The 121896-nt window shown below is 53.0% G+C and overlaps 1 protein-coding gene, 3 long non-coding RNA genes and 1 other non-coding gene across 17 annotated transcripts; 2 read left to right on the forward strand and 3 right to left on the reverse strand.

Annotated features, from left to right (window-relative positions):
• Positions 1–10107: 10107 nt before the first annotated feature.
• On the forward strand, positions 10108–14753 carry Gm9734. Its single transcript, XR_389233.4, has one exon. It is a non-coding gene; the product is annotated as a predicted gene 9734 (transcript).
• Positions 12664–15870, reverse strand: 2810410L24Rik (RIKEN cDNA 2810410L24 gene). Its single transcript, NR_030682.1, has 3 exons — positions 15454–15870; positions 14503–14690; positions 12664–13765 (listed from the first exon to the last, which is right to left on the reverse strand). It is a non-coding gene; the product is annotated as an RIKEN cDNA 2810410L24 gene (long non-coding RNA).
• A 35672-nt stretch (positions 15871–51542) lies between these two features.
• On the reverse strand, positions 51543–57631 carry 2900052L18Rik (RIKEN cDNA 2900052L18 gene). Its single transcript, NR_151480.1, has 2 exons — positions 57509–57631; positions 51543–57312 (listed from the first exon to the last, which is right to left on the reverse strand). It is a non-coding gene; the product is annotated as an RIKEN cDNA 2900052L18 gene (long non-coding RNA).
• Positions 57632–58883: 1252 nt separating this feature from the next.
• On the forward strand, positions 58884–118311 carry Bahcc1 (BAH domain and coiled-coil containing 1). 13 transcript variants are annotated; one of them, XR_003949454.1, is made up of 29 exons: positions 58884–59121; positions 62874–63271; positions 85086–85265; positions 94321–94443; positions 97373–99118; positions 99329–99437; positions 99708–99886; positions 99998–100156; positions 100433–100710; positions 100886–101216; positions 102072–102887; positions 105066–105268; positions 105384–105520; positions 106084–106212; positions 108133–108247; positions 109110–109398; positions 110006–110188; positions 110268–110569; positions 110734–110841; positions 110926–111076; positions 111159–111273; positions 111373–111448; positions 111585–111693; positions 112315–112431; positions 112607–112783; positions 112938–114118; positions 115322–115558; positions 115691–116200; positions 116442–118296. XR_003949454.1 is itself a non-coding variant. In XM_017314567.2 (28 exons), exons 2-28 carry the CDS (start codon positions 63094–63096, stop codon positions 115895–115897), a joined length of 7935 nt encoding a protein of 2644 aa, XP_017170056.1. In that variant the 5' UTR covers positions 58884–59121; positions 62874–63093; the 3' UTR covers positions 115898–118296. The 13 variants fall into 13 exon arrangements, 11 of the variants coding, with proteins under 11 accessions (XP_017170056.1, XP_011247350.1, XP_017170055.1 ...); XR_001780012.2 differs by having other exon boundaries at positions 115322–116200; XM_017314567.2 differs by having other exon boundaries at positions 115691–118296.
• On the reverse strand, positions 61198–64050 carry Gm11772. The gene is made up of 2 exons (XR_001780401.2): positions 63594–64050; positions 61198–62220 (listed from the first exon to the last, which is right to left on the reverse strand). It is a non-coding gene; the product is annotated as a predicted gene 11772 (long non-coding RNA).
• Positions 118312–121896: the final 3585 nt, after the last annotated feature.

A 121896-nucleotide genomic window follows, 5' to 3' on the forward strand; every position in this document is an offset into this window, starting at 1 on the left:
GTTCTGGGGTACAAGCACGCACTATCACATCTGCCCTATACAGGCAAGTGCTTTTCCAACTGAGCTATAACCCCTGCACCACCAGGCCCTTTCCTTTTAACTCTCTCTGTCTCTGTCTGTCTGTCTGTTTGTCTGTCTGTCTGTGTCTCTATCCATAGCTCTCTCTGTCTTTTTGTCTCTGTTCTCTCTCTCTCTCTCTCTCTCTCTCTCTCTCTCTCCAAGAAGAGTTTCTCCATGTAGCCTTGGCTGTCCTGCAACTTGCTCTGTAGACCAGGCTGGCCTTGAACTCACAGAGATCCACCTGTCTCTGCTGGAATTAAAGTCATGTGCCACTACAGCCCAGCTTTAAACTTTAAATCTATTTTTAATGTGTGTGTGTGTGTGAGTGAGTGTGTGTGTGTGTGAGAGAGAGAGTGTGTGTGTGTGTAAGTGTGTGTGTCTGTATCATTTGCAGAATGTCTCATCTTTCCAGACAGAAACTCAGTTACTTCTAGGTATCGCTGTCTCAGTCCTGGTATCTTCCGTCTCCATGAATTTTCCTGTTTGAGATACTTCACAGGAGTGGATTCTGAGGTATCCCCCCCCCTTTTTTTTCCTGTTTTTATTCACTTAACACAAAGATTGGCCCATATGCTAACAGGTAGCAGAATTCCTTTTCTTAAAAATGTTTTATTGTAATGTTTTAAAAAATCAAGTGTTTCTATGTGCCTGTGCATGAGTGTGTGTGTGAGTGGAGGGGCCTGTGGAGGCCGGAAGACAACGTCAGATCCCCTGGAGCTGGCAGTGCTGGAACCCAAACTCAGGTCCTCTACAAGAGCAGTATGTACTTCTCACCCCTGAGCAGCCTCTCCAGTCACGGAGGGGACTCCTTTCCTTTATAAGGCTCAGTGCTGTTCCGTTGTCTGGATCCAGCACATTTTGCTATTCACTCCTCCATGGACCGGCATGTGAGTTGTCTTCATCTTTCAGCTCCTGGGTGTAAGGCACAACACAGAGAACAGTGTGGCCTGGGTGGTCACATGGTTGTGGCATTTGTCGAGTTGTGATCATTCTATGTTGAACTTTTGGGTGACACCAAACCTCTCTTTGCCAACCTAGATTCTGGTTTTATTATTACGTTTTATCCTTTGCAATGTTGGGGTGGGACACAGGGCTCTGCACTCACTGGCGTGAGCTGCACGCTAGCCTGACCCTCACTGTTTCCTTCCCCACCCCTTCCCTGGGCCCAGAGGGTTCGTGAAAGTGCAGAGCTCAGGAACTGGAGCAGAGATGTATGCACAGGTCTGTGACTCGGAATAGATACTGTCTCCTCCACAGCCTCAGGGCCTGAGCTGCTAACTCCGCCACCATGCCTCAGTTTCTTCATCTCTTTATCTGTTAGTTGGGGACAGAATAGTACCTGTCTCTCAGGTTAGGAGCATTGGGACAGGCAGGTAGAGCCATAGTTGGCACAGAGTGGTAAGCACTTCTGAGTGACAGCACCGGCTGCTCACAGCCCGAGGCAGAGAAAACAGACCCCAGGATTGCCACCTTGGTTCTTGTTTGTCTTGTATCTTAGTTGTTTATGTTAGGGTCTCACTATGTAGCCCTGGCTATCCTCAGACTTAACGTAGTCCAAGCTGGCCTCGAATTCTCTTTGTGCGGCTAGAAACGGGCTGAGTGGTTATAAAAGCACTTGCTGCTCTTGCAGAGAACCAGAGTTCCGTTCCCAGAATCTACAGGGTACCATATACACACGCAGACAAAGCACTTATACGCATAAAATAAATAAACCTAAACAAATTAAAAATGAAACAAAAGCAAAAAATCGTCTTTCTCTGTATGCCAGGCTGGGATTTCAGGCTCAGGCCACAAGGCCTGGGTACATTAAGATGTGGGGCCTCCCCTCTATCTCAGCACCTTTCCCGTGATGCCTGGCTGGAGGAGGGAGGCGAGTACCTGCCCCGAGGGAGCTTCTCTGTCTTCACAGAGAAGATGCTCCAAGCTGAGATCCTTCCCACCGGTTTTGCCTGTTTGTCAGGCTAGTGGAGGGATGGATGGACAGATGACTCATGGCTAGCCAGGTGCCCACTTCCCTGCACCCTTGCCCCGGGTGAGGTGAGAAGCAGATGAGAAACTCCAGCCCAAGGCCTGAGGCAGGGCAGGTGTGGCTGGCTGTGGCCTCCCTCCCACACCCACACAGGCCCCAGGCCAGTGTCTGAGGCCAGCTCGGCTGTCTCCCAGCTCTGAAACAGCAGCTGTCTGTCCCCAGGCCTGGAACCTGGAGTCTGGGTGGGCCTCTGGCACTCACCTCAGGTTCTGCTTTTGCTGGGAGCAGCTACGTTGACTTCTGGCCATAACCTGGGAGTCCAGCTACCTGCCACTAGTGAGCTGTGTGGCCTTTGGCAGATTGTATGCCCTCTCTGGGCCTCAGCGTCTTTCCTCTGGATGGTTGGTTCCATGATCACTTCTGGGCCTCTGAGACCCATAGCTGCTTCCTTTTGCCCCAAAATCTGGAAGCCAGGCACACACCTTCACCTGCGTCAGAGGGTAGGTGTGCGGGATCAGGAGAGCAAGTCAACGCTGGGTGGAGGAGCCATTCACAGTGATCGAATTGAGGTACTCTCTTACGTAGGCAGGGGGAGGGGGGAGGGGAGGAAGGACCCTGCACCTGGGACCCCACAGCATTAGGACAACCAGGTTCCAGGGAGCTGGAGCCTTCCCAAGGAGAGTAAGACAGGAAAAATTTCCACAGACTCTCAGTGCAGACATGGCCTACTTCTGGGATCAGGGTGGGAACAGTTAGTGGTCAGCGCCAACTGGCTGGCTTGGCCCGTGCCTGGCACCTCCCTCTCAGGCTTAATCTAATATTCATAGGACATCCAGTGATAGGGTGTCACACATCCTCATGAGGAGGGAGGCAGGACATGGAAACTGCAAGATAGGTGTAGGTGTGTTCTGTCCCCACCCCTACCATCACTGGTGCAGAGCCCCCGTAACTCCAATGCCTGGTTCCAGCCCAGCCATGGCTCCAGAGAAACACGGTCTCCTAGCTGGGGAGATGATCAAATAGCTAAAGTGCTTGCTGAGCAAACGTGAAGGCGTGAGCATGGATCATTAGCATTCATGTAGAAGCCAAGCATGATGGAGCGTGTCTGTAACCCCAGCACTGAGGGGGTGACACGGGGGTAGGGGGTCAGGGAGGAACTTGCTGGCCAGCCAGTCTGCTGGAATAGTGAGCTCCAGTCCCGATCCAGAGAGATCCAGTCTCAGAGAATAAGGTGAAGTCAGGCGGCGGCGGCGGCAGCACACACCTTTAATCCCAGCACATAGGAGGCAGAGGCAGGTGGCTCTCTGAGCTCAGCCTGGTCTACCAGGACACCCAGGACACCCAGGGCTATGCAGAGAAAGCCCGTCTCAGCATCCAACCCCAACAAAAAACAGCGAATAGTATGTTAATTATGATATAAAATGGATGGAGAAAGGAATTTTGATAGCAATAAATGTTTAAGAAAAAAAAAGACGGAGTCGGGGTGGAGAGATAACTCAAGAGTTAAAACACTTCCTGCTCTTCCTGAGGACCTGAGTTCTGTTCTCAGCACTCAAGTCAGGCAGCTCACAGCGGCCTGTAAGTCCAGCTCCAAGGAACCTGACGCCCGCTTCTTCTTCTTCTTCTTCTTCTTCTTCTTCTTCTTCTTCTTCTTCTTCTTCTTCTTCTTCTTCTTCTTCTTCTTCTTCTTTTTTCTTCGAAACAGGGTTTCTCTCTCTCTCTCTCTCTTTTGTTTTTTTTTGTTTTTCTGACACCCGCTTCTTATCTCCAAGAGTACACATGCACACTTTACACACACACACATACAAATGTATACAGATACATATACACACATATACATGTACACATACACACATATACACACATACATAGAAATGCATATACACATACGCATACATATGCATACAAACACACACATACATACATACAAACACATAATACATATTTTAAAATAAGGTGCAGAGTGATAAAGGAAGATATCTGGCATGAGCCTCTGCTACATGGGCATGCATCCTTGCATGCACACAGCATGCACATACAATACCAGGAATGTAGTAAGCTCTCTTCTGAGCCTGCTGGAGGCTGCAGGGGACACAAACATGAAGCAGCACCTACTCGTTTAGGGCACTGACCAGGGCTTGAGACCCTGGATAGCATTACCAGAAGTGAACTAGAAAGAGACGGGGTGGGGTGGGGTGGCTGGCCTCAAGGAAGGCCAGACTAACTGTACCCCTCTCTCTCTCTGTCTGTCTCTGTCTCTCTGTCTGTCTCTCTGTCTCTCTCTGTCTCTCTGTCTCTCTGTCTCTCTGTCTCTTGTTTTTTGCCCTGGCTGTCCTGAAACTCTCTTTGTAGACCAGACTAGCAGATCATGGCGCTCTGCCTGCCTCTGCCTCCTAAGAGCAGGGTTTAAACGCACTTCCCACCACCTCCCATCACATGTGTGTCTTTCTGCTTCATCATGAATCAGAAAAATATCAAAGGTAATCCCGGGATAACTAGGCCTTGCAGAAATCTTAGGGTCTTTTCCAGGCTCAATGGGCTCCTGAGAAGCTGAAGGCCCCCAGCCCAAACCTGGGCAGTGATTCTGAGCCAAGGGGCCAAGGGCACATCACTATGGGGAAGTCCGAGCATATCCCAGAGGCTGACAGAGTCCTCCTTCTGGGGCCTGGTCCCCAACTATAGCTAAGGAGTCAGAAAGCACTGTCAGGGGATGGTGCTATGTGAGTCTCACAGGACCCAAGTCAACCTGGAATTCAGCTCTGCTTTCCCCAACTGTCACCTCGCAGTGGCCATAGCAACTATTTCCACGGCTGAGGTTTGGCTTGTTCATCATGAAACACAATGTCAGCAAAATGGACTGGTCAGCCCAAGTGGCTGCTGGGTGAGCAGGAGCTCCCATACTTGGCCCAGCAGGCAGGTGCCAATGTGTGGGGTGGCAGACAGGCTCTGGGACTTTGATGACTGGCAGTGTCTCCACCTCTGTGTGCCTGGGGATACGGAGATGGAGGTGTAGGTGAGAGTTACCCACATCCTCTCCCCATGTCCCTATGCTTCATAGCAGGCAGACTTTGGGGGTACTGTCATCCTCGGGCATAGTATCTAGATTCCCGACATGAAAACTTTCCAATCTTTGAATTGGGAATAATTGTAATAAACAGATGGTCCCAGGCTAATGTTGATTTGACCTAAGAATTTTGTCTTCTGCTAGGCGGTGGTGGTGCACACCTTTGATCCCAGCACTCAGGAGACAGAGGCACATGAGTCTCTCAGTTCGAGGCCAGCCTGATCTCCAGAGTAAGTTCTAGGACAGCCAGGCTACACAGAAAAATCCTGTCCCAAAAACTCGAAAAGAAGAAGAAAGAGGATTTTGTCTTCTTGCTGGTGTGAAAGTGTGACACATTCAGAAGCTGCACTTTGAATTTTGACCTTTCCCTGACTTTTGCTAAGAGGTCTAATCCTGAGGACTGGAGAGGTGGCTCAGTGGTTAAGAGAATTTACTGCTCTTACGGAGAATGCTAGTTCAGTTTCCAGCACCCACGTGGCAGCTCACAACTGTAACCCCATCTGTCGCTCCAGTTTCCCAAGCCCTAGGATCTGCTGACTCAGGAGCCCCCGGTGCTTCAGCTACAGTGGCTGCTCAAGCAAGCCTGTTAGCATGGGGTGGGGGTGGGGGGCACCTGAGCCTGTCTTCTGCTGTCTACCTCAGTTCCTGAGTTGCCTCAAACATCCCAGCACTGCTCTCCTGTGTTTCAACATGGGAAAGCTATCCCTGAGCCCAGGATAGGTCAGAGAAGCCAGACAGGACTAAACACTAGTAACATGTAACATGTGGAGGTTTGGGGGAAGTCAGGGCCAAGGTGGGACACTGACCCCATGAGACACATAAGAGAAGGCTGAGAAGTGACCTTGATAATACAAGACAAGACAAGACAAGACAAGACAAGACAAGACAAGACAAGACACCTTAGGCAAGGCCAGAGGCTGGGTAAGGATAAGTAGTCACCGACATGGAAGAGGCTAGTCTGTGTTCTACAACCCACAGTGCTAAGATCTTCCAGTATTAGTGACTGAGGTTGCTGAATCTGCAGTTTCTCTCAGTGACAAGTGTCATTTTAGGGCTGGAGACACTGTCACCTGCAGGGACAGGATCTTCCAGGCCTGTTGCATAGATTCCTTCAGCCACGCAGGGGAAAGGGTGGGAAAGGAGCCACTGGACAGGGCATCTCAGTCAAGCCTAGTGGCATAGCATGAGAAATGGTCAGAACGCCTGTCTCACCCACGGGTCTCAGGCCCCAGAGCTGCCAGGTGGGGTGTGAGCGTTGTGTGTCGTGATGTCCTCCTTGGCCTGTCCAGCCTGGGAACTGTGGAAAGCTGGAGGTCCCAAGGCCGCAGGTGGTACTGGGCAGCAGAAAGGGGCTGAAAAAATGGTTTAACAGTTCACTGCTGCCCTTGCAGAGAATGGAGTTTGCTTCCAAGCAGCCGTGTCAGGTGGCTCACAACTGCGTGTAACTCTAGTTCACAGGATCTGATATCCTCTTCTGACCTCCACAGACCACACCACACACACACACACACACACACACACACACACACAAATAATAGATTTTTTTTTTTGGTTTGGTTTTTGTTGTTGATTTTTTTTCCCAGACAGGGTTTCTCTGTGTAGCTGTAGCTCTGGCTGTCCTGGAACTCACTCTGTAGGCCACGCTGGCCTCGAACTCACAGAAAGATCCATCTGTCTTTGCAACTCAAGTGCTGGGCTTAAAGGCATGTGCCACCACTGCCCAGCAATAAAGCTTTTTTTTTTTAAAGATTTATTTTATTTTATGTATATGAGTACACTGTAGCTGTAGATGGTTGTGAGCCTTCATGAATTGAATTCAGACCCTTCTTAATACAGCCAGCCCCATTCGCTCTGACCCAAAGATTTTATTTATTATTATATCTAAGTACCCTGTAGCTGTCTTCAGACACACCAGAAGAGGGTGTCAGATCTCATTACGGATGGTTGTGAGCCACCATATGGTTGCTGGGCATTGAACTCAGGACCTCTGGAAGAGCAGTCAGTGCTCTTAGCCACTGAGCCATCTCTCCAGCCCCAGCTTTTTTTTTTTTTTTTTTAAGAAGAGATATGTCAGGTGTAATGAGGACTCTAATCTTTAAGATTGTATCATGCAAAAGACTGTATTTCTCAGTCGGACAGACCTACTTCAAATCCTACTGTGTGACCTTGGCCAAATAACTGACCTACTCTGTATTTATGTACAGTGATATGTCTCTGTAGCAGAGCAGCCACAGGGCCCTAAGTTCTGTTGATATGGATGTATCAAACCAACCACTTCTCAATGACAGCTTTCTCTTCCTTCACATCTGTATCCCCTGAGAGTGCCAGGGACATAGGCCTGGCACTCTCCAGAAAGCTGACACTCTGGGCTGCCACAAACCCAGAATATTCCAGGAAGGCTTGAGACTGCTTGTTCATGGCTGAGCCTGCAAACCAGAGGGCAAGCAAGCCTCTAGCCACACCTGATGCAATCTTCCTTCCTGCCTCCATGATCATGACCCAGCCCCTCCAGGGCCACACTTGCCAATGGGAGGCTGCACCCGGGCTACTCACATGCCTGAGGTTTGCCACTGTCTGTCCCCTAAAGGTTGACTCTGCTCTCTGGGAGAGTTCCAGATGGGGCCTGGAGAGCAGCTCGGCTGGCAGCAAGCAGAGCAGCCCGTCAGGAGGTGAGCAGGCCATCTTCATGCCTCAGAAGCCCTTCATCAGTAATCCTTCATTCATCCATCCATCCATCCATCCATCCATCCATCCATGCATCCACCCTTGACTCCACTAACAGAACAGTGTGTGTGTGTGTATGTGTGCTGGCCTAGAGTCCATTCCAAGTCTTCTTGGATGGCTCTTAGACCTCCTGAGTCAAAACTATTTAGGTTCTTTTATGTCCACTTCTGTGTTTTGAAGGCTAGACTGTCCAGATGTGTCCCTGAGAAACTGTCCCCGAGGATATAAAGGTGCATCCCGGAGTTGGCAAAGCAGCTGACAGCAAACCTATGTTGGGGACTCTGCTGTGGCTCACAAGAGCACTGAGAGGTGGCCACCTGAGCCTTATACACAACCTGGCCTCTGTTGGCTACACTGAGAGGCCCAGTGGACACTAATGTGTCAGGGATAGATCCCAAAATCTCTCTGGGGCTGCACTTCCTGCAGGACACCTGTCTCAGGAAGGAGGGCTAGGGTAGGGTGTGGGTGGCCTTATTCTTGGCTCTCATCAAGCTCCTTCTCTGGGGCCCAGCCCTCCCAAGCCTGGGGTTTTGTCAGGGTCCCCACTTTATCTTGCCGGTGGTGATGAGTTGCTTTCCTGGGTCAGTGAGAGAATCCACTGGAAGTACCCAAGATGGCCTGCTGACCCAGATCACATTGCCACGGAGCAGGCTGCCTGGCCCTGGGGCAGAGATGGCTGGACTCCTTCCCAAGCACTCCAGCCCCCACCCCCACCCCAATGTCACTGTGCCTAGCATTGGAGCTGCTGAACTGCTAAATTGCACAGGGGACTCCTCCCCGCTGGAAGATCTCCTTCATATTAATGGCTTTTCCAGGGTCCTCTCAGACACTCAGGCCCCCTCCCCCCAGCTGGCCTGATTAGCAATGAGTACAACACCAGGAAAATTATTAATTTTCATCCCTCAAGTTTACTTCTGGGAAAGTTTGCCAATTAACTTAGCACACCAAGACTCCCAGAGTGGAAGGGAAAAGGAGGCAAAGGCCCAGTCCAGCCCCTGGGGGAGGGGGAGCAGGTGGAGGATTCATCCTCTGGAACATGGAAGGTCAGACAAGGCCAAGGCCACCAGTCAGGAGGCTGCTCCTGCTCATAGACTGAGAAGGGTCAGGCTGCCTCGGTCCTGCTCCTTCAGGGCTCTGTGATATTCTGCAGATGTGGAGGGGGAGGGCCAGGTAGGGAGACAGAGGGATGGGCACCCTGGCTGGGATGGTTCTACAGATAGGTCTAGTGCTGGGTCTATAATACTGGAACAAGCAGCAGCTGAGATGCTATGTTATAACCTCCATGGCAGGATGCTTCAGGCCTGGAAGGGTGTCCCACCCAATAGTCCCCAGGTCTCACCCTTTATATTCTCTCTCTCTCTCTCTCTCTCTCTCTCTCTCTCTCTCTCTCTCTCTCTCTCTCTCTCCCTCTCTCTCTCTCTCTCTCTCTCTCCAATTAGAAACCAGGGGTCCCCTCTCTTCCAGCTAGGGAAGTCCCCGGCTCCATTCTCCAGTTCTTTTGTGCATACCTAGCATATCTAATGCTGGGCTAGGCTCTCCTGGGTGGCTCCCACCTGCTGAGGGGGTGGGAGGGGCCAGTTTGCTTTGGCTTTGTGACTGAAGTTTAAATGTTGCTGCCATTAGGGCTCATCTGGGTCTGTGTGTGGTTGGGGTGGGGTCAGAGGGTTTTGCTTCCTTCCTAACAAATCCAGGGAGAAGCCCAAACAGAGTGTGTGCTGAGAGTGAGGAGACCAAGCAGACACCTGAAGAGGCCATATGGGTTCCTAAGTCCCAGAAATGCATGTGGCATCCTGGCAGGGCAAAAGCCCCCGACGGAGACACCGCCATCTCTGGGAGACTAGAAGAATCAAATAGCCAATTTAGCCAAGAAGGGAATCTCAGGGCAGGGTGCTGTTGCTATTACCTGGTCAGACCCGACAGGTCTCTTACTATGTGTGTGTGTGTTGGGGGAGTGGGGGGAAGAGAAAGAGAGCTGTCCAGCTACTTCTGAACTGAGGGACCTGCCCAGCAGCCGGTAGAGTGGAGAAAGGCGAGCCACCTTACCCAAAGCCTGAATATCTGTTAGGCGCTGTCTTCCCCAGCTGTCTTCCGGATGCCTGGCTCAGGAATGCTACCCCAGGCTTGCAGGGCAAGCTGGAGAACAAGGCCCCTGAAAGGCCTTGCTTTGATTTTTTTTTTTTAAAAAGGCAGTCTATAGCAATCCCCTCTCGAGCTGCCTCAGGGAAGGGACGCCCCAGCATCCACGGTCCATCCTGCTACTCTGGTCTCTTGACCGCTGGTCGCTACCACCGAGCTGCAAAGACTCCCTACACCCAAGCTGTGGCTTTAAATTGCAAAGGGCATTTTATCTTTTTGTTACCACACAAGGGCGGCTTGTGAAGTATAATGCCCGACCAAGCCTTCTACAGCGTCTCTAGCAAAACTGACTCCCCTGTCCACTACAAACCTGGCAAAACGGAATTGTAAATAAGTTCACGGGCATGACAAGATGCCCGCTGTTGGCAATTCCGCAGGCATACAGACGGAGGGTCAGGTCAAAGGAATTCTGGGGACATGGGACACAAAGAGGACTCTGCTGCTAGGGGAAGATAGCTTCCCCATCCTGACCACACTGGACTGTGCAGGAAAGAAGGCAGAGGAGGAGGCCTGGGCTTGGCCGTGAGGATTGCACACACTCCCTACCCAGAAGGCCAGTCAGTCAGCCAGCTGGTCAGACTTCCACGATCCCTGCCACTCTCCCGGGTTCCTTGTCTCACTCGGGAAGTATCGAGGAGGACCAAGGCCTCTCTCCACACTATGGACATGCTGGAGTTTCCAGGGCTACACTGAGCCAGAGGCTGGGAATTCTGACTGTGGCTAGTAACCTGGGCTGCCAGTCTCCCTTAACAGACAAGGAGCCAGCAACTGTCCTCTTGGATCCACCGCTCAACGCTCCAAATGAGGGTAGGGTCAGTGACATTGGTGAACTGTAGGCAGAGGCCAGGCTTCTCAGGGAGGGGCCCTAAGAAGGACAAAAACTGAGCCAGAGTCCCTGGAAGGCCCTCTTCCCCTCCCCCCAGGTCTCTTAATCTTTAACTGCTTCAGGGCTAACCCTGACTCCTGAAACAAACAGGCCCAGCTCTTCCCAGTTCTAGGCACCTCCCTTAGGCTGGAAAGATATATCTGAAAGCAGGGCTGGAGCCGGGACCACGTGGAGCAGGCATAGTTAGGATGCTCCCGCGAATGCTGGAGGCACACCTAACTTTAACCCATTTTCTCCATTGAGAGCTTTGCCCGAAGAGTGGCCAGAGGCCAGCAGGCAGAGTGGAGCAAAGTGGACTTAGGACCCTGACTGGGGTCCGAAGGCCAAGAAGCAGACAGATCCGGGTAGGGGTGGCTCCAGCTTCAGTAAGAGGATATTGTGGTCCCTGGAGTAAGCAGGGGAGGGGGCTTCCTCTAGAAATCTGCTGGGCTATTGTTGCACTTTCCGAAACCGTGGAAGGTTTCCAGGAGGCAGTGACAACCCCAAATAATAATAATAACGCTCCTCCCCCAGCAGCAGGAATTCTGGAAAAAACAGCTGCTGCCGTTATCGCCCCAGGAAAAAACAAGGTCAGGCGCTGCAAAGATTTAATTTAAGGTGTGCCCCCGCCGCCTGTGGGCCACGCACCAGCACGCACGCGTCCTTGGAGCGCGGGGGTCGAGGCCTGTGGGAACCCGGAGGCACCCAGGCTGCCTCTGCATCCAGAGAGTCCAGCAAACCAGACCTAGCTCTAGAGGTCTCAGCGGGGAGTCTGGGGCGGCCCGCAGTCGCCTGGGGCCATCAGCGGACCTCACTCGGGCTGCTGGCTGCCCCGAGCTTCTGGGGGGCTAAATCAGTCTCCAACAAAGCACTCTGAAATGAGGGGCGCTGTCAGGAGAACATAGCCCGACCTTAATGAGAAGTGACGGCAGAGTGGGCCGCAGGCGCTGGCAGGCCAGGTCGGCTGGAGCCCAAAGACCCTTGTCCTTGTCGGCTGCGGCTTGTAGGGCTGGGCTCCCGGCGCTCAGGGGCGGGATGGCTGGGCTTGGAGAGCTGCTCGCGCCGTCCGCCGCCCAGTCCCCACCGACCACACTTGCTGAATACAGCTCGGGTGCGGCACTTGGAGCCGTCCGGGGCCAGCCCTGGGCACCGCCGCCTACAGAGCCTTGGTGGTGGCCTTGGGAGGAGAGGACAGACGCTTCACTCCACGCAGACTGGAGAGAGACAGCGCGCGCGCTGCGGCTCAAAGCATGCTTCCTTGGCGCTCCACGCCAGCCTGGGGAGGCTTTGAAGTCACCAGCATGGGCAGAAGAGTACCCGGAGATTCCCTGGACTGTGTTGGGAGTGTTCATATTCTTGACTACCAGATGGGAGGGTCTGGCCTGGCCCTCCAGGCCGCCAATCCACCGCCCGGGCCCGGGTCGCCTAAACTTCCAGGCAGAAACCAACCAACACCCATGATTCCCCTATTTCCCAAACTGGGGAATAAGGAGCAGGGGTTAGGAGAAAGGGGGAGGGGGGAGGGGGCAGGGTCGAACCCGTTGGTTTTTTACTTTAAAATTATATATTTTATGTCACAATCACTTTTCGTTAAGACCACAAGCATCCAATTTGGCTTGGCGTAATAAAATCAGCCGGAGCTCCCTTAAACGGAGCCATTGCAGAGAATTAAGTTGTGAAATCTAATCTATTATATCCATAAAGGAGAATGCTTTCATTGTAAATTCAGGTTATAAAGAAACTATACCTGGGCCGCCAGCCTCCCTTTCGGATCTGCTACTTGAAGGCTTATCAAATTACTGCAAAATGTTGGGCTCCCCTCTCTATCTCACGGCAACCAAAATTAAATGTGGCAACATTTCTTTAATACCTAAGATCGGAAACAACTGGTTCAACAATGGGATATAATTTTTAAGACACCTCCATTCGCGTCGGAAAGCACTCTACTCCCCCAATTAATTCAAGTTTTTAAAAACTCTAAAAGCACCACGACTCCGCAAGTGCTCAACTGTTCCGGCGGAGGGCTCTCGGGTGCAATCCCGGGTGGATCGCACGTGGACCGCACACACCCGTGGCTCGGACCCACAACAGCAGCGTGCGTCACACCTGCGGGACCAGCGCCTGGGAGCCTGGCTTCTACACCCCAGTCCCAGGCGCCCCGCTGGTTCCAGAAATGGCTGGACCAGACAAAGGAGTCGCCAAGGAGGGGTTAAGCTGCCCCTCACCCTTCTCAGAATACATCCTTCCAGGCAGCTGGAGCAAGGGAAACGTGGCACCCTAACATTTCTTTGGTTTTACAAACGGGTTTTGGATATTTGCTGCCCTTCCTGGGAGGGGGTTGGGCCCAGGTCGGTATCTCTCCCTCTGACACCTTCTTCCACTTCTGAAAATTAATTAACTCCGGGATTGGGCTGGGACGTCCTGGGCTGGACATAAGTGGGGGGGGGGGTCACCAAGGACTCTCCGTCCTCGATCCCAAAGAGGGGTGTCTGGGGGACGTCGAGGAGATCGATAAGTTTCTAGATTCCCAGGGAACTGGAGGACGTGGCTTTTGTCAGGCCTGCGAAAAAGATTTATGAGGCGCCGGCGGAGTGTTGGGCTGGCTTCGCCCTGGCGGCCAGCGCACCCCGTCTAATCTTTGATTTCCATCTAATTATTTTTTTTTCCTGCCTTCAACTCGGTGTCCGGAGAGGCGAACAAAGGGATGAGGGTGGGGGGTGGGGAGGCAGGCACTGGCGGTCCGGGGATCCCCACATAAAGTTGGAGCCCCCTGAACGTCCAAAGGCTCGAGCTCCGGTGAGCGTTCCGGGAGGCCTAGGGAGGTTACCCGACAGGAGCTGAGGCCACCGGAGACCCGCAGCAGGGCCTGGGTGGGCGTTGCAGTCCTCCGGTGCTGTTCAGAGCCGGAGCCCAGCGGGGTTTCTAGGGAAAGATCCGCAGAAAGGCCCTAGAGTGGAGGGAGAAGGGGTGGAGGCAGCTCTCCCCTAAATGCAATTAATCGGGGAATTGGGAGACAGGACAGCCCTCAGTAGAGGCGAAAGATGGAGGCAGGGTTCTTTTATCCCCAACCCCGTTCAGAAAAAAGGTTTGTCCAAGCGGGTGAGAGAAGGGCGCAACTTGAATTTTTCATGTTAGCCAGAGAGAAAAAAAAAATCCAAAATGGAAAATGATTTTATTGGTCACTACCCATAAGTCAAGTAAAAACAAGGATAATTAGAGAGTAGGGAATTCAGGGGCCATAAATCCGCGGCGCCTTCTCCACCGGCGTCGGAAGCTTTATGGCTTGTTGAGTTTTATTTTGAGAGAAAGGAAACACAGAGTTTTGGTGGAAGCGGGACTACCCACCAAGCGCCGCCCGGGCAGACGCGCGTAGCGAATTCGCCCCGGACTTTGGAAGGTGGCCACAATTAAGGATCGCTTTGTCCCAGAAAGAGGGACCTTCCCCCCGGCCGGGACCCTTCTCTCCTCGGCGGGATCCGTGCTCAACCAGACTCTGGGTAGGGAAGTCACACTCTTCCTCACCCCAACTACGACGAAGATGGATACTTGGTGTGCGTGGGGCCGGAAGTTTTTAAACGAGATTCCACTCGCAGCTTCCAAACGTCCACCTGGTGCTGCACGCTTGGGGGCCTTTTCTTCTAATTTAAGGGGTGGGAAGGATGGGACAAAAGAAAAACAACCCACCTTACTTTGCAATCTTCCTCAAAGAGACTGGGAGTACTTTTCATTCCATAGGGGTTTCTACCCCACCAGCCAGAGCCCCGTTTCTTCTTCTGAAATGGTCTTCTCACAAAGCCACCCTTAGCCGACACCGTGTAAAATCCCACTATCGGGTAAGCCAGTGGGGACGCTTCTGGCTCAGCTGCAGCTAACTTGGGAGAAAAGAAAGTGAATTCTTCAAGAACTTTAAAATAAAAGCGGCCCTTTCCCGGCAACTCGCGTCTAGCTTCGCCTTTGTTTTAAACACACATATAAAACCCTTGTCCTTCCTCGGAACGGGGGGCGGGGAGAACTGAGGGTCCACATTCAGAAGCGCTTTCCCCTTAAAAAATATTCTCGGAGGAGCTCTTTTGTTTGAAGTGGGTATGGGGGAGGGGACGGGGCCCGCTCCAGTTCAGCTACCAGGCTCTTAACAAACCACCACCAACAAAAAACCACAACTCTGAGGGTATCTCCTAACCCCGCAAATCTGGGGTTCCCGGATCCAGGAGGGATTCGTTCCTAGACACCCGGCGCGCAGCAGAAGCCAAGACCAGGTTTCCCTAAAGTAAACATCCCGGTTCAGAAAACGAGAATTCTAGGTTTCCGGGTTGGGGGATAACTGTATGAACCACTTCGAAACAGAGCCATCTTGCTGTAGTACCCATGGAGTCCTGGATGAATTTCGTGGGCCTCTGAAGAAAGTGACGCGCATTTCCACAGGAACTGGCTCCAAGCCCGTCTTACGGGTGGTGGAGAGCCCAGTAGGGATTCCAGAATACAGCTCAGGAGGCTACCCCGAGTTCGGCTACCGTCCCAGGACCCCTCAGAAAGACACGTTTGGTGCGAAAATCTCCTACACACCAGCTGGGTTTTTATTCCTTCCCTCCCCAGAGTGTGCTCTGGGCGCGCGGGAAACAAGGAAAAAGCACGTACCTGGCGGCGCTCTGAGGGCAGCCTCACCGGCCCTCCGTAGGCAAGGGAGCTCCCAGAAGCTACTCCCTATCCGGCTGGTCGACCCTAGGCCTGTCCCTCCATCCCTCCCTCCCTACCCGGCTGGTCGACCTCCGCCGAGCTAATTCTCCAGGAGGCAGGAGCGGGATACCCGGCCCGCCTTTCTGGAAATGGGATCCGTTTTTTAGCGCCAGGGCCCGCGCCAACGTCCAGGCCACCGTCGGCGCGCAGGGTTTCCCTAGTCCTTTGGATCAGCAGAGAGTGGGGCGGCCTGGACGCTGGGCTGCGGCTCGCGCACCAGCTCCCTGTTCCCGCGCGCCCTTCTGCATCCAGGCTCCGGCGTGTCCACGTTCCCAATCGCGAAAAGGGGACGAACTCTGAGCCCTCCGGGAAGAGAAGGCTGCAGCCGCAGTCCAGGAAAGAGCCCTAGGGCGGGAGGGGTGCAGGGCGGAGGGGCGGGAGAGCTACCAGCGCCCCACGGCCGCGGCCCTCGTGGGGGTGGGGAGGGCGCCCAGCCCCACCCACGTGGAGGCCCCCGCCCCGCCTCCATGAGGGCAGCGTCCCCGCCTGCCCCAGCGCCTCCGCCTAGCCCCGCCCCATCGCCTCCCGCAGCGGCCGCTCCCTTTGTCTGGGCAGCCGGTGCAAACCAATGGCATCGCGTGGGCGGTGCTCAGGTTGGCCAATAGATGATCCAGGAGGTGTGGCCGAAGAGGAGGGTCTATTTCCCCGAGAAGATACGGTAAACTGGTAAGCTTTTCAGGATCTGGGCTCTGAGGCCGAGAGTGTCTGCAGCTTCGAGCTGGCTCCGCCGTGGAATTACAAATTTTGGATTCCTTTCCACTATCTGGAAAGATGCCCCCAAATCCGGAAGGAAGTGTAAGGGAATCATATCTGGACTCTAGGGAGAGGAAGCCCCAGGGGATTTGATTTTAGAATGGCCCCTTGCACCCGGGACACGCAGTGCCTTGAACTTTGAAATTCAGGGTGTGCAACATCCCCAGAAGTCAGGAAGGTTCTCTGAGATCGAGTGGTAATAATGTGATGTTCAGCTTTCAAGGCGTCTCTGAGTTCAGGGGCAGAGGTGCATAGGCCCTCTCAGGAAGGACTACAGGATTGGGGGCCACTGCCCCAGGACCACCTTAGTGGGCAGCGACTCATTTGCTTTCTGAGCGGAGAAATATCGAGTGCTGAAAAATATTCAGGCTAAAGTGGACCACGGCCAGAGAGCTGTTGCTGGCTTGCCCCAGACAGACAGGGAAAGATACATCTCAAGTGTGCCCCAAGCCACGCCAGGGCAGCAAGTGCAGGAGACAAACAAGAGCCAAGCCATACCTACAGGAGCAGGCAGGTGTCTCCTCTTGAGTTCACCGCCTTGTCCTGGTCTCAGACCTGGAGGTGTTTCCCAACCTTTTCTCCCTTTCTGCATCTTGGCTCCAAGTGAAATCCGCAAACCAAGAAGAAAAGGAAAACAACCACCTGATGTAGGGGCTGTAATCTGGTGCCGCCGATGGTAAAATGAGCCCCGGAGGTAAATGAGGTACATTACAACCCTGGATTTGCAGGGCTCCACCTGAGCGCTATCAATCCCAGCATCTCCCAGGAGGTTGTCACAGAAGCTAACATCTAATTCCCTGTTGCTGAAGGCAGTACTCAGCCACCTTTATGGCTCTGTTTTGAAATTCCTCTTTTCAGAAGTCCAGGGATCCTGAGAGGGCCTGTAGCTAACTGAAGGGCAAGTTGCAGCACTCAGGATCTAGGACTTGTCCGGCTATGGTTGCAAACCACAGACGTGGTGATCAAATCGACCTTGAAGTTCAGCTCCCAGGGATTAAGCACCCCAGGGTGGACACAAACTGATTTTTTTTTTTTAGACCAAGAGGGATTGAATCAAGATAGTGGTCAAGATAATTCCTAATAGCCTCTCTTCCCACCCTCAAGCCCTAGAAATGATAGAAAAGTTTTAAAATCCATTACAACTAGAGAACAAGAAGAGTGCCTGGGAGACAAGTCAGGGCACTGCTCCTGCAAGAGGGAGCATGGGAGGGAAACTGCTGGCCGGCAGGAGGGCTCCAAGGAGAGCCTCTCAGAGGAAACTGTGGAATTCTGGGATCTCTGTCAGGGTGATGGGTGGGAGTCTGTGGAGACAATCTCTTCCTGGGCTGTGCTCAGTGGACTGAAACTAAGCAGATGCCCTGGAGAGTCATATGTGAAGGAGTTCTCTTGGCCTTAGAGCCTCCACTGAGGTTCTCAGCAGCACAGGAGGCCCAGTGCATAGAGACTGGACTACTGGATGGGAACACTGATGGGAGCACTGAACAGTACAGAGCAGCACAAGTTAGAACCACTGGCCCTGGCTGCAGAATTGGCTCGGTGATTAAGAGCACTTGTCTAGCACTTGCAGAGGACCTGGGTTTGAGTCTCAGTAGTTACATTGTATAGGAGTACACCATTGCTCTCTTCAGACACACCAGAAGAGGGCATCAGACCCCATTGCTGGGAATTGAACTCAGGACCTCTGGCAGAGCAGTCAGTGCTCATAAAGACTCAGTAGCTACATTGTGATTCACAACTGTCTGTAACTCCAGTCCCAGGAGAATCTGGTGTCCTCTTCTGACCTCTGCAGAAGTTGAAGGACCCTGGCCATTCTTTTCACAAGAAATCTTGGGCTTGGCTTGTGCTGTCTATTCCCAGAGAATGTGTGTTCAGGCAATTAAACTTAGTTAATTTAGTTTAAATTTATCTTAAGTATCTGAGCCTAGTTCTTGATTTCATATCTACTTCTTTTTTGTTTTTGTTTTGTTTTGTTTTCCGAGACAGGGTTTCTCTGTGTACCCCTGGCTGACCTAGAACTCACTCTGTAAACCAGGCTGGCCTCGAGCTCAGAAATCCGCCTGCCTCTGCCTCCTGAGCGCAGGGATTAACGGCTCATGTCTACTTCTTTACTACAAGTGTAAGGAGCCCTGCCCGTCCTCCTGACTTTGGGTTTGGCAATATGGCTCCCTCTGGCACATGGGATTGTTACCAGATGTGAAGTGGATAAAGTTTGAAATGTGCTAGCGAGGTCAGCCTTATTATATTGGGTGCCAAGGAGCCAGGATGAGGAGATAGTCTATTGGGAGAATAAATGGGGTGGATCTGGTCTCAGGAGGAGAGAGCATCCCAGAGCAAACCTCAGTCCCTCGGGACACTGTAAGCCATGTTCTGAGGCTCTCTAAGCAGCATGGTTGTGACAGCTGACTGGAATGGCTGTCCTGACTAATACAGAAGTGGACAGAAGGAGCCCTGGGTAGAAGGAACCCTGGGTTGTGGATGACAGGGAAACTAAGGAGGTAGAAATAGTGACATTTTCCCTGGCTACCCTGCAGCAAACTAGGAGAAACGGAGAAGCCTGTCACCTGCCACCTGCAGAAATCGAGGCCAGGTATAACGAAGGTTGCTTAGAACTGTGGAGTCTCAGGTTGAAAGGGCTACTGTTTAAATCCCCCAAATATGTAGGAAAAGTGGTCATTATTGTTTTGAGAACAATGATGAAGAAAACTTGGTCCAGGAAAAGGACATAGATCTGGTTGGGCAAGATGGCTGGCTCCACAGGTAAAAGTACCTAGTGGCAAGCTTAATGACCTGAGTTTGTCCCTGGGATCCACATAGAGAAGGAGAGAACTGATTCTCACAAACTGTCCTTTGACTTCCACATAGATGCCATGGAACTTGTGTGTGCACAAGTGCATGTGGGGACACACACACACACACACACACACACACAGGGCTTAGGCCTATAACAGCCTCAGAGTACTAACCAGATTACAGGGCTGGAAGGGCAACAGCTAACTCAACGTGTCCCCAGCCAGTTGGAGAGACTGTACTTGAGTGAAGCCAAGCTTCAGGCACAATCCTGTCCCTGGAGACAGAATAGCATTTTTTTTTTTTAATTTGTTTGAGGATGTGGGTACTCACAGATATCTGGAGGCCAGAAGAAAGACTACTAAGTTTCTACCTTTCCATTCAAGTTTTTCCTTCTCATGGAGACTCTGGCTGGGGTACAAACCCAACACAATGTGGCAGATACAATGCGAATCTGTTTCAAGCACACACAAGCCTATCTGATGTCCTCTTCCCACACTGAGTGCAGACAGCCACTCCCAAGTGTCCCATGGATGATGGCAGGGAAGCCATCACCTCGGAGACTCCTTGGCGGTGTGGAGTGCCAGCCTGGAAGTTGTTCTACTTGCTTTGGGGTGTCCAGAAAGAACAAACTGTTGCTAATGTGATGGGCAGTCAAGTAGGTGTCTACTAGATAATAGAGATTTAGCCTGAGCTAACACAGGAAAGAGTGAGTTTTCAAAGCACACGGAATATTATAAAAGCACTGGTAACATTTTCAGAGAGAAAATTGTAACAGGAATGCAGCCAAGTAAAGTGGCACCCAAAAGGCTAAGGTCATAAGATCATGAGTTCAAGGTCAGCCTGAACTACTCAGAGAATGCCAGGCAAGCCTGGGCTATGTGGTGACTGTTCAATTTCATCAACTTCAGGGTTTGGATGAAACTCCACTGTAGTGTGTACAGCATACTGAGACCCTGCCCAGACTCAAAAAGAATCTTAAAATAAGAAAAAGATAAAAAAATAAAATAATCTGGGGAATAGAGTATTCTGGTGGTATTTTGCTTTCTTCTTTACAATTTTATGTATTATTCAGAAATTTACAAGAATACATTATTTATATATTCAGGAAAAACCAAAATTATGTTTACATGAAAAAATAAAAGTAAACTTAAAAAGATACTTTCCAAAAGTCAGCTAGATGTCTTAAGAAAGAAAATATTTCCCCCTTGAAATAAAAAATGCTCTTAGCAAGCCAAAGAGGAGGATGGGCTGGGCCCTGGGTCATCATTGAGGGGGTGGGTCAAGCTGAGGAATTTTCTAGAACACATGGTGAAGGACACACCCTCCCCCAGAAACGTGTGAAGTTAAAGCCAAGCAACATGGGAAATGGGCCATTTAAATGAGATTCCAGGGAACAGAAAGAAGGAGAGGGAATAGTCACGGAAATAATAAAACTGTCCAGGGCCAAGGGAGACCCTATGAAAACATTTCAGAACACGGGGAAAAGAGATGCAGGTTCCCCGTGGGAAAACACGCTACCTCCAGAAAAAAGCAAGGAGCTGACATCTAATGTTGGAAACTTGAGATTCAAAGACAGCGAGGGCACCTTCACCGTCCAGAGGGAAAATTAGCTGAGCCTAAAGTTCCATGCCTGGTCTGACAGGCGCTCAGTGGCGGGGGGAAAACAAACACCACTTTTGGTTGTGCCAAGAGAATTTATTTCTAACAAATATTCTCTGAAATAATTGCTAGATGCCTGTACTCCAGCTAAATAAATAAATAATACACTTCAAGAGGTATGCAAGGAGGGCTACGGGGGCTGAGTCTGCTTCATCAGGGACTCTATTGGAAAATGCTCTTGGTGACATGGAGGAGGATGCCAGTGACCTGGGGATGGGCAGCCCTGGGACCTCAGTGCTGGGGAGGTGAGGATCCCCGAGCCTGGTGAACAGCAAGCTGACCTTTAGGTCCATCATAAACAAATAAGGTGACGCAAACCCTTAATCCCAGCACCTGAGCAGCAGAGGCTGGTGGATCTCTGAGAGCTAGAGGCCAGCTTGGTGTCTACAAGCTATTTTTTTAAAATCTTCTTCTTCTTCTTCTTCTTCTTCTTATTATTATTATTATTATTATTATTATTACTGCTGTTACTATTATTATTAATATTATTTTATTTATATGAGTACACTGTAGCTATTTTCAGACACACCAAAAGAGGGCATAAGATCCCATTACAGATGGTTGTGAGCCACCATGTGGTTGCTGGGAATTGAACTCAGACTCAGGACCTCTGGAAGAGCAGCCAGTGCTCTTTTTTTTTAGAAAAAAAGAGTGGAAGGAAGGAAGGAAGGAAGGAGAGAGAGAGCACAATTTTTTAAAATATTTATTTTATATATATGAGTACACTGTTGCTGTTTTCAAACACACCAGAAGAGGGCGTCCGATTTCATTACAGATGGTTGTGAGACACCATGTGGTTGCTGGGATTTGAACTCGAGACCTCTGGAAGAGCAGTCAGTGCTCTTAACTGCTGAGCCATCTCTCCAGCCCTACAAGGACTAGGACTCCTATGTGATAGATAAGTCTGTTTTAGAAGAGTGAGAGACCAAGTGTGTGTGTGTGTGTGTGTGTGTGTGTGTGTGTGAGAGAGAGAGAGAGAGAGAGAGAGAGAGACAGAGAGAGACAGAGAGAGACAGAGAGAGACAGAGAGAGACAGAGAGAGACAGAGAGACAGAGAGACCACGAGCATGAGATGCCCTAGCAGGCAAACCATTTACTGTTGCAAGCCTAGCGCCTCGAGGTTACCCCTGGAATGCACATAAAGACATAAAGGAAGGAGAAAACTGATTCCCAAGAGTGCCTCTGACCTCCACATGCATGATCCCTAGTAATAAACAAATAAAATTTAAAAATGAGTAGTGAAAGCTTAAAAGGATTTAAGGTAGAGAAAGATTGAAAAAGACACCTGGGGCTGGAGAGGTGGCTCAGTGGTTAAGAGCACTGACTCTTCCAGAGGTCCTAAGTTCAATTCCCAGCAACCACATGGTAGCTCGCAAACATCTGTAATGATTCTGGTGCATCTGAAGACAGCTACAGTGTACTCATATACATTAAATAAATAATTAATTAATTAAAAAAAAGAAAAAGGCACTTGATGTCAAAATCTGGTAGTCATATGTCTCTTCCTGCATGAACACATACAGATCACACACACACACCACACACACACACACACACACACACACACACACACACACACCACACACACCACACACACACACACACACATACACACCACACACACATTAATACATACATAACACACATTACACACACGGCATACACACATGAACACACACACACATGAACACACAACATACACACATGAACACATACACACATGAACAAACATATAATACACACACATGAACACACAACACACACATGAACACATACATACATGAACACATGCACACATGAACAAACATAACCCACACATTTGAACACACATAACATACACATGAACACACATGTAGAGCTACTAGGATTGGATGGCGTAGCACTGAGTGATTGCCTATCAGTGTACCCTCTGAGTTCTATCCTCAGCACCACAAAAGTGATCAATCCCTTTAGAAAAATTAACCAGTGGACGAATAGAATTTGATATAAATCTTCTAAATAAATGGAGCAGAAACTTGACAAATTTAACAGAAACAGGAAATAGAAGACAAACTGGGTCATAGGGACAACAAGATACCGTGTCAAATATAAAGCAAAGCCAATCGGGTGTGGTGGAGCGTGCCTGCAATCCCAGGACTCAGGAGGTGGAAGCAGGAGGAGCAGAGTTCAAGGCCAGTATGAAACTCTTATTTCACAAACCAAAACAGGGTCAGGGAGTTTTCAGTGAGTTAAGTACCTCCCCCCATGCCTGGGAATACAAGTTGGTTACTCGGAATCCACAGAGTGGGAATGGAAAACTGGCTCATGCAAGCTGCCCTCTGCCCTCTACATACCCAGCTGTGTGTGTATGTGTGTGTGCACGTGCCGCGCGCACGCCTGCCTGCATAGGTGTATGCACACTAGCTCACATACACATGAACACACACACACTCATAGAAGAAAAAAGAAAAATGTAAAAGCCTACTACCAACTACTTTTGAATGAAGAAGCAGGGGCTGGGAAGATGGCTCAGTGGTTAGGGACAGCCTTGGCTCTTGCGTAGGACAGGTGTTTGGTTCCCAGCACCTGTGGTGGTTCACAACCGTCTGCAACTCCAGTTCACGCCAGTTCACAGGTCCAACCACTTCTGGTCTTCACAGGCACCAGGCATGCAACATGCACATAAAAATGAATAAATCTTAAAAGAAACGAGGAGGTATCACCAAGAGTTTCAAATCTCAAAGCCTGTGCAGATTCCGGAGGAGAAAGTTGAACCGTAACACGTGAGGAACATTAGCGAACAGGAAAGGCAGAAAGGGACAAATCTAGGGTTAATTGAAGAAAGCAGGTAAAACGCTCCAGAGAAGCCCCAACATATTTTCAGAGAATTTTGTGTCTGTCTTCACAGAGGGGCTAGAACACAAATTTCATTTTCTAAATTGTGTGTGTGTCTGTGTAGAGGTAAGTACATGGGATTGTAGGTTTTGTGACACCACCCCGGCTGTATCTCTCATTCTTAGAACTTAAAAACCATGTAAGTCTTAAGCCAGGCATCGTGGCCCATGTCCTTAATCTCAGCACTGAGGAGGCAGAGGCAGATCACTGTAAACTGGAGGCCAGCCTCATCTACATAGTGAGTTCCTGGATAGCCAGAGTTGTGTAGTGAGACCCTGCCTTGAAAAAAACAACACAAACAAAACTTGTAAGTCTGAGGCTGGGGTTGTAGCTCACTGGTAGAGCACTTGCCTAGCCTGTTCGAGGCCCTGGGTTCAATTCCTGAAACTCTGTTCATCTGCCCTATAGCTTTGATCTCCTTTTCCTTTCCCAGTGTACACAGGGAGGGCGTGTGGGTGTGCGCAGTGATCGTGTGTGCAGGCACTGATGTGCACAAGGGTGGGTGCACATCTCTTGGCTTTAAACAAAAAAACATAGCCGGGCAGTGGTGGCACACGCCTTTAATCCCAGCACTCCGGAGGCAGAGGCAGGTGGATTTCTGAGTTCAAGGCCAGCCTGGTCTACAGAGTGAGTTCCAAGACAGCCAGGGCTATAAAGAGAAACCTTGTCTCCAAAAACCTTAAAAAACAAAAAACAAAAAACAAAACAAAAAACAAAAACCAACCAAAAAAACCCACATCTCTTGTATTTTGTTTTGTTTTTCTGTGCTCCCCCACCCCTCCCCAGTTTAGGAGGCGACTTTATTGTGTCAGGTTTGTTGTTGTTGTTGTTATGGTGGTGGTGATTGTTGTGGTTATTATTGTGTCAATGGTTGTGGTTGTGGTTGTGGTAGTTGTGGTGGTGGTTGTGGTATTTGTAGTGGTAGTGGTAGTGGTTGTTGTTGTTTTCTCTGCTGCCTGTCATTTCTTTCCCAATCATTTTCCTTTCATCTTATAAACATGTTTAAGTTTTTCAGGTGATAGATAAATACCATCACCATAAGCAAGAGCAAACCATGGAACCTTCCTCCACACCAAACGCCACAGCCTCTCTCTCTCTCTCTCTCTCTCTCTCTCTCTCCCATCTGGAAAGAATAGTCTGTGCTCAGCTTCTGTTTTGTTTTGTTTTTGTTCCCAATCCATCTCAGACAAATACTCTTGTAAAATAAAATAAAAAGTATTACTAGAGAAAGGGAAAAAAAATCCCCAAAGACATCCAAAATGCAGGCCCTAATTTTTTATTATTAGGTCCAACAAGCATAGCGCGTCTGTCAGACTGCTATAAAAATGCTAAATGCTGGCTTTCAATTCCCGCACTTATCTTGACAGGGACAAGGAAGCGGCAGCTTGGGTGGGCGTGTGTCTGAGGCCACGCAGGGCCACCGGAGCCGCTCTATGCCACCCACGTGTGTCGGGGATGCAGCTTTAAGCACGCTAGGCAAGTCCCCCCCTTACTGGGCTGCACCTGAGCCCCACCCCACCCCACCCCACGTGATGTCTGCCTCAACCCCTATGTACTCTGACAAAAGTCCCCAAAGTTGACTGTGGCTTCTCGGCTCCTTGTCAGTTTCTACACATTTTCTTCGATGATATTGTCCCTATCAGCCACCAGTCTGATTTCTGTCGCTGTAACAAAATATGTCAGGCTGAGAAGTTTATAAAGTGTACTTAGCACCTGGTGCAGGAGCTGGGGAGTCTGAGAACAGAGCCTGGCATCACAGCAAGGCAAGGACATCTCGTGGCAAGCGAGCACAGGAACGACATCTTGGGTCTCTCTGATCTCTTTGTGCCACTGTGGAGCCTCTGCCTTAATGATCTTATCTAACTATAATGACCAATGACCTCCTAATGACCTTCAAAATATCTTCAAGTGTCTTTGGGAATTAAATGTGCAACATGTGTTTGGGGTTCATGTTCAACAGCAGCCCTCCCTTTCTGTGTGTGTGTGTTCTCCGTGATGGCTTCATCTGTGCAGCCTCTGAAATGTTTATCTGTGATACCCTGCTCTGTCTCTGAATGCTGTTTCTGGATGGTTGCTCTCTTGAGTTTGATTTTTAGCCACATCTACATACAGAGATCTTGCAGATCCCAACCACAGCCTCTTTCCCTCCTACCCTGTCCTTCGGTCACTTTCCCTTGGATATCCACAGTGCCTTGTGGCCAGCCCAAGGATCAGAATTCCCAGGATTGACAGGGAAGGAAGTCCGGGCTGGCTTGTAGGTTAGAGGAAGAACAGCATACACAGGTGTCCCAGAGGACAGGAAACAGTTGGGAAGACTCCCCCACTGCAGATGACTCAAGGCCGGAGCCATCTGGAAACCTCTTCCTTTGCTGCGAGTTGTCGGGGAGGACCTAGGCATAGAGTTCCTCAGAGCAGAGTGCCTTCCCTGGGTTCTGACTCAGGACTTCTCAGTCCGGCAGCTGGGCCAAAGCTGCAGAAGTTTTCTAGGCCACCAAGACCGACTTAATTCAAGGGGAAGGGACACACACTGTAAGAGGTGGGGGTGAGAGCATGAACACAAAGAGCCAGGGGTTTGTTTTCAAGCTGCCACTGGCAGAAGTGTTTTCCAGGTCTCCATCCCTCTGCCTTGGTCCCGAAGTCTGTAGGATTATCTCCAGATGGGTTTAAGCTTTAGATCCTTGGCCGGGAGGTTTGGGTCTTAAAGGCCCTATTTTGGCCCAGTATCTGTCCTGCTATAGTGGCCCATGGACTGGTAGGGGTCGAGATCTGAGAACATGTTGGTGAGTTCTACACACCTGAGGTTTTCCTGACCTCAGACTGCTGTGCAGCCACGAATTAGCCTGGACATGGCTGATTTAGGAATCCTGGCCACCGAGGTTCCAATTGAGAGGCTATGGGTGACCCCAGGAGCTGATATTTCTTTTTTTTATCACTTATAATTTTAAAGTGTGTGCAATGTGTATAATAAATATAACAATGTGTATTTGGCAGTTATATAAAGTCACAAATATATGATATATATCTGATATATGTGCATACATACACACATTTGCCAGGGTTTTATTTTTTTAGTAAGCTATTTACTTTGGAATAATTGTAGATTCACGCTCTTATCAGAAACAACGCTAAGAGATCTGAATGGCCTTGACGTGGTTTGCCCTCCAAGGTAGCATTGCTGTGTGTATAACCATGACTCAGACTGCTTCAGCGGTGCAAAGGCTGCCTTCATTGTTCTCTGGAGCCACAGGCTCCCTCTTCCTTTGTTAACCCCAGCCGCCATCATCCTCTCTACTCCTCTATAACCTTGTCATTTCAAGGATGTTATAAAAACAGCTTTTAACAGCACGGGGACATCTCCTTATTTAGAGTTTCTCCCTGTAGCCATGGCTGGCTTGGAGCTTGCTGTATAGACCAGGCTGGCCTCAAACTCACAGAGATCCTCCTGCCTCTGCCTCCCAAGTGCTGGGATTAAAGGCATAAAATGATATGACTCTGGAAAGCAATTTGGCTGTTTTCCTTGGAAACAGAGCTATGAAGTAACACACAATTTCACTCCAGAGAATTTAAGAATTTATCCCAGAAACTTATAGATCCGTGTTCACAGGGCATTGGTGGTGGGGATAAACTCATCCCTTTTGGAACTGCAGGTCCAGATGACCCCTTCCTTCTATAAGGTGCCTGTCTAGATCATCTGTGTCTGTTTGTTTTTTTTCACAGCAACAGAGAAGTGATTAAGAGAACCAAATGAATATGCGAATTTTCTTTTTTTAAAGATTTATTTCTTTATGTTTAATTTTTTGAGACCGGGGTCTCCAACACTGTAGCCTTGGTTATGGTTGCCTAGATCTAGGTATCTTGTGCCCCAAGAGGATGACCTCAGATTCAGAGATCCGCCTGCTTCAGTCTCCCAAGTGCTGGGACTAAAGGCGTTTGCCACCACACCCGGCAAAGAGTTACTATTTTCAAAATGATCAGCTGGACAAGGTGGTGACGCATGTCTTTAATCCCAGCACACAGGAGGAAGAGTTTGGCCAAGGTCTGTGAGCGCCAGACAGCCTGATCTACATACAGAGTTCCAGGAAAGCCAGGGTTACATAACAGAGATGCTATTTCCTCAAAAAAACACAAAGCAAAACAAAATGGCAAAACTGTTGTATATGTGTAAATACAGTGTAGTACACGCTAGTCCCAGGAGTAAGGGCAGTTGTAAACTGCCTGGTGGATGCTGGGATGCTGTCCTCGGGAAGAGCAGTGAAGGCTCTGACCACTGGGCCATCTCTCCATTGCCTGCTGTGTGCATTTCCCTCCAGGATGTTGTGTGAGCACGAATCTTTGTCTCTGGGATAAACTCCCAGGAATGCAGTTGGTAGTTATTTCATAGTATGTTTGTTTCTGAGGGAACCTCTAAACTGTTTCCCAGAGTCGTGCTGTTCTATGCTCTCCATCAGTGAATGACTACGTCTGTTTCTCCACATCCTCACCAGCGTATGCTTTTGTGGCCATTCTGATGGGGAGATGCTGATATCTTCCGATGGTTTTAATTTGCATTTCCCTGACAAAGAAAGAGCCGTAGTCTCTACATGTGTTCATTCGCCATCTGTATCACCTCTGAGGGAATAGCCTTTCACATATTTTTGACCATTTTCTACTTTTTTTTTTAATAATTGAGGGTTTTTTTTTTTTGTTTAGTTTAGTTGGTTTTTTTTTTTTTTTTGAGACAAGAGCTTCTCTGACCTTGAAAAGCTGATTATCTTTAAGATTTATTTTTATCTTATTTATGTGTATCTATATATGTCTAATTGTATGCTGCAGGTGTACAGTGCCCACAGATGCCAGGAGAGGAGAAATTCCCCTGTAGTTGTAGTTAGAGCCAGTGTGAGCCACTAGACATGGTGTTGAGAACTGAATCCTCAGCTTCATGAAGAGCAAAAAGTGCTCTTAACTGCAGAGCCATCTTCCCAGCCCTATTCTTTAATGATAGATAGATAGATAGATAGATAGATAGATAGATAGATAGATAGATAGATAGAAGATAGATAGATGGTAGATAGATAAATGATATAGAGATAGATAGGTGATAAATGGATGATAGATAGATGGTAGATAAATAGATAAATGATAAGTAGATAGATAATAGGTAGATTGATAGATAATAGGTAAGATAGGTAGATAGATAGATGATAGATGACAGGTAGGTAGATAGATTGGTAGATAGATGGGTAGACAGACAAATAGATGATAGATAGATAGATGGGTAGATAGATAGGTAGGTAGGTAGGTAGGTAGATAGATAGTAGATGGGTAGATAGATAGTAGATGGGTAGATAGATAGGTAGAAAGATAGACAGATAGTGGATGGGTATATGGATAGATAGATAGATAGAAAGGTAGATAGTAGATGGGTATATGGATAGATAGATAGATAGATAGATAGGTAGGTAGATAGATAGTAGGTGGGTATATGGATAGATAGGTAGGTAGGTAGGTAGGTAGGTAGTAGGCGGGTATATGGATAGATAGATGATAGATAGATAGTAGATGGGTATATAGCTAGATAGATGATAGATAGGTAGATAGATAGTAGATGGGTATATGGATAGATAGATGGTAGATAGGTAGATAGATAGTAGATGGGTATATGGATAGATAGATGGTAGATAGGTAGATAGATAGTAGATGGGTATATGGATAGATAGATGGTAGATAGGTAAATAGACAAACAGGTTCTGTAGCTCTGGGTAGAGAATGAGGAGCTTCCCAACCATTTCACCACTGAATCACATCCCCAGTGGTCATCTCCTCCTCCTCCTCCTCCTCTTCCTCTTCCTCCTCCTTGTCTTTCTTCTTTTTAAAGAGATGTTTTAAGATATAATTATTCATTTTATGTATATGACTACAGTGTAGCTGCCTTCAGACACACCAGAAGAGGGAATTGTATGCATTACAGATGGTTGTGAGCCACCAGGTGGTTGCTGGGATTTGAACTCAGGACCTCTGGAAGAGCAGTCAGTGCTCTTAACCTCTGAGCCATCTCACCAGCCCTCCAATTGTCTTCTAGTTTGTTCATGTTTGGGACAAAATGCATGACAGAGAAAATTAAGGAAAAGGAGTTGTTGATTTTGGTGCATAGTTCAAGAGTTCAGTCCACCATGGTGGGAAAGGCCAGGGGAGGGGTGGAGGTGGGGGTGGGGAGAGTCCAACTGTACCTGCTTCCCGAGGGCCAGGATTAATGGCATGTGTCACCACCACCCAGCTCATTTCCTCATTCAAATGCAGCCCAGTGCAGGAGTCCAGGGAATGACACCCACCTTCTCTAAGGTGGGTCATTCTGCCTCCGTTAACCCAGTTAAGATGTCCCTCACGGGTGAGCCTGGGTGATTCTAGAAGCTGTAGCACTGAGGGCTCTAACCATCACAACTCCAGGCCTGTTTTCATTTTTTTTGTCTTGAGGCAGGATCTCACTAAGAAGTCAACACAGCCTGATGCTGGTAATGCTCCTGCCTTGGCCTTATGGAGTAATCGGGATTACAGACCTATGCCCCAGATTTCAAGATTCTCCTTGTTTTTCTTTTTTGATTTAAAAAAACAAAAAACAAAAAAAACAAAAAACAACAAAAAAAACCCTTTTACTTCTGAATAATTTCCAACTTATAGAAAAGTTGTTAGACTAGTGCAAAAAACCCACCCACGTTCTTTTCACCCTGATTCCTAAAGTGTCAACCGCTTTCCACACTTCTTATTCTATTTTTGAACCGTTTGGGAGTTTGTTGCACACAGATGCCCGCCGTCTCTTGGCCAGCTCCACACTGAGCTAGCACAGCCACCCAGACTGGAACAGTGATGCAGCTGAGAACCAGCAGGCCCTGCTCCTGCTGCTGCTCCTGCTCCTGCTCCTGCTCCTGCTGCTGCTCCTGCTCCTGCTGCTGCTCCTGCTCCTGCTCCTGCTCCTGCTCCTGCTCCTGCTCCTGCTCCTGCTGCTGCTCCTGCTGATGCTCCTGCTGCTGCTCCTGCTGCTGCTCCTCCTGCTGCTGCTGCTGCTGCTCCTGCTCCTGCTGCTGCTCCTGCTGCTGCTCCTGCTCCTGCTCCTGCTCCTGCTGCTGCTGCTGCTCCTGCTCCTGCTCCTGCTCCTGCTGCTGCTCCTGCTCCTGCTCCTGCTCCTGCTGCTGCTCCTGCTGCTGCTGCTGCTCCTGCTGCTGCTGCTCCTGCTCCTGCTCCTGCTGCTGCTCCTGCTGCTGCTGCTGCTGCTGCTCCTCCTGCTGCTGCTCCTGCTGCTGCTGCTGCTCCTGCTGCTGCTGCTCCTGCTCCTGCTCCTGCTGCTGCTCCTGCTCCTGCTCCTGCTCCTGCTGCTGCTCCTGCTCCTGCTCCTGCTGCTGCTCCTGCTGCTGCTGCTGCTCCTGCTGCTGCTGCTCCTGCTCCTGCTCCTGCTGCTGCTCCTGCTGCTGCTGCTGCTGCTGCTCCTCCTGCTGCTGCTCCTGCTCCTGCTCCTGCTGCTGCTCCTGCTTCTGCTTCTGCTCCTGCTCCTGCTCCTGCTCCTGCTCCTGCTCCTGCTCCTGCTCCTGCTTCACCAGTGACCCACTAATGCTCTTGTGGGTCAAGAACACAGCCTCGCCAGGCAGTGGTGATGGACACTTTTTTTTTTTTTTGGTTTTTTGAGACAGGGTTTCTCTGTGTAGCCTGGCTGTCCTAGAACTCACTTTGTAGACCAGTCTGGCCTCGAACTCAAAAATCCGCCTGCCTCTGCCTCCCAAGTGCTGGGATTAAAGGCATGCGTCACCATGCCCCGCTGTGATGCACACTTTTAATCCTAGAACTCAAGAGTCAGAGGCAGGCAGATCTCTGAATTGGAAACCAGCCTGATCTATAGAGTGAGTTCTAAGACAGCCAGTACTACACAAAGAGACCCTGTCTCAAAAGGAAAATAAAGTAAATAAATAAAACCAAACCAACCAACCAAACAAACAAATAAGAACAGCCTGGTCTTACAAGACCATTGTCATGTGATATCTTTCATCTTAGAACAAGTCTTCCTGAAAGACTTGGTCCTGTGAAGATTTTGTTCCATGGTTTGATCTGAGAGTTGGATCAACTGCTTGGAATTCAGGGAGGAAGATGGACCGTGCAAAGAGTGTCCAGCAGATGTGTACACAAAGGCCAGAAGCAAGGAGCTCTCACCAGGCCTCACAGCAGCCCACAAGTCCTCCAGGGTTATCATTCTCTTCTGTAATCACAGAGGCCTGCAGCTGGAACTCTGGAGGTGGCTGTCACTTGACAAGGCAGCCAAGGTGTCTTAGGTCACTTCTTAACATCTCACCTAAAACAATCTGAGTTATCCTTGGGCTGAGGCTGTAGCCCAGTGGCAGAGCATGTCCTGTAACCCTGAAACCCAGGGCAATCACCTTTCCCTTTTAAAAGATGGGTCTCATGTAGCCAGGCTAGCCTCAACCTCATTATGCAGCTGAGACTAAACTTCGGATCCTCCAGGTCTTAATTCCTGAGTGCCAGAATTACAGGCATGTGCCGTTATGCCCAGCTTGGTAGATTTGCTTTTGAATTCTTCTGTGTTTCTGAAGAGTTCAGGCCGATGATGTAAAATACCCCTGAGTTCAGACTGTCTGTCTCTTTGTTGCATCAGGTCCCACTTCTCTCTTGGAAGTGATGTTGCATGCCTCTGCCACAGCGTGTCAGCAGGCCCAGGGTGTCTGTTCGTCCCTCTCTGGTGATGCAAATATTTGCCACTTGGCTGAAGGTGATGTCTGCCAGGTTCCTCCATGGTGCAGTTAATTAATTAGTATTTTGAACTTACTAATTACTAAGTAATAATTAGCAAGTGCTTTGAGAGCAGATAGTCAAGGCTAAGTAAATAGCCTGCTTCCTCCGACCTTTCGCCAGGAGCTGGAGCATCCGCTGTTGACTCCCTGAATCAATTATTAATATGCTAGTTGCCAAATGGAAGCTCTCTAGTCCCATTATTCTTTCTACATTTGGGAGTCAGCTTTCTCCTCCCCCCATTCACGTATTCAATCATTTATTTTTATCATAAATTATTTACATAGTAAATAAAGATAGCAATCCATTACTATATTGTGTTGTTCAGATTGTCCCAGGTCTGGCCAAAGGGAAGCCCTTCCGGCCAGTTCCTGCCCTTTCCCTGTGGCTCCATTGTCCCTTGAGCACTTCCTGGCTCTCTGACTCAAGGAACATTTAAGCTCATCCTGCATATTCTATGTCCAGCCATCCTGCCCTTGGCTCCTCCCAGAGCCCCTGACTCCACTTAGCTCCGGATCGAGAAGGCGTTTTTCTTTCCCAGCTGGGTCTGCTCACTGTTTGCTGGGACTTTGCTGCCTCTGGGGCCAGACCTAGACATACACTCTCCCATGTCTATTTCTAGATCTGTCTATAATAAGAAACCCAAGTTCACGCCAGTGCCACAGCTGCAGTCCAACACTGAGCCCCTTTCAGGATCCACACTCCCTCTCGAAGGGGCATTGGGCACAGTTCGCATAAGTCTCCATGGCCTCCTGTCTCCTCATGTCAGCAAGCACCCATTCCCTGGTTCTTGGATTCCATGAGAGGAGGAGGCATGATGTCACCTTCTTGGGTCCCAAATGACCACAACCCCAGGGGTTAAACACCAGACATTTATTTTCACCAGGGTCTTGAAGCTGGAAAGTTGAGAATGCGGTATATACAGGAAAGGCTTCCTGGGAAGAGCAGAGAGAGGAGGCATCCTGTGCTCCGTCCAGCGTCCGTCCGGGTGCTAGTGAGGATCCTTGGTGCCCTTGACGTGCAGGTGTGCAGTTTTCCTCAGGCCACTCATCTCTTCCTGCAAATTTCTGTCACCTTATGGAGATCTGTCACCGAGTCTGGACCATGGTTCTGGCGTCAATTCTGTTGCTCAGCTCAGTGGTCCACAGTTCCTCTACCTTAACCTTGGGTTATAGCCTGAGGACCCTGTTCCCAAAGACACAGGTACTGGGGGCACCATGTCAGTCTCAGAATCAATCTCTGGCTATTTCTCTCTGTCTGTCTCATCTCTGTCTTTGACTCTCCGTCTCTGTCTGTCTCTTTCATCTCTGTCTTTTCTCTCTGTCTGTCTCTGTCTCTCTATCTATCTGTGTGTCTGTCTGTCTGCCTCTCTGTGTACGTCTCTGTCTCTCTTTCTCCATCTGTGTCTGTCTTTTTCATCTCTGTCTTTTCTGTCTATCTCTGTCTCTCTGTCTGTCTATCTCTGTGTCTGTCTGTCTGTCTGCTTCTCTGTGTGTGTATGTCTCTATCTCTCTGTCTCTGTCTGCCTCTCTGCCTCTCTGTCTGTCTCTCTTTCTGTCTGTGTGTGTGTGCTCATGTCTCACCAAACTTCTTGTTCTAGAACTATGTAGCCCAGAGAGAGAGAGAGAATCTAAAGTAGTCAGGACCCATGTTTATGATGAGCCCCCAAGGCCTGCAACTGTCTCTCGGGACATCTGGGCTTGGATCCAGGTTCAATCTAGAGACCAAGGCCATTACCTAAAGAGCAATGGGAGCAGCTGCAGCAGGGGCTTTTCAGAAGGTAAAACTCCGGCCTACTCCAGCTAGAGAGGTAGGAGCCCTCTTTAGGGACTCGGTGCTTCTCCATAGCAGCAGGTTACTTCTGTTCATCACATTTCTTCTTCAGTCCTTTTGGAGAGCTGTCCAGCTGTGGAGGGACAGCTTCAGTTGGCTGGAGAGCACTGGAGTTAGACCTTCTCCTACTCATGTAGATCCTCAGGGGTCAGCTGAAGCCTCCCTTCAAAGCTGTGCTAGACCAGGAACGGTCAGTGGTTCAAGCAAGAGGAGGACCTTTTAGGCTCAGATTCTTACTGACAAGAGGAGGTCTGAGCAGAGGCCCTACCTCAATCAATCTCCTGTACGTATCCCCCTATTGGGAGGCTGTGGTTCCAACTTTAGTAGTTATTAGCCCATTTTATTTTATTTTATTTTATTTTATTTTATTTTATTTTTAAAGATTTATTTATTTATTATATGTAAGTACACTGTAGCTGTCTTCAGACACTCCAGACGAGGGAGTCAGATCTTGTTGTGGATGGTTGTGAGCCACCATGTGGTTGCTGGGATTTGAACTCTGGACCTTCGGAAGAGCAGTCGGGTGCTCTTACCCACTGAGCCATCTCACCAGCCCCATTAGCCCATTTTATTAGTTATTTATTTTGAGATACTGCCTTATTGTGTAGCCCAGGCTGGACCTAAACTCGAGATTCTCCTGCTATCATGACACCTAGGTCTCAGACAATCATAAAACCTTCCTTCCCATACAACTTAAGACAAGAGCAGTCGGGCTGGAGAGATGGCTCAGTGGATAAGAGCACTGACTGCTCTTCCAGAGGTCCTGAGTTCAATTCCCAGCAACCACATGGTGGCTCACAACCATCTATAAGGGGGGATCTGCTGCCCTCTTCTGGCAGGTGGATGTATATGCAGCAGAGCACTCAGACATTAAAGAAATAAAATGTTAAAAAAAAAAAAGACAATAGCAGTCGAGTGAGCTTGGGTCCTTATAACCAGTTCAGGTCCATTTTTCCCACACAAACACAAGTCCCTAGGTATTGCCACACCAGGAGAGCTTGGGGGGTTCCAGAATTTACTCTCCTGTCAGGGACCAGCCGGGTTCCTGATGGGGTTTTTAGCAGCTTCAAGCCTATTCTAGCATCTGGAGTCCGAAAAGAATAGCAAAAAGTGTTGACACTAAAAGACTCACCAGTGTCTGCAGGAGACCTACACTAGAGTCTCTCTGCTAGAGTCTTACTAAACCCGAACTGCCTCTACAGGGAACGGGTCTGGGCCCTGGCCTCAAAGAAAGGCTAGAAGGGGCTTTGTCCGCTGGGCTGAAGCAGACTCAGCTCTCTGACAGAGGCCACGCCACTCTCCCTGTTCATGGGTTCGTGTGTTTGGTGAATTTGTCATAACTTGAAAGGCCCCAGTTTCTACACTAACTTCCCGTTCCAGTTCAGTTGCCCACATAACCACAGGCGGGTTAATTGCATGTCCATCAATACACTCAGGGAGTACACAGAGCTTTCCCACCACCGTAGGCACACATTCCTGAAGTCTAGGCACCCTGCTCCGTTGCTTCTCAGTGGGCAAGACTGGGTGTGGACTTCTGCTTGCAAGAGCCAAGCCAAGGCTGTGCTATAGTATACAGGAGACTGCTCTCCTGGGAGCTGTGACCAGTGGCCTGCACTTTCTTTTAAGCGCCAGTCCCAGTCCTCCCATGTAGGTATGAGACAAGCTGGCAAGACTTCTCAGGGCCTCTGTCCAGTCACATTCACCCCAGAGACTCAGCGTTGACACCCAGCAGCTTTACCACGAGGATGCAATCTGCCAAGCTCAACCCATACAAGAAGTTATGAAGGAAGGCACCCAGGGACTGGTTCACCACGGCTGGCCTGGAATCCAGCACAGAGCCTGCAGTGAGGGGGTTGAAGGAGGTGGCAACCTAGAAGATGACCACAGGGGGATCATGTGGAACACAGGACACAAGGAAGCAAAGGAAAAAAAATCTTCAAAATCCTGAGCCACTCAGGTGGGCTGCGTACCATCGCTAGCAAAGCCAAGTATACCATCGTGCTGATAGGCATTCCTGGGGGGTGGGGTGGGGGGTGGGGGGTGGGGGGAGACTGCACACCTGGATGCTTCCTGTCCTTTACAATCTTTTATGTCCTTCAATTTTTTTTTAGATTTATTTATTTATTTTTATATGTAAGTACTGTCTTCAGACATCCCAGAAGAGGGTGTCAGATCTCATTATGGATGGTTGAGCCACCATGTGGTTGCTGGGATTTGAATTCAGGACCTCTGAAAGAGCAGTCAGTGCTCTTAACCGCTGAGCCATCTCTGCAGCCCCCTCAAATTTTTTTTAAAGTTTATTTATGTATTTTATGTACACAAATGCTTTGTCTGCACGTATGTCTGGACACCAGAAGAGGGCATCAGATTGTGACCTGCCATGTGGTTGCTCAGAACTGAACTCGGGGCTTCCGGAAGAGCAGCCAGTGCTCTTAAGTGCTGAGCCACCTCTCCAACCCCCTGTTCTTCAAACTTTTTGATTAAAAACTAAATAAAACAAAAAAAAATGTAGATCTGGGATGTAGCTCAGGGATAGGCAGCTTACTTCCTATGAATGAAGCCACACTCAGGTTCCATTCCATTCTTAGCACTGGGGGTTGGGGGGGGGGTAGATAGAGGAATTAAGGAAAGGGAGAGAGAAAGAGAGAGAGAGAGAGAGGTTAAAAGGGGAGCTTGGTCAGGGGGTGCACTAGGTAAAAGTGCTTGCGTCTTAACTGTCGAGCTGTCTCTCGAGCCCTGCCCTGGCCAAAACAAATATACACACACACACACACACACACACACACACACATCTCTTAAAATGGCTAAAATGTGAATTGTATAAATTTATTTACATATATACGTAAAGCCACAGTTTTTCTCTCATTTATTTATGGGGGTGTGTAATAGAGTGTGTGGAGCTCAGAGAACAACTTGCTGGGGTCTGTTCTCTTCTTAAACTCTGTGCTCCAATTCAGATCATCTGGCTTGGTAGCACCTAAGTCCTGTGTGCTTCTGCAGGGATTTGCCAACACACATCTCTATTTCCTGCTTGGTCTTGCCTGCCCTAGCCACAACTTTGTTTTGGTTTTTTCAAGACAGGGTTTCTCTGTGTAGCCCTGGGTGTCCTGCAACTTACTCTGTAGACCAGAGCGGTCTCGAACTCAGAGATCCACCTGTTTCTGGCTCCTGACTAATGGGATTAAAGGCATGAATCACTACCACCCGGCTTTCTAGCCACAATTTTTTTAAAAATATTTATTGATTATATGTAAGTACACTGTAGCTGTCTTCAGACACTCCAGAAGAGGGAGTCAGATCTCGTTAGGGATGGTTGTGAACCACCATGTGGTTGCTGGGATTTGAACTCCGGACCTTCGGAAGAGCAGTCGGGTGCTCTTACCCACTGAGCCATCTCACCAGCCCTCTAGCCACAATTTTTAAGAGTGAATAAATAAGAATCATGTATAATGGCTCATGATTGTTGTCCCCATATTTAGGAGGCCAGGGGCAGGAAGACAGCCTGGACTTTAAGGCCAGGCAGTCTATATAGTGTCAGGTGCAAGCATAGCTATATAGTAAGACACTGTCTCAAAGGATAAGATATTTGCTCCTGGGCTGGAGAGATGGCTCAGCAGTTAAGAGCACTGGCTGTTCTTCCAGAGGTCCTGGGTTCACAACCCAGCCTCCCTATGGCAGATCACAACTATCTGTAACTTCAAGATCTGACAAAAGCAACTTGGGAAGGAAAGGGTTTGTTTCATGGGTACTTCCAGGTAATGGTTCATCGCTGAGGGAAGTCAGAGCAGGAACTTGGAGGAAGGAGCTGATGCAGAGGCCATGGAGTGGTGTTGCTTCCTGGCTTGCTCTCATGGCCTGCTCAGCCTGCTTTCCTATAAAACCCAGGACCACCAGGCCAGGGATGGCACCACCCACAATGGGCGAGGCCTTCCCCATCAATTATTACTCATTAAGAAAATGCCTGACAGCTGGATTTTATGGAAGCATTTTCTCAGTTGCAGTTCCCTCCTTTCAAATGACTCTAGGTTATCTCAAATTGACATAAACCTAGCCAGCACAATTGATCCCTTGTCAACTTGACACACAAATATATCACTATTAAGCCATAACCTTTCCTTTCTTGTTCATCCCCAATATCATGCATGAGTGTCAACATTGTATATAAACATTTCAAAATTTAAAAGCCCCAGTCTTTAAAAATTCAGTTTCTTTAAAATATTCAGTCTCTTTTAAAATCCCAAGTCTATCTTTAAAAAAAAAAAAAACAAGCCAATGTCTCTTTAAAGTTTAAAGTCTCTCAACTGTGGAACGATTTAAAATAAAAATAAGTTAAATACTTTCTTATCTCAGAGAGAAGAATCAGGACACAGTCACAATCTAAACAAAGCAAAACCAAACTGCACAAGTGTAAATAACTCAATGTCCAATTATCTGGGCTCACTCATGATCGTCTGGGCTCCACCAAGGGGCTCAGTCACTTCCCTAGCTCTGCCCTCTCTACTGGCTGGTTTTGTGTGTCAACTTGACACAAACTGGAGTTATCACAGAGAAAGGAGCTTCAGGTGAGGAAATGTCTCCATGAGACCCAACTGTAAGACATTTTCTCAATTAGTGACCAAAGGTAGGAGGGCCCATTGTGAGTGGTGCCATCCCTGGGTTCTGTAAGAAAGCAAGCTGAGCAAGCCAGGGGAAGCAAGCCAGTAAGTAACTTCCCTTCATGGCCTCTGCTTCAGCTCCTGCTTCCTGACCTGCTTGAGTTCCAGTCCTGACTTCCTTGGTGATGAACAGCAATGTGGAAGTGTAAGCTGAATAAACCCTTTCCTCCTCAACTAGCTTCTTGGTCATGATGTTTGTGCAGGAATAGAAGCCCTGACTGAGACACCCTCTGAAGCACACACATTTTCTAGGCTGAGGCTGGCTCCGCTCCACTACTGCTGCTGTTCTTGGTGGTCATCCCACGGAATTGACATCTCCAAAATGCTGGGGTCTTCTGCTGCAACTGGGCTGCACTTTCACCTCTCCTGGGCTCTCTTCAGGAACTCCAACCCTACCACACAGTGCCAAGCCTCAGTTGCTCTTCGTGACCCTTTCTTGCCTTCAAAACCAGTAACACCTGGGTAACTCTTACACTACCAAGTTCAGCTGCAAGATCAAGGTACAACCACCTCTGGAACACAGTTTCCATGTGCCGACTCGCAGGAAACCTTCCCAGAAGATATTACAAGTAATGCTGGTCTCCTTCCCCTCCTCCTCCTCTTCTTTGGTTTTTGTTTGTTTGGTTTTTGAGACAGGATTTCTCTGTATCTCTGGCTGTCCTGGGACTCACTCTGTAGACCAGGCTGGCCTCAAACTCAGAGATACCCCTGCCCCTGCCTACTGAGTGCAGGGATCAAAGATGTGTGCCATCTCTGTCCTGCCGCTGGTGTCTTCTTAATTACAGCCAATGATTCTTCAGCCCAAGCTGACCGAAATCCATTGTCCAAACAAGGAAAAGGTTTTATTTTAGTAGTTCTTGTCAATCACAGCCATTTCTTCAGCTCCAGCCAAGCAGACACTACAGATTATTCACAAGCACAGTTCAGTAGAATCTTTGCTTCTCTCAGAAACATCCCAAGCTAGGCCTCAATTTTCTGCATTTCTCCTAACACCCCTTTCTCCCAAGATCCCACAGAACAGCTCACCTAACATTGAACACTCAATGGCTTTTCTCATGAAAAGTTCCAAAATCCTTCACAATCCTCCCCCAAAACCAGCATGGTCAGGTCACAGCAATACCCCACTCCTGGTACCAATTTCTGTCTTAGGATTATTACACCATAGCCAAAAGCAACTTTAGGAGGAAAGGGTTTAATTTCATCTATATTTCCAGTCAATGGTTTGTTACTAAAAGAAGTCAGGGCAGGAACCTGGAGGCAGGAGCTGATGCAGTAAGGGGTGCTGCTTACTGACTTACTCCTCATGGCTTGCTCAGCCAGCTTTCCTATAAAATCCACGTCAGCCAGTCTAGGGTTGGTATCACCCAGAATGGGCTGGGCCCTTTCCAAAACATTGTCCTACAGCTGGATCTTGTTTTGTCTTTTTTTTTAAAAAAAAGATTTATTTATTTTATGCATATGAATACACTGTTATTGTCTTCAGACACACCAGAGGAGGGCATTGAATCCCATTAGGGATGGTTGTGAGCTACTATGTGGTTGCTGGGAATTGAACTCAGGACCTCTGAAAGAGCAGTCAGTGTTCTTAACTGCTGAGCCATCTCTACAGCCTACAGCTGGATTTTGTTTGTTTTGTTTGTTTGTTTGTTTTTCGAGACAGGGTTTCTCTGTGTAGTCCTGGCTATCCTGGAACTCATTCTGTAGACCACGCTGGCCTTGAACTCAGAAATTCACCTGCCTCTGCCTCTCAAGTGCTGGGATTAAAGGTGTGTGCCACCACTGCTCGGCCTACAGCTAGATCTTAATGGAGGCACAACTGAGGCTCTCTTCTTTCAAATGATTCTAGCTTGTGTCAAGTTGACATAAACCTAGATAGCCCAACATTGTTCTAAGGATATATACACAGGAGGCAGGCAGTGGTGGCACATGCTTTTAATCCCAGCACTCGGGAGGCAGAGGCAGGTGGATTTCTGAGTTCGAGGCCAGCCTGGTCTACAGATTGAGTTCCAAGACAGCCAGGGCTACACAGAGAAACCCTGACTCGAAAAACAAACAAACAAACAAACAAACAAACAAACAAAAGAATATATACACAGGAAAACAATCCTTCCCTTGGGCTGCATGATCCCCCAAAGTTATCAATGTACTTACATGGGCGAGTGAAGAAAAGCTTTGTGTTGGTATAGAGGCAAACGCAGTCTGAGAGCACAGTGTTTATATAGATAAAGTCAAATTTATTGGAATTCCAATCTGGGTGGGCCTCTGCACCAGGAAAGTTACTTCATAACTCGACTTTGTTTCCTCATCCAGCAACATAAATTTTCAGGAAGAATCTGGAAAAAAAACAGGCTGGAGAGATGGCTCAGCAGGAGAGAAAGAGCACTGGCTGCTTTTCCAGAGGACCCAGGTTTAATTCCCAGAACCTACCTACATGGTGGCTCATAACCTTCTATAACACATGCACAGCCAGACAGCCAGACAGACAAGACACCCACATACCTAAGACAATTAACATTTTAAAATGTATACGGGACAACCAGGTGAGGCAGAGAGGCATCTGAGCCCTAGGAACTGTGTGAAGATGGAGACGAGAAGAGCCAGGCTTACACCCGACAAGCTCAACAAGCTCGCTGGCGAAGCTGGAGAGTGCCAATCAGCCTGGCCCACAGACCCACCCCCTGCACCAGCGGCACCACCTGCCCACACCTCTGTTCCGGTTCTGGGAGCTTCGGCAACTGTGGGGGAAATGATTTTTTGTTGACTCATATGCACAGGCTGTGGTCATCAAAGAGGTTTTATTTATTTATTGTTTGTTTGTTTGTTTAACGTGTGTAAGTGTGGGAAAATTGAGGCAGGGAGGGGAACTCCAGGGCCTCATTCAGCCTGGTGCTTGGTGACCACACAGCTGTCAGCCTCACCCACGTGCTGGGACTTGGCTTGAGGCATGGATACAAGGAAGAGATATGAGAGACTGTCCAAGTCACCAACCGCCACCACAGCAGATCCAAGGGCCACTGCTCAGGCCTCCTTTGGGGGTCCTGGGGTGACGCCCTCCCAGAGAAGCCTTCCTCTGCAGGCTTTCTGACGCCACCCTGATCTGCCTCATGGTGTCCCCTCCCTGACCTCCTCCCTGAGGCTCCATCCTGTCCCTTCCCGCCCTTGCCATGACCCGATCTGAATTCCTGCTTTCCAATCCCTAAGTTCATGTCCCTGGCGGGAAGGGCCCACTTCACACACCAGCTCCTGACGTCAGTCTGGTGGGCAGCCACACAGGGCCCAGATCTCTTAGAGGCGCTCCAACCCCCTTTGACCCACAGCTTACTGAAGTACCCCTCAGACAATCAGCCCCAGCGCTAGAGGCAGGAGTGACCTCACCCTCCAACCCCTTCACTCCTGAGTCCCCAGACATCGTGCTAAAGTCATTCCTGGCCCTGGTCCTTCCCATCCCCAGTGCCTTCTCTCTCCCCCTGCCCTGGCCCCCCATCTTTGATTCTAGAGCTAGAGGCTTTAGTGGCCTTCAAGAACCTCTGGGATTCAGCCACTCTGTCCATCCAGAGGCTGCCTCTAGGTGATCATTCCTCCGTCTCCCCTTCCTAACCCAAGGGAAGACCTAGGCTTCCTTTCCCTTCTGGACACCTTAGGGCCTTTGCTATTCCGGAAGCACCCACTCCTCATTCCTGTGGGACCTGCTCCTTACCTCCTGCAGCTGTCCTCAGATGTCAGCACGACTTAAAATGGCAGCCCCACGTGTGTGCTTTGTTCATAATCTGGCCCTTGCTTCCTCATAAGCCCCAGAGTCTGGCTCCGTGTGGGATTTCTCTTCCTGTCCACATGTCAGACCCACAGGCCCTAGATGAATGATTGTGGCTGAACCGTAGAGTTCGCTGGCTGCACAGCCGGAATAGGAAGGCATGCCCTTTGCCTCCAGCTGCCTCCTCAGGACAGACCTCAAGAGGCTGTGCTTGGGACATTTCTGGAATAGGGTGGGCTAGGGGTCCTGCCTGGGTAGGGTAGGTGGAAGAGCCACCCCCTGGGAACTGCAACATGATCTTGGTCAGGCCTTCAGCTGCCCAGCCTGCAGCTCAGTTCACTGCCTGAGGATCACACAGAGGCCAGAATGCAGCCACTGGGCTGCTGAAGGAGGGAGCTGAATAGACACACAGGGCCAGACCACTGATAAGCTTTGGAGCCCGCCTGCAGCCTTGTCCTGAGGCCTCTCTGCTTAAACCTGTGGGTGGGCTTTGAGTAGCCAGTAAAGGCCCAGATGATTGGCACAGGAACAGTCAAATAGACCCGTGGACAGGAAGGCGGGTCCAGGAAGCTTCCCCTCCCCCACCTGCTGATTTATAACAAAGACCACTGCAGTGCAGCAGGCAGTACAGCCCATCATTGCAGGCTGCCTCGTCAGCTGGACAGTGACAGGGGAAAACTGCCCCAGTCCAGCACCGCATCATATAGATATTTAAAAAGAATTAGAAGTGGATCGTGGACCAGAGGTGAAAAGTAAGACCCTTGGTCTAGAATAAAAGGCAGGAGCTTTTCTAGACATTGTTCCGCAGAGATTTCTTCTGCGGGACAACAATGGCAGTAACCATGAAAACCAGACTGGACCTCATGGAACAAGAACTTGAAAACCATGGGTCTGTGGGTAAAAGTGTCTGCCACCACGCCGGATGACCTGAAATGGATCCCCGACCTACGGTGGAAGAGAACTGACTCCTGCAGGGTGTCCTCTGGCCTCCACCCATGCATTTGGCACGTGTACACATACTGACCCACAAATAGATAAATGCAATGAATTTTTAATAATTGACTTTTATTTTATGTGCACTGATTTCAGGCTGTATATATGCTTTTGCGAGGGTGTCAGATCCCTTAAAACTGGAGTTACAGACGCTTGTGAGCTGCCGTGTGGGTGCTGGGAATTGAACCCAGGTCCTCTGGAAGAGCAGCCAGTGCTCTTAACCACTAAGCTATATCTCCAGGCTCTGTAACAATTTACTTTTAAATGGTAGTAGGGTAGCCGCATAGTAGAATGTTCTCGTAACGATGCACAAAGCCCTAGGCTTGATCCCTGGCACCACAGGGCAGGGGAGACATTAAGACCTTGGAGGGGCTATTAGGAGAGTAAATGAGTAAGCTTCATGCCCTTCCACCTCTGTGTGCCTTAGTAGATGGACAGAGAGATGTTTGTTCAAGAGTTTGCATCCATACTATACGAAGCCGCAAATCAGTAAGAAACAGCAAAGCAGTCATTTTGTGGACCAGAAAGGCATCTAAACGGCTTGTCTGCAGGTGACGAAATGGCCTCTCCAATCATTAGGGTAGGGAGGCTTTCCCGAGGATGTTATTTCATACTCCCTAGAACGGCTAAGCTAAGAAAGACCAATCTGAGTCGGTGAGGCTCAGGAAGAGTGCATGGCAGGCTGACCGCGGCCAAGAGCCATTGGCTACTACTACACATCCTGATTCCGGGTGGGGACCCAGCTGCCCCACTCCTAGCTGTAGTTAACAGGCCATGGCTCAGTCTCTACGTCAACTTGACTGGGCCGGGAGATGTCCAGACATAGACTCTGGGTGTGTCTTTGAGGGTATGTCCAGGTGAGGTTATCCTTTGACAGGGTGCATGCAGACTGAGCGCGGAAGCCCTTCCTGACTGGGGAGGACCTCATCCCATCAGTTGAAGAAAGGACTAAATGGGACAAAACTGCTGATCCACCTGAGAGTAGGAGGGACTTTCTTCCAGTCTGACTGAGCCGCAATACGCAGCACCATCTGCCGCCCTGTGCTGCGGAACTTATCAGCTCCGTAATCACACAAGACAAGTCCTGTTAACAAGCTTTTTTTGTGTGGACATCAACATAGGTGTCAGCGTCACTCATGTTAGCTGTGTCTGTCCAGAGAACCCCAAGATAATCCATAAGTCAAACAAGAGCTTATGACCAAGTAAGAGTGTACGTCCCAGCTTCAGCCCCACAGGACACATTCAGTGCCTTGGTGTTCTGGATGCCGAAGTCTGGAGTCCATTTGTGGGGAGAGGAGGGTCCTTCTGAAAGACCCAGGGACATTCTTTCACGGCCTCCGGGTTTCTGGAGGCTGTGGGATCTTTGCTTACCTTGGCTTGAAGCTGGTCACTCCCAACCCTGCCTCATACCCAGGCGTTTCCTTCCTCCCTTCAAGCTCCTCTCTGCAGACCGGGGCTATCTCTCGTCACACATTTGCTTGCCAGGCCTCTGGGTCCTGTTTCTCTGTCCACAGCATTCTTCCTTCCTCTTTCAGAGGCGGAGAAGCCCTAAAGCTTCCTCCAGAGACTGGAAAAGGTGTGGCAGAGAACAGCACTTCCGCCAGATGCTGGCCACAAAGACAATAGCACTGGCCATAGCATACAATACTGGTAGCTGGGCACAGTGGCTCACATCTGCAAGCTCAACATGTGGGAGACTGAGGCAGGAGGATTAGAGCAAGTTCTAGACTAGTCTGGGCTAGACAGTGAGTTCCAGGTCAGCCTGAACTATTCAGGAAGGCCCAAAATATAAAAAGTAAAAAAGGATTAATTTAAATTATTTATAGGAGCAGATGAAACAGCAGAGTGGTTGCCTACATGGACTAGAATCCAGGGTTCTGCCCTGAGCAACCCAGAAACAGTGTGGTACAGCCCTGGACTCTTGGCGGTTGGGAGGGGAAAGCAGGAGGGTCAGAAGTTCAAGGCCATCCTCAATTATATAACCAGTTTAAGTCCAGTCTGGGAGTACGTGAACACTGTCTTCAAAAGTTAGATAGGGAAGGTGTGGTGGTGCACGCCTTTAACCCCAGCACTCTAAAGGCAGAAGCAGCCTGGCCTACATCATGAAACTCTATCTCAAAAAACAATAAAAAAAGAAAAAAGAATTAACGAAATGTAAAATAAAACCAAAAGTCATGACTCTAGACTGGTGGGGATGAGAGAGGAAAGATTGATGGGGATATAAAAGACGGCACAGAAGGAGAAAGTGATCAGAGTGTGTGTGTGTGTGTGTGTGTGTGTGTGTGTGCATGTGAGTACGTGTATGTACAGCCTGCGTATATGCGTATCAAATTGTCAAAGAACAAAATTAATCAATACAAATTTAAATGAGTAAATATCAATTAATTAAATAAATGCAGCAGTAGTAGCCTTGTCCCAGAGTCATCCAAGATTTCAAGGCTAGGGCTTGAGGCCAGACGATGCACCAGTGGCTGGGCCTCCAGCCCAAGGGACAGCTATGCTCGACAAGAGAGATAAAACCAAAGCCTGGCTGTCCTTCACAGGCTGTGTGACTGGGAACAAGTGGCCCCTCCTCTTTGGACCCCACTGTCCCCCAAATGTTCACAGAAGACACCGTTTTTCTACACACTCTGCAGGCACAATCAGGTTACTGAACAGAACTGGTGAAGAAGGAGGCTCAGGCCTTGCCAGCCAGGGAGGACCTGAGAAGGTTGCCCTGATCGCCAGCCTCTGGAAGCACTCCAGGTCTCTAGACTGCATCCAGAAAGAAAAGGAAAGCCACAGCCGGTGTCTTGTTTCACCCCAGTGGCAGCCAGGCAACGGAACGGTGGGGACTTTATTTTGTTGGAGGCAAAGTCCTTCACCATATCCCAGGCTGGCCCAGAAGTTGTTACAGAGGTCAGGCTGGCCTTGAGTCTAGTTGACAGTCTGCAAGGTGGTCATTCAAGAGCAGGGGCCACACAGGCACAGGCCAAGTCGAATCTGGCCAGTCCTCTCTGCCTTCTAAAGCTGACCCTCAGCTGCCATTTCCTTAGCCCAGAAAACAATGCCCAGGGCATACACTGAGCCATCAGTTGTCTTCAAGACAGATTTCCACAGGAAAGGAAGCGTTCTCCCAAGGAGGCAAAGGCAGATTTGTAGAAATGTGTGGAAGGAGGTCCTGTTACCCACGAGCCCCTGGCATCTAGCTTCTGCCACCTTTTCTGTGTCAGTTTGAATTGCTCACATTCCAATTTAGAAACCTACACATTTTCCAGCCTTGCCCAGACCAAATCTCACCCTCTCTACCTGTTAGAGCAGGTCTCAGGTCCACTTAGCTAGTGGACATGCCCTGTGTAGCGTGAACCCCACATACTGATTACAGTCCTGTCCCTCTGGTTCTCTTCAGGGAAACACATCCACAGCTTTTCTGCAAGGACAGGCACATTGCCTCATGGACCAGTGTCCTGCTGTTTAACAGGAGCTGCAACCCAGGTAACCTAACCCGAGAGTTAAGCTCCCCGGTCCTGGTCCTAAGTGGGCGAATCACACGGACAACGTCCAGCCTTACCTCCTTCAGTACGACCCTTCTGCAGAGTCCTTCCTGCTGCTTCCTGTGGCTGGCGGACCAGAGTCTTTAGCCCGTAACTGCCTAACTGTACTCTGCCATTCTCTCTCTCCCAACCCCCACAGAGGTTCTTCAAGGCTTCTAAGCTCCCTGTTTCTCCCTTACAGCTTCCCAAATACACAATGACTTCATCTCCGGATATGGACTTCATTTCCATATATTCTCTCAATATATGGAAAGACCCTATCGCAGTTAGAGTCAGGTACAGGCTCCAGTGGACTTTTAACTTACATTTTTCTTTCTTTCCTCCTTTTTTTAAGTGGGGGAGGGGGCACCATTTAATTCACTACCAAAACACATGCCTGTGATTTCAGCACATGGACACCTCCCCACCCCCAACTTATAATTTGTGTATCAGTTCTTGCTCCAACTCCCAAGGGTCCCCAACCTACCTGAAACCCTTCCAACTTGAGAAGGCCAGCCGATCCTGACCATAAATATACATACCTAGCATTGGATGAGCTTCCTAGACACTTAGCAGAGACAGAATTGCTTAGATTCAAGGCTGGTCTGAGCTGTAGTGTGAGACTCTGTCTCAACACCAATAATAATAATGACCACCTTTGTCTTGTTGCTGGGCAGGAGTCTCTGATATGTGAATCCCCGACCCCAGCAAAAAAGCAGCACAGGCATTAGAAATGTTTCTAGTGCTGCCTGTGGCTACGGGGTTATAACTAAGAGGTGAGTCTAAGAGCTATAGCCAAATCACTGGCACTCAGAGGGACAAGTCTGGACAGGAGTTGGGATTCAGGACAGAAGACAAGGGCCTGACCACAGGGGATGGGGGGTACCCCAGAAGGAAACAAGGATTCTTTCTTTCTTTCTTTCTTTCTTTCTTTCTTTCTTTTCTTTCTTTCTTCTCTCTCTTTCTTTCTTTTCTCTCTCTCTCTCTCTCTCTCTCTCTCTCTCTCTCTCTCTCTCTCCCTCCCTCCCTCCCCCTCTCTCTCTCTTTCCCGTCAGGATCTCTCTGTGTAGCTCTGGCTGCCCTGGTACTTGCTATATAGACCAGACTGGTCTTAAACTCAACAGAGATCTGGCTGCCTCTGCCTCCTGAGTGCTGGTATTAAAGGCCTGCACCACTATGCTGGGCAGGAGGGGTTGTTCTCACGAACAAAACAAAAGTGGGGAAAAAAGAGCATCCAGTCAGGCAGTAGGGCATGGTGTAGTGAAGGAAGGCTTGCCCATCTGCCATGCTCTGTTGACCCCTGTGGATGACCCGGACAGGGAGGATGAGGTGCAGATGAGACTATTCTCCTAGACAATTCCTTGCTGACCTGTGTTTTGCATCTCTGCCTACTGTGTGCATACATAAGTCACAGCACAGTCACCCTATGTGACAGAAGACAGTAAAGAGCCTCACCCAGGACAGCCAGATCACGGAGGAGCTTGTGGGATGGGAGAGAGTGCCATGTGGGAGGGAAGAGGGGCGTATCCTCTGGAGAACTCCTGCCTCTGGAGCTAAGATGGCCCAGTAAGTCTATGGCTGTCTATTCTGGCCTTGGAGGGATGTCTGAGGAGGGACAAGGTAACAGGTGTGTGGTGCTCATGTGGGGCCGACCTGCTCTCCACTCACACATGGGTCTTGCTGCCACCCCATCTGTGTGGGGATAGGCTACCTGCTTCACTACCAGAGACACTCACTTTTCTGTTTCCAGCTTCCCACTCCGGCCTTTGAACTTTGAACCTGAGGTTAACTGATAATGTGAATTACCTGATAGGAGAGAAATGCCTGAATCATCAGGTCAGGACTTATTCCCCCCCCCACACTCCGTGGGACACCCCACCCAACTCTCAGGAGTAGGGAAAGGGGGTTTGCAACTCCCCTGTAAGCCTTCTCTATGCTGGAAGCAAATTTGGGCACTTGAGGGGCCTTTGGGGCAAGAACAAGGCTGGACAAACAGGGACCACATAGGGCTCCCCAGTGCTAAGGCACTGGACTCATCCTTAGCAAGCCATTGATTTCCAGACCTGCTCATTTTCTGGGGTAGTGTCGACTGGTTGCTTCTGATTACAAAATAAATACATTTCAAGAAAAATGAGAAAAAAAATATATATGTAATCCACACACCCTTCCGTATAGGATAGTTAGATGGTATCATTCCTAGGGCCCTTGGTCTGTTGATTCAGGAGTTGACCATTCATTATAGTCTGAGTTCCCAGGGTCCAGGTGTCAACGTAATCCTTCACTATGCAGGGAGAACCCCACTTCCTAAACCAGGCCCACAACTGCCATTTATCACCAGGTCTCTGTAAGCCTCCCCACCTCCTTCTCCAGGAAGTCCTCTAGGACTGACCCACAACGTACAAGGCCATTTGTAGATGGGTTGTTCCTTTATCAAGACTGAGCCTTGGCCTGTCTGCTCAGTGTCAGGAATGGTGCCTCTTTCTCTGGATGACCACGAATTCTCAGGAGGCATGCCTGCTCCACACTCTAGGCAGACCAGACTAGGTTTCTGTTGCCAGCACAGAAACCTGAAGGGATGCGGAGTAGCTCGGCTGAGCCTTAGGCAGACCCCTTACTAAGTGCTTTTCACCTCCGCTGGCTTCAGTCACTTTAACAGAAAACCTGACTTTAGCAACATTGTTTCAGACCTTGGACTTCAAGCTGGATTTTCATCTCCCCTGCCTGCCCCAGGCACATGGCTGGGGAAACTGTACAACCAATATCTGTTTAAGAGTAAACCAAAGCCAAAAAGCCAAAAAGCCGGCAGTTCTTGTTCTGAGGCCCACTGATTCTCTGGTCCCGTGGTCACCACGGGGTGTGGGTTTGGACAAAGCCGTGTTCATCGAAGCCCTGGGCCTGATGACAGTGGCACAAGGACCCCATTCTCTACTGTCCCCAGCTGTGTCCCCTCCCCCAGTGGGCCTGACTTCAGAAGCGCTGGGCCAGACATCCTGGGAGCCCCCACCCTTGGGGCCAGGCTCAGCTGCATGCACTCAGGGAAATTCACAAGGGAGCTTGCTGGGAATAGGCCTGTGTGTGTGTGTGTGTGTGCGTGCGTGTGTGTCTGTGAATAGGTGTGTGTGTCTGTGTGTACGCGCAAGTGTGTCCTGCATGAACGGTACAGCAGCTGCAGTAGGCTCCTTCTGTCCACAGCGGGAAGTCGCCTGCATTTTTACAACTGATTTTTGAACCTAAGAGTCGAGGTTTCCTTCTAGCCTGTTAAACGTAACCTTGTTGGTTTCAGGCCAACCTGACCCTTTGGAATCTGGCTTCCAGATTCCCACTGTACATTAGCTATGCCTCCAGATTCAGACAGGGAGACCAGCCCTGCTGGGCTTTATCCCAGTGACTGAGTGCCTGAGTGCAGCCTTCAGAGGGGCTAACCCAGGGGGGAGTGGACTTCTGGCTCATTCTTCCTTGGGTGTGGTGGTCTAAAACAACTAATGCTGGTCTCAAGGGCCCCCACATTTCTGGTCCTGGCTCTCGAGGCAAAAGGTGGAAATCCATGAGTGTCAGGATCCAAAGACCTTGTCCTGTTTTGTGGAAGAACCCAGGGTCTATAAATCCAGGTCCCAGGTGAGGCCAACTTATTTGGTGACTGTAAAATCCTCACACTCTTGCTGGGTGGGTCCTGACCAGCTAGAGGTTGTTTACAGAGTCCGAATCTGACACTCATGTTCTCATAGGTCAGTGAGGTGAGCAAGGCAGGAGTTGTTGGCTCAAGCCTCATCCCCTGGAGCCCAGGGGCGCTCTCACTGAAAGCTCAGACCTTGGCCAGCTGTGCCAACACAACCCAGCTGGTAACACCTAGCCTGAAGCTCTAAGTAATGTGTGCGCCCAAGGCAGCTGGGCCTAGGTTTCCCCTCCAGGTCCCTAGGGCATTGTCCTGGCATCCTCTTGGAATGACCTCCTAGACACTGACAAAGGCTAGAAGAAAGGCGGCTCCTTTAAGGACAGTTTTGTGCCAGGAGGCGATCCTTGCCTTTCGGGAGATATGCAGCAGTCAATGGAGGGGTGTGGACGCTCGTGGTCCACGGTGGGGTCCCGATGCTCCCCTCTGGATGGGGTGTTCCTGGGAGCTGGGGCTTGGGAGAGCACCAGAGATGTTATGCGGTTCTGGAGCCGCGGCTCCAGCATTACACTCAGGCGCCTGGCTCTGAAATCCCACCAGAAATGCGGCTGTGAGAGGGCAGGCCGCGAAGTGTCGCGGTCCTCTAGCCTACCCATATTGAGAAACCAGGTGGAAAGAAGCCTCTAGCCCAGAGCTCTAAACCCCAGGCAACCACGGTCTTCCTCCCGCCCCAACCCCCTCCACGAAAGCGCGAAGAGCCGGGGTGGAAGAGAGATTAGATTTCGTTCCCCTCTCATCAATTTTCTGTTTAATGTCACCAGGCCTCATTGTGGGAGAGGGAAGCACGTCACCCAGGCCATAAATTTCTGGTTATGGTGCCTCCAGCCTCTTTCCTCCTCTCCGGGACAGGGATGTCGGCAAGCAAGTGGGGATATCCGCGCCCGCCTGCTCCTCCTTCTCCGGATGCGGGTCCCGGTCGGCTAGCTCCACAAGATCCGTGATGCGCTCCGGCCCTGGCACTTCCAAAGAGCTTTTGTTTCTGGCTCCCACGTAGAGGCTTTGATTTTTTTTTTCCTTAACCGCCCACCTCAGGAGGCTTTTCTTGTTTGAATCTGAAAATCCTACTTAAAAACCTGGTGGGACACCTACCCTGTCCCCGCAATTGTGTCTGCACTTATAGCAGGAAAGGAAGCAGCCAGTGGCCTTATGTTGGATTCCCGGTCCACACCGGGTCTGATTCAGGGATGTGCAGGGCTCTGCAGCCGCATTTCAGTGCCTGCCCAAGTGGAGTAGGGGAACTGGGGTTTAGTGCTGGCCTGGCTGCAGGGCAGGTTTCTCTGGCCATCCTGGCTGCTGTGAGGAGATTGTCCCCTGGGAGTTTCCTTTTGGAACCACTTGTGGAGACCTCCCTTGGTTGGGGAGTTAGCACCTCAGCTGGTATTGATGCCCGGGAACTAGGGTGGAATATGTATTCATTCGTAGAGGTCAGGGGAAAAAAAAATGGATCTATCGACTGATTTTTAATTTAATGGATCAAATGTCCTGCTAACAGAAGAGGCAGTGGACGTGCTGCACTCCAGCCAGAAGCCCCACTCAGAAGGCCCAGCTGCCTCTGGGCTTAAGGAGACAGGGCTTTGACACAGGCGCTGCTGCTCAGTGGGAACTCTGAGAAACATTTTATTTGGTTTATAAACATTACAGGTAACCAGACCAAGGGCTCAATTCTCCCCAGAAATTAGGGAGAAGGTGCATAAGTGTTTGTGTCACCTACTGGTTTCCTCCCAGGAAGGGAATCTTCTGCTGGGTGTGGAAGAAGGCAGAGCTGTGGAACACACAGGTGTGTCCTGTGGTTGTAGGTTTTCCTGACTAGGAACCTTCTGTGGGGCAGAAATGGTGGTGGTGGAAGTCAGGCCAAAGCTGGCTTCTCCCAGTATGGGGGGCTTGGAAGAAACAATGGCTGTGGATCCTGCAAACCCTGGCTGGGCCTAGAGGTCAGCAAAGCTTGGTCAAAGGAATCCTTGACATCCAGCCTGCATCGCTTTCCTAGGGACCGGAAGAGGCTTGGGTTTACCCGCCACTGTGAGACCACGCAGCAGAAATCTGGCTCCAGAGACTCAGCACAGACATACCCTGCCGTCTGACCTGTATGAACACATTCGCACAGTTGAGATCTGTAAGCCTACAGTAGCTGTACTTCCCGCAAGGCCAGGCTAGGCTGAGTACAGCCAGAGGTGGAAGCAGGTGTTCCTGTGGGTTTGATGCCATCTCTACTTTGCGGATATACCTGGAAGGAACACACATGCACAGCCTGACTGGGTGTACTTGTTCCAAAGCAGGGTCCCTTCTTCAGCCACCGGGCCATGAGAGGTAGAGGCTGATCGTTTATGCTTTTCCTGGGCTCCTACAGTCATGGGTGGTGGGGGTGGGCGAGTAGAGGGTGCTTCTGCCCTGCCACGACTGAGGGCAGTCTGGATCAGCCCAACAGGAAAACCAATCCCTCCTTTAGGCAGACCCCCAAAGCTATCCTCCCATGCCTCCAAAGACAACCCTGTTCCTCCAGAGCCTTCCCAGGCTTAACAGAAGCCACATCTAGCCTTAGATGAAAAGAGGTCTGGGAGGCTGGATGGAGCTCAGGCCCAAGAAGCTGCCTCTTCAGCTCTGGGGTACGGGGCGTCTTCTGCCTTCCCTGATCCCCTTTAGTAGGAATGTTGCACTATCACTGGTAAAAGGGCCTGGAGAAGCTGGCAATGGATGCTTCTGCCCTTTATGAAAATCACTTTAATTTACCCCAGATGGGTCTCCTCACTGATAACCTCATGCAACGAGCCCTCTGAATTATGCTTTCCGTGTGAACACACTGGGTTATATTTAGCCACAAATTACGACTGTGTTTAACAAGCACCTTTCCTGCGCAGGGAGGGGGCTGGGCAGCCTCCTGACCTGGTTGGAGAAAATCAGCAACAACAGAATCTAAACCTCCCTGGGAGGAAGCGGCATGGTGGCTGGGGAAGCTGTTTATCCGACTTCAAAGTGGTCTGGGGGTTCTCTCCTTGCTTCTTAAAACTTAGAAGCAGGTCTGTCTGTCTACGCAGCCTTGAAGGGAAACCTGTGCCTCCCACAGGGGTCCCTCCGGCTTGAGCCAGCTTCAATTTAGCAAAGCTCCAGGCTTGGTTTGGAGCGGAGTCAGGGAATGCCTTGGGGAGGATGTTGGCTAGGGGCACAGCCAGGCCTCCAGAGGTGTGTGCAGAAGAGAGGACTCTTAGCAAACTGGGATCCTGAAGTTCTTCCTTTCCTGCTTCTGTGTTTTTGCCCCTTACCTGGGCCTCAGCCCAGCCTCCAGTTGGGAGGGGGCAGGAGCCCACAGATCAGTGCAACACCTCCCGCCCCCTTTACCTCTGTTCCTGGCTAAATAGATGGGCTCTGTTTGAAAGTTCCTTTCTTGGGGGGAGAAGCCTTTTTACCTTGCGATGGGCACCCCCATTCTCTTCTCCTCTCACTCCCAGGCACAGAGCACCAAGCCGGTACCTCTGGGGAATACACGTGTATCTGGGGACAGAACGGAGGACTTGGCCACACTCAGACCCCTTCTCCACAGTATTTCTTTTTGGGCCTCAGTAGGGCTGCTAGGAAGACCCTATGTGGTTGAGAAACCTCAGGGAAGGAGCAAGGATCCTTCTCTTCCAACCAGTACCATGGGGTGGCTTTTGAATTGTAGCACTATGAGAAGGGTGTGTGTGTGTGTGTGTGTGTGTGTGTGTGTGTGTGTCTGTCTATGCCCCAACTATCCTTTCAAATCCTGATTCTAGACTGAGGTTGCAATTCCGCTGTGGGCTCTCTGATGGGAGGAGTGTCAGCCCCTACCCAGGCCCTCCTGTCCCAACCTTCCCCAGCTTGGCTCCAACCTGCAAGCCTCCAACCTGTACTGTCCTCGTGCAAACCCTCTCCCTCCGGGTTCCTTGCCCCTCCAGACCCAAAGCTGCAGCTCTCAGGCTCCAGCCTTGGGCCTGGCCTTTGGACTTGGCCCTTTCACTTCTGGTAGGAAGAATTAAGAGTCAATTTTTTTGTCGTCAAGAAATTGTTTCTAATTTGCCCTCTGACTAATGGCCCAGGGAACAATGGAGAGACACCCAACACACAATTACCCTGCAGAGCAGTGGCGGCTCTGCCGCTGTTCTCTGGCCCAAGCAGGCATTTACAATTTTATGTAACTCGAGATACACCCCCACCCCCTTGTATTAAAAAGTGATTATTTATTCAATGAGTTCACACAGTAGGCTCTCTGTCATTTGGGAGCTGGGAGGCCTAGGCCTGCTTCCAGTCTCCTGCCTTGTAAGGGCAGTGGGGGAATGCTGGAGGAGGTACCAGGGTTTGTGGGTAATGGGCTGCTCCGACTACCGGTTAGTCAGTTGTAATTGAGAGTGCTTGTACGTGTGTGACGTGTGTCGGTGTGTTGTGAGATTCAAACTGTCTTTTTAAATTACATTTATTTATTTTTATGTGTGCCTGCCTGCGTGCTGTGCTGCCTGGCCTGCCTGGCAGAGAGTCAGTTCCCTTCTCCTACCACTGGAGTACCAGGAGATCCTGGGGTCTAAGGCAGGTGATGGGTGTGTTGTGAGGCTCACACACACACATGGATGCTGTGTGAGCCCACAGAACAAGCATGTAGACAGAGCACATGTTCAAAACTGCACAAGTGTTCATGGGCACACACGCTATTGCCTGAAGTCTGATATATGAGCAGCACAGCTGCCTATGTAGGGCATCTGACAGGCTGTGGAGGTGGCCGGTGCATCCAGAGGCCATTGTGCCCTGGGCTAGCGAATGGGTGTTTGTGGTTGCAGCATTAATAACATACAATTTTTTTAAAACTTCAGGTGACAGCAGAGACACCTGTGCAAAGACTGACCTATGGCTTATAGTCCTGTCTCCTCTACTCTTTCTAACACCCCCCCCCCTTTCCCTCTAGTTCCTGCAGTTCCCCACCTAAAGGGTCATGACCCCTTTGGCAAACCTGTGTCTCCAAAAATATTTACATTACAATTCATAACGGTAGCAATACTGCAGTAATGAAGTAGCAACGAAAATAGTTTTATGGTTGAGGGTCACTACAACATGAGGAACTGTATTAAAGGGTCGCAGCATTCGGAAGGGTGAGAAGCACTGCTCTAGAAAGGACCCTGATCCTCACGCCATGTTCTTCTAAAATGAAAAACATTTGTTAGTTTTGGATAGCAGGAAGTCAAGGAGGAAACCAGGATGGTTTGCTCCAAGCAGATAGCGAGCCCAGCCAGACATGCCCGGGCCCGCCCGGGAGGCCGAGCCCTGTGAGAGGAACACGGGAGCTTATTTTGGTCTTGTGGAACTGCCGGGGGCTGTGCGCCCGCGCTGGGCAGCTGCCAGCCTCTGGCGGCATCCAGAGGCGCGTCGGCAGCTATTTGCTGTAACAACTATTTTGAAACAGTATTGAGCGAAGGAGGAAAAAGGCCACTAGACTTAAGTGAATACTGAGGTTAGAGAGGACGCAGAGGTGGGAGCGAGACAGCAAGGAGCCGAGGCCTTTCACACTCTGGGAGCCTTTCGGGGATGTGAGACGACACAGAACGGGGTTGGGGTGGACACAGAACATGGCGGGGTTGGAGACAAATCCTCCTGCCCAGCTTTTAGGGATCCGGCGGTGCTGATCCCCAAGATTCTAAACCGGCTTGAGGAGGAAAGAAACCTCGCGTTCTCGTGTCTAGCAGCAGGCCTGTGTGCAGATGGATTACCGGTGTGCCCTTCTGACCATCTCCACCCGCCCTGGAGGGATAGATCCCACACTTGGAGATCTTCCCGGTCCAGCCTAGAGGACCCGGGTTACGCAAAATCAAAGAGTGGGTGCAAGCTGTCTAGGCGCGCCCCTCCCCCACACTGGCTTCCCGGGTCCCCTCGAGGTTGCAGCAGCTCGGAGGATTGCCACGCTGTGTCCTTGTAGCATCCAATTATTTCTCTCTCTCTCTTTTTTTAAAATCCTTTTCCCTTTTTCTTTTTCTTTTTGAAGGGACGGATGGGGTAAGGGAGAATACTTTAAACGGGGAGATAGATATAAAGATTCCTGGATCGGTAAACAAAATCAGTGAAAGAAAATAGCGAGGAACTCGAATTCCAAGCACTCAGAAAATCTGCGGCTTGCAAGAGATGCTTACACCAACCGAGAACAGGGGCGCTCGCGTTCCGGGGCCTCCCGTTGCCAGCAGCGGTTTCTCCCGAGCCGGGAATCTTCTCTCCGTGCGTGCGAAGCGGGAAACGGCTGCCCGCCGCTGGAGGGACCAGAACAACGGAGCTCACCTCAGGCCAAGCCCGGCCGGCGTTCGCCGTCGGGTCACCACCGAGCCACCGGGAGCCGGAATTCGCGCCCATCCCTCACAGGATGGCCTGATTCAATCGCGTACTGGATCTGCAGGAGATGTGCCTCACCGCAGCTCGTGCGCCCCGGCGCGCAGCAATCACCGCGCTGGAGAGGGCGCAATCCCGGGCTGGCCTCGCGCCTCCACCCCGCAGTCAGGCTTGTGTTCCCCGTCCGGCGGCCTGCGGAGACCCCGGCTTACCTAGAGCGGGCGGCGGCCGAAGCCCAGTCGCTTGCGAGGGGGAAATCCCGGAGTCCCCGCCCGCCGCCCCCATCCTCCCAGGTCAGCGTGGCCCGCAGGGGGCCAGGCCGGCCCGGCAGTGCGCCCGCTTCCCCTTTCTCTTCAGATGCCTTTGATCCCCAAGCTCTCCGCCGCACCTCGGCTCCCGAGCTGCCTGGGTCGGCCCGCGGGGATCCTGGAAACCGTCCCCGGTTTATCTCCTTTCATCAAGCGGCCTTGGGCAGCCTTGAAACCGCGGAGCCAGTAATTGCTTTTTTCAGGAGGCCCGGTGCGGACTGGATAACAGCCAATCAGCGCCTTGTTTACACTTAGTGATGGACAGCCCGCTGGCAAAGTGCCAACCAATCGTGACCGTTTTGCAGAAGCAAGGGAGGCGGGGAAAGAGAGGAGACCACAGATCTCAGATTTAACTCCTTTGTGTCCACGCAGGAAAGAGACTGGAAAAATCCAAAGGAATATAGCTGTGTCGATTGGCATCTACTTAAATACTCCCCCCCAACACACAGAGAAAAAGAGAAGCAGAAATTATGTATTCATCGCCACTAAGACATCACCTCTACTTCTTGAGAATAAATAACATTTGGGTAGGCAACCAAATTCTAACCGAAATATTTGCTTGCAGAATATTTTAAAAGCGCTTTGATTCTGATTATGATAAAGAGAATTGTTTAGAGGCTGTTTTCCATTGTAGAGAGAAATTTGCGAATATGCAGGGACAGGCCCTGAGAAATGCTAAGCATGGTTTTCACACCATGACAACCACCCCTAAAATTATCAAGTGAAGATATTTTTAAAATCTAGGGGCTGATAGAAAAAGTAAATCCTTATCTTGGCAACAGAGCCTCGATTTTCATTTCGATTGTTGCTACGCTGCAAAGTGTGGCGGAGGGAGATAATAATTGAGAGCGGACAGATAGATGGCTGGCGAAGAAAGGTACATCTGCCTCTCGGGCAGGGGGAAGAAGGGCATATATGGAGCCTGTGGGCATGCCTCAGGCAGAAGTGTATTCCTAGTTTGGGTGGGGGGCGCCTGGGAGTGGAGGTACATCAGGGTAACTCAGAATCTGCGCTTGGAAGTTGGGCCTACGTGCAGCAGGTTCTGCCACCTGCCAAACAGACCCTTGGTATGGACAGAGCATCTGGTTTACAGCGTGAGGCTATTTCTTCTTTTTTATTTTGTGCATAAAAACAAATAAAAATGCCCCAAACCTTACACCTGACAAATTATGGAAAAACAAAACCACAAGTCTCCCCTGGACACGGACACCCGTTCTCACTATCCCTAGCTCCTCTCCCGCCCTGCGCCACCACATTCCCATTCAGCAGCAATGATCTGCGCAAAGGAGCTGCGCAGTCGCTGGGCTTGAATTAGGCGCCATCAGGCTTGGTAGTAGCCCTGCTGCTCCCTGATTGGCAGCTCCCTGGCCCGGCGCCAGCCTATTGGGAGGCCTGTTTACGCCGAATGAGTGGCACGAGCTCAGGGCCGTGGAGGGCCGAGCAGCCAATCAGCGCTCGGGCTGCTCCGGGCTGAGTGGCACGAGCTTATTAGTATGCAGGGCCCGTGGCTCGCCGCGCCGGGCTGCAGGTTTGAGAGCCGCTCTGGATGGGCTCGCTAGAGTCGTTGTTGTGGAAGCCGTGCATTCACAGTGCAACAGTCAGCACATTGAAAATACCAATAGGAATACAAACCAAAGTCACATTTACTGATTTAATTGTATTGCATTCAATTGTATCCAGGAAACAGCCTCCAGTAAGTAACTCAAATTGCTTTCATTTTTAATTTTTTTTGCTATTTTTATTATTTTATTATATTATTTTGGTTTTTGGGGGTTTACATTTTTAAGCAAAAGAAATTCAGGATTGTGATGTTAAATAATAGAGCTTCCCTTTTAAAATCCGTTATGATGTTGAAAGGCTTTTTTTTAAAAGATGGACTATATATATGAGTACGATATTTTTTCTTCTGAAAAATTTTATCGATCGGTTTAAAATTCCCCCCGTAATGCGTCCTTGCTTTGCTCTGAGCGCTTGTTGTCTCGATCGACACCCTGCATTAAAAATAAATTATCGAGACAGGACAGAGACCGCCAAGCTTCGTTCAGCAAGAGCCTCGCGGGTAGCCCCGAATGGACAGTCAGTGAGAGCCCAGTTCTGGAGGAACCAGGAGCGAACCCCAATTATTTGCTCCCCCATCTTACTCCCCTCCCCCAGCAATCTTGAATGGGCTCCGCCCGGTCGTTCCGTGGCGCAGGGAACGGTCGGCTCTCCGTGGCCACGGCTTTCCGGGCCTCAGTGAAGGGACAGGAGATTAGAGGGGTACTGGCAGGTTTTCAGGTTCCGCTCCCCACAGACTTAATTCTTTTCAGAACATTTCCCTTTTTTTCCCTCTCTGGGGGAGTTGGGATGGAGGAGGGGGGCTGAACAGTGGGGCGTCTTCATGCTGCGCGTTCTGGGCAGCACGCGGGCTCAGGCCAAGACCCGCGTGGCGTGGTCCGGGGACCGGTCCATTTCCCAGAGCGGGGGTCTTGCACCACCCAGTCCCCGTTCCTAGCTGGGCTGATGGGGGGGGGGCGGGTTTCGCAGGGAGCGGGTTGTGAAGCGACGCTGGAGCCATTCGCTCCCGGCGCGCTCCTGGCTGCGGCCTGGCCTTGCAGGCCCCATTGCGCCCACCCGCGCGGGAAACTCGGCAGGAGGGAGCCCACGGACTCCAGAGCTTGGCCTCCACCGGAGGACAAAGGCGTCTCAGACCCGGCGTTTCGATGCGAAATTTGAAAACAAAGCAAACCTTGAGGAGCTGGGGGTACGAGTGCTGCCCAAGCCTCAGGAGGGTGCACAATTCTGGGGGTCACGCCCAGCCACCCGGGGGAGGATTTCTGGGGTTCGGGTTCTTTAGCTGTGCTCTCGTCGTCGGCTCTCCGGCCGCGCGCGGCTCTCTGCCCGCTGCCACTGTTTCCTCTGGTCCAATCCTGCCCGGGGTCCATTGCGGTGTCTTGTACCGGGGTTTGGCTTGGGGAGGCCTCGGAGCCTCGGGACTCGGCGATCTGCTGCATCTCAGCTTCCGGCCGCGGCTCTCGGTCTGTGGCCTCAGTTTCTGCCCTTACTCGCTCCGTATGGAGCCGGCTTTCCCAGGCCCTGGGCGCGAGCAGACCGGGGCGGCGCGGCAGCTCTCGGGCAGGACAGAACACAAAGAAAAGTCCCCTCTAGTCCGTTCAGAAGCGCAACGGCGGGTACCGGAGACACAACCCACCCCTTGTTTGCGTAGAAAGTCTAGCAGGCTTGAGAGAAAGGCACGAACGAGCCGGCGATCGGCCCGCAGGGGGTGGAGAGTAAAGCCACTGCTTGAGCCCAGAGCCCGCGTCCCGAGAATCGCCGGCAGCCCCCACTTTCGCTCCCACTTTGAAATGTCTTACTGGGGGTGGGGGGCCCAGAACAAAAGCCCAGCGCACACGACTCCCCGGAGGCCGTCGCGAAGCCTTGTACCGCGCGCGCAGCCTCCGACCCCACTCCGGCCCTCGGCGCCTTTGAAGCGGCAGGTTCCTGACCTCCCTCCCCTTCCTCCTTTCCCTTTGTCCTGCTCGGCGCCCTCCGGGGCTCGAGAGGCGCCGGCCTGGGTTGGGGCGCGCAAGTCCCTCTCCATCCCCGGGCAGCCCATCCTCTGACCCCGGCGCCAACAACGCCTCGGCCTTGTTTGAGCCTTCCGCGCCGTGGCTATCGCCGAATAGGCCCGCGCGGTGGAGAAGCGAGTTATTTGTTGGACCCGGGGAGAGTGAAGCTCCCCAGAGGGAAGAGAGCCCCAAACCCCTTTGTATGCAGTTCGAGCACAAAGAAGTCTTTGTGTAGTCCCGTTTATTTACAATGCAAAATTCTCCGAATAAATATTAAAAAAAGCTTATCAGCTGAGCAAATATGTATTCACTTAATACATTATGTTTTCGGTTATAGATTAAATCAGACACAAAATAGTGTGCAAATAAGACAGTGTAGAACCCAGAGCATAAAATATAGCAATTTTAAATGGTATTTACGAAATAGAAAACATCTTAATCGCTTTGTTGTCACGGTGGAATGGCTTTAAAAAAGGTTTTGATTGTCTGCAAAGTTCACAGTTAAGAATATCTCCATTCTATTGGAACTGAGATGAAGTATTAAAACAATGCGTATTTCGGAAATAAGGAGAGAAGTATTCGAAATGGAGGAGGGCCGAGAGATTTTGGTCGCACGTGCATGGTGGTGTACAGTTTATTTCGCTTGCTGGGTTGCTCCTCTCAGAGTTGAAATTGTCTCCGATTTCGCCCGGGAGCAGACTTCCGCGATGGGAGGGGTAGAAGAAAAAGAAGAGGAGGGTCATTTTAAGCCGGCCCTGTCCGAGATGGGTCTGGAAGACCCGAGGACACGGGTCTGCTGGGACCCAGACGCAGGAGAAGGCTGAGCTATGCTTGGTCTGTGCTCCTTTGCAGGGTCGACCTAGGTGCCACGCGAAGACCAGCCTTGGTTAAGTGATCCCGGGCAGGCGCTGAATGGAGAAACATTGTGGCCGATTTGGGAGGCAGAGAGAAAACAATTTCTGACTCTCTGAGCCCCCTCCCTCCCAAACCCCCAATCCGCAGAGGAAGATCCTGGGCGAATTTGATTGGGGGGCGGGGTGATTGTTCCAGCCTCACCGGGAAGCTCCGGGCTCGGGGACAGCAGGCCAGGCACTGCGGCGTAGCGGCCCAGGTGATGCCGGTGGCGGTCGAGGGGCGCCCGGAGCTCCGGGACGCCAGTCTGGGGTTGTGGCACAATGCTGGGGGGGTGCGGGGGGAGGCGGTCCCACTGGGGCTGAGTGGGGGACGACATTCAAAAGAATGGACTGAAAGACGCATGGGGGGGGATGGGAGAGAGGAGAAAAGGAAGGTTATTTTAAAAAGAACTCTTGAGTTACAATCAATAAAATTACTCGCTTAATTAGCATGGTTATTCGGTTAAGCGGAATGTAGTAAAAGCTGGACTTCAGAAAGACGGGCGGGGGTTGGGGGGGGGCCAAGCGTGGACCCAGGGCTTTTTCCTCCGAGACACCTTTGGGCAGCGGGGGAGGGGAGAGGGTGTGCGTGTGTGTGAGTGTGTGTGTGCGCGCGCGTGCGAGTGTGCGTGATGGCTTCGCAGATTTGGGTTTTTATCACCCAGTGGAGCCAGCAGCCTCTTCGCAACGGCGCCTTCGCCGCAGGGACTCTCAGGGACCAGAAAGGGAAGCTGCGCGCAGCGCGGTTGGGTTGCCTCTGGCTCTTGCAGGCCAAGCGTGGCTCGGACGGTGCGTGTGTGCTCGCGGACCCGCGTGCTGGGCGGCTCCAATGACCCGGCGCGTAAGCGTGTGCAGTAGGGAGTCCTCCGAGCGCTCCCAGCCTCGCTGTCCGGTCTGGATGCCACTCGTGTTGGCGCGCGAGGAGGGGGCCGGTAGCGGGAGGGGCGGGTACCCCGGGCGAGAAGAACCCCTAGTCACCAAGTCTCTTTTGCTTGCCTCTGCAGACCATGGACCTGCACGGCGGTCGCCGGCTTGGAGCGCGGCCGCCCGCGGAGAAGCCCAGTCCGCCGGTGTGCTGACCGGCTCGGCTATCTGTGCCTCCGGTGACCCCGGACGCCGCCTCCCGCGCGCCGCTCGCGCACCGCCCGCACTCCGAGTCGTTCCCAGGCCCCGGCCACGCTGCTTGCTGGAGGCGGCGGCGGCGGGCCGGGGCCGGGGCCCGGCATGGATGGCCGAGACTTCGCGCCGCCGCCGCATTTGCTATCGGAGCGCGGGAGCCTGGGCCACCGCAGCGCCGCCGCCGCCGCGCGCCTCGCCCCCGCCGGCCCCGCCGCGCAACCGGCCGCGCATTTCCAGCCCGGAAAGTACTTCCCGTCGCCGCTGCCGATGGCTTCGCACACAGGTCAGTGTCCCGCCGGGACGGATGCGGTGCGGGAGGCCCTGCCGCAGCCGGCAACAGTGCCCAGTGCAAAGAGCGCCCTCCCCTCCGCTCCTCCGAGTAGTTCTCGGAGCTTCGGTTTCATTTCCCTGTGCAATGCCGAGCGGGCCGCGCTCTCGAGCTTGCTCGCGCCGTTTCCAGCAGCCTTTCCCGGGCTACCCTGGGTCACGCCGGGAAGCCCGAGAGCAGGCATCAAACCAAGCCTTCAACTCCCAGCCACCCTCCCCCCACTCCTTTCTGCAGAAGTAAATTCTGCGGAAGTCTCTTTTCTGCATTTTGCATTCACCTCGTTAAGACGTTCAGCGTCTGAGACTCGGTGGCGCTTTCTGCAGGGACAGAACGACTGTGCGGCTGGGGGAGGGGGCCAGGGCGCGTCCGGCCCGCGGATTAGAGAGCAGTGTGCGCCCGGGGAGCGCTAATGGGAACTGCTAGTGTAAGACGAGAAAATCCTGTTTCTATATAAAGCCTTGAAGTGTCAGGGCGAGAATGGGTTTGCAGGGGATGCATGCGCTTTAACAAGTGCCTTTGGTATCCTGCTAACGCCGAACTAAGCGTGGCCCCGAGTGCGGACCGCGCATCCCGCACCGCGGGAACTCAGAGCGGCGCCCCGCTCGGGATTTCGGTGCAGGCGAGTCCGTGCGCTTTAGCTTCAAGACCAGAGACCCGGAGTTGTTCTGATCATTCTCGGCACGCCCCCTTGTTGCGGCCCACTCATGTCCCCTTCCCCGAGGGTCTGTCCTTGGTAGCGCTGACCCGGTCTCTGGAGCGAAGCCGCAGCTGGCGGGGAAGTCACTGACCAGCGTGGGCGGAGCTGGGGGAGCCTGAGGGACTGCTCGTGGACCTGATGGGTCACCCTCGCAGGTCCGCTTGCTTTTGTTTACAGTTTATTCTAAACATCAGAAATATTATTTGCCGCTTTTATTTTTCAGTTTGGCAGTAACAGTTATTATTATTAGCTTGATGAACCGTGAATAGTAATAAAATTATATCTGCTTTAATGGGATTACAATTAGTTTGTGGATTAAAACGGATGGCAACGACAGGGCTAGAAGGGAAAATGTTGGAAGGGAAGGCAGTCAAGAAGAAAAAAATACATTTTCTTTTTTTAAAAAAAATTCTTGAAATTGCTTAATTAATAAAGAGCCCCCAGTTTTTCCCGCACGAGGTTAGTCTGAGTGAGAAGCCCCAGGCTAGAGTGGCCAGCCTCCTGTGGGGTCAGCCCCACACTGCCGGCTCGTCTTTCCAGCTGGAGCCTCAGCGAGCTCTGCCTTTCTCTCTGTGGATCGGTTTTCTTTCTTTCTTTTTTTTCTTTTCACCATTTTCTACCCCTTCTAGATTTATAGCTGGGAAGAGAAAGAAAAGTACTTGATTGAGCAATTGATGAATTTAAAATATCTCTTCCCAATATCCTTGTTGTTATTGTCTATTCTTACCAGGGCACTGAGATACTACCCACTCATCTCAGACCCACTGGGGAGTGGAGGGAGGGCTTTGACATGCTGGTGGCAGCAGAGGGGTCAGTTCCCAGCTTCCACACCGGCCTCAGCTTCTGGTGGCAGGCTGGGGAGGCTGAGTCTGCAGGGTCGAGGAACAGAGAGGAGGCCTCTGCCCTCTTCCTCCAGTGTTCAGTGCCCTCCACCCTGGTAGGTCACCGTGCTGCAGAGAGCAGGGTTTCCACAGTAGTAGCTAGGCTGGTGAGGGCTGTGCCCCCTGGGGGGCATCTAGGCCAAGCCCGGTCCCCTTCAGTTCAGGTCACTGCTGCCTCAGCCCCCTCCCCCCTCTCCCGCCCTTAGCCCAGCCAGCTCTTGGTCAGCAACCATTTCTTCCTTTTCCCCCTTGTTTCCAGATCTAGGTAATACCCAGTCAGGTGGGAGTGTGGTGAAGTGGCCTGGACCTTTGTCTTGCTCATGCTAACTTGGACCACGTGGTTCTTGGACTACAGGCCGCAGAGAGCTGTGAGAAACTGTACCAGGTCCTAGTCTGTGACCCCACACCCTTCCTGCTTCCTTACACACGGGGGGGGGGGGGGGGCCCTAGAGGGCTCCCTCTTTCAGTGCTAGAGGGCCATGTGTCTCCTGCTTCCCGAGGCCCAGTTTCCATCCCCTTGGGTGCCGGAGGAACCTATTGTGTTTGGAGATGTTGGGATGGGAAGCCTGTTGGGGCTGGAAGCCTTTTGCAATTGTTAAGAGGCAGGATAGCCAGGATTTTGCATTCATTCTTAGAATCTTGCTACATGTATTTTTAAAGCAGTAGTTATATCAAGATCCCTGTACTTTAGTCAGTGTCTGTGTAGATCCTCATTTAGAGAGGGAAAAAGATGGGATGAAGTTAAGGAATTTGTCTTTAGATCTTGCGTGTGGATTTTGTGTGAGGATTTCCAAATGGCCACCTTCTCCTATTCTCCCTCTCCCTGTGGATAGCCTTGGCCCACAGGCCAAGGCTGCAGTAGTCCAACCTGCCCCTCCCAGGCCCAACTGCTGAGAGCAAAATAGCTGGGGTAGAATCTTCCCTGAGTCTGCGTAGGATGCAGACAACCGGGCTGCGGCCCCGTGGCCCGGTTCCCCAGGAATGGCTTTCTTGTATGCGCTCCCCACCTGCCTGCTCAGCCTGGGCTAAGGGTCTCTCCACTTCCTGCCCTCCTTCTTTCCCACCTGGTATGTCGATGGTGTCAGCTTGCGGGACCCTACGGGGCGGGGGCGGGGGAGGGGCGGGGGGGGGGGATGATGGAGATGGGTTCCCGGGAGTCTTCCATTGTTTTCCCGAACTGAAACTGCCGGTAGCTTTACATCCTAGCTGTAGGTTTATGGTAAAGAGCTGCTCCCTTAACCTTGTCACTGAGAGGTGCAATTAAAATGTTTGGAATTATTATTTTTAGTTCAGTGTTAGATTTTTTTTTTTGTCTTTAATACAGATGGTCCGGAGGAAAAGCTGTGAAATCTAGGGATGGGGGAAAACATACAAAAAAGGAAAAAAATCAACATGAACTAATCTAGGTTTTTCTCCCCCGTGCTCCTGCCTGCAGTTGCTTGGGGGATCTCTTCTCTCCCCGGGAACGGGTTTAATCAGGAGGCAGCTGGCTCGGGGAGAAACTCGGGAGCCTTGTGCTCGGACGCCCCTCCCCCCTTCCGGCTGGGTCAGCTCCTGTCCTATCCTAGAGCTCCCCCCTAGGGCTGGGGCTCCACCAAGGGGCTGGTTCACTTCTTGGTGTGAATACTCTTTGGACTCTTCTCCACCCCCTTTGGCTTTGGGATGCGATTTAGCTTGGCCTGTGCAGCCATGTGTCTTGGCTACAGCTTTGGGGGGATTCAGGCAGGCCCTTTCTGTAGGGAGACTGCCAACCTATTTCCTGTTAAAGGCGCTTTGGATGACCAGTCTCTAAAGTAAAATAAAATTACCAACCACCCAGACTCCGCCTAGCCTCATAGATTTAAAAAATAAAATAAATAAAAAGACAATTTCCTGTGTGAAAAAAAAAAGAAAAGACCCCATCAAAGGTGTCCCCGCTCGTCATGTGGGATTTTTTTTTTTTGTAAAGAAAAAAAATACATTTTCGTAAATACCTCATTAACTCCACTGCACGATAGAGTGTCTCTGCAGCAGTTACCAACATTAAGTAGGTGTGAAAAGAGTTACTTTCCAAGCTTCTACCTATCCTGCTCCCTCAGTGACAGAGCTAGACATCAAAGCTGCCGCTGTACCCAACGGAGCCGCGGGGATCCGGGAATCTGGCGGCTGCATAGACTTACTTGGGCCGGCTGCGGCAGCCGCGCCCGCTCCACCAAAGCTGTTTTTGGAATGTGGGTTTTTTTCTCAGTGGGGCCTAGGCTGCCACCATGTCTGATTATTCCTATAGGGAAACATCGAGTCCTCCGGTGGAATATCCAGGGCACGTGAGCAATAAGGCGAATCGGTGGCCGGGGCAAGGGTGACACAGTGCAAGTGGCACATCTCCCCGGAAAATACCGCACCCCCAAACACTACTCAGTTATTCTTAGAAATCTCCCTGGGTTCCCTGTGAGACAGGGTTCAACAGCCCGCACAGACAGGACAAAAAAACGCATAGGAGGCAGTTAGGATAACATGGATGTGGCTAAAAATACCCTTCAGAAACACACATAAAAAAGCCAAATCCAACAACAGAACGAGCTAAAAATATTCCAGGCTTTGGCAAAGAGCACAGAGTTAAATAAATTATACAAGAGCCATTCATGGGAGCAAGTTGACTTTCTCTCTTACGGGAACTTGGTTCAAGCTAATAAAAATAATAATTTACTAGCCACTGAGCTTTGCGTGAGTTTAAATTTAATTGGTGGGGCTTCTGGCGTTTGTCACTTCTTGGCGATTAGTGGGCTTGCCCTGGCCTAGGGCGGGGGTGTGGTGGTGGTGGGGGTGCCGAGGCCAGGGTCCCAGGCATCAGAGAAGGGTCTCTGGGGAGCAGAGCTCAGTGCTAATACAGGAGGCCGGAGGAGGCAAGAAGCTGTTTGGGGTTCTTCCAGGAAGACAGAGAAGGAACAAGCCAAGCTTGGCTATTTTAATTTGATAAATGATTGTACACCTTTAAGAGTGTGTTTTAACAATCAAGATACACTCCAGCAAGTTGATAGGATGTTCGCTGTCAACTTACATATGTCATCAGAGCGGGCTGTGAACATAAATAACGCGGGAGCTTCAGGATGCTCTCGGGCTCTCAGGGGAGGCAGCAGGTCGCACCCCAATCTCTCACACCCACACCCATTCTCCCTGTCTGGGTCTGGAGGTCCTAGCCAGAGGAGTGAAGGGATGTGGGAATGAATGTGTCTTTCTATTTGTGAGATTTGGTCAGGACCATCCTCTCTGAGGAGGCTTTTCCCGCCAAAATAAAAGGGACCAGGACTTCTTGTTCAGAAAAACCATGTGGAGTTAGGCAGTGGATTTTTAAGTGAATCCAGTTTCCTGGCATTTTAAACTTCCACTCTAATGTGAGTGTCAGGGTGGCATCCTTGGCTCTTGTTCTTCCCCAACTAAATACCCCCAACTCCCCATTCTACTGACCCCTGTAACTCCCCAAGGACTACATTTCCCAGAATGCCTTGGTCTAGCTCCAGACTCTGAGCCTGGGACCCTCTGGGTCCCTGAACTGGGAATTCCCAAGCACAGATGATAAAGTTCAAGCACAGCCTCTGGGAATCAGGGCTTTCCGGGCAGCGGAAGGGAGCCATGGTGGTCACCCCAGTGCCTCTTTGCCCTTCTTCCTCTGAGGCCCCAGGAGTACTGCCTGTCTTCCTTTTACCACAAACATCTGGCTATAAGTCCCCACAATGGTATATTCTGCCCTATTCCCTGGATCCTGTGCAGAGGCCTTGATTGCGGAGAGCAAAGTCCCAAGAGAGTTCTTCACTAACCCTTCACCCCTCCCCCAGCTCAGCCTGTACCCGAATCCCCCTTCAGAATCACATTGGAGGGGCCTAGTGGCCCTGTCCTCAGCCTGGCACAGCAGGGGAGGTCTTTGCCTATGGAGTCCTTGAGGAAATGCCTTCCTGAGTTATTGACCAATATGACTCTGGAGATTTCCCAAAAGAATCCCAGGACACAGCTGCGCCTCAGGCCCTTTGGCAGGCAGGTCCCAGAGCTCCTTTGTCCAGAGGTTCTGAAGTCCCAGATCCTGCGGGGGAGGTGGCCTGCCCAGGAGGCCTCCAGGTTGGGTGTGTGTAGCTCCTCAGTTTCAGACAAGTGGTGAACTAGCTTCAGAATTCCAAGCACGTGCCTTGTCTCTTTGGCAAATTAGGTGACTTACTCTGTCCCATGTCCAACCCCTTTGCCTGCCAGGGAACGTCTCCCCTGGGGTTCCTGGCCCCCATTAACCTCTGGGACCTCATTCTCCTCCCCAATAGACATGGTGTAACAAGCAAAAAACAGAATCACAAGCACCGTGCAAGGCCTAGAAAATCACCTCACAGCCCTGCCGTGCCGGGAAGGAGCAGGGCCTCGAAGGGCCTCCGGCATGGGACGGCACTCCGCTTTGGCTCCGACGCTCTGCCCGCTGACGTTTTTATGGGATAATATACCGTTTAGATCACGCAGGCCTATTTGTCAGTGGGCTGCCCCTGTTTGTCGTAATATATAATACCACTGCCTCCTGTGGCCCTGTGAGCAGCTGCCACTGCAGGCGTGGGGCGTGGGCTCAGGGGAGGTGTCGGTGGGTGCTGAATAGGGGGACGCCCTTGCCCTGGTTCTGGACCAGCTCTGGGTTCACAGTGGACCTCACGCCTGATGGGGAGGTGTCCAGTGTCCAGGCTTAGAGCCGCCGAGCCGCTGCTTGTAGGCTGCAGCTGCAGCTGTCTACATGATTAGATTCCAGATTCTGTGGGCCAGGAAACATCTCTTTCATTCTGACCTGGGGGAACAAACAGGTGGGTTGGCTCCTGTCCCTTCTCCTCCCACCCCCAGCCCCAACAAAGAGTCCAGTGTCTATAGGGGAAGGCTTTTCGGCTGGCCGGAGGCACTGCTCATTCTGAGTTATTGGTAGAGTATCCACTGTGTGCCTGGAAGGGGGAGGGAAGGGCAAACAGCACAGCCCACTCCTTGGAGCAGGGATGTGGAAGAGTTTAGCAATGAGGGGGACAGTGGGGTGGAAAACAGGTATGGTCCCCAGGCAAGGCTTCTGAACAGCACACAGGGGTGCGCAAGGCAAAGAAGAGCATGATAAGAGGTGTGATTCTGGGGTGCCCTGCCCCAAGAGCAGAACCTTACTGTGTAAGAAAAGAACCAAGCAGGGCGTGGTGGCGCACGCCTTTAATCCCAGCACTCGGGAGGCAGAGGCAGGCGGATTTCTGAGTTCGAGGCCAGCCTGGTCTACAAACTGAGTTCCAGTTCAGCCAGGGCTACACAGAGAAACCCTGTCTCGAAAAACCAAACCAAACCAAAACAAAAGAAAAAAAGAAAGAAAGAAAAGATCCAGCTGGCTATAGTCCTTGTGCAAGAGTGGGCTCTGGGTCCATGGACACTCATTCCTACAGCCCGATGGGGGTGGGCTCCTCTGGGCCAGCAGCCCTGGAGTGGAGCAGGGTGGGGTGGGGACTGCATTGAGGAGGAAGTAGGAGCCTGAAGTGGGCACCCAGGACACCGTGGGGAAGGAGCTTCCCTTTAGGGTAGGTTCCGCTTTAGGCCTGGCAGGTTTGTCCCCCCTTTAGAAGCAGAAGCCCAAACTACACACCTGGACATAGCTTCCCAGCCAGCAGCTGGCAGGTGAAGTGCACGCATGAGCAAGCACACACACACACACACACACACACACACACACACACAAGTGTACCTGTGACAGTTCACACCTGCTCACTGTTCTTAACACTTTCAGGTAGGCCTTTTCACTGGTGCTGACATTCACATTTGTGCTGGCTCCTAGTGGCCTTCAGGGAATCACATTCCCGTGGCTGTGGCAGAGCTGGGTCATCTGGCAACGGTGGGTCCTTTTCCTCTAGGGCTTCCTGTATCACCTGCTCCAGCCTTTGGTTTCTGCCATCTTCTGATGGAGCAGAGCTGCAGGCCCCATAACCCTCTATGGCACCACCCAAGGCCTCCCTTAAAAGTGTGCATGTGCGGTGAGCCTCTTGCCTCTCTGGGCTCCCCGGGAAGTTGGCTTTTCCCTTTCCTGAACTCCTTTTGAGCTGACCATAAACAGGTTGAGTGAGCCTATTCCCCTGTGTCAACTGCTGGTCGGTCCTCACCTTAACCCCCTGCCAACCCCATGCTTGGCCACTGGACCTGGAAATGCTGCCTCGGCTTAGCTCTGCTGTCTCCCTCTCAGATGCTGTGTCTCCTTCATCCAAACCTCAGATGCTGTGTCTCTTTCATCCTAAACACACACAACTCGGTGAGGTCTTTCCCAACAAGCTTTCCGCTGTTTCTCTCTTCCTTCGCCTCTCCACACTCCTCTGTCACTCTTTCTGTTCGTGGTCCCTGTACCTGTCACAGGAAGGACCCACACTCAGCCTGCCCTGACTTAGCCCCTTGCCTCACCCCTCCCTATGCAGGCCCCTCTGTCCCTGCCAGTTCTGTATAACAGAGTAGCTGCTCCCCGGTGTCCCCGGGTCACCTTGTGGGAAACTCGTCTGGAAACCAAACCCCCTTTTTGAGACTTTTTTTTTTTTACAACCCTTTGGGTATCCTAAAAATAAACTTTTAATTTTCTTTAAAGTAATACTAAAATCAAAACTAGATTAAATCACAACACATCTTAGGCTAACCCTGAACAAGCCCTTATCATTTCTAAATGCAGATAAGAAAACAACAACAACAAAAAATTGTACACAGCACCATACTTGTCTTTTAAAACACGGCGGATTTGTGGTCAATAATAACAAACCAGAATGATCAAGTCCAGAAGGGTCTTCAATAGGAGGTGAGCAGGGAACACCTTCAGATATAGACTAGGAAGGTGGGGGCCACAAGGATGTTAGGACCCGCTGGACCCTCACCCTGGCAAGCGTAGGACACTGGGTGCTTCATACCTCAATCTGTGCTTCTGTCTTCTGCAGAAGCAGCTCTGTCCCCTTTGTTGCTGGCCACCCTCTAGTGCCTCCCTGTGCCTTCTTGGGGGTTCTCTGTGTGCTCTGGGCACTCTGTGAAGGCTTAGCCACCCTATGGTGCTGTCTCCTCAATGTGTATTCATTAGCTCTTGCAGGATGGTTAACAAATAGCATCACGTTATCCTCGACGTCGGTAGTTCCAAGTCGCAGATGCTTATTATCTCAGATCCTGTGGGTCAGGAATCTGGGGCACAGGGTGGCTTGAAAGGCAGGTAGCTTGCTTACCGGTTCTTGCTCCTGGGGCCGTCAGGCATCCTTCAGCAGGACAGCATTTTTACCCAGAGCAAACAAGAGAAGAGGGCAAGTTGGACAGAGCGCAGTTTCCACAAGCTCCCCTGGAGGTGATGGCCCCTGTCATGCAGTTAACCTGAGATCCCACCCATACTTGTGTGCGTGTTGGGGTACAATGGGGTAAATGCCAGAAACACTAGAGACTATCCTAAGCACTCCCATGACCATACCAGGCCCCTCCACCCCTCCTGCCCTGGTCTCCGGGTGCACCCCTCCCGCCCTGGTCTCTGGGTGCTGGCTTACAGAGACTTCTTCGGCTTTCTACCTTCAGATTGAAGCCTCTCTTCTCACTAAGGCCTTTCTGTCTCTCAGCCTTGTTCTGGCCCCTAGGCCTCTCAAAGCTGACTCCACACACACCCCACACCCCACTTCTCTGTCCCAGCTTCTCTGGATCCCCCAGCATTTCTGTAGACCCTCATCGTGAGCTGTCCCCGCTCCACGGGACTCTGGGGACACCTGAAATGTGTAAACCATCCCTTCTCCCAGTCAGAACACTGCTGTCTGTCTGTCTGTCTGTCTGTCACAGACCCAGCAGCCTGAGCCCTGACAGAAGCTTGTTCCCTAACTGTGCCTCTACTTAGGGGTCTGTGTGGTTTGTGTGAGAGAGCGAGCCAGGCTGCAGATCGAGTGCAGAATCTCGTGGCTTCCCCAGATTGCAGGCAGGGGCAGGGTGAGTGGGGATGAGGCTGGAGCCACACAGGCACTCAGAAACCATTAACGACGAAGCTGGAGTGGAACCTCCTCTGAATGGTGCATGGGCCTCGTTCTGTGATCTGGACAGCAATAGTTCGTGTCCTCTGATATGGGCAGAGTTTTCTCCTCTAGTCTTCCTTTTGCCAGCTGTCTGCCCAAGTCGGGTCAGAGTGTGCCCCGGGCCACCTTGGTACTTCCCCATCTGACCTTGAGCTCATCTAGGCTCCAGAAAAGGCCCTAAGCAGACCCCCACCATACCCTTGGCCCCCACTTCCCTGTCATAGGCAGCTGGCCCTGAGCCTGATGCTACAAAAAAACTAATCTGAGCACCAGTGTACATACATCTAGGTGTCAATCACGGTCAAGCTCCTCCTCCAAAGCTGCTGGGGTGGGGGGTGGGGGTGGGGACACTTCCAAGGACTGTATGCTACCTTTTCAGCCCCAGCACTGAACCCCCAGCCCCAGTGCCTTCAAACTCTTAAGAAGGCAGGGTAGGAGTCCAGTTGGTGCCTTACCAACCCTGCCCTCAGAGCAGGAGCTGCCCAGCATATCAGGGGCTCAGGGAGGCCATTTTCTTGCTTTCCCACTGTATGCATCAAGGAGGGATTTCTTCCTGTTGTGACCCCTGACCCCATGACTTGTCACCTGTGGCCCAGCCTGCTCTGGAGAGTTAAGAGTGGTACTGGTGGGCGGTGGTGGCTCACGCCTTTCATCCCAGCACTTGGGAGGCAGAGGCAAGCGGATTTCTGAGTTCAAGGCCAGCCTGGTCTACAGAGTGAGTTCCAGGACAGTCAGGACTACACAGAGAAACCCTGCCTCAAAAAACCAAAAAAAAAACCAAAAAAAAAAAAAGTGGTACTGGACTTCAGGTCTGTGTGTGTGTTCGTGCATGCACACATGCGCATATGCGTGTACATGCATGCGTGTATAGTACCAGCTTCTATCTACCAGGTCTCTTGCTGGGTCCATGGAGACCCCTCAGGCTGGCCTCCTCAGATGCCGGCTCCAGCTGTCCATTCTGAGGCGCTTGGTGCTGTGGGTAGGACTTTTCTCACCTTACAAACTCCCTCATTCAGTCACCAGAATCCTAAGAAATCACCATAATTCCACCTTGGAGTTGAGGTGTGCATTTCACTCATAATGTCCTTAGAGCCTAAGGCCTTGTGTCTTTTCCATGCTGAAGGGAGCAGGGACAGACAATCTGCCACAGCGACAGCGGCAAGGCTCTCAGAAAGCATCCCGCACCAGAGAGCAAGACCCCCAGCAGTACAGCCTTCTCCTGAGATAGGAAAGATGTCAGGCACAGCCTGAGTTCTGTGCTCCTTAGCCTCACTGTGTGGCGTTAGCTGTCTGATCTCTGTGTCTCCACCGAAAGCTACTTGCTGGTACCCTGTGCCTCTGAAAGAGGGTGTGGACTCACAGGCAAGTCAGTGTCCTCAAGGGCTGAGCAGTCCCCACCTCTGCTCAGCAGCCTGGCAAAGTGATGCAATCTTGCTGAGAAGTGACCATGGATTCTCGCTAATCGGATCCCCAGACCTCTGTCCCGCTCTGTCTGGGCCTGTGGAGTCTCACGAAGCCTTTCAGTGCTTGCTGCACACCCCAGTCTCTCTCCTGCATGAGCTCTGTGCTTCTGGGTTTTCAGTTCTTCCCTCTTCACACCTAAGCCTGGAAGGTCTTCCTGAGAACCAGGACCTGTCCCTAGGAGAGCATGCCAGAATCAGGCAGTTGCTTCCTGCTTTTCCTCGCCCAGTATCCTGCTTTCTGGAGCAGAAGGCAGCTGTGTTGCATGCTTCCTTCCCAGGCCTTTCCCCTTCCTTTCTTATTGCAAGGTCCTTGTGCGCTGGGTTAGCCTAGATACGATATCTGGTACCAGGCCAAGCACTGCAGGATACAAATGCCTGCTCGGACTCTTGGACATGCAGCAGAAGGCTGAGTGGAGGGTCCTGTGGTGGTGAGGAATCTGAGACGGGGCATTTACTGGGAAGGGGTCAGCCAGGGCTCTTCAGTAAGAAGAGGAGTTTGGGAGGGCCACCAGTGATCAGTTCCCTCTGAACAAGAACACAGTATGAGTCTCAGTGGCTGGAGACAGCCGTACCTGAGGCAGTTGTCTGGGAAATGACACAATCTGGCACTGCAGTACAGATCCTCAACGCCCACAGCCCTGCAGCATCTCTGTAGAATATAGCGTCCCTTGGCCTCCAGGGGACTGGCTACAGCTATGCCAAGTCAGGCTGGGATCTCGGCTCTGGGTGCCTTCCTTCCCAGTTTTCAGGACAGATGGTTCCTGTAGTCAGCTGGAATTCTTTCAGCTTAGTGTGGCAGTTGACCCAGGGCCAGAGGCCACCATGTGCATGTCTGTCCCTGCTCCTGTATTACCTGCTTAAGCTCTTTGACACGGATGGGCCGGTGTCTGCCCTGCCTAGGTGTGAGGTACTAGAGAGGTTTCATGGACTTCAGTCTTGCTAGGTTGAGCAAGGATAGGATGAGTCCTCCGTCCTCCAGGAAGTACAAGCCAGCCCAAGCTTCCGGACTTATGGCTTGCTCCAGGGAACCGTGGGATGGTGTCTGGGGGACATGACTGGCCCTCCCTCCCCTCTGGCAGATGGGGTACTCCACACTTCTCAGATAGTCAGTGTCAGCCGGGCAAGTGACCCTATACTTCATGTATCAAGGGGGCTTAGGAGTCTGACTTCCGGGGCTAGAGAGATAGCTCAGTGGTTAAGAGCACTGACTGCTCTTCTGAAGGTCCTGAGTTCAAATTCCAGCAACCACATGGTGATTCACATCCACCCGTAATGAGATCTGATACCCTCTTCTGGGGTGTCTGAAGCCAGCTACAGTGTACTGATGTATAATAAATAAATACATCACAGAAAGGTTAACATGCACATGCCTTTAGTCCCAACTCTCAGGAGGCAGAGACAGGTGGCTCTCTGAATTTGAAGCCTGCCTGGTGTACACAGCGAGTTCCATGACAGTCAGAGCAAATACTGAGACACTGTCTTCTCAGGAAAAAAAAAAAAGAAAGAAAGAAAGGAAGGAAGGAAGGAAGGAAGGAAGGAAGGAAGGAAGGAAGAAAGAAAGAAAGAAAGAAAGAAAGAAAGAAAGAAAGAAAGAAAGAAAGAAAAGGAATCTGACCTCCAGCAAGAAGTTAGTCCGTCCAGTTCTTAAGTGCCCTATGCAGCAAGGCAGGCCAGTTAGGAGAGCCACAGCATACAAACCTGTTGCTCTGGAGCTGGGCCTGGGGGGACACCTAGTGTAGGTCCCTAGCCTCTGGGTGCTGGAGAGAGAGGGTAGCGGGAGAGGGGCTAGGAACCACAGGCAGAATAGTGGCACCAGTACCAGGGATTTGCAGCGGTTCTCTTTGTTCCTGTAGTGCTGTGGGTCTGGGCGGTGGCTTTCCATAGAACCATCACACTCTGGCTGTGGGCCAGAGAGGTCCCTGCCACAAGGACACACACCTTGTGAGCATGAATGGAGGCTGGTGTCACACCGAAGGACCTGACTGGAGCTGCCACCAGGAGCTCTAACTTCCCCTCCCCCATATCCTTAACCTCCCCCTCCCCCATATCCTTAATCTCTCAGGTTGCCCTGTCTATGCAGCTCCTGTCACCAGTGTGGGTCCTGGATGGGACAAGGGGTTACATAGACAATGGTCCGCTTGGCAGAAGGGGAAATCCAGCCAGCCTGGTGATGTCATTGCCCACAGACACTCAACTAGGAAGAGTGAAAGTTTTCTATGGATATTAATTCCATGGAAACGCACGCTACAGGTAGCATGACCAGGTGAGGGTCCGTGTCCCCATGCTGGTATCCTTTGTCCTCCCTGAGTGGTTGAGACCGGCCATATTCAGGGTTACCCTTAAGGGTTACGGGCATGGCTGAGAGGCTCAATACAAGGGAGGGAGCAAGGCGGGCGTCCATAGCTGGATCAGAGTTTCCAGCCCTGACGATGGGGCCGATGCTTCTCTGAGAAGGGACTCAAGCATGTGAGTGTGCATTTGTAGGTCCCTGAACGTGTATGTATAAAGGTGTTTGTGTGAGTGTATACTGTGAACATGGATGTGAACAAGTGTGCATGGGTGGAAGGCCCTGATAAGCTACAATGGGGTGGTCTTCCTTTATGTGGCTGGCTTATTTCAAGACACTGGGAAGGGAAGTGCCTGTTTAGTAGTGGAAGCTCTCCAAGCTGGGGGGTGTGGCTCCCAAGAGTGGTGTTGAGCAGCCCTACCTACCTTCTCACACCCTCGCTGCCCGTTCACCACCCGGAGGAGCAGCCCGGGCAGCCGGGAGAGGTCCTGGATTCCCAGCCACCCCTAGAGGGAGGCACACAGGGGAGGTGTGAAGGACAGAGAGAGGGTATGTGCCCTTGCCCCTCCTGCAACCCCAGCCCCCGCCCGCCTGTCCTGGGACACTGAATCACTCTGGGAAGAAGTCCAGTCCCCCTGCACCTCCCCAGTGGGGAGCCTTGGCCACCCTGCCTCCCGTCCTAGCCAAGGGGCTAAATTTACTCTTTTAATAAGAACCAGACTTATATCCGATTTTCCTTTTCTTTTATTAGTTCTGGGCCGTCGGTTGAGCCTGTCCCTTGTCATCACTGCCTCCCGGCCTTTTCCATGGTTGCCCAGTTGAGTGGTTCAACCACAGAGCTTTCCTATTATGGCCTGAGAGTGACTTCCTTTGGGACTTCCGGAAGGTTCTCTTGGACTGGCCAAGGGGCTTCCCGGGTTAGGTGATCATTCCCAGGCCCAAGGATGGGCCAAGCCCAACGCCCACTGCTCTGCATTCTTGGCCTCTCCTTCGGCCCGCGCCCCAGGCTGTGGTTGCAGGGCCTTCCATCTTGGCTTCCTCCTCCCCTTCCTTCTGTTCCTCTCTGGACCTGTCTTTGCCTCTTCTCTAGCCACCTGCATGGAGCTGGCCCATGGCTTTTGTGGTGTGGGGCCCTGTGATGGCTGGGTGTCCTACCAGAGCTCTGAGGGCTGAAGGGGAAGTTCTGGAAGCCTGATAGCTGAGCTGCAGGCTGACACCTGCTGGCAGTGGGCTTGAAGCTTGGGGGCATTTTGGCCCCAGTTTAAGATGACCCCTGCTAGCAAGCCTGCTGGTGAAGAGGTCTGAGGAAAAACTGGACTTTGCTTCTCCAGGTGCTGTGGGGAGACAGCCTCGACCATGTGGCCTGACTTCTAGAGTGTTCCTAATTCCTCAGCCACTCTCAGGTCTGGGTCTTTCCTGCCACAAGAGAGACAGCTGGGAGGCCGGGCAGAGTCAGACAGGTCTTAACGCTGCTGTCTGGGGCTGACTTGAGCCTGTGTCTGGCTCCCTTCCTCCCAAAGCTAGCCTGGATGTTTCTCTACATCAGGGGAGGTAGTGGGCAAACCTACCAGGGTCCACCCAGGTCAGCCAGTGTCAGTCTGCTAAAGACCGGAGAACGTGCACAGTCAATGTGCCCTCGTGCTCAGGAATAGAGTTCATAAAGGCTTGTATGCAGCTGTGGGTAGGTACATACTCAAAGCCACACAGTCTAGACATGCGTGTGCAGCCAGTGCTCGTCGCACCCCAATATATGTGACCTCCCAGCCATGCACACACACATTGTCGAGAGGTACATTAAGAGAGAGAGATGTGCACACATTAGGAGACACACCCTTCAAGTGCTTGCATAAGTAAGACCCGTTCCCACCTCTACCATGTGTGCAGCCCACGTTTCCTGCCGCCTGGTGCTGGGGCAGCTGGTTGACTCCAGCAGATGGGAATGCCAGGGGTCTCTGCATGCCCACAGAGCAGTGCACACCAGGGGGCAGCCTCTAATCCTCACCCTACAGCTTCAAGTCACCTGGCTTGAGGAAGAGTCTCAGAACTGCTTCTCCACTGGGGCCTGGCACCCCCACTCGTAACAACAACTCCTCCTCCTCCTCCTCTTCTCCCTCTTCTTCCTCCTCTGCTACCACCAGGCAGGAGGGTTAGATAGGCATTACCCAGCTTCCAAGCAGGCTAAACTAGAGCCTTTTCCTCTCATTCTGCACTTGCAGAGAGCCCTGGATGGACGTTCTGTTCTCCCTAGGGTTCCTGGAATGAGAGGAATGTGGGGTGGGGCAGAAGGGCTGTCTCTCCTTCCTCCTCTACTCCCTGTGGGATAGGCTTGGTTGAGGGGCGAGGAGAGCTCCGCCCCCCTTCCCCTTTAAATGCCTGAGGATTCACCTCTCTCCAGCCTGGTGTCTCAGGGTAGTTGGCCAGCCTGATGTCATCGTTGCCTGGTTAGCCCTACAGGGGACCTAGGGAGGCAGAGCAGGAAGCCTAAGGAAGAGGGGAGTCTGAATGGGTGTGAGCAGGAGGGTGGGAGCTGGCACAGGCAGTGGGTGCAGCCGCCAGACACAGAACCGAGAAGGCCCATGCCAGCAGCCAGTCAGCTGGGCTTCCGGAAGCAACAGGAGCCCAGAGAGCCTGGGAAGGGGCTTGTTTCTCTGGAGCTGCTGCCATCTCAGGGAGCTGTGGCTTTATTATTATTTTTTTGTTATTTTTACAACCCATTTCACAGTTTCCAGAAGAGGAGGACACTGTCTCAGAGGCTAGCTTAACTCAAAACAAATGCTCGCTCCCTGTAACTCTGCTTCTGCCTGTCCCACTGACTCAGGAGAGTGTCAGAATGCCAACACAGCCTGGCCAGAGAGCTGGTGCTCGGGCAGAAGGCTATAGCTAACACCTGGCCATCCAGCCGCCCAGAACTGGGCTCTGGTGTGCCAGGTCCTCGGGGGAGATCCTTGGCTCGGTGTTAGGTTGCCAGACCCTCAAGGTGATGTTCTCCAGGGTCCTTCACATCCAAGCTCCTAGGCACCCTAAGGTTGTCTCATGACATCACGTCTGTGGACTGTCTCGGCCATATGAGCAAGAGGAAAAGGGCTGTCTCTTTTTCCTCCCCTGCTCATGAGTTAGTCGTGTCTAGCCGTGTAGACCACTTTTGCCTCCTGGGCACTGCAGGTTGTTGCTACCCCTACAGGCCACAAAGAAGCCTCGTGGTCACTGAGGTCTTCCGGTTTTCTGGTTTCATTCTCTTGTGTGATTAAACAGGTCTGGCCCAAAACAACCTTACTATTTGGCTTATTCGGCTTACACTCCCAGGCCGTAGTCTGTCTTTGTGGAAAGTCAAGCCAGGAACTTGAGCAGGAATCTCAATGAAGAAGCCATGGATGGATGCTGCTTGCTGGCTCCTGTTTAGCTAGATTTTACACACACACACACACCAGGACCAGGTGCCCAAGGAATGAGGCGGCCAGCCTGGGCGCGCACACACACACACACACACACACACACACACACACACCAGGACCATGTGCCCAAGGAATGAGGCGGCCAGCCTGGGCCCTCCTATATTAATAATCACGGTGGATCTTCACAGATGCACCCACAGCCAACCTGATGTAGGCAGTTCCTCTGTAGCCCCAAGTGACATTAAGGGGTCCATTCTCCCCATGTGCTGGTGCTGATGGTCAGCCCTCCCTCCAAGGAGCATGGCAAACACAGTGACTTGGTCTCTTTCACGGTGGTGGCAGCGGCAGCGGCAGAGCATCTTCTCAGAAAGGGATCTGAGAGCTGTGTGGGGCCTGGGCCTCCGAGCGGCCATTCTCTGCTCTGTCTAGCAGTTTCCCGAGCCCTCCTGCTGCTGGCAGCCCTAGAGCATCCGTGATCCAGGTGTGGCCCATGGCCCCATGCAGGTCGCTGGCCTTGGCGTGGGGACAGAGCAGCCTCCCACGGATGGGGCTGTGCTTTCTGCGCGCATTGCCTGAGGTGTGTCAAGTAGGTCCTCTGGCAAGCTGGCTTCCAGCACGGTTTTCTCAGCCAGCCAGACATTCAAGCCAGGCCTTCATGGTGTCCTGGGCAGAGCTGAGGTGGGCCTGGAGCTGAGACCAGAGCTGCTGTCCAGTAGAGCAGCTGGTGGGGTCTGACATGCACAGAATTGCCTGTCCCAGAGGCCGTTTTCCCCTCACACTTCCCAGACCTTTCCTGGGAAGATTTTCAGGCAGTGGGCTCATCTTGTCCCACAGAGAGGTGACTGGATGATCAATGGCTCCATTCTGCAGACCTATTCAGCTTGGTCCTTGGGGCTGTGGGTTGGGACTGCGATGTGCAGAGTAGAATGTGTTCTGTTCTTTAAGACCTGGGACCAGTGCGGTTGGTGTAAAGATCTGAGAGCCTGACGTGAGAAGCCCACCCCCACCCCCCACTCACTGTCAGGAGCCCTTCTGGGTTTGTCCACTGTACCAGGCTTCCCAGTGTCCTTCCTAGTCTGGTAACCAGCACTCATAGACGGGGGACTTTGCCAAGAGCAAAGAGCCTTCAGCCTACTTCCTGGCCGGACTTGGCCTGAGGCAGTGGCCCTGGCCCAGGGCCCAAGCTGAACTGGGATCCCAGGCAGCCACTGCACCAACCCTGTCTGAGGTTGGCTCCTGGTCAGCAGGCAGAGTTTAGAAGGTGGCTGCCAGGTCTGCCCAGGGCTCTGTTTGCCTGGCACACGGCCATCGCCGCAGTCCTCAGCGGTGTAGGTGACAATAGAAACACAGGTCCCTGCTCCTGGGTTTTTTTTTTTTGGGTTGCTTAGAGACTGGGTAGGCTGAAGAAAACCTCAAGGAGCCAGGAGTTGGTCACTACCTACCATGAGGCTGTCCCCTGGCAAGGCCCGCAGGATCTCTTCTTCCCCCCCACCCCCCGCCAGAACAAGGATGGTGGGGAGAGCCCCACTCCTCCACAGGCAGAGTCAGGACCATATGTGGTCTATGCTGGGCCTGCCTGGGCCACCCCAAACTGCTGCAGGGAATGAAGTCCCTTGGAGCAGTGTCCCAGGAAGTTGGCTATGCCATAAGAGAACTCTGTGCCAAAGTCACCAGTGCCCAGAAGGGGGTCCCTTGAAACACTCATGGCAGTGACCTCTGGGCAGGGGATTTCCGCTGCTTTTTTATTGCTTGGACAGATCCCATGGCATCTGGGTGAGCAGACTGTGTTCCCCTCTTCGCTTTTCATCATGAGAGGGAGGAAAGAGGTGGAAACCCGCACGAGGCGCGGGGGGGGGGTGGTGGTGGTGGTGGTGGTGGTGGTGGTGGTGGTATGTGCTGTGACCTGTGACCCTGCCCCCATCCCTTTAATCTCACAAACTCCACAGGCAGCAGCCCCTGCTTTAAAGGACTTGGTGGAAGGATACAGGGGACCCCCTAAGAGACCCCCCCCCGTGTCAGAATAGAGGCCACTGGAGCAGCCCGTGGAGTAGGGAGCTGACCAGGCTGCTGAATTGTCCCCTCAGGCCTCCAGTCAGAAGGACTCTCTTCTGAGACAGTATTGGAGCCAAGCTTCAGGGTCAGGATCGAGCTCCTAGGTTGGAACATGATGGCTTGAGGTACAGTGGGCTCTGACTTGCCTGCCCAGTTGCTCAGACATCTGGCTAGCTGCCCGGACCCAGTGGCTGGCTCTTGGGGGAGCTGGGGATTTTAGCCAGTGAGTTTTCCTTCTGACCCCCTTCCTTGCCAGGGGACGGGGGTTGCAGAGGGAGCTGTTGCCTCGCCTCAGTTTCCTGGATCCATGGGCACTGCGGCCACCTTGTGCACTGATGTGAGAGAGCACCAGGTTCTCTATTCTCAGGCCTAGATCCTGGAGAAATTGCTTTTGCAGACCCAACTTTTGGACTCCGTTGCTTCCCATGGCGATGCTTCCCTAAAAGGGTGCGGGGGTGGGGTGGGGTGGGATGGGGCGGGAGAAGTAGAAAGGCCTGGGAGACCCGGGGCCAGCTAGGCGGGGCAGCCACACTCAGCCCACAAGCATGGCCCCCCACAGTCCCTGGAGCAAGGCAGGGAGGCCGACACTTCCCTTCCCAGCCTGGAGCCTCCTCCCCTGGTGTGGACACGCCTGTGGTCTGGACTGGGTCCCTTGGCAATCCCTACCATGTGGTCTTGTTCGGGAAGTCCCTGGCTCTTGGGGTACCTTCAGCATGTTCTTCGTGGGCCTGCACAAAGCAGAGGACCCCATTCAGTCCTGCCCGGGTCAGCACTCACATGCCCTTCCTCTGGCCATGTCTAAGGTCTCCTCCACTACTCGCCCCATCCCCTCATCCCCTCAGACCAGGAGCGGAAGAAACCACTTTCCAACCACTAGGCTGGAAGCTAGTGGAACTCAGTAGAGATGCCAGGGTCCCACAGGGGCAGTCCCCTCCCCTACTGACTGCTTCCCTACTGAGTCACCCTGTGTTTGGGAAGTTCCCAGGGCCACGCCAGGCGAGATGAGGCATCACCAATATACCAATTCCCCTGCCCCCTGGGCGGGAAGCTACTACTGTGACTCACCTTGGGCTGGCCAGACTCCACCCTACACTGCTTTGCCCTCCACCCCAAGATGGCCATGCACTAGGCGGCCTGCCCAGGGACGGAAGTGGCAAGGTCCCAAGCAACATGCTGGGGTAAAAGACCAGCATTGCAGCCCAGACCACCCACTGAACAGCCCTGTGTGCAGAGGCTTTCTGTACATGTATGAGCCAGTAGCCATGGCAACCAGGGAGACTTCCTTGGCTTGGCTCTGACGACTGGACTCTGGCAGAGACGGGGCACAGTCCGTGACACCCACCAGTGAAGGATGCAGCTGGCTGGTGGGCAGGAGAAGAGGGTGGGCAGGCTGTGGAGGCTAGCCTAGGGTCAGGGGCAGCTCACCATCTGCTGCATTCCCAGGCCACTGAGAAAAACACTGGCCCAGCCCAAGAAGCTGGGGACTCTGACTGTCAGATAAGTGACTGTCTTCTGCTCAACGTCACTTCCATCAGAGACTGGTCCCAAGTGACCCACTGGTCCCAAGTGACCCACGGAGGACTTGAAGAGATACTCTGTGTAGATCTGGACTCTTCCCATGACTAGTCCATCTTCCTCTAATCCAGTCTCCCCTTATTCACCTGGGACTGGGTCCCCTTGTCTAACCAGCCAAATGGCACTAGGAAAAGTGAAGGGCATTTCTCCCATGCTGCCCAGGACAGGGCAGGGACCTCTGTCCCTGCGGCAGTGGCTCATAGCCTGCAGCTGGGGCCTTGCTGGTTCTAGGTACCTCACCTGGGCCCTCTCAGTGAGGCACAAGCAAAGCTGGCTGACAAGTTCACTGGCAACAGAGAAGCCTTCAGGTGCCAGTGCTGTGGCCGGAGGGCCGTGCTAATGAGAAGGCCCACAGGGAGTCTGTCCAACATGCATCCTCTATGTGGTTTTGACGCCACGCTAAGCACCTAGTTGGTGATGACGGTAATGTAATTAACCGGTGGTCATACAGTTATTATGGCGGAGGTGATGTGTGTGCCTACGACAATAGAGGGAACGATGACGGCTAGGCGACGGGGTTGCTGATGGTGTTACTGATAGAGTTGTTGGTCATGGTGGTGGTGATATGTGTGCCAGCAGCAGTGGGGGTACATCTGTTGTTAGTGGTGATAGGAATGGTGGCACGGAGTAGATAGTGATGGTGATGGTGGTGATGTGGGTGGAGGTGGTGATCTGGTTGGTAGTGATTTGGTTGTTGTTGGTGGTGACCTGGGTGGTGATAGTGATTCGGGTGGTAGTAGTGATCTGGTTTGGGGTGGTGATGACCTGGGTGGTAGTGGTAATGTGGGGGGTGGTGTGGTGACGTGAGTGGTAGTGGTGATATGCGTGGTAGTAGTGATCTGGCTGCTGGTGGTGATCTGGTTGCTGGTGGTGGTCTGGTTGCTGGTGGTGATCTGGTTGGTAGTGGTAGTGAGGACATGATGGTGGCCGAGTTATGTGGATAGTGACAGTGGTGATATGGCTGGCTCTGGTAGCACTATATGAGGGGTGATGTAGGCGGCGGTGGTGTTGAATGTTGGTGGTGTAGGTTTTGATGGTGTTGTTGAGGGATGATATGGACGGTGGTGGCTGTAATATGGATGTAGTGATATGGTTGTGGGTGGTGATGGTGTGTCAGTGGTAGTGTGGTGGTGTGGTTGGTAGTGGTGCAGATGGTGGTTTTAAAGAAACAGGGTTCTACTCCTAAGACACTAAAGCCTCAAGAGGCTCAGGACAGTGGGTGTGATTGTCAGACACTTGTGTGGGCAGCCTTTCCTGCCATGGTTTTTTTGCATATTTGGATCTTTGTGGGAGCGAGGGTACCTGAGGGGCACCCTGGACGAGGGCTTTGAGGAATGGCCTTGTGTTTCTAACGCTGTATCATGGAGTGCCCACACACACTCTCTGGTCCTCTGTCCACAGCCAGCAGCCGTCTGATGGGAAACCCCCCAGCCTCCTCTTTTATGGGCAGCTTCCTCACCAGCAGCCTGGGCTCAGCAGCGTCGGCACACCCCAGTGGCCCCACATCCTCTCCCTCTGAGCCGGCCTACCGAGGATCCCACCCTGCCACCTCTCAGATCTGGTTCTCCCACTCCCATGAAGGTAAGTCAGGTCCCAGGCTTCCCTGCTGGCAGGCCTTGTCAAGAGTGCTGGGGCAGGGGGTTGCCTCCCTGCTGAGGAAGGCTCTCAGGGGAGGTGGTAATTGGTTGGAAATGGGATGGCCCCAGTAGGCACTGGTCCTGGCCAGATGTGTGCTCCAGATGTTGGGCAGGGAGGGCTCCAGGGAACTAAAGAAATGTGGAATGCAGCTGGGCCAGCCGGACTGGGCTGTGCCCTCCACCATGGGCTGCCCCCACCTCCTCAGACTCAAGCAGGCATGGGTTCCAGATGTGTCAGCTGGGAAGGGGAGACAGGGAGAGGAGAGCTGTCAGCAGGCAGAGACCGCTGTGGCTCCCGCCCCCAACTGCAGTCCTGCCTGTGATGAAGCTCCTTCTCAGCCTCCAGCCTTGCTTGCACTTGGTGCACTCCTGCACCTCCGAGGTACCTGTTGCCCTCAGACACCATGAAACAGTGGTCTCTGGAGCCCTGTTGGGACCTCCAGGCCTCTCCCGGGCTTTTCCCAGAATACAACTCACCTTGTCCAGACGTCTGAGGTCTGCTTTGCACTTTGGTCTTATAACTTGGAAGGTGGCCCTGGGTCCCCAACATCCCTGGCCTGGTCATTACTTGTGTTCCTTCGACTGTGCATCCCCCTTGGTGCAGGAAGGGTTAACCCCCCTCCCTGGCTGGCACGCGGGAGGTAATTGCAGTTGGCAGCGGGCACATAGAGCTCTCGCTCCTGGCACCAGGCACTGCTGTAACTCAATGACTGCTGCGCTCAGGCGTCGTGTTTACAGAGCGCAGTGGACCCACACACGGTGCACAGCCCGCCCGTGTTCTAGGCTGAGAGATTAGCACCCGGCACTGCTGGAAGCCTGAGAAACCTCTCTTTGTGCAACAAGAAGGGGCTGTTTTCCAAACAGGACAGGTGACAAGTGAGGGACAGTTGTTCGAGTAGTCTGGTCTTTGGGCTCTGCTCAGAGCACACATGTTGGGCAGGTGATAAGAAGCAGCTCTCTCCTGGGTGGAGGGTAGGCCAGCCGGGTCTTGAGAACCAAACCAGCAGAGTGGGGTCTTCATCCCAGACCCATCTGTGATGCTTTCTACCTCTGCCTTCTCAGCAGAGTCCTGGGTGGATACTGGGTCGGCAGAGCTGGGCCCTAGTAAGAGACTCCCTGGCCAGCTGTGGGTGGCCCCAGGCCCCGCAGGAAACACTTGCTCTCTATTCTCCGACCAGCCTTTTGTGTCTGCTGGGCATCTCCTAGCTGGTCACAGCATCTGGCTCCCGGGATGTTTGCAGGAAGGGATGAGGGTGGCCAAGCAGGAAGAACGGGCAATGGAGGCTTTTCAAGAAGAGCTGCATCCCCTGGACGGACCATAGGCGCACTGGGATACCCAGGCCACCTGACCTGACTTCTGTCCTCATAATCGGCAGTGGCCCGTCAGTGCCCAGGAATGTCTGTCCACCTCCTACTCAGTAGGCACACATGCCTGCTTCCTGTCCATCCTACCCCAGGAGACACCACCAGCAAGAAGGGCAGTTTGTGGGTGGCACCACCTGCCCTAGAGTCCAGTCCTGTTCCCTATTGGGCCACTCTTTCCAGAGGGTGAGTGGAGGCCTGCTGGTGACACCCATAACCATTTACTTCCCCTTGTGTCAACGGTTGTCTGGTAAAATTGCTTATGACCCACCCTAAGCGCCCTCAAACCTCAGACCCCACTTGAGGGCCAGCCTCTGCAGGTCCTGTTTCCAAGGCCAAGCCCCAAGGATGCCCACTTGGCTGGTGAAAGCCAGTATCCAGGCAGTGCGCTGCGGAGAGTTCTCGGCTCTGTCCCCCATCCTGACTCGAGGCCTGGCTGTGTCACAAGGAGAGAGCTTTTGTCTCTGAGACCAGCTCCAAGGGCAGCAGGAGTCTCTTTGCCCGCTGCTGGGCACCCACTGTGGCAGGTGCAAGACAAAGTTCCCAGAGTCAGGTAGGGGAGGGCCATCCCGGGTGCATGCAGGACAAGAGGCAGGATGTTCAGGGCTCCACCCCGCAGAGCACAGGGCCCACTGGGGGCTGGAGACAGGCATGTGGAGAAGCAGTGGTCCCAAAGTGGAAAGTGCACACTTGCAACCTTCCCAGTCCCACGAGAGTGGCGGCAAGTCCACATCTGTCTGGAGTCATATGACAGCGCATACCTCTCAGGCCTGAGCCTCAGGTTACCTCTTCACCATCAGCTCCTCCCAACCCTAGGGTGTCCCCCCTCCTCCCCGCAGGGGTTCCCCCGTCTTCTACGTCTGCAGCCTTACTCCCTGACAGGCCACATGGTGCAGCCTGCTCTGTGCGGTAGAGGCCAGGGCGGGCGGGGTAGGAGCGAGTGGCAGTCTGGCTGGCTGCCCTGGCAGCGTGCCTGGCTGCTAGTCTGACGGGGTGCCAGCTGGCTCCACGTGCTGGGGCCTGTTTCTCGGCCATGTGTGTACAGGAGGGTGGGGGGCAAGGCAGGCAGGGGGCACGCGACAGGGCCAAAGAATGGGGGCCATCAGCATGGGGGCTTCCTGGGCAATAGGCCAGGAGGCCCAGCTTTAGCCTTCTCCTGCTCCCTTAAACCCCCTCTAGAATGGAGAGAGGCAGGGACTCTCTCAGCTTAGCTTGCTTGCTGCTGCCTTCTGCTTGAGCCTAGGGCAGGTAGGCCAGGCAGAGAGGGCTGACAGGGAGTGGCTAACTTCATGTGGGAGTTAGCGGTAGGTGCTCTCCTACTCTTTGACGGGGACTCTCAGGCAGCCAGAACACCCTCTCCTCACCATCTGTAAGGCAGCTGTAGAGCGGGGGATCAGGCTTCCTGTGTGCCTGGAACAGCTGGGGGTTCAAGGGATGCACCCTAGTGTTGGAGGAGCCGCCCTGGAACATCTGGCCCAGAGCAGGATCTGCTTGTTGAGCCCCAGGCCTTCTGGCCCCTTAGCTCACCCAAGATGATGTGTCTTGCCAGAAACGGACAGCAGGGCTTTGGGGTAGGGTGGACAGCAGAACTAGCCTGGGGCAGAGGTGAGTGGCTAGATGCCAACCTGGCCTGAGTGGACGGGGCTGGGGTGTGGCATGGCACAGCTGGCCCTATTGTCAGTAAGGGCCCCCCCCATCCGCCCCCCTGCCTGCTTGGGACCACCCACAGGGCAATGAAAGAAGATGCTGTTGCTAGGGGCTTGGGGATGGATACAGGAGCTTGGAGCTGACTCAGCCCTGCTGGTCCGTGGTCTCTTATGCCACCTGGAGGGGGAGCCATGGGTACACGTGCCAGCACTGGCTGCCTGCCTAGCCAGCTTCTGTGAAAGCCACACCCACCCTGGTGGCCACTTCTCCATCCATGTCTGGCTGCATTCCAGTGAGACAGGAGCCACCACCAAGTGTACCCTGCTCCTCCAGACCCCACACACTCCTTCGTTTCTCCAGCTGCCTGTCTCCCTCAGTACCTTAGGAGGCTCCAAAACTTACCACAGGGGCAAGCAAGCAGGGGCTGGAACATGTCCATCCAGGAGACAGGTCCTATCCCACATCCACCCTCATGGGTGGCCCATCAGACTCCATCCCCTGGTACTGCCCCCTAGTGGCTGCGCGTACCCTAACGCTATTTCTTCAGACCCTGGATGTCGCTCCCATTCTTTTTTCTATTCCATTTAGTTTTCTTGAAACAGACTTGCCATGTAACTCTGGCTGGCTCAGGACTTGCTATGAAGACGAATCTGGTTTCTAAATTGCAATGATCCCTTGATCTCTGCCTCCTCGTTGCCGCTGTGGGAATGAGCCATTGCACCCTGCAATCTCTCCTTTTTTTTAATTTTTTTTTTTTTAAGATTTATTTTTAATTATGTGTACGAATGGGTTTCTCTATGTGGGTACAGGTGCCCATGGAGCCCAGAAGAGGGCATTGGGTCTCCTGGAGCTAGGTGACAGGTAGTTGTGAGCCATCAGATACAGATGCTGGGAACAGAGCTTGAGTCCTCTGCAGGAGGGGCACACACACCTAACCGCCTGGGCCATCTGTGCACCTGCGGTCTCTATGAGTGAAGTGTCCCCTTTCTGTCCGCACCCTTATCCACAAGGAGCCTCTGGAAATGAGGAAGTCCTACTTGTTAGAATATCTCCAGCCAGCCTCACTGCAACCTGCAGGAACCAATGACAAGGTCTCAGAGCTTCACACTCTGCTTGTCACAGCCCCAAGAGCTACATTGGCCTTGAGTTCCTGTGCTCAAAGGCTCTGAGCCTGTTTCTTCACCTGTTAAGTACACTGGTTATCAGAGCTGCCTGGACACAGAACAGCCCAGGACTAGTGCTTTATAGATAGCTCCTTCTCTCTGCACCTGTCCTCAGATATACATTGGGGGTACAGAGGTGGCCAGTGGCCATGGTCACCAGGCAAAGTTCTTCCTGGTTCCTTGAGTCCAACCTGGGCAAAAACAGTTGCCAGCCAGACGCACCTGCTCACTGACCATGAGTGGAGTCCCGGCACAGTGGACCACCCTGAAGCTGTGGGTGGCAGGGCTGTTGTCCTAAATGCCAGCAGGTGCTGGGGCCACATCCAGGATACTCCTGTGTCATGGTTTGCCCATCATCAGTTGAGTTCCCCAGCCCCCTTGTCCTGCCTACTGGTCAGGCACCTACCTCCCTGTGATGTGGAAGGCTGTCCCTTTGGATCCAGGGCAGCCTGCCCATGGAGCCTGGCTCCTCGGGGCACTTAGGTATTCCTCTCAGCCTGGGGGTATGGAGACTGCAGGGCCCTGTTCCCTGAGCAGTTGTGGGTCAGCACTCTGCAAGCCTTAGGGAGGAGACATACCCTGAAGGGTGCCATTCTAATCTCCAGCCACTTGGGTGGCCAATCCTGGGAGCTAGCTGCACTTTGAAATCCTGGCCTGGATGGCTAGGAGTCTGACCAAATAGGGTGAAGGGACCCTGAAGGAGGAGGGGCACTTGGCCGGGAGATCTTGGGTTGTTGCTAGGTTACTCCTTTCGGTCACTAAAGCAGAAATGGCAAGTGTCCTGTGAACTGGCGGCCACATCCTGTCTGCTCCCAGGGCAGACATTACTAGTCAATTAAGCGGCATGAGAATCTGGCTTTGGGATTCGTAGCGCAGCACTCCTGGTCCACCAGTGAGTAAAGTGCAGTGGAAGTCACTGGCTGTGAGTGACAGGCAGGCATCTGGGAGAGGGCTAGCACCAAGTCACTGTGTCATCCTCCTGTGGCAGCATCCTAAGTAACAGGAAACATGAGACAGGGCACTTGAGGAGCAGGACCCACCCCTGAGGTCCCAGGAAAGTAGGGGTTTGTAGCCCATCTGAGGACCTTCTGGGTAGACAAAGAGAGCCCTACCTTATGGCTTCCCTACCCAGGTGCCTGTTCACCTGCCTACCCTGCTGCCTTGTCTTTTAAATGTTGTTTCTAGGTGGCCTTGCTACCAGCCATCTTTTCTTTTTCTGCCTATTGATCAGGAATCCTCACGTTGGCCATCACAGGGGCTTTGGTAGTTGTGGCAGCAGTAGGACAGAATGGAGCATCCTAAACCCAACTTCCAAACCTACTCCCTCCCCAAGTCTGCCAGGAGTCCCAAGGCAGCAGGTGGCCACAGATTCGTCATGTGATCTCTGGAGCAGCCACAGAGGCTGTAGGGAAAGGGAGGCCCTGGGGTCTGGGCTTTCCAGCGGGGAAGGGGCAAAGCAACCTGGTGGTCAGACATGTGAGTCATGAGGCTCTCTCTGCCTCAGGGTCATCTCCCTGATTCCCAGGCTACCCCACCAGGGTCCTCCCTAGACCCTCCCAGCCCAGACTTGGTCTTCCCCCTGCGTTGGCTTCCGGTCTCAGAGCAGCTGCTCTGATTCGAAAGTCGGTTTCTATTTTCCTCTTCAGTTCGGGGAGTAGTCTTGGGAAAAAGAAAGAAAGGGGCCTTTCTGTTGCTGGGCTAAGAGGACCCCCCCTCTCCTCACCGTGTTTCCTGGGGCTCCTTGCCTCTCCTGTTCTTCTTTCTCAGTCAGTTCCCCATCTGAAGCCTGGGACATGAAGAACCTCCATGCATTGAACTGGCTGGTAGATTCAGCCCCATTCCCTGGAGTGACAGCCACCAACATTTCCTTGGCACCCAAAGCACCCTTATTCAGTTAGCTAAGTGTCCACTGCTCCCCAGAAAGCAGGGAGAGGCTCGGGCCTCATCAGGGGGTGCAAGGGGGAAGGGGGTGTCTGTGCCTGGAAATGTCTGGGAAGGAGGAATTTACAGACTTCTGTTTACAAAAAAAAAAAAAAAAAAAAAAAAAAAAACCAGAGGCCCGTAAAACATTTAACAGCAGCCAATTACGGGGGACAGCTGCAGTGCTTTACCTAGCCCCCCCCCAAGGCCCCAACCCCCTGCCCAGCTGCTCTCACCCAGGCCTCTTGGCTTTTGTCAAGTCTTCCAGGAGCTGAGTTTAATCTGGCTAACATCTGCTGCAGATGTGTCCACACACACCAGGCCAACGGGGGTAGCTCTTTCAGTCTCGGCTTGCTCTTCAGCAAGAGGGGAACAGGCCTGGCAGTGGGCACTGTCCCCAAGTCCTCCTGTGTGTGGTCTGAGGGTGTGCTCCCATCTGGGCAATGGCGCCACACCATACAGGCAGGTTTCTGTGTCACGGAAATCTCTGAGTCTTCACGTGGCCCCTGCTTTGTGACGCAGATGGAAAGATCTCTTCCCAGTGCGGTGCCAACGAGCCACTGGAGTAAGGACTATCCCACGGTGTCATTAGTCAGGGGTCTGCCCATGGCAGTGGGATCTGAGGGGTTCTAGGTGGTCTCTGATCCTGACTTGTGCGTGTCTGTTGTAAACTGCTTACGAGCTCTGAGTCCTTTCCCTGAGCTGAGTGCCAGGGATGGGTGGTCCAGAGCTGCCTGGTCCCATGCCACAGAGGCTCCCCTTCTTCAGCATCCAGACGGACCAGCTTCTGGAAGTGAGGGACAGACAGGCATTCTGTGGTAAAAGAATGAGGGAAACAAAGTAAAGATGCCCTGAGTGAAGTTGGGCTGTGAGCCTGTCCATGACCCCACTGTGACACTGAGCTCAAGTGCCCTTTATCAAATAGCAGCACTTCTTGCCATGGGTTCCTCCCTGGGGATCATGGCATCCTCCTCCCCTCTGCTTATTGTAGTTGAGGAGACTAAAGGATTTCCTTGTCCTGGTCCCGTGCTGCCTGAGAAGTGAGACTGTTGGGAACTCTTGGGGACAGCAGTGGTGTCCCCAGAGAGAAGCTCTTCTAGGGTCTCCATGGGGACACGCAGAACAGCATACACGCAGAGCTCAACTCCTGCCTGGTCCAGCTGCTTCTCTTCTAGTCTGTCTGTAATTTGGGGAAATGCCGGATATGCCGGCCGAGCATCTCTGAGTGCTCACCCTCCGTCCCTGCCCGATGCTCACAGAGGACCTCAGAGTGCTCCACCCCTACACACACACCGCTAGCCTTTAGATTCATACTGAATTGACGGAAGACCTTGGCGTGGAGGACGTGCGGTCCCTCGTAAGAGTACCTTCAGTGTGACCCAGTCTCCTTAAAGATCCTTCACCCCATTTAGCAGAGAAAGCCAGCTGTCCTGGTGACAGCAGTGGGTAGGGTCAGAAACTACCAGCCAACAGAGAAGACTCCTTGATGGGTCCCTATGCTCTTGTCAGGCCTGGTGGAAGGGACCAGCCAGGAAGCCATAATTCTAGAGACAGTGGCCGTCTGGTCCTCCAGTTCAGACCCTCCCAAGGGGAGAGCTGCAGCTTTTTTTCCTGTTTAAAAGTATTTTAGACGGACTGGTTTTATTTTATGTATGTGAGTATTTTGCTTGCGTGTATGCCTGCACCACATGTGTGTCTGCACCACATGTGTGCCTGGTACCCACTAAGATCGGAGGATGTTCAGTTCCCTGGAAACGGAGTTATGGCTGGTTGTGAGCCACTCTGTAGGTGCTGGAATTGAACCCAGGTCCTCTTAGAGAACAGCCGGTGTTTTCTTTTTTGTTCTTGTTTTTTGTTTTCCAAAACTGGGTAGCCCTGGCTACCTTGGAACTCACTCAGACCAGGCTGACCTTGAACTCGGGTATCAGCCTGTCTCAGCCTTCTGAGTGCTGGGACCAAAGGTGTGCACCACTTTAGTCAGGCTCTTAACCCCTGTGTCATCTCCCAGTGCTGCTGCTTTTGTATACACACACACACACACACACACACCTACCACCACACCTCCGCTGGCTTGCTGCCAGGTCTGTCATCTTTCTAGCCAGCCAGGATCTCCTGGGGCAGGGGAAAAAGGGATATTGTTCCAGGGGACAAGAGACACTATAGGCCCAAGCTCAACAAGGTAAGATCAACTCTAGGCTGTGGTTAGCATTCCTGAGGCCTGTAGGCACAGCCCTTCAGAACTTTGGCTGCCTCTGGGGGGAAAGACCACTGCCTGAGAGGGGCTACTGTTTAAAGTTGCCAGGTTGCAGTTGGTGCTAAGGCCTTGTTCACAATATGCCTAGGACTTTGTAGACACAAGTAGATGTTCCCCTTCTGTAGAGAGCTCAGTTGAGGGGAGAGACCTGTGGCTTCCATTGAGTGGTAACTGGCCACATCCTAGCTTCATCTAGCTCAAGTGTGAGTCACCCAGACCAGCTGTGGCATAGCTCAACGCTACCATCCCATCTGCTTTCTGGGTGCCTGTGGAGGTTGCAGGCTGGAGGCCCTGTCTGGTGCACCCTTCCTCTCAGGCCTCCTCTCTGAGCCCCTTTGTTGCCTGACCCGGAAGCTTCTGCCACTCCAAGTGCTGCTGGGAGGGAATCAAAGGCAAGGGCCCCCCCCCCCCCCCCCCGCTCTCCAGCCCCTGGCCCGTCAGCAATTCAATTTGTGCTGCACCGGAGGGATGGTATTAGTCGAGTCAGAGTTAATATGATGTATTGATGGGTTGATTTCCCACTGGTAGGCTGTGAGCGGCTCTGCAGGGTGTTGCTCCCAGACTGCCTGGATGCGTCTTGCCTCCGTGGGGTCAGGACAGTAAGGGCCGGGGAGCTAAGAATTGTCTCTACAACCAGTACTTTGCCTCCCCAGCTCCTGCGTACCCCAGATTTTCGGGGAGTCTGGCATCTACCTTCCTACCCGTGAGCCACTTGGATCACCATGGAAACAGCAATGTTCTCTATGGGCAACATCGTTTCTATGGAACCCAAAAAGGCAAGTGCTTCTGGGCTTGGTGTGGGGTGCAGGCATCCTGAGTGTGAGCTGAAGGGGTACTAGTAAAGGCAGGAGACTATGTGGGACTCAGAGGAGGATGTCCTGGCACCATTGCCAGGTGCCAGGTGCAGGTGCAGGGTGCAGGTGCACTGCTCATTGAGAATGCCCTGACCTGTCCCTGCTCTTGGACTCGGGGCAGGAAGTGTTCTGGGGGGAGGGCTGAGCTAGTTCTAGGCTGTCCCTGCCCCAGCCCTACCCCTTGAGACAGTTCCTCATGTAGGTATTGCAAGAGCAAGTGGTTGAGCTCCCAGCTGGGGATGTGTGGAGACCTGACTAGAGGAGGCTGGGGGAAGAGCAGAGATTTCAGGCTCTGTCACTAGGTGGAGGTGTTTTGTTTTTGAGGGTCTGTTCGCACTTGGGGATGTTCTCCTATGGTGTGGCTAGAGGCCAGGACTAGAATAGGGACCGTGTTTCAGCTTCAAGTAACCCCATGGCAAGAAAAGACTGGAACCCAGACAGAGTCCCATAAGGCCAGAGTTAGTGATGTCAGGGAGGATATACCAGGGCAGACGTGTGTGTCTGTGTGTATGTGTGTGTGTGTGTGTGTGTGTGTCTGTGTGTGTGTGTGTGTGTCTGTGTCTGTGTCTGTGTTTGTGTGTGTTCCTAATGACTAGTTTCCAGCCCAGGCTGCGTGTGGGAGGGACCACCAATTTGAGGAGGTAAACCCAGCTTAGAGGTGGAGGTCTAGGGGCCTTCTTGGTGTGCTGGACAGCAGTAATCCTCACGTGACAGGTGTGCAGCAGGTGGAGAGCGGGTGAGGCTGGTTTCAGTAAATCCCTAGAGAGCCCCAGTTGGGGTAGATGACAGTCTCCTTGCCAGAAGCCATTAGGAACTGAGATATGGGCAGAGTACAGGATTCCTTTAGGGTGGCTCTCCTGGACCAGGAAGATGAACTAAGGACCTGAGAGTGTGTGTCTGTCCTGTCTGGATCTTTGACATGGTTCAGCACCTTTGGGCACAGAAATGTCTTGGAGCCCTGAAGCTCAGAATAACCTTGGCCTTGCTCAGACTGGGCTAGTTATGGTTGGTGCAGGCTGACCTGCTTGGGGTGTGGCCAGGAAGTCTATCTACCCCAGCCCCACCCAGGGGCCTGATGTCATCCTAGAGGCTCTGCCACATCCTCCCAGGAACCAGGCTTGGACACTTGTGGGCCAGGTCCACACAGCCTCCCGGCCATCCCCCATGCCTGCAGCTGTTTTGACAGCATCTGTCAAGGGTGGGCAGGTGGCTCGTCTGAGCCCTAGAAACCAGACTAGTGAACCAGGGCCCAGGACTCCCTCTGGGCGGTGGGGCTGACTGGTGTCTTGGCGGCTGCTGGCCAGGCCTCTCAGCTTTCACAATACTGTTGTGGAGCTTCGTCCAAGAACATTATTTGGTTTGGGAAATTAAGCTAATTGGGCCTCTCCCGGGCTACCCCTTCCTGCTCCCCTTCCCCCTGGTTTCTAATTAGAAGAAGTTGACAAGGAATTTACATGACTGAGGACAGTTTTACAAGTTGCAAATGTTTTCTTTTGTTTCCCTGCCTAGTGCCCTAGTGCCCACCCACCCCGGGGGAGGCAGGGCGGGCCCCCAGAGTCTGCCAGAGGTCTAATGTGGCTCCAGCTTGGCTGGCAAAGAGTGGATGTCCCTAGAGCTTACTGATAACAGCCTGGAGCTGACCCTTCCTGGGTACAAAGGGTTTGTCCCAGATCCAGGGCCCCCGGTTGGACAGCCTATTCTTAGGAACCCCCTCCCCAAGCTGAGGGTCCCACAGCTGCCAGGGTTAAGATGCAACAATACAGTTGTTTCTCAGCAGAGTATTATTTCCAGCCTTATTAGCCTGAAATAAGTCAGGTAAGATGGTGCATTCTGGGGACTCCTAAGAATGTCCACACCAGCCAGGCGTGGTGGCGCACGCCTTTAATCCCAGCACTCGGGAGGCAGAGGCAGGCAGATCTCTGTGTTCGAGGCCAGCCTGGTCTACAGGGTGAATTCCAGGACAGCCAGGGCTACACAGAGAAACCCTGTCTCGAAAAAACAAAAGCAACAACAAAAACAAACAAAAATTTATTGGGAAAAAAAAAAAAAAGACTGTCCACACCACCCATCTTCAGAGACTCTGGGCTCACTCTTACCCTGGCTTACCCTGGCAATTACAGCATTTGATGTGGGAGATTGCCGGCAGGAGCTACAGACATCACTACCCACTCTGCCACTATGTGCCCAGCTAACCGCAGCCCTTGTTCTGGGCTGCACACAGCTAGAACTTTGTAGAGCCATCTCTACCTCTGAAAAAATCTCAGAGATACTGAGCTGGCTTGGGAAACACCAGGCTAAGGCCCTGCAATGCCAGGCTCCTAGGACTAAAACAGAGGAGAGGAGAAGGGGATGGCCAGCCTTCAGAAAGGGAAACTTCAGTTTGGAAAGACAGTGAGGGTCAGGCTGTGGATGGAGGTGATGCTGGGGCCACACAGTTCATGCGCTCAGTACCCCTAACTGAACACTTGAAGATGGTTGATTTAGGTTGTGTATATGTGTCTATGATTTAAAAACAACACCTTTTAGATCTTTAAAATTTCATGTTCCATGCATGAGTGTTTGCCTGCATGTATGTACATGCACCTGGTGTGTGTCTGCTGCCCACAAAGGTCAGAAGAAGGTGTTAGCTCTCCTGAAGCTGGAGTTATGGACGGTTCATGAGTCACCCTGTGAGTGCTGGGAGCCAAACCTGGATCAGTGCTCTTAACCACAAAGCCATCCATCTCTCCAGCCCCCTCTTTGATTTGAAAAACAAAACAAAACAAAACAAAAAATCCCTGGTCGGGGACACTCTTCAAGACTCATCGCTGCCCCTACACTTCCTGTTGACCTTGGCACTTCTGGTTCACAGATAACTTCTACCTGCGCAACCTGCCCCCACAGCCTACCATACTACCCGCCAACCACAACTTCCCCGGAGTGCCCCGAGCCACCCCTGCCCATCCCATCGGGTCCTGCAGCCGGGACCGCATCGAGGCTGCCTCACTGCAGAAGGGTCCTAAGGAGTTTGACCGCTTCCTCATGGGTAAAGAGGTGGGCAAAGAGAAAGTTAGCAAGGGAGCAGAGGGCAGGGAGCGGCCAGCTGTGGAGGAAGACAGTGGTAAAGATCGACAGAAGCTGGTGCCGCCCATGCCTGCCGAGGGGCCCTGCAAGGAGGCAGGCCCTGCACCCCGGGGGTCCTGTGAGGGCCGCCCCAAACACCTCACCTCTTGCCTGCTCAACACCAAGGTACTCAATGGAGACATGGGCAAGGCCTCCCTGGCCAGCTGTGCAGGAGGCATGCTGGGCAGGCCTGGGACAGGTGTGGCAGCACCCGGACGCTGTGCCAAGGAGGTGGCAGGCCCCGTGGAGCCTGGGCCAGCCTTCAGTGAGTGCCTGGAGCGGCGGCAGATGCTGCATCATGCTGTATCCTACACAGTACCCTCTGGCCTGCCTACCGGGCCACCCCCGCCCCTCAGCACAGGCCCAGCGGGCTCTTTCCCCTGCCTGCAGCTGCATGCAGGCCCAGATGGGCTCTGCCCTCTGCAGGACAAAGTCTCCCGGGACCTAAAGGCCAGCGGGCCCACCTTTGTGCCTTCTGTGGGACACCTGGCTGACAAGAGCCGCTCTTTCCAAGTAGCAGAGGCCTGTGCCGTGGCAGGTGATGGAAAGGACCGGCACCTGGATGCGGCCATGGCCACCGACCATGGTGCACCCTATGGAGTCTCCTACGCCCACCTAAAAGCTGAGGGCAAGGGCGAGCGGCGACCCGGGGGCTTTGAGGCGGCCCTCCACCCCCGGCTGAAAGGCCTGGAGTATCTCAGTTCAGGCCCCGAGGCCCCCTTCCCTGGACTTCCCAAAGGCGGTCTGGACAAAAGTGGCTACTTTGAGTTGCCCACTTCACAGGACTGTGCCCGGTCCAATCACCAAGACCCACTGGGTGGGAAGGCCACCCAGGCCTGCTGCACTTTAGACAAAGTGGCCAACAAAGAGGCCCCTGCTGGCCCTCCAGTGGGACAGAAGGTAGCCAGGATCCGGCACCAGCAGCACTTGGTGGCTCCTGAGGTAGAATCGGGAGGCAGCGGGGCCGAGACGAAACGCAAGTCCGTGGAGCTGGCTTCTCTGGGTTATAGCGGCCACCACATGCCTCCGTGGGGTGTACAGACGGGCCACGACACCTCCATGGCCATCATCGAGGAACGAAAGGGCAGTGCCTACCTCGACCCTTTTGGAAGTGGCTTACAGCAGGCAGCCCTCCTGTCCCAGGAGCTGCCCACTCCGCCAGATGAGGTCTCGGCCATGAAGAACCTGCTGAAATACAGCAACCAAGCCCTAGTCGTGGGCCAGAAGGCTCCGTTCGTGGGCCTGGGCAGCCTCAAAGCCAGCTGCGTCCAGCAGGAAGCCAAGTTTCCAGCCACTAAGGGCCCAGGCCCAGTGGAAAGACCCGACTGTGCCCGCAGCAGGGAGCATGAGGCCCCACATGGAGACGGGGAGGTGAGGCAGCCACCCGTGGGCATCGCAGTGGCCTTGGCCAGGCAGAAGGACACGGTCGGCAGGCCCGATACAGCCTACAATACCAACAGTGGGCGGCAGGGCAGGGCCGCCCCCACCTTCAAAGGTATGACGTCTCTGGTTGGGGAAGCAAGGCTGGTGGTAGCCATAGTGATTCTTCCTGTGAACCCCATGGACTCCCTGCTTCTGCCCCTCCAAAACCCCCAGGGCCGGGGGACCCTGCCTTAGTCCCTCAGCCCCAACTGAAGGCTTGCTCTAGTCGGTGCCTCTCTGACTATACCATAACCTGGTTTTTCTGCCCTCTCTACTTGGTCAGGTGCTGGAGGACCACGTGCCAGCCATGCGCTAGACCTGGAGAGCGAAGAGGAGAGGTCACGGGCGTGCGAGGAGCGCCTGGGTCTGCCTGGACGTGAGCTGCTGTTACAGTAAGAGCTGTGTGGCTGCCCTTGGTGGCCCTGCCCTCTCAGAGCCCTCTTGGGAGGAAGGGAAGTGTCATGACCGTGACATCAGGCACTGGTCTGTTATGTGCATGGCATTCCAATGTCCCCAAAGGGTACTTCCTGTTCACTCGCCCTCTGCCAGCAGCACCACTGCTGGCAACTGAGGCTTTCCATCTCTCCTTGCAGGGGCTGTTGAGGGGCCAGGGTTGGTCAGGGCAAGGGAAGGGGCCAAGCTAGCTCTTATTAATCTTACAGAGACAACAAAGACCTCGTGGAATTTGCCCGGATCCACCCTTCAAGCAGCTGCCCTGGAGACCTGCCCCCCCACCTCATGATGCAAGGCGGGGACCCAGCCCCCCACCCCCATCCTGCCCATCCCCACTGGCTGCCCCGCACCCGCAGTCCCTCCTTGTGGATGGGGGGACATTCCTATGGTCAGTGCTCTCAAGAGCAGACTGGGAGGCTGGGTTGGGGTTGGAGGTTATCCTGTCCTGGCTGACCACCGGGAAGTGGGAAAGCCTGAACACTACACCTCTGTCCCTCAGGTCTCGGACACCCCGCCCTGCACCAGAACCTACCCCCTGGCTTCCCCGCATCTGTGCCCGGCTCCATGCCCTCCGTGTTCCCCCTCCCCCAAGATGCAGCCACGCAGTTGGTCATCTTGCCCTCGGAACCCACACCCCACACCACCCCTCACACACTCGGTAAGGACCCTCTGCAGTCTAGCTGTCTGCGCGTGGGGCTGTCAGCAGTGAATTTGAGGAGGGCAGCAGCAGTCTTGGTACGGGGCCTGGGGCCAGACAGGAATATGGCCGTCCAGGAACCAGGAGAGAGTTGTATGGCTTATCTTCCCAGGGACTGGGGTAGGGATGGGCTGAGAAGGGCTGACAGGAGATGAAGCTGGTGGATAAGAGGGAAACTGGCCCAGGTGGGTCCTTCATCTCTGACTGGAACTGACAGTCCTCTGGTCCTGCCTGCAGCTGAAGTTATGGACCAGGCCTCCCTGTGGCCCCCCATGTATGGGGCCCGGGGCCCTGCCTCTCACATGCAGCACCCGGGCCAGCTCCCTGTGTATTCTCGGTCCCAGCTGCTTCGGCAGCAAGAGCTCTATGCACTGCAGCAGCAGCAGCAACAACAGCAGCAGCAGCAACAACAGCAGCAACAGCAGCAGCAACAACAACAGCAGCAGCAGCAACAGCAGCAGCAGCAACATCGGGCCACACAGGCCCTGGAGCTACAGCGAGTTGCCCAGTTCCAGGTACCATGTCCCCAACAGCCACCCCAACCTGAGATCCAAGACAATTCTACACCACCCCCCAGGTCCCAGGCAGATGGCCCCCAGACACCCCTGCATGTCTCTCACCAAGCAGTGGTAGGCCACCCGGGTATTGAGGGTGTGGCCGTCTGAGCCTCTTCCCCCACACCCCCAACAGCGCAAGCCTGAGGATCGCCACATGGAGCTGGAGGAAGCTGCCCAGGAGAAGACCCCAAAGTCCACCCACAAGCCAGTTGCCTTAACCCCCATGGCCAAGGGCACCCCCTCCTCCGCCACTGCAGGCCTGGTCAAGCTATCACCCTGCTGTCAGTCGCCCACTTTGAAGACCCCTGCGAGTTGCCCCACACCACCACCTCGGCCCAGCGCCCCCTGCACTTTACCCATCTGCCCTACTGGCAGCCCAGGGCCTGGCTCCAAGGTGCCTAGTACCATGGACAAGAGTGAGGAGGGCCAGCGGGCTGGAACCAACCTGACCACGCTGGAACCAGGTGAGGGAGGGAGTCTCTTTGGCCTGGCAAGTCTTGCCCCTACCAGGTGGGCAAGGCTGTCCGTCTTCTACCCGTGTATTCCTGTCTGTAGGTCATGAAGTTCTTCTCCTTTCTCTTCCTTCTTGACAGCCCACTTATGATCCAGTTAGTGTAATGATCCAGCCATAGGCCCCTCTTTACCCTGGGTAGATGGGGAAAAATAACCAGACCCACGCCTCCGCGACCCAAGTGGCAGTGTGAGTGGCAGCTTGCTTGAACTGCCGCAGAGAGTGGCACCAGACTCGGGACCTGTCCCCAGCCAGTGAGCCCAGATTTTAACAAAGCTAAGAGAGAGGACGCCATCACCAGTGGGGGTCAGAGAAATAATCTTCCCTGCCCGAGGCGAGGAGAGGTGGCTGTACTGGGGCGGGTCGTGTGTCTGCCACCCGAAGGTTTTCTCTGAATCAGGCAGCAGAGAGAAGTTTTGTGTTTGAGCGAGCTGTCATCTATCTATCTATCTATCTATCTATCTATCTATCTATCTATCTATCTATCTATCTTTTTATTTATAGTTAATGGGGCATAATGCCTCTCAGAGGCTGCCAGCTTGTTCTCGTTCAGGGAAAACCCCAATTCAAGCGCCATGGTTTAAAAATCCCTCTTTTTCAAACAGCCACACCAGAGGTGCCCCCAGGATCTCTGCGGGTTCCTGGTTGGGGCGGGTACTGGTTCTGAAACCTGTCTTCCTGTTGGCCCTTCATTCCCACGTCTCCTGTCCTTTACCCTAGGAAGCCTCCCTCCTCTATCTACCCTGTCATGCGGCCACACTTCCTCTACTGTTTGCAGCTGGCTCCTCACGTGTGCCTTCTTTTACAGACCTGACTCCAGGATTGAACCCCACAGCTGGCCTGGATCTCTCCCTCCCTTCAGACGTGCACTCCTCTGACCTCCAAGACCCCAAAACTATGCAAACCACTACCCCAGGGACTCGGCCTGAGCCCCCAAGGACGTTCCTCCCTGGGGAGCCACCCCCATGCAGCCCCAGGAACTTAGAAGAGCCTGGGCTGCTCTCAAGGGCCAGGGATGCCACCCAGGACCTTGCCAATCTACCCCCTCCTGTTGAGGGAGGACTCCCACCAGGGAAGGCAGAAGACCCCAGCCCACTCGAGGGGTTACAAGCACTGAAATTTGGAGACCTCCTCGAGGGAGGGGGAACTGAGGCTACTGGCCAGACGAATTCTACTCAGGGAGGGATGCAAAATGAGAGGACTGTAGATCAGGGGGCACCACAGCCCCCTTTGGGGGCTACCCCTCAAGCACTAGAACAGGAAGCAGGGAGCCCAGCTGCCCTGGACAAGCGTGAAGGTCCACAGAAGGTCCCTGATGTGGCCCAGCTACAGGAGGAAGAAACCCAGCTTGAGGAGAGCGGGGGGGACTCGGAGGTGGACTGGGGGACTCCCAACCATAGCCACCCACCCAAAGCGCTGCCAGGCTTGGATGCCTTGGTGGCTGCTACTGTGGACCTAGGAGACCTGCCTGACATCAGCCTGACAGACCCTCAGACCCCAGCAGCCTCCGTGCCCCTTAGCACGGCTCCTCTGCCGCATAGCTCAGGGATTCATGGGATTGCCCTGCTCAGTGAGCTGGCTGACCTGGAGACCCAGCGGCAGAAGAGTGAGCTGTCCATGCAAGGTGAGCTCCAACTACAGCATTCTTCCCTGGTACCCTGAGAGCTGGACCCTCGGGGTCAGACAGATAGGTGGTAGCCTTTGGCCTGGAGCAGCTGTCCCTAAAGAGAAAAAATCCCCAGAGAAGCCCCAACGAGTCTTTATTTATGGAAGTCAGATGCAGGTGTGCCACCTGCCACAGGATTCACTCTAGCCTGGAGGAGCTACCTGATCCTGGACGGGACCTCTGGGGCCAGGATCACTCCTGTGGCAGGTTCAAGCCATAGGGCTAGGGCAGCCCTCTGAACTGTCTCCACTTGGAGGAGGAGACTTTGAGGCCTAAGGCAGACATTTAGATGAGGGCCTGGTAGCAGAAAGGAGGCCAGGAATCTCCAGTTTACTGCTTTGTCCGGGCAGAGACACCAGACTTAGATCCCTGAACCCCCAAACCTCGGGAGGGTTCACATCCACCAGGCAGCAGCCATGGCTGTGGCTACAACTTCAGGTCTTCTGCTTCAGGCTGTTTGGGGGCACACGAGTTCCTAAACTCACCCGGCCAACCACCTAAAGGTCCTAATGTAAGTGTAATAGAATGAGACCCAAAGCCTAAGCAGTCTCTACTCGGCAGGAAGACCCCACACAGCTCCTCACTGCCCAGAGAAACACCGCCTTCCCTTGTGGCTGCAGAGGAGACCCCTCACTGAGGAGTACCCCAGCCAGCCACCATGCACCAGAGTATTTGTAGAACTAGCCAAGTCTTCAGGCTCAGCCTGTTTTCCTGATGCATAAAGCTCCAAGGCCCTTGACCTCAGCTAGGGGCTGCAGTGTAGCCTGGCCTCAAACCTACCGGGGCAAGAGTCATGAGGAAAATGGATGGGCAGTGCCAGGAAATACAGACTGGAGGAACTCGCACTCAGCTCTGTAGAGGGGAAAAGACCCAGGAACCCTGGCTAGATCCCTGCTGGGGCCTCACTTGAGTAATGTGGAATCCCAGGATCAAGGCTGAGCGGCAAGGGCCTGCCATATGAAGGTTATACAGTAGCGTGAGGGAAACTCGCAGGCCACCAGTCAGATGCTGGGCATTGTGTCTGCACATGCTGCACTGCCTGGGTATGTTGGGAAGACCAGAGCCCATTTGTTAGAGTGTATGTGTTGGGGTGGGGGAGGGCATTGTATAACCAGGTGTGGGTGTTGTAGCTGACAGTCCATGCCTTGCCCACCACCATACCCTGCCTCCTTCTCAGCCTCGCAGTGGCTGATCCTAAGCCTCTGCTGTAACAGTAGCCTTACGAGGTATAGCCACTGTGGCTGAAATCAGCCATATCAGCTTCTTCCACCAAACCATCTGAGAAGAGACAAATGGGAAACGTAGGTATGGAGCCAGCTGCTAGCACCAGAATAAAAGGGAGACCCTGGGCGGCCCAGGCCTGGCAGAGCCATAGGTGCCAAGTGCAGGCCTCAAGGGTACCAGCAGCAAAGGAAGGGCTCACATGTAACCTAAGTTTACCTTGGGCCTCCCCTAGTGATACAAAGTCTGCCTTCTTCCTAAGGAGAAAGGCAGACTTCTGCTCTCATTGCTAGGGGCCTAAACCTGTCTCTAGGCTGGAAGGTCTCCCAGGTAGAGATCTTGGCGAGAAAAAAAAATTATGCCCAAAAGTTTGAGCGTTTGCCAGCTGCCCCTCCAGGCACCTCCTAGCATTGCAGAAGCGACCTGTGAGGGACGTTTCCTGAGCCCTCCAGCTTTGCCCTATGTTGGGTATCCCCATTACCTCCTATACTTGACCCAGGTGACTGCCATTACTCTGAGGGACCTAATGCACTTCAATGTTTTCTCCTCCTGTGGAGATTCAGACCATGCATTTTTGGTAGGTCCTCCGGGGCACCTATGTCCCCTGGTGTAGATGGCCCACAGCCCCTCTTGCCTGCCCCTCGGTAATGCAGCACTGGAGCTATGGAGGCTTCGTTTTCCCTGCATTGATACCCCACCATGCACTGATATCCTGACCTTGTTGCCCTTCCTGGATTTGGAGCCTTTGCAGCTACAGTGGTCCGTTGCTGTCACTACTCTGATGACCAAGCTGCTCGGGTTCAGATGGTGGAGCCCGCCATTCCTTATGGCTTGACTCCTCCCTTGGTTCTCACAGCCTGAGGCTGGGTCTGTGCTGGGGAGGGGGCAGCGAGTGACCCATACCTCTCCCCCCAGCAGAAGATGAGGATGTGCTGGCCTTCAACCTGCAGCACCTGGCCACACTGGCCACAGCCTGGTCCCTGGTGGAGGCTGCTAACCTGGACAGCCCAGTCACTTCACTGCAGGCCCCAGCTGCTGACCCAGACAGAGGCCCCAGGCTCACCCCCAGAATGCAAATCCTGCAACGCAAGGACACCTGGGCCCCTAAAACAAAGCCTGTAAGTGAGAACACTGCCCAGCCACTTACAGAGGAGAACTCTGCATGTCCGGGCTGCGTCCCACCACACCAAGCTGGGGCTTACAGTACTCAGGTTCCTGAACTCTTGCACACAGGTATGTCCCCTGAAGGCTGCCATCGACCGGCTGGACACACAGGAAGTGGAGATGCGCATGCAGCTAGCAGAGCTGCAGAGGCGCTACAAGGAGAAGCAACGGGAGCTGGCTCGCCTGCAGCGCAGGCATGACCACGAGTATGACGCTTGGGAAGGGGAGGCACTCCGGGGAAGTTACTGGGCCCTGTGCCACCTTGTAGGCAGGGACTGTGCAGGAACAGCCTGGAGTCTGGGATCTGCATGGCGCTCATGAGACCTAGGCAGCCAAACAGAGGGGTGAAGCCTGGGTGGGGGGAAGATGTGGTCACTCAGCAGAGGGCAGCACAAGGTGGTAGGGCAAGGGGCAATGGTGATTAAAGCAGCTATGAGTGTGACTGAGGAGGACTTGGGACCCATGGGGTAGCTGGGACCTGCTGCAGGAGCAGAAGAAACCTACTCAGTTGCATGAGGGACAATGTGGGCCTCCCGACCAATGTGAGCAAGGCAGTTAAATCCCAGGGGAAAGCAGAAAACAGTGTCATCCACTTAGCTCTAGATCTTGGGCCGCAGGAACGTAGTTGAGCCCGACTTCAACCTGATGGCCATTACACTCTGAGAGCACTACTGACCGACCCCAACATTCCTCTGCAGGGCAATGCCCTCCAGTAGGCCTAGGGGTGAAGTGTTTTGAGGTTTCTTAACATCCTTTCTGTGGCCCCTAGGAGAGAGGAGAGCTCACGGAGCCCTGCACGGCGGGGGCCTGGCAGGCCAAGAAAGCGCAAACACTCAAGCTCACTGCCTGCCCTGCGTCCCGGGGGCCAGCTTGCCAGAAGTGACAGCAAGAAAGCCAAGTGAGTATCGAGAGGGATCTGTGGGACAGGTCTGGACACCGTGGGGGTGGGGCCACAGTCCCTCTCTGGCTTTAGGAACTGCTGGCTCCCTGCACACAATAACTGAAGGCCAAGTGTGTTCCCTACCAAAACCTGAGGCCATGACACATGTCCTGCAGATAGAGAGCCCTCCCTGTTGGGGACTGGCACAGACATCCTCTCTCCATGTCTGGCTATCAGTATCAGCGCCCCCTCCTGGTGTAACCACAGCCTAGGCTTGGCTGCACCAACTCTGGGAACCTGGCAGTGGCTAAGGTTGTGGTATCACCCCACCGGCCAGCCCTGGCCCCTTGCATGCAGGGCAGCGTTGCGTAAAAGGCTCTTTATCTGCACTGTATAAAGTCGTTGGTCACGCTGCGCTGCTGCTCACGGCTGCCGCGCGATGTTATTATCCATTACCCGCCCGGCGCAGTCGTTGGCGCACTCCCGGGCCGGGTATAATTGTCCTTCTCGGCTACAAATTGCCTCTCCCGGCAGGCCCATTTGCATAAATCCTCCGAGCTCCTCCAAACACGATTGGCGAGCACGCGTGTGCACAGCATCAATCCTGATGATTTGGTAATAATAGTTAAATCGGCACTAAACGGTTCCTTCAATTAAGACAGAGGCAAAAAATTAATCTCAGGGCTTTATGTCACAAAACATTAGCAAACGCAGAGAAGGTTATGGGGTGGGGGAGTTTGTGTGGGCTACAGGCAACGGAGGAGATTCACCATATGGCCGGGGGCCTCGCCAAGATGTCCTGTTACCCTACCCAAGCCAGGTGTCACCCAGCAGGGAGCATAGGGGGTCCCTCTGAGAACCCATCTGAAGCCTTGGGGCTGCTAAGCAGGATAGGGCTATTGGAAGTTGGGGTCCAGTGGACATTGGAAAACCTGCTTGGTGGCAGTGATAGACTCCCCAGACCTCGCTCTCTGCCTCTGGCCAGCTCTGGCCACATTGCCCATGCTGGACTTTATCCTAGATTCCAGCAAGTAAGCTTAACCCTGTAGCCAAGTCACCTATGACCCAAAGAACCCAGAGGCCTTAGGGTAGGGAAGGATCCACAGTCACAACCCTCTCTTTCCAAAGAGAAGGTCTCCTGACCTCCTCCCAGCTCCGGCTCCTGTCCAGGCTCTCCAACTGTGTTCCAGAACCCTGTGAGGGCAGCAGGCCTTGGGCCTGGAGGCTGGGCCTCCTCCATGCAGGAAGTGGGGCCAGGGAAGGTGGCAGGAAGCTGGGGTCAAGGAGGCCCCTAGAGCTGCAGGGGCTTCCTGCCTGGCCTTCCCTGCCTTCAGAGGTCCAGCCTCCTTGTTGGACGGGAAGGTGGAGAGCAGTGTCTGGCCATATGAGGTCAGGGCCCTGGTCCCCGTCTGCCACTCATTTTCATGAGCAGCCAGTTTCCTTCTGTCTCTGGGAGGGCTAAAGGGTTGACGGGTTGGGGGCCAAACCCCAGCCCCTGGTTAGCTGTGGGCAAACAGGCAGTGGTTATTTCCTCACGGGGAGGGGATACTAGGAAGGAAATGAAATCATACATTGAACACACTGGGGTGTCTGGGAGACATGTCTGCCCACATGGCACGAGAGCAGAGGGGTGTGGGGGAATCAAGCAGGATCGCTCTTGCTGTTTCCTCAGTAGCTTCCTGACCATATTGGCCCCTGACCCAGCTCACCCTTGAATGGGGTGAAGCTTGAGAAGTCAAGATTTGAGGGCCCCAGGGACCACCAGGAGCTGGTAGAACGGCTCAGGACTGGTCCGACACCCCCAGGGCCTGCTCTTAACAGTCCAGACAGGAGGCTGTGTCCTGCACGAGGTCTGCCCCTCAGGACACACCATAGTGACTGTAGGAGGGGTCCTGATACCCAGGCCCTGCCTCTGTACCAACCACTACCTTCCCCTAGGGCTGTTCGTGCAAGCCTAAGTCTGCTGTGTGCTGAGCTACGAGGTGATGAGCCCCCAAGGAAGCGAAGCAAACTGGGAAAGAGTCCTTACACTGGCCTGCAGTCCGTCTCCTCGGTGCGTCTCCAGGCCTCTGCCCTCTGCCCTCGCCCTCACCCTCGCCCTCACCCTACGTGAGATGTTAGAAACGGGTACCGGGTGTTAGGCTCAGGTGAGCCAGCTAGGGTTTGGTGAGCTTTGGATACCTTGGTTAAAGGAAATGTCATATATTGACAGGTATAGTAACCAGGGGCTGTTGCCTCTGGCACACTAGATATAGATTTCCGAGTGTGGCTGGTTCTCTTAGTGTACTGACGTTGGGAAATCCACAGCCAAAATGCCTGGCTCTGACCACCATGTCTGCGGTGCCCGGTGGAATCCTGGGTCCTTACACTTTGCTCCCTCTCCAAGGTCCCAGACCTATTGTTACCTCGTCTGTCCCCTTCCATGTCAGAAGGCTGTTTTTATTCTTGCCTGCTTGATTTTGACATAGTTTGGTGGTGGTGGTGGTGGTGGCTTCAGCCTCCATTGCTCCCTGACTCTCTAGAACTTGCTCTGTAGGTCAGGCTGTCCTTGACCGTGCAGCCTCCTCCCATCTCTGCACTGTAGGCATAGGTGGGTTATGCCTGGGGAGTGTGCCTAGGGAACTCTTCTTCTTAATCTTTCCATTTCACAAAAGCAAACAGCATATACCCATGATATACAGCACCTCTGGCTCCTGGGCCCCCACCATATGAAGTGGGTGGAGGAGCGCTAAGTAGATGGGCGGGTGTTTGCTCCAGTAGGCAGCCAGGGCCAGATGTCCTCAGAGCCCTATTCAAGACAAGTCCTCAGAGGTGCTTGTTTTCTGGGTCCCACCATGACAGAGGAAACCCACATGCCCTGGGCTAAGGAGGGGCAGTCAGTGCCTGTGGATGGCACGTTCACATCTCATTCGCAGGAGAAGGTGCGGTGCAAGAAGAGCTGTGGCCAGGCCGAGTTGCCATCCTCGGTGGCCCACAAGGTGGCCCAGCTGAAGCCAAAGGTCAAGAGCAAGGGGCTGCCTGCCGGCCTCGGTGCCTTCCAGCGCAAAGAGGCTGCCCCAGGTGGGCGCATCCAGAAGAAGCTATCTAGAGCCAAGAGCGTCACGGCGTCAGGGGCGGCACGGCATCCACACCCCGATGGGGACAGTGGCAGGGAGATGCACAAATTCCAAGCCCAACCCGCAGTGGCTGTGGCACATGAGGCAGGCAAGTTGGCGGTGTGAGTGCCTGGAGTCTGGGTCTTGATCACCTGGGGGCTGAAGATCCGTTGCCCAGGGGTCAGAGCCACCAGATCCGAGTGAAGTCTGTGAAATGGACAGATCCAGGGACAACTTTACTTTTTGAGGAAGGTTGGGAAGGAGCCTCTGTCCCCAGGCCAGATCTGTCACACCCTTCTCAGGGCAGAAAGAAGCCCTGGACACACCCTGGAAAGCCTGTTAAAAATAGCCCCTCCGCACCCCCGCCCTACAGCAGTATCCGGCAGGTTGGTGGGGTATCTCTTCCTTCCCCAGCAGACAAGTCCAGAGAGGCAGCCTGGAAAAATAGATGCTTCCTCCCTCAGAGCCCCTCTTCCCAAGGCTGAGACTGAGAGGAAATGCTGCTTTGGGGGCAGGAAGCAAGGGCCAGCTGGGCCAGAGAATACGGAAAGAGGGACTCCCCAGGGAGAAGCTCAGTCCTGCAGTGTGGGGCTGCAAGGGGGTACCACCCCTGAGCAGCCCAGAAGATGACAGTATCTTCATTGGCCGTACTCCCTAGGTCCACCCCAAATAGCCATGTCCAACACCAGTCACTGAGTCCTCTCTGCTGTTCTCAGGCAGCGGCTATGACAGTGAGGACTGCCAGGCACTCCTGGGGACAGAGGCAGCTCCCAGAGAGCCTGGGCTGGTGTTGCACCCAGGGTCTGGTGTGGCAGTGCTGGGACCCTCACCTTCCTCCGTGGTCAAGATGGAAGCCAATCAGAAGGCCAAGAAGAAAAAGGAGAGGCAGGGCTTGCTAGGTAACTGAGAAACCAGAGCAGAGTGGGAACAGGGGCCTGTGTAACAGGGTCCCGGTGACCGCTTGCCTCCCTCCCACAGGGGCCTGCCGCCTGTCCAGCCCCGAGGGCGAGGTTAAGATCAAGAGACGAACAGTAAAGACCAAGGTGGGAGCCAAGCTGGAGCGGGCGCCAGGGCGGCGGCCCCCGGGTGCACCAGGCAAGAAGAAGGCCAAGGGCAAGGTGAAAACTGGCCTGCGTACAGAGCCAGGAACCGCCACCAGCAGAGACACCCTTTTCAGTCCCACCCGGACTTTTGCCTGCCGAGAGGAGGGCAGCAAACTTGCCAGTGAGCGCCTCAAGAGAGCCACCCGCAAGAGCGCCATGTTGCAGCCAGTCCTGAGGGTAGGCTACCGGTCAAGTAGACGTCAGAGTGGTCAGTGGGCATCCCAAGGAGAAGGACACAGCCTCCTCCTCCCCCACTCAACTCTGAACCCCGTGTCCCAGCCCATACTGGCCGGGAAGCCATTCCGATCCTCATTGCATCTCTGTCCACCCTTCTTGACCAGCGGAAGAATGGGGCCTTGTCCATCGCTCTGTCAGCCCGCAACGCCAAGGCCATCCTGGGAAAGAGCAGGAAGCTGACGAAGGTGAAGAGAGAGGCTGTCAGCAAGCAGGTAGCAGCCCTCCCAGGCCAGGGCCTAGTGGGGGGTCTGGACCCTCCCAGCATCCTCCTCTGACCCCTGTGGTCGTCCCCCCAGGGCCAGGGGCGGGCGGTGAGCCGGCTGCTGGAGAGCTTTGCTGTGGAGGATGACTTTGAGTTTGACGAGGATGACACCAGCTTCTCGGATGAGGAAGAAGAAGAGGAAGAAGCCGGTGTACAGCTCAGCGCAGAGCAGAGCGCCGCCCTGGGTGAGGAAGAGACAGCCGCTGCCCAGGGAGGGAATGGTGGGTGGGTGTATCCAGGGCCCAGTACTGATGTCTTCCTCTACAGCACGGTCCTGCACCATCCACAAGGAAGACCTGCAGGACGGACTGCCCGTCCTGATCCCGAAGGAGGACAGCCTGCTGTATGCGGGCAGTGTCAGGACCCTGCAACCCCCCGACATGTGAGCCCCGGGCCTGGGTGGGAGGGACGCACCCTGGCTGTAATGTGTGGGGCAGTGGGACTCCTGCAGGAACCTCACACATCCCTATGACGCCCTCAGCTACAGCATCGTCATTGAGGGGGAGAGAGGCAACCGTCAACGTATCTACTCGCTGGAACAGCTGCTGCAGGAGGCGGTAAGCATGGGCCCGTGCCTGGGCGAACAAGCCTGGTGGCTTTCCCCACCGCCAGGAGGACCCTGGCCTGGCCCTACGCTGAACCCTGTGGCCAGACCCAACTGTTCACAGACTACCGCTCTGCGGCTCCCTGCAGGTTCTTGATGTCCAGCCACAGTCCAGTCGGTACCTTCCACCTGGTACCCGGGTCTGTGCCTACTGGAGTCAGAAGTCCCGGTGTCTATATCCAGGCAATGTGGTTCGAGGTAAGCATGCTCGAGGCCGGGACTAGGGCTGAGGCCCCTCTGTGACCTTTAGAGTTCTTACCCATAGTCCAGCTATCTTGGAGGGTGAAGCAAGACAAGACTTGGGTCTGCCCTAAGTGAGACCAGTAAGATCAATTCACTGGCAGTTGTGAGGAAGTCAGAGGGTGAGGTGGGGTGGGGGTGGGGGTGGGGGCGGGCATGTCCAGCTGATCAGAGCAGGCCCAGCAGGAAAAGGACACAGAATCCTGTGCCTGGGTTGTGTGAAGTATCCATCCCAGTACACCTGGACAGAACAGCCATGTAGGGCCCTCGGGGTGGGAAGACTAAATAAAGGTCTACAGATGAATAGGTAGATAGGCAGGAGTCTATTGGACACTTCTGGGAGGAGATGTAGAGTGATGTCTTTTCCCCAGCGTCTGTGCGAAGGGAAGCTAGGGCATGTGTCTGCTTGTATGTGGGGCCAGTGGATAGAAAACCAGGTAGCCAAGGGGTGCCATGTTGGTTTATCAGGCTGCCAGTGTAGTTGCAAAGCACCCTGCTCAGCTCCCCTGTGGTCCTCCTGCCCTCCCCTGGCTTCTGGTAAGCTGGGCTGACACTACTCGGGGACATGCCCCCTTGCAGGTGCTTCAAGCGATGAAGAAGACCTGGACTCAGTGTTGGTAGAGTTCGATGACGGAGACACAGGCCACATAGCTGTCTCTAACATCAGGCTGCTGCCTCCGGACTTCAAGATCCAGTGTGAGCACCCCAGGAATATATAACCTAAGGGTGGGGCTCCCCCTGCCTGTAGCAGCTCCCGGAAGCCCCCTCCTACTTGGGCCTCACCAAAACTGGAGATGTTCCCAAGTGTTCCACAAAGGGTGGTAGCCACCTACCAACAGGCCCGTGGTGAGCCCCTCTGTCCACTCCACAGGTACAGAGCCCTCGCCAGCCCTGTTGGTGTCCAGCAGCTGCCGGAGGACCAAAAAAGCAGCCAATGAGGGCCACCCGCCCAGCGAAGCCCCCACACCCAGCCTGTCCCCTAAAGTGCCGGATGGCCCTGAAACTTCTAAGACCCCTGGGAAGAAATCTGGCAGCAAAGACAAAGCTGGTATTTGCAGAGCTGTTGAGAACTGGGAAGGGAGGGCCCCTGGGGGTGTGGTCACTGGGAGGCGCATGGGGCCTGCTGGGGTCGGGGAGGGGAGAGTGGAGACAGCTGGGTGGGCCCAGCAGGTACAGCTGACCCTACCTGGCTTCCCCCCCAGGCAAAGTCGACCTCCTAACCTCAGGTGCCAAGTCCCCCACGGGGGCCTCAGACCACTTCCTAGGCCGCAGAGGCAGCCCCCTGCTGAGCTGGTCAGCAGTGGCTCAGACCAAGCGGAAAGCGGTGGCTGCGGCAGCGGCGGCGGCAGGTGGCAAAGGGCCGGGGGTACTACAGAACCTCTTCCAGCTCAACGGAAGCACCAAGAAGCTGCGGGCCCGGGACACCCTGTTTCCCATGCATAGCATGGCTACCCCCGTGTTTGGTAACAGCTTCCGAGCTGACTCCTTCAGCAGCCTGGCGAGTTCCTACACACCCTTCCTTGGAGGGGCTGGGGCAGGCCTTCCCGGAGGAGCCCACAAGCTGCTTAGGGCCAAGAAGGCTGAACGGGCTGAAGCAGAAAAGGCCGGGAGGCGGCGGGCAGGCGGCGAGTTTCTGGTTAAGCTGGACCATGAGGGTGTGACCTCCCCCAAAAACAAAAACTGCAAGGCCCTGCTCATGAGCGACAAGGACTTCGGACCCAAGCTGGGGCGACCTCTTAGCAACCCCAGTTACGCACACCCAGCCCTCATTGGCAAGGACAAGAAGGGTCGGGCGCCTGTGCATCCGCTACCCATGGGGCTGGCTCTGCGCAAGTACCCACTGCCCTGTGATAGTGACTGCCCCAGCTCCTACTCCGATGAGGACGAGGATGGGCCGGGGCTGGCCACCGGTGTTCCCTCCCGATTCCTCACCCGCCTATCCATGTCGTCGTCCTCCTCTGGCTCGTCCACGTCTTCTTCCTCAGGCTCCGTGTCCACGTCCAGCCTCTGTTCCTCAGACAATGAGGACTCATCTTATAGCTCAGATGACGAGGACCCTGCCCTGCTGCTGCAGACCTGTCTCACCCGCCCTGTGCCCGCCCTCCTGGCCCCACCCGAAGCCCTGCGCTCTAAGGGTAGCAGCCCCCACGCGCACACCCACGCCCAGCGCTGCTTCCTGTCCAGGGCTGGGGTGGCTGGTGCAGGTGCAGGGGCCAGCCCCAGTGGTAGCAAATCCAAGTTCAAGCGCAAGGAGGCCCTGAGCTTCTCCAAAGCCAAAGAGCTTTCTCGGAGGCAACGGCTGCCCTCCGTAGAAAACCGGCCAAAGATCTCAGCCTTCCTGCCTGCCCGGCAGCTCTGGAAGTGGTCAGGAAACCCCACGCAGGTAGGTGGCCTGTCTCCCAGCACCCACATAGGGCAGCTCACAACCGTCCCTAACTCTAACTATAGGGGGAATCTGTGCATTCACATAGTTTTTGTTGTTATTTGGGTTTGGTGGTGGTGGTTTGGTTTTTGTTAAGGTTTTTTTCCCCCACTATAGAGTTTCTCTGTGTAACCCAGGCTGGCCTCGAACTCAGATCCATCTTTCTCTGTCTCCTGAATTCTGTTTGTTTTTTAAAGATCTATTTATTTCATTTATGAGTATACAGTAGCTGTCTTCAGACACACCAAAAGAGGGCATCGGATCCTATTATAGATGGTTGTGAGCCACCATGTGGTTGCTGGGAATTGAACTCTGGACCTCTGGAAAAGCAGTCAGTGCTCTTAACCGCTGAGCCATCTCTGTAGCCCTGGTTTTTCTTTTGGTTTGTTTGTTTGGGGGGTTGGTTTTGGTTTTATTTTGATTTTTATTTTCTTAAGCCTTTTTGGAAACCCTCAGGCAACGACAGAAACCCACCAGTAACCTAATGAGACAAATAGCCAGCACTGTGATTGGTACATTAGAGCGTCGTCTTGCATGTGTGGTCACACAAATGACCCGCACATTGGGAGTGTGTTCTGCTTGCTTTTCACGCTGCTCTGCCCCTTGGCTGTGCCGCCAGAGGAGACTCTCCTGCTGACCAATCTGCAGGGGACCTGCGCTTGTTTGTGGGCTTGCTGTTTGTTTGTGTTGGCTTTTTGGTGTTTGGTTGGACAGTGTCTCACTGTGTAGCCCTGGCTCGCCTGAAACTTGCTCTGTAGACCAGGCTAGCCTGGAACTCAACAGAGATCCACCTGCCCCTACCTTCAGAATGCTGGGATTAAAGGTGCAGTGTACCACCTTGCTCAGCTATCTGTGGGCTTTTTTTATACCCTTGTAAACCAGGCTGCAGTGAGCATCTCATCTACGTTTCTGCCTTTGAACTCTGCTGGTGTTTCTGTCATGACCAGTGTGCAGAGATATTCCGAGTGTAGCCCACCTCATAGGGAACCTGTGGTGGCCATGACACTTCTTCACCCATCCTGTGCCCATTTTCTGCCCTCCCAAACACATGCAGAGACACACCACCTGTCCCCTCTGCGTGCTCTCAGTTTCCCTGGCCACCACCTTTTCTCAAGCATCCTGTGTCCCTCCTCATCCTTCCGTATCCGCTGGTCTGCCCTGCAGAGACGAGGCATGAAGGGGAAAGCCAGGAAACTATTCTACAAGGCCATTGTCCGAGGCAAGGAGACACTGCGCATCGGGGACTGTGCGGTCTTCCTTTCGGCCGGCCGGCCCAACCTGCCCTACATAGGCCGCATCGAGAGCTTGTGGGAGTCCTGGGGCAGCAACATGGTGGTGAAGGTCAAATGGTTCTACCACCCAGAGGAGACCAAGCTGGGGAAGCGGCAGAGTGACGGGAAGGTGAGGTGTGGGCAGGTGCGGTGGGGGCCCAGCCCCTGCCCTGGGTCTCTGGGGGAATGGGCGCTTTCCTTGGGTGTGGCATGTTTCTGCCGAGGTCGGCCCCGACACTGTATGTGTTCCCTCGCCCGGCAGAACGCACTGTACCAGTCCTGCCACGAAGATGAGAATGACGTGCAGACCATCTCCCACAAATGTCAGGTGGTGGGCCGAGAGCAGTATGAACAGATGATGCGGGGCCGCAAGTACCAGGACCAGCAGGACCTGTACTACTTGGCAGGCACCTATGATCCTACTACTGGGCGCCTGGTGACAGCTGACGGCGTGCCCGTCCTGTGCTGAGCTGCTTCTGCCTCTGCCCACCCTCGCCCATGACTGCAGCCAAGAGGTCAGCCAGCCAGGAGCTGGTCTGAGCAAATATGCAACCCCCCCAAGGCGGGATCAGGCTTCTCTTCGAAGTTCTCTGGAGAGAGCTCCTAGGATAGACCCCCCGAGTCCCATCCTAGCTGCTCCAGGGGGAGAGCCAGGCTGGTCCCACGGGGACCGGCTGCTCTGCCGCTGCACCGCAGTTCTCGAGAGATTAGAATCCAAGCCATATTTCCCTAGTACCTCCGACTGTCTCCCACCAGGGAAAGCAGAAATCAGGTGTGTTGTCTATTTATTTCTCTATGTAAATATTGTATTTCTGTGGGGAAGTTTTATGGGGGAAAAAGTGGAAAAGAATTTTCCCCACCTTTGCGACAAGGGTGGATGCGCGACGAGGGTGTGTGTGTGTGTGTGTGTGTGTGTGTGTGTGCGTGCGCGTATGCGTGTGTGCGTGTAGGGGTTTTTGTCCTGGGGTTTTCTTTGGAAGTGCACTGTTCTCAGCCTAGTTGAATTCCAACAGGGGCATCTGTGACTGCAGAGGCTGCTGGAATGGGGGCGTGGCCAAAGGCCGTGGGATGGTCACATGAGACCCAGTCATACCCTCCAATCTCTTGGGGGCCAACTGTGAAGGAAATTACACTGCGGTTTATTTCCTTTCAATACATCCCATCCATGAAAGTATTTGGGTGGGGGCAGTGATGGCGGTCCCCTGGAACGACCAGGGGTTCCAACCACAGGATGAGAACCAGGATCAGCCTGCGGGCCGGTACCGGCCTGCCCCACTCTACAGCCCAGGAGTATGGCAACAGCCACGTATCTCTTACCTCTGTTTAAAACAAAACAAATGAACAAATATTTTGAAATATCAATAAGAAAAATGGATGTTTAGACTTTCTTTCCTGAATATTCCAAGTTATTTCTGGTTTCCGTTTCCATGGCCAGTTTGATGCAGGGAGAGAAGCCTGGCCTTGCTCGAGCAGGGTGCAGGCGGCCCCCGGCCCCCTCCGTCCCCACCAGCTCTCGGCCCCTTCCTTATCCTCCAGGGCAACAGCTGCCTTCCCCCAAGAGCTGCAGGGCTTCCAATGGTGCAGCTGGTCCAGCTCCCTGTCTGGGCCAGAATTTGGGGCCCGTCTGGGGCTGGTCCACAGTTCTGCATGAGAACATTCTCACCACTAAGATGCACCCCCTTTCCCCACCAGATACTTTCCCTGGGGTCCCACCACCTCTGGATAGCCTCAAGTGTGGATAGCCATGAGGCTGAGCCAGAGGTTCTGGAGTCACAACAGTAGAAAGGCGATGCTGCTCACCCAAGGGGGCGCCCATCCGGCTCCCCTTCTCTCAACCTAGACCCTGATCCTGGGCCCCCTCTGCCCACCCCACACCTACACAGTTTCTGGACCTTTTTTATATCCACTCAGCAGGGCAGATAGCATGGCAGGCTCATGCACAGAGTATATACAACAAGGGTCCCTTCTGGCCTCTTGTACACACATCCTGACCCCAAGTACCAGGAAAGCCAGGCAGTCCTCACTTCTCCCATGATGGAAAGAGCAGGCTAGACCCATGGACCAAAAGCCTTTGTTCTCAGAAATGCCTTGTGGCACCCGTGCTCCCCAGTGTCCACTCGGCCAAGGCTTCCTAGGAAGTGGGGAGTACTGGAGGTCACCCAGCCCTAACTGGGAACCCCCGGCCTCTCTTCCTTTGCTCAGGCCCGCCAAGAGTCTATCCTGATCCCAGGGACTCTGTTTTTCTTACTAGTTGCTCCAAGGGTCCCTCTTGGTGGTCCACAGGAACACCAAGGGTGCCCGTTCCTGGCTGTCCCACCACCCTGAGGGTTTCTGTTCTCCACATGAGTGCAATATTCCATCCTTGGTGGTCATCAGAAGAGATGACCACCAGGGTCCTGCTCACAGCCAGGGAATCAGGAAGATGGTGACTTAAGAATCAAGACCAGGGCTGTCACTAGAAAGGCTGCCCGGAACCCCAGTACCCAGGAGCCCCGGAGCAAGTAGAAAGGCTGTTGTCCTGTGTGCTACCTTCTCCGCGTTTCTTCTGCCCTCTGCTGAACTGTCCTCTTGCTCTGTCTTTATCTTTAGGTCCCCCCATCCTTTTCCTTTCTTTCTGTGTGTACACGCAAATGGCGTGACTCCTCCTCCCCAACTGTGGCTAACGTGGTAAAAAGCACGAATCTTGTAAATGTGTAAACTAAGAGGCTGGTTGGTTGGTTTGTTGTTTTTTTTTTTCAATGTAAACACTAAATACAAAAACAAAAAAACAAAGGTTTTATGAACAGCAGACTCTATGTAAAGGCATTTTACTATTAAATTTTTTATTGATAACTTGCTTAAGAATAAATATATGACTATTGTACAGGTGTTCAGTGGTCCGGATTGTGACTGTACCTGCCTCCTTTATGTGTGTCACATGGTCATTCCTGTGTGGGCTGAGGAGAAACTGTCTAGCATGGGTTCGGGTGGCCTTAGGCTTAGAGACCCCACTGTACCCCATCCCCAGTCTTAGGCCTTTCTTGACCCTGGAGCTGGACTTGTTAGTCAGGTCTGGATATTAGTCACCTTTCCAGCCTGAACCAGTTCGTACAGTAGAGTCCACAAAACACAGGGCAAGTGGTAGAAGAGCCCTACCCGCTGCTCCATATTTGTGAACGCTGCCTGCCTTGCCGAGGGCTGAATGGGTTTGATCAACAACAACAACAAAAAAAAAATTTTCCTGCCAGACAGCTATGCCAAGAATAATAAGAAACAGTCTTGATAGACGTGGTGGCGCACGCCTGTGACCTCAGCGCTCAGGTTGCAGAAGCAGAGGAGCCCCCTTGAGTTTAAAGCAGGCTTGGTCCTCATAACAAGTTCCAAGCCGGCCAAGGATTACACGGTGAGACCCTATCTGTTCCGGGTAAAAAGTTCTCATTGCTAAGCAAAGGACTGACTGCAAGTCTAGCAGCCAAGATCAGAGGGAAAGAGACAGGACCATATGTGGCCTGATCAGGAGGCTGCAGAGCCAAAGAAAGCCCAACACTGACCAGGCAAGACAGCTGGGACTTGTAATTCTCTCCTGAATCCCTGAGATGAAATTCCAGCAGGACATACACAACAGCAAGGTTGGCTCTGGGAGTTGAGTGGGGTCCTCAGCTTCCCACTTCCATGTGTACGGATGTGCATATACACACACCCCAGCCCTGCCCGGCTGCTATGTCTCTCTCTCCAGTGTTAACCTCCTGCCCTTCCCTGAACTGCTTTGCTAAGGGATGCCCCTCTCACGGAAACAGGGTAAGCTCTAAGTGCCTGTGTGGTCCAGCAGGTATCTGACTACCACCAAATTCTTCCTTCACCCCATTCCAAGTCCCACCAAAAGCTGATAGGTAAGGACCCTAAGGTCAGGTGTGCAGGGTGCAGTAGTCAGCTATGGGGGCTGTACACTGAGTCCTGGCGTTATATGTAATCGTGACCTTTGGGAATGGTGTCCTGCCATTCGAGGCAGTGGCCACTGCCTCATGCCCACCTGGGGCCTGAGACAAAGTGACAGCTGGAAACTAGGGTGCAATGCACGGGGATTCTGGCCCAGGGACCTTCTGTGCACTTGACACATCCAACTGCAGGGACTTGCGTTCTTGGCTGGGACACAGCTAGGCACAGGGAGGCTGGGTCTCTGCATGGCTCCTGGAGCCCCTGAGACAGAAGTGTTGAGTGTTCTCTGCCACTTGAGCCTATTTTGCTGGGATTGTTACTTGGTAGTAGAGTGCATAGCTGGGTTATGCAAGGTTCCGGGTTTTATCCCAGTAACTCACACACTCACATCACATACACACTCATACAGACTCACACATACACCACACAGAGACAGAGAGCAGGGAGAGATGGAGACAGAACACAAAAGATTGCTCAGGAGGTCATACAAAAAAGCTCTGATGAAAGGAAGTGGGCAGGGCCAGAGCCTGAAGGGTGTCAGTTTGTCTGCCATGAAGCCTGGCAGAAACCCCTCCCACAGGCCTTGGGCTTCTCTATCCAACCAAGTCCACCACAGGCAGCAGAGCTGAGCAGTAGGCATGCAGGGAGCAGCTGAACAGCCAGCCTCCAAGACACCAGGGCTTCCAGATCCAGACAGGCAGGCAGAGAGGCTGGAAACTACACTACACTGGGGCTAGGTGGCCAAGATAATACCGCACAGCAACATGAGGTGGGTCATGCTGTTTCCAACCCAGAACTCTTAGGTGACTTGCACTGGGTTCTCAAGCTAATGGGGACCATCGTGGTTGGTGAAGCAAGCGGCTCTGATTGTCCCTGATTTGATCCAGGAAGCTTCCTGGAGAAGGGACTCCCAGGAAGGGCAGAGCAAGTAGAGGGAAGAGGAACACGGTGGCTAGAAGTGGAGAGGGGGACAGAGTGGAGGGTACCAGAGGCTCAAGGACAAAGCCCTTAGCAGGATGGAGCTTACAGCTACTTGCTGGCAAGCAGATCACCCCAAGAACACTGAGAGTCCACAGACAAATGGCTCCCCTGGTGGCCTTGGGTCAGAGTTAAAGGGGCCAGCCTGGTCCAGACACTGGGATGGACTCTGCACCAAGACAAAGGCACAGGTATGAAAGAGCACTAGGCAGGGCCAGGAGGGTGCTGCTCATACACCTAGGAACATGGCGAGTGGGGCAAGACCCAAGCAGGGGCACACATCCTGCTTGAGTCAGCCTTCAAGTTCAGGACCTACCCATAGGAGCTCCAAGGGACACAGGTGGGACACAGTTCAGTCGGAGCAGGCTCCCAGTTTGGCTGTTTGTCTCCAGGCTCCCTCAGACATTGTGGTCCTGGCCTTTCAGGACCTGCTGCCCTCAGAACAGGGACTGGTCCAAGGGCAGGGGGGACGTGGAGAGGACACACGGGCTGTGGCATCCCGAGGGTTAAACATGCAAGACTCCGCTTTGATCAAGACAAACGAGCCATTATGTGAAACGCTGGGGCAAGATAAATGACGGCACTGGGTGAAGAGAGATCAATAAAAGTGATGTTTTATCAGGTAGAAATGACAACCCGGCTGATCGCAATTCGTTTTTAATACTACAAACGAATTGGAGACGAGGGGGCTTTAATTGCTGGGCCCCAGGCCTGGCAAGGTTGCCAGGGGCTGGTGGAGCACTGAGACTACGTAGGCCAGGCGTAGAGGAACCCTCACCAGCGACCAACTTTGAGAGGTGCTCAGAGACCCTGGGGTCACAGCCTTGCCTGAGCAACCTGTCTGAAGCATCCAGGAGGCTTGTTTCTCGGGTAGGCTAAGGAAGCTCTTGGAGTAGCCGGCCAGGAGAATGAATGCATGATTCCCTACCCTCACCTCTGCCATCCTGCAGCCAGTCCTCTACCTCAGCCTCCCTACCCCCACCCACTATTCCCACAGGCCCTGTGGAGCCCCCATTTTTATATTCTGACAACCAGAGATCCAGCCTCCCGCTCTTTGAGCCACTCCTGGGCACACTCCTCGCATCTCCACAGGTCACCGGCACAAAGCGATGAGGAAGCTCTCCCTCGGTCACACATCCAGCCCTCTCTCTCTGCCCCCCAGGCACCAGACTGTAGCTGACAGGGAACCATAAGGCTATAACCCAGCCCTCCAGCCTACTCTGGGAAGAGGTAGGCAGGGCAAAGGGCAAGTGGGGACATGGGGAACCCAGGCCCTGCAGTGTCTGCTCTCTGATTTTACTCTTACATCACAGGCTTCGCCCCCAACCTGCTATGAGACTAGGGTGAGGGTTGTGGGAACCAGCATGTGGGCAGGGCTAACCCAGTCCCTACCAGGGGCCCCATCGTAAGGAGGCAGCTTCCCAGGTTCACTGTCTCAACAGCTCCTGGTGGGACTCAGATGTGGGGATATAACAAGACCCCAGTTAGACAACTGGGCACAGAGAACAGAGGCTTCCTCCTGCTGTCAGGACAGGGGTCCCAGCTTCTTTCTCCCCAGCAGCTCCTTGGGAGCCC

The sequence above is a fragment of the Mus musculus genome, chromosome 11 (assembly GCF_000001635.26).
Source record: "Mus musculus strain C57BL/6J chromosome 11, GRCm38.p6 C57BL/6J".
Lineage (NCBI taxonomy): Eukaryota > Metazoa > Chordata > Mammalia > Rodentia > Muridae > Mus > Mus musculus.

Coding starts and splice junctions, on each gene's coding strand:
- Bahcc1 (XM_011249048.3), top strand. CDS start 63,094: ATGGATGGCCGAGACTTCGCGCCGCCGCCGCATTTGCTATCGGAGCGC. Junction 109,399..110,005: donor GGCTGTGGCACATGAGGCAG/GCAAGTTGGCGG, acceptor TGCTGTTCTCAG/GCAGCGGCTATGACAGTGAG. Junction 110,570..110,733: donor TGTTGCAGCCAGTCCTGAGG/GTAGGCTACCGG, acceptor CTTCTTGACCAG/CGGAAGAATGGGGCCTTGTC.